Genomic DNA, 144179 nt, shown 5'->3' on the forward strand with positions numbered 1-144179 from the left:
GTTGGCATAAAGACAAATACTAGTGTTATATGTTAAAATATTTTATTTGATCTAAAAGAATTAACCTTCATTTTCTTCTTCTGATTTTAAAGGAAATTAAAACATTTTCACGGGCCCATAAAGTCAAGTGGGCCTCAGCACTATTCCTGATGGAGAGGTCGGGGCTGGCTGACAGACAAACTATGCTTGTTCAGACTTGGGTGTGTGCAGAGCTGAATTTTCCATAAGGCACAGTTTTAATATACTGTGTTAATATATTTGTCTTTATACCAATGTAGTGTTTTTTGGTTTTTGGTTTTTTGTTTTTTATGGAGGAAGAGGGCCACGAAGGCAGAAACGTGTAAGGTCCAGGAAAGTCATGAGGCAGCCCTGTGTATACGGTAGATATTTTATTGAAAATGAATGAAATGAACCTGTCACTTCAAGGAAAATAACTGTGACATTATGTCGCCAATGATAAATATGACCTTGAGAGCAAAAATTACAATATTGGGAAACTTGTATCTGCCATCATGAGCTTGACAATTCCCCAATACTTAAAAATCTTCTGATGCTATCGGTAGTGATATTAAGGAATGTGATTTTCTGATATCGTGCAATGAAAGGTGTTCACCTTTGGAAGATTGGAAGATCTATATAACTCAGTGAACCACTATTTTCCAAATAACCAATGTATGATTTTACCAAATCATGCATGGTTGAAAAATCCATTCAAGATATAAGACAGATTAATGGATTTTTATATTACCAAGTTCAAAAGTGTATTGATTGGTCTCAGATTCTACAGTGTAGTTAAGATGTGAGAAACTACTACTTTTTGAATTTTGATGTAGTGTCAAAGACGAACACCCAAAATTATCTGAAAAGGCTATTAAAATCATCTATTTTTCCCAAATACATATCTGTATAAGGCTGGATTTTTTTTCACATACTTCAAACAAAACAACACATAGCAACTGATTGAATACAGGAGACATGAGAATTTAGCTAGCTTCTATGAAACCAGACATTAAAGAAATGTGCAAAATTGCAAAACAATGCCACTCTTTTCACTAAATTTTTTTGTTGTTTGGAGAATATAATTATTTTTTAAACAAATATGTTATTTATGTTAACATGTAACTTTCCATTTTTAAAATGTATCTTATTGGGGGCCGGCCCAGTGGCACAAGCAGTTAAGTGCGTGTGCTCCGCTGCGGCGGCCCGGGGTTCACCGGTTTGGATCCCGGGCGCGCACCGACGCACTGCTTGGCAAGCCATGCTGTGGCGGCGTCCCATATAAAATGGAGTAAGACGGGCACAGATGTTAGCCCCGGGCCAGTCTTCCTCAGCAAAAAAAAGAGGAGGATTGGCAGATGTTAGCACAGGGCTCATCTCCTCACACACACACACACACACAAAGTATCTTATTTATGAATAAAAATGAATAAATTAATAAATATTTAAAATTTATGTTTTAATTTCAATAGAGCAATTGTTGATAGCTGTAACTCACACAAACAAAAGCTCTTTGCAGTCCTCAATAATTTAAGAGGATAAAGGGGGTCTGAACCCAAATAGTTTGAGAACTGCTGTTGTAGAATAACTACCTGGTTAAATGTTCATAAAGGACCATTAAGTTTAAAAAGCACGTGATAAGCACTAAACGCAGTAGGAACCTGAATATGTTCAATATTAAGTAGATATGGTTGCAAAGGCTGGAAGGCGAACAGTAGTTCTCTTCTAGTGGTGTACTTAGGGTGATTTTTATTTTTGGCACATTTTTATTTTCCAAGTTTTACGTGGTGAACATGCATTTATTTTGCAATTGGAAAAAAAACCTGAGGGCTAGCCTGGCGGCATAGTGCTTAAGTTTGCGCACTCTGCTTTGGTGGCCCGGGATTTGCAGGTTCGGATCCTGGATGCGGACCTACACACCACTCACCAAGCCATGCTATAGTGACGTCCCACATACAAAATAGAGGAAGACTGGCACAGATGTTAGCTCAGGGCCAATCTTCCTCACCAAAAAAAAAAAAAAAAGCTGAGGAAGCCCCCTGAGCCAGATTGGGGAAGGGGACAGGTCACGCAGATGGAAGAACAGGGCATGCAAATTGCTGGAGAGAAAGAGGGTGGAGCCTTCTGGAGAGAGGTGGAGACAGGGCCTCTGCCTTGAACAACGCCAGGGGACAATATTTCTAGTGAGTTCTATGAGAATGGCACGCTGTGGAGGGGTGTGGGGGGTGGAGTTGGCACCAAGATCAGCTTTTGGAGGAGTGCAGACTCTAACCCAAGGACAGTGGTGCATGACCGAGTGGGGACAAAAAGATCCACTCTGAATTGGGAGGTGTGGGGAGGACGGATGCTGGGTGGAGAGGAAATGAAGCCCCCAGAGGGGCTCTTTTCAGGCCTGAACATGAAAGCTCTGGTCCCAGATGAACGTGGGTTTGAACCCCAGTGCCAGCCTACTTTCTCTGAGATCTCAGGCATTTTTCCTGGCTTCTTGAATCTACAGTGTCCTCATCTGTACAAAGGGGATAGAAACGTCCCAGAAATAGCCTGTCTGCAGGGCTGTTGTGAGGAGGAAATGATGGGATATACGTGATCTGGCAGATGGTGAGAGTGCAATAAGATGGAGAGCAAAAAACGGCCTTTTACCCGCTTCCCAGTCACCAGGCAAATCAACTGAGTCAGAAACCAATGCTGGGCTGGAGGTGAGGGAGTTACTTCTTGGCTTCCTAGAGTTGCAGATTGGGATCTATTGGACAATCATCCTCTGCATCTGGCCTTGGTCATCACTCAGGACCTGGGGAAGAAGCAGCCTCAGGTCTGTCCACTACCAGGGCATCAGCAGGCTGCAAGCATCTCCCCCTCTCCACACAGCCTGGCCTTCCCCGCAGCCCAGCAGTTCTCTCTTGTTCAAGTTTCCAGGAGTACTGCTTATGTTTTGGACCAGGGCCTGGACAGTGTGGTAACACACCTAGAAAGTTTTTCTCTCTGGGAAGGAGCCTGGCACGACCCTGGCACACAGCAGGTGCACAGCAAGTGTTTGTTGAGTGAATAAATGAAGTCTGGCATCCTCCAGACCTGCTATGGCCCACAGAAACCTTGCGTGGTGGCTGGCCCCTGCAGAACTGAGAGACTTGCCCAAGGACCCAGGGAGGGGCAGAGCAATGACATGAGGTAGTCTCTGCACCTTCCCTGACACCCCTCTGCAGCTTCCCTGGGGGATCCTTATACAACCAAAATACTTTGTTTTGGGACTCAAAGAATCATCATTTCTCCAGTTTCACCTCCTGTAACTCTCTCCCCTTTGCTCATTCCACTCCAACCTCACACTCACTATTCCTTTTTTTTAATTGAGATATTAGACATGTAACATTGTGTAAGTTTAAGGTGTACAACGTGTTGATTTGATACATTTATATATTGCAATATGATTACCACCTTACTGTTAGTTAACACTTACATCACATAATTTTCTTTTTTTAAATTTAATTTTCTTTCTTATTGGGGAAACATTGGTTTATAACATTGTAAAAATTTCAGGTGTACATCATTATATTTTGCTTTCTGTATAGACTACATTGTGCTCCCCACTAAAAGTCTAGTTATCATCTGTCACTGTACAAATGTGCCCCTTTACCCCTTTAGTACTCATCAGCAGATGAATGGATACAGAAGATGTGGTGTACATATATACACACACACACACACACACACACACAAAGGAATACTACTCAGCCCTAAAGAAAGATGAAAGACAAATATCATTTCTTTTTTGTGGTAAGAGCACACTCATTATTCCTTGACAATTTTGGAATGTCCAATTCCTGCCTCAGGGCCTTTGCACTTGCTGTTCCTCATGCTTAGAACACTCTCCCCCAGATATCCACGTGGTTTGCTCCCTCAATTCCTTCATGTCTTTGCTTAAATGTCACCTTCTCAGGGAGGCCTCTAAAATTTGAAACCCCAACCCATCTCACCCTCCCTATCCTCCTTCTCTGCCTTATTATTTTTCACAGCGTTTACACCATCTGACACATCATCTCTTTTGCCTATTGTCTTTCTTTCCCTACTCGACTGCAAACCCCAGGCGGGCGGGCATTTTTACCTGTTCGGTTCACTGCTTCATCTTTATCACCCAAATTGATGCATGGCACAAAGTAAGACCTCAGTACTTAATTGAAATGAATGCATGAATGGCATGCATTGGACACTGCTTTGCAAACTGTTACAGTTTGGTGGGTGTAAATCATCATCTGGAGGAGAAGAGGTTACCACCGCTGCTGTAGGGGGCAGCCTGAGGGCTGGGAGGAGTCTTTGAGGACTTCCATAATCGTCCCCCCAACACCTCCAGCACTGGTACACTAAGCCTCACATCCACTCTGCTGGGCGTGTATTGTTATCTAAATCTGGTCACAGCTGGGTGCTGAGGCGGCTTCCCCTTCCACGCTTCTGGCAGATGGAGAGGAGGAGAGTAGAGGGAAGGCTCCTATTTAAGTGCTCCGAAGGGTCCGCTAACGCCTTCGGGAGAGAAAACAATTTAGCAATACAAAGACGGGCTTTGAGGTGGCCCTTCCTCTTTCTGCTTGTCCGCAGTTTCAAAAAAAGTGTGTAATGATAAAGAATCACTGTTTATATTAATAAATCCCCACTTGGGTCCAATAGAGAACGTTTGCTGAATCGAAGTAGCTAACGGCTTCCATGCGCAAAGCAGGTGCAGCCTTCTGAGGGTCACTATGAAGAGCCCGAGGGGAGCCGGATGTGCAGCAGCTGGCCGTGGGGTCAAGAGTGATGGGGTTAGTATTTAGAGACCGCGGGAGGCTCTGAGGAGCGTGGGAGGTTTGCGTTGGCTGGGGAGGGAAAAGTGCTTGCTGGTAACAGCAACTGTGCCTCCCTCCCTGGATCAATGGGAAGACTTCTAGGGATAAGGCAGCGAAAGGCCCGTGCTGAGGGCCAGGCACACGTAGGCGCTTAATCAGTGTCACTCGAGACACAGAGGCTGGGACGCGTGCTGGAGGAGCGCCTCTGCCTGGGGCCCGACCCTTTCCAAGGACTTAGTTCAGGACGCGCCCCAGGCTCGGGGCCGGACCCTGCGTCCGGCATCCACGTCCAGGCGGCGTGCCTGAGGGCGGAGGGCCAGACGCCAGGGCCTCAGGGCAGCCAGGGGACAGACCGACCGACGTCCAGGCGGCGGAGCGCCGAGGGCCGCCGCGCGCGCAACCGCGGGCTGGGGTCAAGGCCGGGGCGCCCGGGTGGCGCGGGAGGGGTGGCCGGACGCGCGGGGACGGGATGGGATGTGACGAGCGGCGCGCTGTGCATTGTGGGAATCCCGGGGCCGCGGCGACTGGTTCCAGTTCACTCAGCAGCGGAGCCGGGCGGAGGGGGCGAGCGCGCGGCGCGGGCGGGAAGCGAGGAGGCGGGGGGGCGGGAGCGCGGGCGGGCCAGCGAGGAGCGCGGAGAGAAAAGGCGCGAGCGGTCGAGAGGGCACGGGCCGGACACCTTGCTGCTGCCGCCGCCGCTGCCGAGCCGCCCCGTAAGTGCCGCGCGGGCCCCTCGCCGCGCGCCCCGTCCCCGCCGCCCGGGTCCGGCCGCCGCGTTCTTCCGGCCGCGGGTGCCTGGGAGCGGCCGGGCCTGGCGCGCACCGGGCGGCGCTCGGCCGGGCTCGGGCTGCAGCGCTCGGTGCGGCCCACGCCGGGGCCTCGCGCGCGCACGGCGCCCTCCCAAGGCCCTGCCCGGGCCGCGCGGGATTCCCTTTGGTTTTGTTCAAAAAGCAAACCCGGAAGCCAACTTCTCCTGGAACCGCGTCCCCCTGCCCCCGCCTGGGCGCTTTTGTGGGAAGGAGACAGTTCTGGCCCCTCCCCCGGCGTCCCTTCCCGGTCCGTGCGGGCCGGGCCGGAGGCCGGAGGAGGCCCCGCGGCGCTGGCTGGCCAGCCTGGGCCTGGGCGTCCAGGAGCTGCTGTGCCCAGAGTTGTACTTAGTGAGGCGGCCGCCGGCCCGCGAGTTGCCGGCCCCGGCACAATAAGTCGGGCCCGAGCCCCAGGTGGCCGTGGTGTAGAAGTCTGGTTCGGCATCTGCCGGGAGCGTAGGGTGGGGGGCTGGGGGATACTCGCCGGACTGAAGCCAGGCAGGGGCGGGCAGGGGGCTATCCAGGGACTGGCTGGAGAGGGACCACGGGAACCCCCGCTGCTCTCGCTCCTCTCCTGATCGGCCTTTTGTTTGCTTTGTGGTTGGGAGTTTTTTTTCAAGGTAACTCCGGAAGGCTGTAGGCTCCTGGGTGGAGGAGGCCAGGAGGGAAGAGACTCGCTGGGGGTGGGGAGGTGAGTGTGCAGGATGCTGCTGGCCGTGTCACCTGACAACAGGTGTGCAGGGTGGCGCGCCCCACCTCCACTCCTGCAGAGACCACAAATCACTCAAGGGTCTTGTCAATAGATTGCTTGGAAAGTCCTTTTAGACGAGATGTTAGGGAAAATATTCTTGAGTTTGAAAGTGAGAGATTTCTGTGCAAATAGCTGAGACAAACCTTGAATTCAACAGTTACAGTTACCAGGAAGTCCTGGTAAGGTTTTAATGATCCAATAAACAGCGTATAAGAATAGACAATTAGAGGGGCACTCCTGCTGGCTTTTCTTTTTCTTCCACCTTTGTGGTTTGAGGTTTTACCGTTGAAGAGGAGGGAAGGTGCTTTGTTCCAAGGCTCCCTGCTCCAGGAACTCGGAGATTTTTGAACAGCTGTAGGTTTGAGTGGGAGACTGTAGTTGTAAATTAGGTGGAGTCCACCTACTGCAGGCCGCCTTTAGGGTACTTGTCTGCTATTAGGAGTTGTTAGCTCTGAAATGGACACCTCATGCCTGCACTGAAATTAATACCCCTTGTACACAACTAACCAGGGTTGGGCTGCGACATCTCAGTCTTGCACGAGAGGCTCTCCAATAAGGATAGATGTGTTTTAAAATCTTTTTTGTTTAAGCCCTCAAGACTTTAAAAGTTTCCCCCCTCTAGTTTTAAGAGGAAAGTAGGAAATTTCTCCAGTCTGTTATTTTGTTTTAATGTTACCACTGTTAATGCTAATCCTTAGATAAAGGCATTAATGAGGAGGGAAGGGGTTAAAGTAAGTGAAAATTGTTTAGAATGAGCAAGGGATGGCTCGCATTTGGATAAATTTGAAGAGTTGTCGGGGACATCACACATGAGACTCTAATACACAACCGTAAGTCACTGGCTTGGTCTACACCAAATGTGCCAGGGTCAGGGAGTGGTGCACCTCAGTCTGCCATTTCTTCCGGCCCTGGAGACGGCAGAACTCCGGGAGAGCCCTCATCCCTTCCGCATGCAGAGGCTTGGAGTACGTGTATTCTGGGACTGCCTCTAATACCTTCAGAGCTAATGCTGCCCCAAGTCATTTAAAGGAGACTCAAATAAACAAAAAACACAAACTGAAAACCCCAAGCTGACAAAACCCAACAAGAATCTGTATGTGGTGTTCATCAGAATTGCAGCAGCCTCTTGGTCTCATTTGAGTGTGTCTTGGATTTGTGTTGGGTTTTTGACAGCCCCGTTCTTGGTACATAGGCTGGGAAGGAGCAGGGGTGAGTGGGGCCCGTCCTTGTCCTGGGTCCTCCCTGGGTTCTGTAGGTTTAGGAGTACATTGGGCCCCACCTCAGCTCTCAAGAGTGAGCTCACATGGGTCAACTCTTCATTCCAAAGAGTCGTATAGCTTGTTTGCTTGGATCAAGCCTGCCAGATCGGTGTCTTGCAGTCTTTTGATAAATATTTCCTGAGAATCAACTCTGGGTCAGGCACTGGGGACAGGACCATGATCAAGAAATGCCCAGTCCTTGTCCTTGGGAAGCTGACGTGAGAAGGAGAAATAGGCAAGCATCCGTTGCAAGGTCAGTGCAGGAGGTCAGAGTAGCTCCCATAGTAGCCCCTGGGACAGTAACCTGGCCAGGAGCAAGCCTTTACCAGGCACTGAAAGGCCACGTAGGAGTCAGCTGGGCAAAGGAGGGCAGGTGGGGACAAGTATTTGAGGCCTGGGGAACCACATGTGCAGAGTCTTAGAAAATGAGGATAGAGGTGAGAACTGCCAAAGGCTCAGGATGGCTGGATCCTAGAGGGGGGTCAAGTGAAGCTAGAGGGTCAAACAGGCCGAATCTCAGAGGATGCTGATCAGCAACACTGAGGAATTTAGACTTCATCCTGAGAGCAGTCAGAAGCCGTTGAAGGCTCTGAGCCGGGGAGACACATGGTCAGATGTTCTTTATTCTTATTGGGAAGTCTTCACCTATTCAACGAATATTGAATGGCTTCTAGATACCAAGCCCTACCAGGGTCCTGCCCTTCTGAAGCTCGCATTTTATCTTTTCCTTTGATGGTCTTCCGTTGGAGTGGTTATCTCAGAGTTTGGCACAGCCTTTAATAGAGGAGGTGTGAAGGAAAGTTTTCTTGTGAAGCAGACAGACAATGCCTTACTATTGAGATATAGTGCTGGTTCCTTTAGTGCAGTTCAGGAAGCACACCACGGAGTGGGTTTGCAGAGGTGAAATTTTAATCCTAGACCAGCTTCCTGCAAACTGTTTCCTCTTGTGGTGAATAACACTGGTGTTTGGGTGTTGTTTTTTCCCGCCACTGAAAACCTAACACATGATATGTCTGCTGGAACAAAATGTGCAGTTTAGGATTTATTTGCTACCTCAATTTATCCTTCTCTCCCTGTTTGCAATTCCTTGGTTCACTGAGGGTGGACTGTAAGTTCCTTAATCATCTGGCTCTCTTTGTGGTACAGTGTTTTATGAATGGAGAGAGATGTTTTTCCTGATTGGCTAGAGTACCAGAGCCGGCTTCTGTTCTGAGCCAATCAGAGTACAGCTTGTGAACCCCAGCTCTGTGAGTGATAGTTTGTAGTATATCCACATGCTTCTGGGACATGACAGCAGTGACACCATTAATCATTTGGTATGGTCGGAGTAAACGGAAGAGAATGCCGTAAACAGGATTAGTGTCCTACGCTTCAGAATTAAGTGTCTCAGGTTGGCCTTCATGATTGGAGTTGATGGGAAGGTGACAAATGCATGTGGACACATGGACATTTATCCAGCTGCGGGGAGGGGATGGGGCAGCCCTCCCTCAGCAATGGTGACTTGAGCACTGATAGCTCAGATTCCTCCACCCTGGAGTGCTGGAGACAGGGCTGTCTGACCAGCACTTCCCTGGCAGCTGTGATCAATATTTCATTTAGGATAGATATGCACACATTCATTGCTTAGATAATAAAAAACTTCACAATTGATCATTCCAGTGGTTTTGTGAGTGCCCTGCAGTCTCTTACAGATGTGAGGAAGGTAAGTATTTTCCTCTGGTGTGAGTTACTGAGCCGGTCTTGTGGCAAGCAGAGAAGTTGCTGGAGCCATAGAATTATCAGCGAGTCAGAGGCCTCTGCATGGCTGCTGCCACCTCAGCTATCAGGGCAATTGCATTGTTCCCTTCGTGGGAATCCCCAAGGCAGCTCCACAAGCTTCCTGAATTTTTAGGGTCTGGGCTCCCACAGGGATTGGCCAGGTGTATGTCCATGTATGGTGCCAGAGAAGGTTCCTGACTGGTGTCCCACTTGCCACATCTCTGAGTCCTGTGGCCTTTGGAAATGCTGCCCTTATCTTTGTCAAGAGAACCCCATCCACTGTAAATGCCAACAAATCAGTCACCAGCCAGCCAGCATCTGAGAGCCCGCCAGTCACCAGGCAGGTGATGGGTTCTTGGAGATACAGTGGTGAGCAGAGCCAGCTGGTCCATCCCATCAGGACAGACAAGGAAATAGGCAGTGATGATGGGTGCCAAGGATGGGGAAGTTGGCTTTAGAACGTTTACATAAATTGGATCTAGAGAGGCAATGAGGTTGGAATTAAGAGCTAGAGCACTTTACATAAGATTGAGAAAAGCAACTGAACATATTAAAGAATGGTGGCAGGCTAGGCTACGTTATAACAGATTTTTAGCTGGGCTCGGGCCACAGCAGGAATGTCCACTGAGGAAACTGGGAGCAGTTCAGCCTGGTGGAGCCTTGGTTGCAGGAAACAGGGAGAGATGGGCTGGAGGTCAGCGGGGCCTTGTGTGCAAGGTTGGAGTCTAGGCATGGGGCTGCCCCAAACTGGACTGTGACTGGGCACCACAAGGCACAGCTACAGCAGGAATGCAGAGGAGGGAGCTCCTTGATAGATCTGCATCACCAGAGAAGGCATTGGGACTACTAGGTAGGATTGTCCCAGAGAAAGGGCTGGAGAGAGTGTTCCAGACTGAGAGAGTGGCATGTGCCAAAGGGTGGAGGTGGGAATGAAGGCAGTTTGCAATGCAGTGAGGAGCCTGTTAGGGTGCCCTGTTGGGGAGAAGTAGAATAGTGTGATAGGTAAGTAGGATGGCCCTTTGCCCTCTTCACCTCTTGCCCCTCCTAGTAGTAGAGGGCTTGTCCTTTTCATGTCCATTTTTATTCACAGGATCCTCACAGCCAGGCTTCTACTTAGTCCCGTGGTATGAGGGCAGATCCCATTGTCCCAGTCACATCTCGGTTGTTGAGGGGCCTGTGGTCAGAGACATGCTTCTTACTCAAGCCTGGCTCATCTCTCTGTACAGCCTCTCTCCAACAGCGTGTCTCTGGGTAAGCTTTGGGTTTCTGCAAAGAAGGTTCATGTCTGCTGTGACTGATTTATAGTTGGAGGAGTTGCAGAGATAAAGACCACCGAGATCCCATCTGGATCAACCACAGAATCTTCATTTCCTGGCCTGATAACAGTCAAAAAGGCAGCCAAGCTAGTGTACAGTGATGAACGGATGCCAGGGTTGCCTGAAGATCTATCACTGTCTTCAAAGCATGTGGGGCCCTCTACAGGGGTGAGAGCTTCTGGGTTTACTGAATGGGGTGCCCTTCTGGGCAATGAGTCCAGGAAGGAAGGACACGACTTTGTCGGTTTAACAAGATAGTACGGTAGTCCCCCCATAGTGGACCCCCAGTGGATGCCTGAAACTGTGGATAGTACCAAGCCCTATATATGCTATGTTTTTTCCTATACATACATACCTATGATAAAGTTTAATTATAAATTAGGCACAGTTAAGAGATTAACAACAGTAACTTCTCTTTGGCATATCCAAGTTGCCAGTAGCGCTACTCTTATGCTTTGGGGCCATTATTAAGTAAAATAAGGGTTATTTGAACACAAGCACTGAGATACTGCAACAGTCAATCTGATAACCCAGATGGCTACTAAGTAACTTAACAGGCGGGTAGCATGTACAGCGTGAATACACTGGACAAAGGGACGATTCACATTCTGGGCGAGATGGCGCAAGATTTCGTCACTCTGCTCAGAACGGCGCACAATTTAAAACTTATGAATTGTTTATTTCTGGAATTTTCCACTTAATATTTTTGGACTGCGGTTGACCACGGGTAACTGAAACCACAGAAAGCAAAACCACGGATAAGGGGGAACTACTGTATAGCTGTTTCTCCTGTGAGCACTGTCAGTGTCCTGAAGAGGGCCTGATTGTGTAAGAAGCCAGTTTTTCCAAGCTATAGGACTGTCCATCTCTCCTAAGAGGCCTGATGCAGGACATGGGTCAAATAGGGCCCAGCAAGTTTTGGCTGGTCACTCAGACCCTGGCTTCACGGTCAGCTTTCAAGTTGGTTTGTCATGTGGCAGAGACTGACTGTTTCTCTTTTCTTCTGAGCAAATAGAGGACATTTCTCAACCTGTCTTGCAATTAGGTGTGGCCGTGTGACCGAGTTCTAGTCGATGGATCATGGTGAGAAATAGTGTGCCCTGCTTCCAGGCTCCTGAAAACCTCCACGTCATATCCTCCATGGCCTTTTCCCCTCCATGGTAACCCTGGGAACTATGCATTGAAGGATGGGAGGAGTCTGGATCCATGAATCATCCTGCAGAGAAGCACCAGCCAATTATGGAAACCCTCTTTGGACTTTTTGCGAGTGAGAAATAAGCTGTAGGGACTTATTTGTTACAGCAGCAAGTGCTACTCTCACCAATACAAATATCCCATATCAGTTCTTCAAGAAGGTGGCCTTTTTTCATCTTATACCCATTGTTGTCATTTTTATTGACATTACTGAGTGCTCACTCAGTGAGTGAGTGTCAGGGCCCTTATATTCATGCTTTTATTCACTTCCACCTACTCTTTGAGGTCCATTCTGTCATCTTCGCCACTTGACAGAGGAGAAAATAGGCTCAGGGGGATTAGATCACGTGCCCAAGGACACATAGACAATAAGTGGCAGAGTCGTGACTTGAATCAGGTCAGTCTGACTTTGAAATTTGAGTTATTAACCACAATGCTCCATAGCCACTTCCATCACAGCCACTCTTTCTCCCCATTGGTGGCTGCCTATAGCGGCCCACATCCCTGCAGACCTCTGAAGAGCTGGAGGGGTCTGGCGCATTCATGGGTTTATCTGGAGACTGCACAGCTACAAGATTATTTTCCAAATGATGTTTTTAAAATCACCACCTGTTACTGGACGTCATGGGGCTGCATGGCTTAGTCAGAATTCTTTCGTAGCTGTGGCTGCAGCATAGAGATCTATAGTTAGAAGTGCAGAAAGAACATGGGAAGGACAAGGAACAGAATCTCTGCAGGACAACCCCCTTGGGGAGGGGATAAAGACTTGGTGCTGCTTTATCAGAGAGGAGCCTGACTCAAAATGAGATGTGAGGATGTTCTTCTATCAGTAGAGTGGCACTTGAGGATCCATGATGTTTAAGATCTTCTGTGGGACCTGGGGACCTAGGGAGGAGTTGACTGCAGTGCCTGGCATCAAGTAGCTTGCAGTCTATTCAAGTTGGGGAGGCAGGCACACAGATATGTGCTTGGATGTATGCTATGGGAACATGGAACATGAGCAATTCCAGTCTGTGATCAAATCTGAGAAGAGGGGTTGTGTGAGCATCAGTAAAGCAGGTTGGCAAGAGGACAGGCAGGATAAACAGCATGTATAACAATCTTCTGGACACAGCATTACAGGTCAGAAAGTCAGGGGCGGCCTGGGACATCTGAGCTTGGACAGGGGTGGCAGGAAGCAGTGCTGCGGAGGTAGTTGAAGGATCCTGTTTGTGGCTGGCTCAGGGTCCTGGGGAACCAGCAAAGGGGGCAAAGATCCTGTGGTGTCCATGGAGAGAGACTGATGCTGGAGAGAACAGGTGGGAAGTAGAGAGAGCTGAACCAAGGTGGGGGTGCGGTGAAGAGAAAGGAAGAGGCTTGAGAAGTTACGGAGGTGAGTTCAACAGAGCTTGGCTAATGATTGAGGGCTGTGGAGGTGGGCAGAGAAGTAGAGGCCGAGTTGACTCCTGCTTGGTAGCTTGATGCATGGTGTTGTCACTGATGGAGCTGAGAAACCCAGAGGAGTTCATGGTGCCCATGGGACTTACAAGTGGGCCCTTGCCGCTGGCAGTTTAACAGAGCTCTGGGGCTCAGCAGCTGAGTGTGCACTGGGTTAGAGACGTGGGAGTCACCAGCATGTTGATGTCAAGACTTTTGGCTAGAGTCAGAGGGAAGCACCAGGAGCATCTTAAGCATTTGAAGAGAGCAATTTAAGAAATAAGTGTGTCTAGGGGCCGGCCCGGTGGTGCAGCAGTTAAGTGCACGCGCTCAGCTTCAGTGTCCCGGGGTTTGCAGCTTCGGATCCCAGGTGCGCACTGATGCACCGCTTGTCAGGCCATGCCATGGCGGGGTCCCACATAAAGTGGAGGAAGATGGGCACAGATGTTAGCTCAGGGCCAGTCTTCCTCAGCAAAAAGAGGAGGATTGGCAGATGTTAGCTCAGGGCTAATCTTCCTCACCAAAAAAAAAAAGAAATAAGTGTGTCTAGGACCCATCAGGTCCCTGCATCCTAATGGCTCATCTCTGGGGCAGAATGTTGACCGATTCCCACAGAGGCAGCCCCAAACATACATACCCAGACAGGTCCACCTGGAGACAGAGCTGAAGTCTGTGCTCCAATAAGAATGGGGCTGAGCTGCATTAATCATCACTGACCACAGGCCTCTCCTGCTGGAAGAAGGGAAGCATTCAGATCTAAAAGCTCTTAGTCCAAAGGCATTGGGTTGGTCTGTGAAACATATTTGTTGTGAAGCAAAAGATGGCTTGGAAGCCCACTGACAGCTTTCCCTGCAAACATACTTGCACACACATGTAGACATACCACTTCCTGCTCAGAGTGAGCATAGGCACCTGTTTGCAGGGAATGTTTTAAAATGGAGCTCATCACAGCAAGAAATGGAGCCAACTAATTGTTTCAGAAAAACTCAGACCCTTCTGGGACTCTCTTTAGCACTCAGTGATCAGTTAAGACTTGGTGCCCCTTTGATAGGGTGGAATATAGGGTTCTTGTCTCAGAGGCCTTTGGCTTCCTCTAACATCTATCGAGAACCAGGGCTTGAGCCACTGCCTGTCAGCACGGCTGCCCCAAGGTGTCCAGATATTCTGCTCTCTGCTGTTTTGTCAGGCAGACGATTTGAGATGATCTTGGGGGTCACATTGATGTTAGGCGTGGACCATGGCATGTCCTCAATATAGGATTGGGCGTCAGAGTAACAAGGACTCCTAAGTCTGTAGCCTCTGCAGTCATAGAGGCATGGACTGTTGGAGTGGGAGGGACCCACACACCATGGAGCCTGACCTCAGTTTACCAGTTAATGGGAGATCTGCCCATTTGGTTCAATGGTCTGAGCATAAATGTCCTCTAGGGAAGACTTGCCTGGTGCCCGGAGCAGGCTGAGACCTCTTCACAGCCCCTTTCCCGGCACCCTGCACTGGCCTTTCGTGTTTGTCATTTAAGTGTCTATAAGGTTATTCATTGTCTCTCTTTCCCACCAGTTCCAGGAGAACAGGGACCATATCTCTCTGTGCACTGCTGTCTCCATTCCCCACCCTAGTTTTGAAGTGAATGCATGAATGCCTTGAATGCTGCTAGCAAGCATTTGAGACCTCACTATGTGGTGCTACACTAAGGATGCAGTCAGAGGGAGCCCTCCGAGAGCTTGCAGCATGATGTGAGAGACAGGGGTATGTGCACATCACTGCTGTGGTGTGAAGCACATGGGAGCCCAGAGGGTGGAGCAGCCAGATCTGAGCACTCGGGGAAGAGTTGGCAGAGGGCAGAAAGCAAGTGTGAGGGATAAAGGGGGCCCTGCCAAAGGGGTATAGCCACCGCAGAGGAGGGCATTTGGGGGGAACTGCCTGTGACTCCCTGTGTCTGAGTTTAGCCCACAAGAGGCACAAGGATGGGTGTGCCAGGCCTAGATTTCTAGGACATTACATGACAGGCCAAGGTCCTGATTTTATCTGGGAGTTGTGGCAGCCAGCGAAACCTTTAAGACCAGGACTATGGCGTATTCAGATTCACGTGTACTAAGATAGCCCTGCCTGTGGAGGGCAGGTGGATTAGAGGAGAGTGGGGCCCGCGGTGAGGAGATGTTTCTGATCCTTTGGTTAAGATAGTGATGACCTGGATCCAGTCACAGTCGGGGTTGAGAGGAGAGGACCCCACAAGAGGTGTTTAAGAGGGGGGCATCCTCTGGACTGAGTGGCATTTTGGATGGGGATTGGGAGGAGGAGCAGGGAAGGAGAAACACTTCTCCCTCTTGTCTAAAGACAGGCCCACCTAGCAGACTGGAAGTGTTCAGAGGGCCTCCTATTCCAACCTCGCTATCCACTGACCTCCTGTGAGCTGTTGTCGCCTCTCACAGATAAAGGATCATACAGTAGAGATGCTCCTTTCATCAAAGAACCTAGTTATCTGGCTTTACAGCTTCATTCTAGGGGCAGGTGACATCGTTTTCTTTTCTTTTATGAAGGCTTCAGCAGGTTTATCAGCGTGGTCTCAAGTGTATGAAAATGCAATTATTAAACAAGTATATAGAATATAGCCAAGAAATCCCATTATCTTTTACATCATGTGGCATAAAGGCAAGGCACTTAACAGCAGTCATTGTCAGAGTAACACTTAAATGGAAGTGGCTGATAAAATTGATGTCATGGTATAAAATGTGAAAAGCTAGGCCATTCTTTTTTCTAGGGCCAGAGCGCTCCAGTGGAGTGCATAAATGGGCTTGAAGGGCTCAGCGGCTACAGGCAGTGGCATCTGCTGGCAGGACCTGTTTCTGCCAGGGGCCAGAGTGTATGGAGAAAGTGAGGATGCGCTGTCCCCAGTGATCCTGACAGGTGTGCCTCTTGCCTCCACAGTGTGCTTACTGAACCACCTCCAGGGCCACCGCCATGTCGAGCCGGGGTGGGAAGAAGAAGTCCACAAAAACCTCCCGGTCCGCCAAGGCAGGAGTCATTTTCCCTGTGGGGCGGATGCTGCGGTACATCAAGAAAGGCCACCCCAAGTACAGGATTGGAGTGGGGGCACCCGTGTACATGGCTGCCGTCCTGGAGTACCTGACAGGTGAGTCTGCCCCCATCAACCGTGGACACCACCGGCTCAGACTGTGGCTGTTCTGACAGCTTTCCAAGGACTGATGTGACCATTTTGGTTTCTTTTATTTTGGAAACTTTTCAAACCTACAGAAAAGTTACAAGCATAGTACAATGAACATTTTCACCTAGATTCACCAGTTGTTAACATTTTGCCCCATTTGCTGAATCTCCCCCCACCTCGTGTGTGTGTGTCTGTGTGCACACGCGTGTGTATGTTTATTTTCGTCTATTATATATTATACAGTCCATTTTGAAATTTCCTCAATTGTCCCAATAACGTTTGTTTGGTTTTCTTCTCTGATCCAGGATCCATTTCAGGATCATACATTGCATTTGGCTGTTAGGTTTCTTTAGTATTATTTACTCTAAAACAATTCCCCAGCTTTTTTTTTGCAGGATGCATCCCCAGTTGTTTTGCAAGATGTCTTTCAGTCTGGTTTGCTATCCTGCTTGGATTCAGGTTACACATCTTTGTAGGAGAATTGCATAAGTGATGTATCATGTCACAAGGCACCTGGTGTGGGTTTGTCCTGTCATTGGTGATGTTCAGTTTGGCCATTCGATTAAAGTGGTGTCTGTGGATTTCTGCACATCCTGAGTCACAGTCTTTCACCTAGTGGCTTTAGCATTCCTCGATGATCTTACTCGACTCTGTTATTACTGTGGTGGTTATAAAATAGTGATTTTTCTATTTCTGTCATTTCTTCTACATCTGTTAGTTGGCATTCTTCTGTCAAGAAGAGCTTTCCTTCTGCCCTTCCCTTCTTTTTGCTTTTTGTACTATCAATGTTGGTTTATGGATTTTTTAAATTTAGTGGATTATACATTATCATGTCATTACTCATTATGATGCTCAAATTGTCTCAAGTTTGACCTTTAAGCTGGTTCTTATGACCTTTTGCCATGTCACCATCGGTTTCTGTACACATCCTTGCTTTCTGACATAGTGAGATATTCTAGTCTCACCCTGCACTTCCCTGCCCCAGGCTTGGAATCATCCCTCTCTCCAGGGGGTCCTTGGTCCTTTTCACAGATATAATTTGATTGGTCTTATTGGTGGCTCCCCAGCAATTATGGGAGGACAGCTGGGCAGGGATACCACCCCCATTTTTAGTGATGAGAAAACCAGCCTCAAAACATAAAAGGATTTGCCTGGAATTACATAAAACCAATAGGGACTTGAGAAGGGACCCACATCCTGCTGTCCTATTGTAATGCTTTTACCACTTATTGCTCTGTACACGATCAGGGCAGGTGACAGGAGGGGCACCCTTGATTCTTGTAGCCGCCTCTCCTAGAGCCAGAAAGGGGAGACTCAGCAAGACAGGGTGCCTCTTCAAAGTGATAGAGTCAGGCAGCAGAAGAGCTGGTCTCTCCCAGGTCTTCTTGCTCTCTCAGGTCTCTCAGTAAGGCAAGACCAAGGGTTCTCCACAAAGAGCACAGTCACGAGGGGTATAAAGTTTGTGTGTTCTGTTGAAAGCATCTAGGCACGAAAAGTAACTGGTGTGTTAAAGTTGCAAGGCGTTTGCACATATTCTGGGACTTTTGACCCTCTGCTTGTCAGAGACTCTTATAGGTGGCATGCGTGGTAGCATGAGCTAGGCATGATTCTTCTCACTATATAGATGAGGAAACTGAGGCTCAGAATTTGTGACACACCCAGAAAAGCCATGTGTAACATTGGCAGTCAGCCAGGGAGAGTAGGGAAGAAGTCACTAGGTAGGAATCAGAGGACATTTTCTAGTTCTGGCCTTGCAGTTTACATGCTGTGTGACCTAGAGTGAGTCACTTAACCTCCCTGGACCCTAATTTCCTTACAACTAAGATGGAGACAACAGTTCCTGCTCCACCAACTCGAGGCTGCTGTGAGAGCCAAAGGGGCTTTGTTTGAGAAAAATGGGAAAGCTGACGTGATGTGTAAACCCATGCGGCCTGTGTTTCCTGGTTCCCGAACACCATGATGCCCCTGTCACTGGGGTGTTCACAGACACTGTCATTAGGTCAGGTACAACATCAGTTTCATTTCTTGCATCAGGCTTCCTCTTTTCAGTTTGCAGGGCATGGGGAGGGGGATGCCATTGCTCTATCACATCTGAGTCAACTATTGTCTTTGCCACACAGCAAATGTGTACGTTTTCCTTGTCTGTGCCTGGCTGGCCCTAAAACTGAGCACAGTGCTCATGACATCGAGGTCAGCGGCTCTGTTCTCATGGGGGCCAGGGGCCTTGACTCTCTTGGCACCCACACCCATCGTGACTGTCCTCAGCTGTCATGGATGTGTGGTAATGTCACAAAGGGAGTGGGAATGGTCAGGGCAGCCCATCACTAGAGCTGGAAAAGTAGCTCAAGGAAAATCCTTATTCTGGCATTAGCCACATTGACCCCCTATATATTAAAGAAGAATATATATTTTTAAATGTTACCAAGTCCTTCCAGCAGAGCTATAATTAGCTGAATCTGAGCCATTTCCTCTGCCTACACACAGCGCTGAGTCATTGGCATGACCATTGCCCAAAGCCTGCCCCCATCATGGCACCTGACCTGCGTGATGGGCAACTCGGGGGACGTCCTGAGCCGTTAGTGCTGTGCTCAGTCACTGCTGTGGTCACTTGTGTCCTGCTGCCTGATGGGATAGGAGCTGAGCTCTGGGCTGTGTCCAGTGAAAACACTGCTCCATTCTGCCCCTCAGAACAGTGCCATGCACCCACACTGACTGCTCTTAGAGGGTGACCTGCCCTGAGCCCCTTGGGCTGGGATGTGGGAGCAGGTGGATGTTTGGAAGTCCTGGGCATCTGCTCACTCAGAACGTTGGTTTTGGCCTCTGAGTGAGAAGGAAAGGTGGACACACTCGCTTTCTGCTCTGCCCTTTGCTTTTGTTTCACTGAAGATCCTTTCCCATTCATTCCGCAAACTTATTGAGCACCTGCTGTGTGCCAGGCACCATGCTAGGCTCTGTCTGAGAGCACAGGAGTGATTAGGTCAGAAATGGTCTCTGCTCTGTGGAGCTCACGGTCTAGTCTGGGAGAAGGAACCAGCCAATCCAGATGGTTACTGACGGTGATAAGTGCTGTGGAGGAGGATGTAAACAGGCCAAAGGGGGCCTTGGCCACTGGGTCCCTGGAGATGAACTGGCTCGGGAAGACTTCTTTGAGGAGGAGACATCAGCTGAGACCTGGAGAAGCAGAGGGTGCCAATCCGCCCTGCGAGAACTGCCATCCACTCACCTGTGCTCAATGCACCACTGGGTGCCAGCCTCTTCCCGGAGCTTGGGGAAGATGTGGAAAGAGCGAGAAGCCAGGGTATCAGCCCTCAAGCAGCTTAGGGCCTAGTCAAGGATCTGGCCCAGACATCATGCTCTAACTCAAGGCATCTGAGGCAAGTACCACCCAGTCAGCGGGTCCTCACTGAGAGCTCCAGTGTCTCTGGCACTGGGATACAAGCCAGAACAAGACCTAGCCCCACCCCAAAGAGCTTTCTGTCCAAAGTCGGATACAGGCAAGAAAAAGGCAGTGATGATGCAGGACCACATGTACTGCGAGGAGGTGTCAGAAAATGTTTTCTGGAGGATGCTTGTTAACCAGTTAACCAGAGCTGCCCTGCTCGTCTACTTATCACTTGAAGGGCTCTATGGAGGGATTGTTTTCCTCTCTGTGAGGCCCAGCCTCTTACAGGTGGCATACAAAATTTCAGGCGTGGTGATGGGGGTGTGCCACACGATGTCCTTTTCAAATGGCTGGGTCAGGCCTCCGCCTGCAGAAGGCCCCAGTGGAGAGATGAGAAGGGGTCTGGATGCTCAAGGGTTGCTAATAGGACTGCTGAGCTGTGGGGCCCACCTAGGACTAGGTGACTCTGGAGCAGGGAGCTGATATCTCCTTGGCAGCCAGCCCTGGGGACCACTTGGGGTGCCATTTTCAGTGGAAATCAGGTAGAGGCAGTAGAGCTGGGTGGTTAAGAGTGTGGACCTTGGTGTCACAGCTGCCATTTCTTAATTGTGGCCTTAGGCAAGTCACTTACACCTCCAAGCTGTGGTTTCATTATCTATAAAATGGGGATAATAGTAACTGTCTCATAGGGTTGTTACGAGGCTGAAATGAGAGGATGCATGTGAAGTGCTTTCCCGTGCCTGCACAGTGTAAGTGCCCAATGCTAACTGTTAATGTTAGGGTTAAGGCAAAGAGAGGAAGGAGTCCCCAGTCATCCTGCTCTGGCTGCTGAGCTGACGGGGTATTGCCCACTTCCCTTAGGGATGGTGATAGGAGCTGTCACTGCCCACTCATGCGTGTTATCCTTCCAACTGGTCAAAATGCACTGGGCCTCACCAGGCACCCGCAGAATGTCTTGGCAGCTTCAGGCCTACTCCCCCTGGTTTGTTTCAAGATGCTACTTGACTCTTCCTCCTAAAGCCTGTATCACCCTCAATACCAAGATGCCTTGTTACCAAACTCTTCTGTGTGGTGTTGAAGGCCACTTCTGTCCTGAGCTCCTGGCACACTCTTCGAAACCTTGAAGGATTTCCCAGTTAGCCAGGAGCTGAGCATGCCCAGCCCTGGGTCTGCGTTAGGCCAGAGCTGAGGCCAGACGAGCACAAGAGTGTTTGAACAGGCAGCAGCCCTGCAGGCCAGGGGCTACCAGAGCCCAGTGACATGCTGCTCTTTGAAGAGCCTGTTTTCAGGAGTGAAGCACCACGCAAGTACTCCTCCTTAGGGTCTGCTCAAGGTTGGGTGGATGTGGGGAGGAGGTAGTGACCTTGCATCTTGCTCTGAAACTTGAAGCTGGCATCTGTTTCTCCTCTTGGGTGCAGAGCCTAATCATCTGCTGAACTTAAAAGGAAAAGGCACATCTGGAATAAGCTTGAGTCTGGCGACCAGATAGCTCCTTCCCCAAATCTCTGTGCGCCTGGCTCTGCAGCTCTGCTGGACCTCTTCCTGAGGAATGTGACACTGTCTGCGTGTCTTCTCAGTGCCACAGGACTGTCTGCCCTTCTCTATTCTCTACTTGGCCCTTGACCTTCCAGCCTATGGGATTATAGTAGCCCTGCCTCTTGGGGGGCTGTGAGGATTGATACTGCATCTCATGAATGTAGCCAGCATTCATCGTAAACACTCAATAAGTGATAGATAAAGATAGGTATTGTCATGGGAAACTGAGGCAGTTTCTTTGTGGCATCATCTTTGCCCCTGTAGTACTGTGGTACTTTTCTCTTAAGTGATATTGAAAGGGAACTTGCCTTTAGTTCAGCTCAGAAGGCCACTGTGGAGTCTCTCCCCTGTGCCTACATAGCACTGCACAGTGCTGGAAGGTGTAGGAGGTGTGAGATAAGAAACACGTGACATGGCTTTTGCCCCAGTGGAATTTCCATTGGTGTTGGGGACACACAAGCCCACAGACCAGTAACGGAATAGGGCAGAGCTAAGGGATAGGTTAAAAGTACCTGAGTCCCACGGTAAGGGGGTAGTGAGAAGTGTGTGGAAGGGCAAAGAGCAAGCATACTTGTGATCTGATGGCTGCAGGTCACAGATCCAGGGCACTCTGGGTCAGCATCACTCAAACTGTGTTCAGCAGAACAGAGTTGTTTGGCGAAATTTAAGAGGTAATCCACCAAAAAAGTAGGGCTCTGTGGCTCACATTAGGGGATGGCTAGATTCACATTCCCTCTTTTGAGATGGATATATGAATAACTCTGATGAGTTCCTCAGTAAAGGAACTTGTTTTAGTTTGGGAACCACCAAGAAACAGATTTCTTTACTGCAGGACTTTTCAGAGCCTTTAACATACTGGTGTCACTGTGACTCCCTGTAGTATGTAGTGGTTCTCAAACTTTTATCACAAAAGCCTTTCAACGAACACCTATAAACACCTTGCACAACACAGTGTAGACGGCACTGTTGTGGGTTGAACCCATGAAAAATGGCACTATGAGGAGTGGTAAGTGAAGATACAAAATCAAAAGTTCACTATAAAGAATAAACTTTGGGGGGCCGGCCTGGCTGGCGTAGTGGTTAAGTTCGCACACTCTGCTTCAGCAGCCCAGGGTTCGCAGGTTCGGGTCCTGGGTGTGGACCTATGCACTGCTTATCAAGCCATGCTGTGGCAGGCATCCCGCATATAAAGTAGAGGAAGACGGACACGGGTGTTAGCCCAGGACCAATCTTCCTCAGCAAAAAGAGGAGGATTGGCAACGGATGTTAGCTCAGGGCTAGTCTTCCTCACAACAACAACAACAACAAAAGAATGAACTTTAGTTGGCTTGTGGTGGCATTGAGGCACAAAGCTTGACTAATAGATAAGGGCCTAGGTCTTCCTCCTCCATACAGGGCCCAACACTTAGTAGGTGCTTCAACATTTGCTAAGTGAGGGGGTGACTCTGGGAAACCGTGCATTTCCTCTGCTAAGCTGAGTTGCTCAGGCGCTGGCTTGGGGAAGGCCCACCACTCTCCAGGCCTGTGCTACACACTGAGATATAAGACAGAAGTCCCCACCCGAAGGAACTTAGCCTGGAAGGAAGTCCTTTGGAGCCATTTTACCTAACCCCTGAGAGAACAGGCCTGGTTTCTGTTCATCAAATCCAAAAAGATGTGTGACGACATCTTTTTCTGGTCCAGAAACCCTGTTACATAGCCTGATCACACACTTCATTCTACCTCCTTACCTCCTAGGACTTAAACCTGTTTGCAAAAATCACATCCACTCTCAGAGGATTTCTGGACATTAAGGGGGCTGGAAAGCCCTGGCTACCAGCTCTCAAGACTGATTGTTGACACCCTGTAATAAGTATAGACCCTCCCAAGGTGCCCACTGTGAGATCTGGATAGCTAAGCTCGAGTCTGTTTAAAAACCTGGTGTCATAATATTGCATTTCCACCTCTCACAGGATAAGGCTGTGGTTAGAATTTTTTTTTCTGTCTTCTTTAGATCTAATCTACAAAATGACGGAGACGTCTGCACTTGCATATTTTTAATCCCCACTCCTCCGTTTTCCTAAGCCCTGCCCCTCCCCGTCCCCCATGTTTTGGACCTTGGTCTTCCCTCTCCTGTCTCTTGTCAGTGACAGACTGCCACACTCTGCTAATAGACCTAGTGTCTTCTCCCAGTAGGCGCTACAGTCTGAAGCTGCCTGCGATACTTTGCTAACTGTGGTGAAGTTACAGGGCCAGCAACTGACCGAGGAACAAGCAGGGTCCCCTGGGTGACCTTATGGCCACTTTACAGCCTTGATGAGGCCCAGGCCTGGTGCCTGACTGCATCCTGCAATAAAACCCCAAGGAAAAGGGATGGTTGTTAAAAATACACCTTGCTGCCTGGTTTTGGCTAATAAAATGATCATCCTCATCCCAAGTTTCAGCTTGTTTGATTTCTGATCTGTAACTCGCGTCAGATGTTGTGTATCCCTTTGGTGTTAGACGTTGGGCCACACTCCATCCCCGCCCCCATCTCCTGTGAGTGCAGTAGGGAGAGCCCTCTCCTGTCAGCAGCATGTACTGTTACACAGATACTCATTTCAGCAAACATCCATCACACTTGGCATTTCTGGCCTGAGAGAGAAAGGATCCGACAAGCTTGGAAGATTGGGATGGGCAGAGCCTGCAGTTGGCTCTGTCACTTACCTGGCCTCTTTATCATTTTCCTATCCGGGACACCCAAGTGTGTCCTGAACTCAGCTAAAAATAGGGCAGAAAGAAGAGGACAGTCAGGCTGGCTCCTTGATGCTCTAAGGCCCTCTGAATTCGTACGTCTCTTGCTTGTTTACATGACCACCCCTACCTTAGACTAACACTTCAGTCCAGGACCCAGTTAACTCTTGCTAGCACCTTCTTGGGCATTCATGCTGCCGTGGGGCTCTCAGCACCCCACAGTGCTCACTGTTCTGCAAAGCCCTTCACCAGCTTTATTTTCCTTTAAAAAAAAACCACACACACAGAGGAAAGGAAGGACTAAGGATTTTAATGACCCAGAGGGTTGCAACTAGAAACAAGTTGGAAATACTGAAGTTGAAACTCTAGTGTGCTGGGAATCCAGTGCGTGCAGACTATATAAATGCATCTTCCATTTTCTGGTTATGTGAGTAATTTGTGTTTGAAAATTTAAGAAGCTAAAACTCACTCGTAATTCCACTGCCCAGAGATAGCAGCTGACATGGAATGCCTTCTGTGTGTATGTGTACATGCATGAAAGAGAGTTAGATTTTAGTCTAATTATTTGTTTTGATTAATATCTGCTATTGGTGATCTTCAGTGATAGCCAATCACAGAAAATCATCACTATACATAATCTTACAAAGCAAATAACGGAGTAATTAAGGAAGTGCATATGCTGCATTGTCAACTCTCCTTTGTTCTCACGGGGGAGAGAGATGATTCCATGGTGGACGAGCATTCAGGGAGTGCTTGGAAAAGCAGCAATTTAGCACTGTGGGCCTTTGACATTTCCCTGGTGATGTGGCAACAGATGGCCAGCCAGTTAGCAGACCCAGGTGAGTCAGACCTCACGGCTTGAGGCTAGAGCATGTAAACCACCAAGTGGGGGACTTCCCCAGTACTTCGCTAGCCCACCCAAGATGTGGAAGTAGCAGCACTGCTTGAGGACACACCTCTCCCAGGGTCACGTGAATCCCCTGTGGAGCTCAAACCCTGAGTTTTTATCAAGTCCTTCATCTGATCCTTCTAGAGAGTCCAGGAGAGTGTAAATGTGACCTGATGCCCAAACTATGGCCTCATATCCTCCTGTCTCCCAGGGCCAGGGGTTGGACTACCTCACTTAGATCAGAGAAAAGAAAGGCCTCATTGCTTTCTTTTGCAAGTATTTTCTACCAGTCTGTGACTTGTCTTCTTATTCTCTTAGCAGTGTCTTTCACAGAGCAGAAGGTTTTAATTTTAACGAAGTCCAACTTATCAATTCTTTCTTTCATGTTTTGTGCCTTTGGTGCTATATCTAAAAAGTCATCACCAAACCCAAGGTCATCTAGATTTTCTCCTCTGTTATCTTCTAGGAATTTTATAGTTTTGCATTTTACATTTAGGTCTAGGATCCATTTTGAGTTAATTTTTGTGAAAGGTGTCAAGTCTGTGTCTAGATTCACTTTTCTGCATGCGGATGTCCAGTTGTTCCAGTACCATTTGTTGAAAATCTCTCTGCTTTCTGGAAGATAAGCCACGTTGCCTAGGAATCCTCAGTGGTCAAGGAGTCACACTGTTGCTTGATGAGTTCCCTTTGAAGGGTAACATGCGACATTCATTTCTGCCATTGGGGTCTGCAGATGCATAGATGAGTTCCGTATCAAGCGTTCTGTTTTTGCTTGGGCCAATGGAAAAGCACACAGCACTACAAAACCTGTTTCTGGATTCAGGCAAGGAAAAAGGTGTGACCAAAACTAAGTGTGGCTCTTTCGTCTCAGACCTTCCATCTGGGATCATTTTACTTCTGACTGAAGTATATCCTTTAGAATTTCATTTACTGAGGTCTTTTGGTGATAAACGTTCTCAGGCTCTGTTTTTGAACGTGTCTTTATCTCATCCATAAAGTTTTAGCCGTTATTTCTTCAGTGTCTCTATTCTAGTCCCTTTCTCCTTATGGAACACAAATTAAACATATGTCACTGTTTCACTCTTTCTTTCATATCTGTTCATCTAATTCATATTTTTCATTTCTGTCTCTCTGTACTACTTTCTGGATAATTGTTTCTGATCCATCTTCTAGAACTATCTCCCAGTTGACTAATTCTCTCTTCACCTGTATCTCATCTGCTATTTAATTCCATCACTGAATTTTTAATTTCAGTTTTGATACTTTTTATTTCTAGAAGTTCTGTTTGGTTCATTTTTGAATCTGCCTGATCATTCTTTATCATCTCTTGTTTTCTCTTCATTTTCAAAGTTTTCTTTAAATATATTACTGATAGTTATATATTTATCTGAATAATTCTTTTTTCCCTTTATTAAAGAATAATTGACAAATATAATTTAAAGTATATATTTAAAGTGTACAGTGTGATGATTTGGTATACCTATAGGTTGTGAAATGATTACCAAGTTTATCTGAAAAATCCTAGTATCCGAAGTCTTTATGAGCCTATTTCTGCTGGATTTTGAGTGATTGTTCAGAAAGCCTCCCTCTCTCTAAGGTTACAAAGGAATTCCCTCATGATTTTGCTTAGTATTTTTATGGTTTAATTTTTTACATTTTTACTTGGATCCATTTGGAATTTATCCTAATGTACATGTGTGAGATAGGGATCAAGTTAATTTTGTTCCAGATAGTTACCCAGTTATCTCAACATAATTAATTGAATATTCCCTCTTTTCCATGGTGATTGGAGATGCTACCTTTACCATACATGAAATTTCTAGATATAATTAGGGCTATTTCTGGACTTGCTTTTCTGTTTCATTGGTCTGTCTGTCTAGTTATATACTTCATAACATGTTTCTCATATCTGGTAGGTCTTTGTCTTTTTACTTTTGTGGAAAGTAATTATTTTCTTTTCTTTTTTTTTTTTTTTTTTTTGTGAGGAAGATCAGCCCTGAGCTAACATCCATGCCAATCCTCCTCTTTTTGCTGAGGAAGACTGGCCCTGGGCTAACATCTGTGCCCATTGTCCTCCACTTTATATGGGACGCCGCCACAGCATGGCCTGACAAGCCGTGCCTCGGTGCACGCCTGGGATCCAAACCCGGGCTGCCAGCAGCAGAGCGCGCGCACTTACCCGCTATGCCACGGGTCCGGCCCCAAGTAATTATTTTCTTTAATAAATAATACGTACTGATGGTAAAATTCACATGTTCCCGAAGAACATATAGTGAGATATGCATTTCCTTCCCTGCTCTTTTGCACACCCAGTTCTCCTCCTAGGAGACAATCAATGTTATTAGTTTCGTATATTTGTTACATATCTTTTTAAAGATATTCTTCTCCCTTTTTATTTCAAAATAAATCTAGAAAATGAAATGCCAAAAAGTAGTGAATCAGGGTAATGGGTACATGTGATACGCAGAAACTGACATTTATATTTGAGCCAAAATCTGGGTTGGGAGAATCGTTGATCTGCCCCTAACCTCCCCCAACACCCCCGGTCCCCTCAGCCAACCTTGAGTCCTGACTTGAGACTGTGAAGTGAGACCTTCCCGGATCCTGGGGCTGCTTCCCCCTGGGATGACAGCTTTGTAGTTCACATTGCGTGCCATGGATCCTGAGTGTTTGTTCTAATATGTGAAACCAGGCCAGTGCCTTGGAGAATGTCCCTGCACTTCCATCCTTCATCACTGCCTGAATGCTGCAATGCTTGCTTCACCTATTTAGTAATTCATCTGTAATGACCTATTTGTGAAAGAGTTACCAAGCTCTGACCAGGCGCAAGGTGCTGAGCTGGGTGCTGGGAATTGAAAGAATCATTGCTGATTTCAACAGATTTGTGTTGAGTGTCTCTGATGGGCCAGGCATATCAGAGGCCATATTACTGACCCCAGGGCCGGGACTGTGCCTTCACCACCCCTCCCTCATCATTGCGCACTCAGCTCCTAGCATGAGGACTGGAGCTGCTCAATAAATAGTTTTCTACTGAAGGATGAGAAGACCAGTTGGAGGAATGATGAGTTTCAGGAGGAGGGAATGTTGGTAATGTCTGTAGCTGCTCAATAAATAGTTTTCTACTGAAGGATGAGAAGACCAGTTGGAGGAATGATGAGTTTCAGGAGGAGGGAATGTTGGTAATGTCTGTAGCTGCTCAATAAATAGTTTTCTACTGAAGGATGAGAAGACCAGTTGGAGGAATGATGAGTTTCAGGAGGAGGGAATGTTGGTAATGTCTGTAGCTGCTCAATAAATAGTTTTCTACTGAAGGATGAGAAGACCAGTTGGAGGAATGATGAGTTTCAGGAGGAGGGAATGTTGGTAATGTCAGATGCTACCAGGAAATTGATGAGGATGAGAGCTGAACTAGAGCCCTGGATTTTTAATGAAGCATAATTAGGATTAACACCAGGGCATAGTGGGCCAGACCTGCCTGAGGAGAGGCAAGTGGCAGGGCAGCTGTTGGTGGCAAACAGGAGGCATAGGAAGTGTTTCAGGGGCTGATCTCTCACTTCTGCCACAAAAACCACTGAGGATGTCTCAGCTATGCCTTGAAAAGCAGAGGAAGCCAGGAGCTGGCCATTGATTAAGATAACGGCATCCCAGGAGGGGTGCTAGAGGTACCCCATGGTCCCTCTGTGGATGACCATCAAGAATGGCTTAAAAGAACTGCTTACTTACTGTGAGGAGAAGGAAGTGGGTAAGAATTCTACAGATATCTTCTCTCTCAATATCTTCCTGTTAAAATATCAGCAACTAATAAAACATATTTATAGTCCTTTTGCTTTCTTTCCCTGCCTGAGGGCTTCTATGTCTAGTCAACCCAGAATAAAATATCATGAAAGCAAAAAGCCGCTCCTCAGAGCTATAAATAAGGTCTAGCAAGAAGACAAACCCAAAGGGTATTAACCACAGTCAGCCTCTCTCCATCTCCCTGTCTGCCTCTTCCCACCGCCCCCTGCAGTTCTGGTTGCCAAGAAGATAACACCAACTCTCCTGGATGTGCCAGGCTGCTCAGCCAGCCTGCAGCTCTGACCCCGGCTCCCACCTTCCCACCTTCCCTCTCTCTCTTTCTTCCTTCATTTTCCACCCTGCCTTCTTCATTTTTATGCAAGCACCTTCCATCTAACTGCCAGAAAGCGTGTGTTCCCTGGTACTTCAGAGACCTCAATGGCACCTGATGCTGAGGTGTCCTCTCGTGGGATTGATATCACCCCCATATGGCTACAGGAGACATTTGTAAAATGGCCTTTCGAGGAGACATTTATAAATGTCCTCCTTATGGAAGGAGACTCATTCCTGCCAGAGCTCACATGTCTTGCCTGCAGAACTTTGGGAACCACTTGGAAATCCAGGGCCTGTGGAAAAAGCTAATCTTTTGGCTTCCCTTACTATCGATACCCTGATTGATGCTCCTTGTGGTCACTGGTAACTGAGGTTGTCTTTGGCTAACATTTATCTGTTGCCTCACAATCTGGATATTGACTGCTGATAGTCAATATCAGCTGTTCATTCAGAAAATGAGGGTACTTAACTTGAGCAGCATTGTTTTTTTTGCCCTCCCACCTCCACCCCAGGCCCTGGCAGTCTCTGTTCCAGACCCAGACTGTGGTTTGTTGTAATGTTAGTTAGAGCTGTGAGAGCTGGGCAGAGGCAGGGCAGTTTCAATAATGAAATATCAGCCATAGGTTGAGCTCTTACTGTGGGCCAGTCACTGGCTAAGTGCTTTACATTTGGTAACTCATTGAATCCTCAAACTACCTCTTTTGCTTAGGAGGAAATTGACCTCTCCGAGGTCACTCAGCACAGTAACGCATCTCTAGCAGAGCGTTTCCTGCAGACTCTCCACTGGAGCTGAAACCTTAGCGATTAAGAGAGAATTGGGACTCAGGATTATTCACTCCACTTGGCGTCTCCTTTGTCCTCAGTGGAAGACATCTCAGGAGGATGGTATATGCCCGGTCCTCCAAGGCTGGCTCCTGTCCTGGCTGAGAAGGCAGACGTGAACTCCTGAGAGGGCCGGGCCCTGAGCAGTCACAGGTGATTGCCAAAGGGCGTGTGGTATGGGTCTGCAAAGGCTGGAGACAGTCCTGTCCTGGCTTGGCCAAAGAGGACAGGGGTCCTGCAGGGTTGGGCCTGGAAGGACAAGGAGTCATTGACAGGAAGGAGGAAAGTCAAAGGCTTGCAGGAAGGAGATGGGTGTGAGCACAAGAGGGGTCATGGCCGTTGGAGTGATGTGTGCTGGACCGTAGGAAAGGGGCAGTCTGGTCAGTGTCAGAGGTGCTGGCTGTAGCAGCAGCAGGGCAAGCGAGGTCCTGGGGAAAAGCACTCAGATGGCCAGAGGTGGCCTGAGGGCTGCCGTGAGGAGCCCAAGTCCTCAGAGAGGGACGGCAGTGCCCAATCGGGTATGGGGAGGTTGTAGCTCAGCGGCACTGAGGGTGGACTGGGGGGCCTGAAGGTTTTTGCCTGATGTTCCTTCATTGTCCCCTTAGTGAAGGGGAGTTAGAACCCTAGGTGACAGAGCTTAGGCAACTCCTTAGACAGGTGGCTCTCAGCATCAGGAATCCACTTGGGCAGACAGGGCCAGGCTGTGAAAGATGACCTCAGGAGTGGCAGTCCCTCTTGGGGGCCTCCCCTACTATGACACACTCACATTGCCCTAAAAACAATTGTGAAAAGAACCTGAGATGTCTTCGTATGCTCAGAACCTTTTTGCGAGAAGCAGGATCAGCAGGCTGGGGCAGATGTCAGGGCAGGAGGGTGCTTGTGACACGGGCTTGCGTTGGCCAGTGGGGTGGCGTAGAGCATAGTTGCCTCTTCTCGCTTGTGCTGCATTTTCACTTGTTACATTTTGAAAAGATCAATTGTGCACAAGATAAACTCAAACAGCACAAAAGAGGGTGGAGCACAATGTCTCCCTCTGATCTAGTCCCTGATTCCACTCCCAGGAGGCAGAGCCGCACCACGTCTCCATGAATGCGTGTGTCAGCGCAGGCGACAGGCATTGCCTTCGCTCCCCGCATGATGGCAGCCCACCACGCGCACTCGTCTGCTCCTTGTTCTCCCCTTGAAAAGTCCGTCTGGGAAATGGCACCAGTCAGGATCGTTAAATGAGTTTCCTTTTACTCTCTTCAAATCCTTTCATTTCAGCTGACGTCTCTATTGCTCACCCCTTCCTGAGATGAATTAAGAACAAATGGCTGTGATTTTCCATATCAAAACAAACATACATATTAACCATTTCCTAGTAAGTTAATTTAGAGTCCTTGGAAGCAAGTGACTATGGGGGCAGAGGGCTCTGCTCAGTTGTCGGCCGGCCCTGGGTTAGAGCAGGTTTCTCTGGGCCTTCCCCAGGCACCTTGTGCCTCCGCCCTCCTTCCTGGCGCCTTGACTTGTGCTGCCTCAGCAGATGGCTTTGGTCCTGCCCCGCCCTGGCAAACCCTGCTGAGGTCAGCCAAAAGCCCCAGACCCTGTCCCAAGGCAGAGACTGCCTGTGGGGCCGCCCTGGGTGCTGCGTTCTCTCAAGGCAAGTCTGGCAGCCCCAAGGTTAATCGGGTTCAAGTGCATTTTTCAAACATATGTAAACTGTTAAGTGTAACAGCAAAGAGTAAACTAGCCGGGGGGAGGAAACACCAGATTTTCTGTATTGCTTTTCTCCTCCTCCTCTTGGCTGTCACGCACATCCATCTATCCCCCCTATCCAGCCAGCCACTTATTTTGATAGAGAAAACTGAGGAAAAGAAAGTATAGTTTTCTTCCCCTAGAAATCAAACCTGTTATACTTTTTGAAAGATAAAGTGTGTGGTTGTAGCCTCGATAATAGTAGCTTACATTTACTAAGTGTTCTAAACATGTAACTTGGTAACTCATTAATACTCACAAGCCTCGAGGTGACCTCAGGTATCATCCCCCTTTTATAGAATGGGAAACCGAGGCTCAGGTGTCTTGACAAGTCTCCCAGCTAAATGCAGGAGCTGAGATTCACATCCAGGCTGTCTGACAGCAGACCCCCAGCTCTGCCCACGGTGCCTTTCGTGGCTGCTGCCCTCCGCTGAAGACAGACCAAGGAGGTGAGCTTACACAGAAGCGCTGGAGATACTGGGAAGGCAGAGGAAGGCTTTCCTGAAAGGAAAGGTGTTCACACACTGGGCAGGGTTGGCAGATTAGATGAAGATGATGTTAGCCAAGAATCATAATATCTCCTTTTTGCTGATGTGTATAATGCAAAATTACTTATTTTTTACTTTGAAATATGAAAAACAATTAACTTTAGAAACTTCTAAATTAAGCTGCGTTTCTATCTTATTGGGAGATTTTGTGGGGAAGGTGGGAGACTGAACCAGATGCTGCCTCCTGGACCCCTGGCTCATGGGCCCTTAGGAGGGGTCTGTAATGTGGGCTTAGCAGCAATGGACGAATTTGTGTCTGACTTGGAAAATCTGCAGCAAAGCAACAGAATGGCTCATTCTTACAAAATACCTTGTATTCTGCACAGAAAATACCTTTCAATTACTGGTGTAGGTTTATTTCTCTGTGGAGTCCCAGCTCCTTTGAGGCCCTTGGACAGGCAGACTGGAGAGCTCTGCGTGAGTGAGGCCCGGAGCTCTGGGACAATGGCTCGGCAGGCTTCAGACCCTGCCACTCATCTCCTGAAAAGGTGGGATGTGGGCTGGTGGATTCTGGGCCGCTGAGGGAATTGGAGGAAACTGTGGTGCAGTCAGGATGCAGGAAACTCTTAGCAATCACTCTCCGATTGGGGTCGATTGGGTTAAGGCCTTCCGGAATGGTGTACAACAGTTCTGAACTCAATGAACTGCTGTTGGAAGCCTGATGAATTGAAAGAACTACAATAAACAGATTGCTTGTCATGTTTTTGGCGTTGTAGCAAATATCTGTTTTCTCCTTGGGATTACGTGAACATTTGCTTTTCTTTGATTTCTGGTTGTTATTTTCAATATTTCTTTTTTTTGAGGAGACGCTTCAAACAGCTCTATAGAGGCCCCGGACGTTTTCCTTTGCAAGGTTTGTGTTTCGAGTTTGGCGCAGCCTCCACATGGTCACCTGTTAGCTGTTAGGAGGCTAATTCTGCAAACCATGACTTCATCTCCCTGAAGGAAGATAGACAGAATGCTTCAATACAACAGATATGGTTCAGTTCAAGACGTTTGGGGCGGGGGGGAAAGACTCTAAGCCTTTGGTCTCTGGGTGAACTTGGAAAGTAGACCTGTCAAAGGTATTCACGTTCAGACAGCTGGTCTGTAGCTGAAAAGGCTGCCAAATAATGCCGTTATTCAAGGCTGTGGGAATTTTGTCAAGTGGCCTTAAAATGATCACGTTCAATGAGGCTGGAAAACGTTGGGCCCAGGGGTGCCTCTGCAGCTCTTGCTGCTCTGAGGAGAGAATAAGGGCGCATGGCTGGTCCAGGCCACTATAGATGATGGAGCCAGCGGCTCACTACTTGCCAGAAACTGGCAGTGGTCAGGAGTGGGAGCCAGAGATGCTTGACTGTTTTGCAAATTAGAACTCAAACAAAAAGGTCTTAAAAAAAAAAGACAAACTCATGAGCTGCCCAATGTTGCTTGTCATTCAACTTGTTCCCTTTGCTGTGTTTATAGTTGGGGATCCTCCTCTCTAGAGATGACCCCAAGTGTTTTGGGCCCCAAACCAGTTCAGTGCTGGTCATTGGTAACAGAACTAGCCTGTGATGGTCAGGAATACTTGGCTTGAGGGGGTGGAGAACCCGGGAAGAGGTCTGTTTCTTCTCCTCCTAACTGCTCTTCCCCAGTTTCCTCCGTGGTTTCTTATGGATTCTATTTGTTTTGGTTACAGCCCCCAGGCTGTGGCTCCTGAAAACTCCCTCCAAGGGAAGATCTAAGCACTGAGCTCTGGAAACCGTGGAGAAAAGGATTTGTGTCTGTAGATCTGGTGCTTTCCTGGTTCTCTTTCTCAGAGTCCCTTTTCTCTTAAACCAGCCAGAGGCAAAAAAATTTGGAGATGCACAAAACCTTCCAAAATACAAGATGAATCAAACGCAGGAAACCCTCCCTTGTAGGAAGGCATGGGTTCCATTCAAGTTGAGGCAGAGCTGAGGCTGGCTCTGGCCTAACCCAGGAGGCGGTCCCAGTTGCTGGTGGAGGTGTGGGGTCCATCCCGGTGGGCATGGGGTGCAGTGGCAGGAACCGATGCACAGCCCTGAGCCTGGGGCTTCCATGACTTTGCCCTTGCTATCATTTGCAAAGCCGAGGATCACTTACTAGGAAGGAAACTTAATCAGGAAATCTCCTTTGGCGGCGTGTGCTCTGCCCCAATTCCACAGCAGTCAGCTCCCTCTAGCCCTCTCTCAAACATGCCCTGGAGAGCAGATGGGAACTGTTCCATCCTGTTGAGTTGCTGGCATTTTGCACTTCTCCTCTCCCTGTGCGGCAGGCAGCCCTCTCTTAGCCAGGAAAGACTTTTACGATTGCCGTCTCTAAAGCTGGACTGAGGATGAAAGGGTGGGTATTACTGAATTCTTGGCAAGGGGTGGGTTTGTGCTCTGGGTTCCTGCTTTTGTTAGCAGTCAGAGTGCATCCTCCATCTTTCTTGGCTGTTGTAAACTGCCCCAGCCCTCTGTCTGCTGCAGTGCAGGGGAGGGGCGGGGCGTGGAACACACTTCTTATAAAAGGTGTCTCTGAGGTGCTCCGTCTTGTGTGTCCCTTGACGGAGGAGTTGCTATGGTAACTATCCTTCTGGAAAACATGCAGGAGTAAACAGAAGGTAAAGCTCTTGCTCAACTCGCTGGAGTGTGAATCTATGCCCCTCTTTGTTATCCCCACTTGACACAGCTCCCCTCCCTCTCCACAGGGCTGAGGGTCCCCTCTTTGGGTGGAGGCGGGAGGGCTAGTTACCTTAGCCTGCGCAGATCAAAGGTGAGCTGAGGTTTTGCAAAAAGGAAGGAGTCCTGGATTTTCCGGCTCCTTGGTGAAGAAGGCAGAGGAATGACACTCCTGCCCAGCTCTTTCCGAAGAGCTGAAACACCTCATCCCACTCCACACACCTCCCCCAGCCCCTCCCTCCATCCATCTCTGTCGCTCCTAGGTGGATCCATCTGGCATTCCTGAATCCAGGCTGAATTAGCAGTAAGTGAGCACAGTCCTTGAAATTTCCCAAGTGGAGAGACTCAGGCTGTTGCAAGTTTCAGCCACAAAGTAAGAGAGCAGGGGAAAAAAAAACAAGCTGTGGAAGTTGGGAATTCCTGGAAAATTGGTCTTCAGATTTCTCAGCTATGGGTGCTATTTACAGGTCACTCCATTGCTTTATTTCCTTGGCTTACATACTGCCTGTCCCCCACCCAAATCAGGGGCCCAAACACAGAGTTCTGGTGACCCCCTCCCCACCCTCCAGGTCTTTGCATCCCTCATCACCGTCTTCACTGCACGAAAAAAGTTAAAGCAGCACTGCCAAAAATAGAAAGACCACATCCCTCCTCTCCTGCCCTCCTCCCCCCACCAACGGCCACTGTGCCTTCTCTTGGGGAGAGCCTTCCACCAACACTCCAGCAGGAAGAGGAAACAGGCCACCTCTTCTTTCCTGAGAAACTGTAATTGCAAACGATCTTCTTGCCAAAGGGATGGGCTTAGGGCACCACTGTGGATCTCTCTCTCTCTCTCTTTCTACTGAGGGCCAGGTAAAGCATCTTAGCACATTATGGGAAAAAGGTTGTAATCCACCGGCCTCCTTCTGTATATTCTGGCTCTGCAGATACTGATGGCCCCATGTTTCCCTGTGGCCTCAGAAAGTCAGGGAAGGCTGGGGAGGTAAGGGGATGGTGGAGGCCAGGAAGCCAGCCAAGTGGGTTACAGCTCTGTGGTGCCAGCTGCCCCCTCTGGCCTTCCTGCCGTGTAGGCTGCAGCCCAGCGAAGCTGTGGCTGGCTTTCCTTCCTGTGCCCTTATTCCCAGGGTCTGTGCTCATGTCGGGTCAGACTCCTGCTTTGGCTTCCTCACAGGCCTTGTGCAGGACAGTAGCATTGCATATGTGCTGCCTCCTCCACGAAGGTAGAATGAAAGCCAAGCTGGGCTGGCCAGGCAGACCTTTCTGCATTCATGGCACCAGGGGCCTATGGTCACTTGGGATCCCAAGCACCGTTTTCTATTTGGCCAAGATAGGTCCATCTCCACTGGGCATTGGGATACAGTGCCACGATCACTTATGGGGAAACTTCAGTGAAGGTGCTAGGTGGGCCATCTCCTCCACCCTTGCTCGGCTGTATGGCAAACAGTCCTGTTGAGACTAATGGGTGAGGGTGGGAAATGTTCTGATCGTCTCCCCTTCCTCCCTAGGCCTCAGACTAGTGACTCTCCGTGTGAAATTCAAGGCGAGGAACTCTGTGGCCTGGAAGCATCAAGCAGGCAGGGCCCTGATGGTGCCTCTGCTCCCTGTGTATCATAGTGCTGTGATTATTGAGTAAATGAATTCCTGCCTTGGACTTAGAGGGGAGGCTGCTGTTCCAGGTGTGACTGATCTTTGACCCCTGCCAATATGAGGGTTGACGTGAGTTGCTAATCACCTTTCCAGCTTCGCACCCACAGCACTTTTTGCATTGGGTTCAGCTGTTAGTACCTCTTAACAATGTATACCATGTAATATTGTAAATTTTAAATATGTGATTTTCATGTACTAGAGTTTATTCCCTAGTTATTTTATAATTGTTTGGTGATGTCCAGCATTGACAACATAACCTACAATATTAGAAATCCTTTAGTCCCAGGAAGAGGTCAGATTTGAGTTTGGCCCAGAAGGGTGGGCTAGAAGGACATCACAGGCAGGGCCATGGCATGTGCAGGATTGCACAAGTAGGGGTGAAAGACACATTTTGGGACAGTCTCGTTTCTCATTAAGAAAATGAGGCAATGGTGATGAGGTTGACAGTTATGAAGAGAACTGTGCCACCAAGGAGAAAAAAGTCTCTTGCCCAATGGCACTTTCTCATTTCCCCCATCTTCAGTGCTATGGAAGATCTTGTCTTCCCAAAGGAAGGTAAATTAACTCTAACTCAGCACCAACTGTGGATGAGGCTCATATCTGTCTAGTTTTTTTTATTTTGAAACATGTCAAACATACAGAATGCTGAAAGAGGAACACTCTTACATTGTACACCTAGATTAACAACTGTTGACAGTTCACCATATTTGCTTTGCTCTGTAGACTGTCTCAGAATTATTTGAAAGTAAAGTGCAGACATCAGGACACTTCGCCACTGAATACTTCAGCATGTATCTCCTAAAATCAAGATGTTACCTACAGAGTGTAATACCTTTACCACACTCAAGACAGTTAATAACTCCCTGGTATCTGATACCCAGTCTACATTCAAATCTCCTCAGTTGTTTCCAGTCTGACTTTTATAGCTTTTTTAATGTAATCAGGATTTCATTGAGGATTGACACATTGTATTTGGCTGTTATGTCTCTTTTTTTTTTAATTGATGTTTTAATAGTTTATAACATTGTGAAATTTTGGGTTGTACATTTTTGTTTGTCTATCACCATATATATGTCTCCCTTCACCCCTTGTGCCCACCCCCTACCCCCATTGCCCCTGGTAACCACAGTACAGTTTTCTCTGTCCATGTGTTGGTTTATATTCCACATATGAGTGAGATCATACAGTGTTTGTCTGTCTCTTTCTGGCTTATTTCACTTAACATAATACCCTCCAGGCCCATCCATGTTGTTGCAAATGGGACAATTTTGTCTTTTTTTATGGCTGAGTCGTATTCCATTGTGTATATATATATACACACCACATCTTCTTGATCCAATCATCAGTCGAGGGACACTTAGGTTGCTTCCACTTCTTGGCTATAGTGAATAATGCTGCAATGAACATAGGGGTGCATAAGCCTCTTTGGATTGTTGATTTCAGGTTTGTTGGATAGATTCCCAGTAGTGGGATAGCTGGATCATAGGGTATTTCTATTTTTAATTCTTTGAGGAATCTCCATACCATTTTCCATAGAGGCTGCACCAGTTTGCATTCCCACCAGCTGTGTATGGGTGTTCCAGTTTCTCCACATCCTCTCCAACATTTCTTGTTTTTTGTCTTGGTGATTACAGCCATTCTAACGGGCGTGAGGTGATATCTTAGTGTTGTTTTGATTTGCATTTCCCTGATGATTAGTGGTGTTGAACATCTTTTCATGTGCCTATTGGCCATCCGTATATCTTCTTTGGAGAAGTGTCTGTTCATTTCCTCTGCCCATTTTTTGATCCGCTTGTTTGTTTTGTTGTTGTTCAGTTGTGTGAGTTCTTTATATATTATGGAGATTAACCCCTTGTCAGATATATGTTTTGCAAATATTTTCTCCCAGCTGGTGGGTTGTGTGTTCATCTTGATTCTGGTTTCATTTGTCTCTTTGACCTCTTTTAATCTACTGCACCCCACCTCTTTTTTTGTTTTATTTTTATGACATTGACTTTGTGAAGAGTCTAGTCATATCCTTCTAGTTTTGAATCTGAATGTGCAAGCGTTCAGCATTGATTCCATCAACAGAGATTTATGAAGCACCTGTCATATGCCACCTCCTCTGAAGTCCTGTAAACCCGTGCTTGACCTGTTGTTCAAGATGCACAGTTCACTGTCACAGGCCACACTGCTGGCTCCACAGAGTTGGTCCTGACGATGTGTGAAGTGCCAAATGCAGGCAGCCCTGTTCTGGGAAACAGGACAAATCTCAGCTCTGCCACATCTTACCGAGGGACCTTCAGCTGGTCCCATCTCCTCTCTAAGCTTCAGTGTCTTCATCTCCAAGACAAAGCACTGGACCAGGCGGCCTCCTGGTCCCACTCAGCTTTGCCCCTCAACATCTCTGTGACTCGGCTCAAAGTGTTGCCAGGCAGACCACCTGCATCTTCGTACCTGAGGGTAGCTGCTTCATGAAGCCACTGTCTGCACCATTCCTGGCACTGTGAACAGGGGGACCAGGGGGACTGGGAGGACACACGATCTTCTGATGCCCTAGCATGACCATATGCTCTTCCCCTCTGCTCCCCACAGCGGAGATTCTGGAGCTGGCTGGCAACGCGGCGAGAGACAACAAGAAGGGACGGGTTACGCCCCGGCACATCCTGCTGGCCGTGGCCAATGACGAAGAGCTAAATCAGGTATGGGGCTCTCCTCTGCCTCCCCACCCCAGACACTTGAGCAGGTGGTCGTGCTGCCCGAGAGAGAGAGCTGTCTGTCCAGAGGGAGGTTGGTGATGGCTGGCTAGCAAAGGTGTGGACTACGTTTTGGACTATTAGCAGCATCCCTGCCCCTGGCAGTTTTTCCTCAAGGCTTTTGAGGGGGAGGTGGTGAATGAAACGAGGTATTTATCTCTCCCTGGAGGAAAGATATTATCAAAATTCCAACCGAGTGAGGGACTCTGAGGACTTGCTCCCTGTGTGGTGAGACTGGGTCCCTTCAGCATCCTTGTAGATGCCATGCAGGAAGGAGCCAGACCAACTGAAAGCAGGAGTGTGGCTTGGCAGGGCTGACTTGCTGAAGGTGAGGGACAGGTGGTTTGGCTCACCATCTGCTGCTTTGGTTTTCCTGCAAGCTGCTAAAAGGAGTCACCATAGCCAGTGGGGGTGTGTTACCAAACATCCACCCCGAGTTGCTAGCGAAGAAACGAGGATCCAAAGGGAAGTTGGAAGCCATCATCACGCCACCCCCAGCCAAAAAGGCCAAGTCTCCATCTCAGAAGAAGCCCGTGTCTAAGAAAGCAGGAGGCAAGAAAGGGGCCCGGAAATCCAAGGTATGTGATTTGGCAGGGTGTGTGGCGTGGGGCAGGGTGGGTACAGGTAGGTGGGGTCATGAGGGATCCCCTTCCTGCTGAGGGCTCATGCCACTGATGGGACAGGAACTACGGGAGGAGCATATGGGAGTTGGTTACAGAGGGGCTAGTCTAGCTCAATTGGCCAGAGTCTAGACACGATTGGGGGACTGGATTCCTGCACGCAAGAGGGATGTGGGGAGGGGCCCCCCATGCCTGGCCTTCCAGGGAGTTGCCCACGCCTGTGGGAGGGGACCTGTGTGCGTAGGAGTTTCCCTGTGCTAGGGACAGCTACCATTGAGTCCTGCCTGGAGGTACCGGCTGACCGCTTGCCCCTGACGCTCAGAACTGTCCTTGGGTTGCCAGGGCTGCATATCCTCCTCTGAGCATGTTCCAGCAGGGACGGTTCAGATGGTTTGCTCTTGAGAATGATTGTCTTGCTAAGGAGGAAAACAGATGCATTATTCAGGTGCTTCCTGCCAGACCCGACTTGGACTGAGACGAAGTCCTAGGTGCTGCTCTTTTTGTGGTGAGCCAAACCATCTCATTAGTGTGACCTAATGTCTTCTCAGGTGGGGCAACCCAACCAATCCCAAGCCGTGATCCTCATAGTGCAGGGGAGCGGCAGCCCACCCCCGGGAGCTCCGGGCCTGTGGGTGGTTACACTCGCCTGTCTGAGCATTGACAGAGACTCCAAGGCATCTGGAACACGTCTGTGTTCCTTCCTCGCTGGGCCCTGCATCTCAGCTGTTGTCACAGCCTCCAGGGCCAGCAAACTAAGGACAGTGCAGTTAAAGCTCTGTCTTTAATAAAATGGAAGCTTAAGGCTGCCCTGCCCTGCCCTGCTCTGAGGCGCCCCCTCCGGAGTTGTCCTTCTGGCCTCCAGCCAGACTAGAGGAAATTACCTCTGGCAGAAGGTGACCTCCCTATTTTGTGTAAGACCCTCAATAATAACTCCTTGGAAACACCTTGTGGGGTTTAATGATGCAGTTTCAGGATGTTCTTCCTACCAGAGCCCAAACCCTCTCACTGGGGTGAGCTGGTAAGGACACCTTCCCAGGATGGAGTCCAGGAGCACTGACTATACGCTCCTGCCCGCCCTCCCAGTGGGTTCCCTCCTCTGAGCCAGTCCACAGATGAGGCCCCCTGCCTGTTTGTGCCTCAGACAGACGAGTCTTCACCACATAGATGACCTCTAACCTCCCATCCACACTCTTTGTAGACCTTCTTTAGTTGAGCTAGAAGAGGCTGTATTTTTTGTATACCTTCTGGGTGCAGACACCTTGAAACAACAAAATCTAAATTCCTCTTGCCGACGGGCCACTGCCCCACCCCACCGGGCTCAGAATCACCTCCAGCTCTTTTAGAGAGAAACCCGATATTGAAGAGTGTCCCGTAAGTTATTTCCAGACACTTGCGCTGCACCTAGCTCACAAGTGCTGGAGGAGGCTTGGGGCCAGGCAGGAATTTCACGGAATGCTCCATTACTCACTCCTGCTAACTATAAAATTAGCAGATTGAACTGTTTCTTTTTCCCCTTTCAACATTGACAGTCAAGGGGAGGAGCAGGACGGGGAAGACAGGGGGAAAGTGCCTGTGCAACCCTTTTTAAATGTTAAAAAAGAACATGAAGATGCCAAATCCATCCTCATCTGGTAGCGGGCCCCAGGGAGCTGGCTACCCACCTAGCAGGGCCCTTGGTGCTCGGCGTTGGGGGCCAGTGGGGGTGGAACCGTGTCCCTCGGCTGAGCCTCCCTCGCCGTGGCCAGAGCCATGGCCCTTGCTCATGCCGGCCCGCTGCCAGCTGGTGTTTGAGCAGCTCCTCCAGCAACCCTGGGCTGAACCTTGCTCCCTGTCACCCTGTTCTTCTCCTTGTGGCTTTTGCCCCATGACTTTCTGAACTTCCCAATTTACCAAACACTAGGAACGCTTTCTCTTTATTTTTGGACTTGAAATATAGAGGGGTGTGTGTGTGTCTTTAGCTCCTAGTAGCTATATTTGGAACTCAGTGTTTCTAATAACCATATGCCAATAATCACTCGAACACTCAACTTTTCCCTTGATTACAAAAGCAGGAAGTCTGTTATGGTGGTCTGTTTTTCTTCCACACAATAAAACATATTGTCTGCTTACTGTACCAGTATTTGGCTAACATTAAACCCTGGGGGAAGCTGTAATTGGAACCGTGAACAGCTAATTTTCAAAACATTTGTTTAATGTAAATTGTGGTGTCAGCTCCCAGAAACAGTGGAGAACCCTGCATCTCCAGGTTTAAGTGGAATGTTCTGAAAATAACCTTTCCAGAGACATGCAGAGAAACATGCTAAAGCACTTGTAGTGAAAGGGAGTTGGTATTTTTCAAGTGTCAACACTTGAATTCCAAATCATAATTTTTCCCCCAATTCTATGTAATTGGAAGGTTTTGAAAGTCTCCAGTTGTGACAGCTGAGTCAGCTATAGTGGAGACGGTTAGAGAAGGCAACAAAACCCACGGGGAGCTGGAGTCTGGGCCCCTGGCAATGCCTTAGGGCGGGCTCCTCCTTCCTCCCTGGGTGGCCTCAGACAATCTGTGCCTCAGTTTACCCCCCTCAGAAAATGATCGGAGTCCACTCCAGCCTTTCAGTTCAATGACTCTATGAATATTTGCATAATGTGTTTTTGACTAGGTGATACATGGGAGAGTTTGGACGGTACAAAAGAGTATGTGGTGAAAAAACCTCACTCCCGCCACAGTTCCCCCACTTTTCCCCAGAGTAGTGTCTCTAATGAGTTTTTATATATCCTTTCAGAAAGTCTGTGCATGTAAAAGCAGACAGACACACAAAACCTCCCCCATCCTACCTGCCTTTGTGTGTAATATATGTAAATGCATACATGTAAATCGGGTTACCCACTGTTTTGGCGATGTGGTATGGTGGTTAAGGGTGCCAGCTCACCTGGCTTTGTGTTCCAGTTCTGCCGTTTCCTGGCTGTGTGACCTTGGAAAGTTACTTAACTTCTCTGGTGTCTCAGTTTCCTCATCTGTAAAATAGAGCTATAACACAGAGTGGTTGGGAGGTTTAAAAGAGAATTCATGTAAAGTGCTTATCACAGTGGCTCAAGTGTTAGCTGCTGCTGTTACTACCTTGGCAGTTCTCCCGTATCTCTGCGTGCAGAGCTGCTTTGGTATTTCATGGTGTGACTTTGGTTACTTACGTATGCAAAACCAACATAACCAGTTCTCCCCGAGTGGACTTCCAATTGCTTCTAGCATTCCCTCTGACAGACAGTGCCACAGTGACCATCGTTGTGTGTGGGTCTCTGTGCTCAGGTGCGAGTGTCTCTATAGGATAAAGTCCTCAAGGTGCACTTGCTGTGGTAGACGGTGTATTTCCAGGTTTGGTGGCTGTTGCTCACATATAGAGCATTTCATCTCATTAAGAAATTTCAAAAATTGCCTCATTCCTTTAACATTTAACACCAAGTTGTTTAAAGAAGATGCATTCATTCCATTAATATTTACCGAGTGTACATGTGCTCGTTACTGTTCTTGGTAGTTTGGGTACAGCAGTGACCCAAGGGCGCCTGCCCTCCCTCCATGCTCCATGAGCTTTGGTCTAGTGAGGGGAGGAGAGTCATTAACAGAAGATGGGGGACTAGGTGCTGTGACAAAGTAAAGTGGAGTGATGGTGTGGGCAGTGTTATTTTATGTGAGTGGTTGGGTGAGGCTTCTCTGGTAAGGTGACACTTGAATAGAGACCTGAGGAGTAAGGTATCTGGGCATTCAAGTGACTAGGAGAAGAGAGCGCTTGGCAGAGGAACAGCAGGTGGGGACCCTGAGGTGGGAGCATGCCTGGCTCCTCCCAGAAAGAACTTGATAGGACTTGCATGTGGGGTCCCTAACATGTCCATAACATGGACGCCTCTGGCAGTCGAAGAAGCCTGGGGACCCTTCTCAAGATGAGGTTTTCAAATGCATAAAATACCGAAGATTCAAAGGAAACCATTTATGCCTAAATCCCCCAGGTTAAGACCCCTTGTCAGAATGTTTATTAAGAGCCATAGGATAATCTTTAGGGGATCTCCAAGAAGATAGTTTTTGCCAAAAATTTGGATAAAAAATTATCTCACCTAGGATTTTTCAAATATAAACCCCCACTACCACCCCAACTGAACTCCACCCCCATATGAAAACCACCATCCTACATTATGAAGATACGCCTGTTCCTCACTGCCTGGCAGAAAGCCAAAGATGATTTTGGTAGCGTGCCTTGTTCTTTTTTGAGAAATAAATATTTAAACTGCAAATTGAGTGATTAATGTTCTGGTAAGGGATGCCAAAGAAAGGGATTGGTTCTTTTGAGAAGCTGCCATCCTTGCAAAATTTTGCTGGTTTTTTAATGAAATTTGCAGCAGTTCAAACATCAGAGTGAAAGAGACTAGGTGTAGATAATCTTGGGTTGATGATTTTACATAAGTCTTATTGGACACTTAGTTCTACAGATGTGTCTCCTATTGACTCTGACCTTACAGGTTTTCTGCTGCTCAAAACAAAGCTGGGTGTGCGTACAATACATGGGAGCTTTTGGATTTATAGAATATAAAATTCTATAAAGTCAATTATGTTGGAGACTGACAAAGACTATTGCTTGCTGGCTTCTTTTTTTCCCCCCAAGCCAGGAGATGAAAAGAATCTACCACCTACTATCACCATTTCATGAAAGAAAGGGCATTTTAATACCAAAACGTTAGGAAGGGACATAATCCCAGACTGCAGGCTTTATGAAAAATTTAGGGCACAGCTATTTTGACTTGAATGTAGTGACATCTCACAAGACAACTGTGCAGACCTAAAGCTCCCCCGTCATGGGCTGGGAATCTTGTAGGGAACAGGCAGGCATTATCTGCGAGTAGAGGGACTGGAGAGAATGAAGTAGGAATGGCTTGTCTTGCACAGGATTGGAGCGCTTTCTCTCTTGGCCACTCGTTTAATCAGGAGTCTCCCACCTTAGTCTCCTTTTTCCGACGAGGTATCTAAGGCTTAGGGAAGGTGAGCAATTTGCCCAAGGTTATGCAGCTGGTAGAACCAGGGATCAAATACAGAACTTCAGAGTTCAAACATAGTGTCACTTGTATGTCCTGTGGCCATGGACCACTTCATGTGGCAGAAGCTCCTCTGTCCTGATGGTGGAGGGCTGCAATGCCGCCCACTGCAGGGTGAGTGGGGCAACAGCTTAAGAAAATTTTTTTAATATCACATTCTGGCATCTCATTAAATTTATTTGTGTGTTCATAATATATGTTTTGCTTACAATTTCCACCTCACCCTCTACAGCATTCTCTTTTTTCAGTTTTATTGATATAATTGACATACAGCACTGTATACATTTAAGTTGTACAGCATAATGATTTGGCATACATACACTGTGAAATGATTATCACAATAAGTTTAGTTAACATCCATCATCTCATATACATACAAAGAAAAAGAAAAGGAAAAAAATCTTTTTTCCTTGTGATAAGAACTCTTAGGATCTTCCCTCTTAACAACTTTCCTATATACCATACAGTAGTGTTAACTGTAGTCATCATGTTGTACATTACATCCCTAGAACTTATTTATCTTATAACTGGAAGTGTGTACCTTTTGACTGCCTTCATCCAGTTCCCCCTTCCCCAATGCCCCAGCCTCTGGTAACCACAAGTCTGATTTCTTTTTAATATGAGTTTTGTTTTTTGTTATTCTTTTTTTAAGATTCTACATACAAGTGAGATCATACAGTGTTTGTCTTTCTCTGTCTGACTTATTTCACTTAGCATAATGCCCTCAAGGTCCATCCATGTTGTTGCAAATGGCAAGATGTCCTTTTTTTTATGGCTGAATAATATTCCATTATATATATTATGTATATATTACGTTTTCTTTATGCATTCATCCATCGATGGACACTTAGTTGGTTTCCATGTCTTGGCTATTGTAAATAATCCTGCTGTGAACATGGGGGTACATATATCTTTTTGAGTTAATGTTTTCATTTTCTTCAGATAAATATACAGAAGTGGAATTGCTGGATCATATGGTAGTTCTATTTTTAATTTTTTGAGGAACCTCCATACTGTTTTCCATAGTGGCTACACCAATTTACGTTCCCACCAACAGTGTACCAGGGTTCCCTTTTCTCCACATCCTCACCAACACTTGTTATTTGTTGTCTTTTTGATAATAGCCATTCTAACAGATGTGAGGTGATATCTTATTGTGGTTTTGATTTGCATTTCCCTGATGATTAATGATGTTGAACACATTTTCATGTACCTGTTGGCCATGTGTATGTCTTCTTTGGAAAAATGCCTATTTAGATCCTCTGCCATTTTTCAATCAGATTGTCTTTTTGCTATTAGGTTGTATGAGTTCTTTATATATTTTGGATATTAACCCCTTATCAGATATATTATTTGCAAATGTTTTCTCCCATTCTGTAGGTTGCCTTTTCATTTTGTTGATGGTTTCCTTTTCTGTGCAGAAGCTTTTTAGTTTGATGTAGTCCCACTTGTTTATTTTTGCTTTTGTTGCCTTTGCTTTGGTGTCAAATCCAAAAAATCATCACCAAGACCAATATCAAGGAACTTACCGTCTGTTTTCTTCTAGGTGTTTTATGGTTTCAGATCTTACATTCATGTCTTCAGTCCATTTTGAGCTAAGTTTTGTGTATGGTATAAAATAGTAGTCCAGTTTCATTCTTTTGCATGTGACTGTCCAGTTTTCCCAACACCATTTGTTGAAGCGACTGTCCTTTCCCATTGTATATTCTTGGCTCCTTTGTGGTAAATTAATTGATCATATATGTGTGGGCTTATTTCTGGGTTCTCTATTCTGTTCCATTGGTCTATATGTCTGTTTTATGCCAATACCATACTGTTTTAATTACTATAGCTTTGTAATATAGTTTGAAATCAGGGAGCATGATGCCTCCAGCTTTGTTCTTCTTTCTCAAGATTGGTTTGGCTGTTTGGAGTCTTTTGTTGTTCCATAGAAATTTTAGGATTGTTTGTTCTATTTCTGTGAAAAATGCCATTGGAATTTTGATAGGGATTGCATTGAACGTGTAAATTGCTTTTGGTATTATGGACATTTTAATGATATTGATCCTTCTAATCCATGAGAATGGAGTATCTTTCCATTTATTTCTCTCTTCTTCTTCTTCTTATAGGTCTTTTACCTCCTTGGGTAAATCTATTTCTAGGTAGTTTATTCTTTTTGATGCAGTTGTAAATGGGATTGTTTTCCTGATTTCTCTTTCTGATGGTTTGTTGTTAGCGTATAGAAATTCAACAGATTTTTGTATATTGATTTTGTATCCTACAGCTTTACTGAATTTGTTTATTAGTTCTAACAGTTTTTTGGTGAACTCTTTAGGGTTTTCTATATGTAATAACATGTCATCTGCAAATAGTGACAGTTTTGCTTCCTCCTTATTTGGATGCCTTTTATTTCTTTTTCTTGCCTAATTACTCTGGCTAGGACTGCCAATAATATGTTGAATAAAAGTGGCAAGAGTGGGCATCCTGTCTCATTCCTGATCTTAGAGGAAAAGCTTTCAGCTTTTCACTGTTGAGTATGATGTTAGCTGTGGACTTGGCATACATGACCTTTATTATGTTGAGGTATGTTCCCCCTGTACCCATTTTGTGGAGAGTTTTTATCATAAATGGATGTTGAATTTTGTCAAATGCCTTTTTGGCATCTATTGAGATGATCATATGATTTTTATCCTTCATTCTGTTAATGTGGTGTATCACATTGATTGATTTGTGGATTTTGAACCATCCTTGCATCCCTGGAATAAATTCCACTTGATTGTGGTATATGATCCTTTCAAAGTATTGTTGAATTTGATTTGCTGATATATTATTGAGGATTTTGAATCTATGTTCATCAGAGATGTTGCCTATAATTTCCTTTTCTTGTGGTGTCTTTGGTTTTGGTATTAGGGTAATGCTGGCCTCATAAAATGAGTTTAGAAGCATTCTCATCTCTTCTATATTTTGGAAGAGTTTGAGAAGGATTGGTATTAATTCTTCTTTAAATGTTTGGTAGAGTCCATCAGTGAGGCCATGTGGTCCTGGACTTTTGTTCGTTGGAAGGTTTTTGATTACTGATTCAATCTCTTTACTAGTAATCAGTCTGTTCAGATTTTCTGTTTCTTCATGATTCAGTCTTGTTAGGTTTGTTTCTATAAATTTATCCATTTCTTCTAGGTGTTCCAATTTTTTGGCATATAATGGTTCATAGTAGTCTCTTATGATCCTTTGTTTCTGTGGTATCCATTGTAATGTCTCCTGTTTCGTTTCTGCTTTTATTTATTTGAGTCTTCTCTTTTTTTCTTGGTGAATCTAGCTAAAGATTTGTCAATTTTGTTTATCTTTTCAAAGAACCAGCTCTTAGTTTCATTTATCTTTTCTATTGCCTTTTTAGTCTTTATTTCATTTATTTCTGCTCTGATCTTTATTTCCTTCCTTCTACTAATTTGGGCTTCGTTCTTATTTTTCTAGTTCCCTGGGTTGTGAAGTTAGGTTGTTTATTTGGGATAGTTCTTGTTTCTTGATGTAGGCATTTATCACTATAAACTTTCCTCATAGAGTTGCTTTTGACAAGTCTCATAAGTTTTGTTGTATTTATAATTTATTATAAATAATGTTATATTTCCATTTGTCTCAAGGTATTTTTTGATTTCTTCTTTGACCCATTGGTTGTTCAGTAGCATATTGTTTAATTTCCACATGCTTGTGAATTTTCCAGTTTTCTTCTTGTAATTGATTTCTAATTTCATACCATCGTGGTTGGAAAAGATGCTTGATATGATTTCATTTTTCTTAAATTTATTAAGACTTGTTTTGTGGCCTAACATATGATCTATCTTGGAGAATGTTCCATGTGTACCTGAGAGGAATGTGTATTCTGCTGCTTTTGGATGTAATGTTCTGTATATATCTGTTAAATCTATCTGATGTGTCATTTAAGGCCAATGTTTTTTTATTGATTTTCTGTCTGGATGACTTATCCATTGATGTAAGTGGTGTATTAAAGTTCCCTACTATTATTATATTGTTGTCTATTTCTCCCTTTAGGTTTGTTAATATTTGCTTTATATATTTATGTGCTCCTATGTTGGGTGCATAAATATTTACAAATGTTATATCCTCTTGTTGGATTGACCACTTTATCATTATGTAATGCCCTTCATTGTCTGTTATTGCAGTTTTTGTTTTAAAATCTATTTTCTTATATAAGTATAGCTATGCCAGCTTTCTTTTGGTTTCCATTTCATGGAAAATCTTTTTCCATCCCTTCACTTTCAGTCTGTATGTGTTCTTAGATCTGAAATGTCTCTCTTGTAGGCAGCATATAGATGGGTCTTGTGTTTTTATCTGTTCAGCCACTTTATTTCTTTTGATTGGAGAATTTAGTCCATTTACATTTAATGTACTTTTTGATAGGTATGTACTTTTTGCCATTTTTCAATTATTTTCTGTTTTGTAGTTCCTTTGTTCCATTCTTCTCTTGCTCTCTTCCTTCATGATTTGATGATTTTCTTTAGTGGTATGCTTGGATTTCTTTCTCTTTGTCTTTTGTTTATCTACTATAGGCTTTTGCTTTGTGGTTACCATGAGGCTTACATATAACAACTTATATTTCTAACAGTGTGTTTTAAGTTTGAACACATTCTAAAGAGCTACATTTTACTCTCCCCGCCCCCGCTGCAGTTTTATGTTTTTGATGTCACATTTTACGTCTTTTTATCTTGTGTATTCCTTAACTAATTCTTGTAGTTATAGTTATTTTTACTGTTTATGTCTTTTACCCTTCATACTAGCTTTATAAGTGATTAATCCACCACCTTTACTACATATTTACCTTTACCAGTGAGATTTATACTTTCATATGTTTTCCTATTACTAATTAGCACCTTTTCTTTTCAGCTTAAAGTCCCTTTAACATTTCTTGTAAGGCTGGTTTAGTGGTGATGAACTCCTTTAGCTTTTGCTTGTCTGGAAAACTCTATTTCTCCTTCAATTCTGAAGGGCAACTTTGCCAGGTAGAATATTTTTGGTTGGAAGTTTTTGACATCCAGCACTTTGACTATGTTGTGTTAGTCCTTTCTGGCCTGCAGAGTTTCTGCTGATAGTCTTATGGGGGTTCCTTTGCATGTAACAAGTTGTTTTTCTCCTGTTGCTTTTAAGATTCTCTCCTTGTCTTTAACTTCTGACTTTTTAATTATAACGTGTCTTGGTGTGGATCTCTTTAGGTTCATCTTATTTGGAACTCTCTGGGCTTCCTGGCAGGATTTCTTTCCTTTTTATGGCTGAATATATTCCATTGCATATATATATACCGCAAGTTCTTTATCCATTCATCTGTCAATGGACACTTAGGTTGTTTCCATGTCTTGGCTATTGTAAATAATGCTGCTATGAGCATGGGAGTGCAGATATTTCTTCAACATAGTATTTTCATTTCCTTTGGATATATTCCGAGAAATGGAATTTCTGGATTATATGGTAGTTCTATTTTTAATTTTTCAAGGAACCTCCATGCTGTTTTCCGTAGTGGCTGTGCCAATTTATGATGTGGGGCAATAGCTTTAATGGAGGAGGACACAAGCAAATGAATCATGGCTGAATATTATGAGAATAATATGAGAATGGGGCAAGTGAAAGAGATAAGGGCTCAAGGAGAAAAATATTCGTTATCACAGTATTCATTAATCACAGGTTAATCCTTATAACCTGGCTGCATAGGTGGCTGCTGACTTGTTGTATCAGGGGCATAGGGAAGCTCTCACGACGACTCTTCCAATAAAACCAGCTCCTACTCCCAGATGCCTGAAATTTTATTAGTTAGGGCTTTCTTGCCTCTTAAAATCCAAGCATCCTTGGGCAGAAGCACTAAATCCTTGTCTACTTATCAACTGCATCCCATTCCCAAGCATTTACCAAGCATGTCCTGTATGTGTGGTGTTCAGTGGGTAGAGCAGTGGTGTTCAAAGTTGTTTGCTTGCGTACCTCCTAAACAATTTTGAAAATCTTTGTATCTCACACATTTAAAATTTGACAGCTAAACTTTTCATAATAAATTTAAATATCTGCAAAGGATATAATTTTTGGTATCTAATAAATATTGACATTTAAGAAGAAAACTGTTTCGTTGCTCATTTAAACATATCCAAAGAAATCTAAATACTGTGATGATTTGATCTACCATCATCATTTAAAAAATACACAAACAGGCTCTTTTTTAAGTTGGAACATTTACATTATTTTTCTCCTTGAGCCCTTATTTCTCTTTCACTTGCCCCACAAAATTTTATCCAAATGTAACACATTTTTATGCTTGTAGTATTTTATTGATCTCCACAACAAAAATAATGTATATAAATTTAAATTTATTTTGAAAAAATTTCTTGTGATCATAAAAGCACTAAATGTTATGGATTCTACAGAATTGGATAGTTATCACATTTATTAATAGTACACAATTCATCAAACTGATGAATACGTTACAAATTTTAATAACTATTAAGGAAAATGTAAAATTTTTTGGAACTGTGTCTGGTAATGAGATGGATGAAGATAGGGTTTTTCCAATTAACTCAAGTCTCCTAAGATGAATGTTACTTATCGATAAAATGAGACCAAGTTCAGCATCCTATATTTTTATATTTATAGGTATAAGTGCCTGGAAAATCTTGTTCACAAAAATAATTAAATGGGAATGGAAAGGATTTGGTTACAGCAACATCGCTCAATCCTCTGAACTCTTTCTGAGTTATGTGCCAACAATCACGTAGTAATCTGTCATCAATTTTTTGAAATAAATGTTTTATTTTAGAATCTTTTTAGGTTTACAGAAAAGTTACAAAGACAGTACAGCAAGTTCCTAACTATCCCTCACCCAGTTTCCCCGTTGTTAATATCTTCCATAACCCTGGTATATTGTCGCAACTAAGAAACCAGCGTTGGTACGTTACTATTAACTGAACTCCATCAGTCTGTTCTTTAATGATCTATCAGCTGTTAACTCAGTTCAGTATTTCTACAGTTCTGTTGAAAGCACAGAATTAGAAACATCTGACTTTCAAAAGGATTTGTCATGCAGCCCTTCTTTCCTTCTTTTGTTTCCTGGAAAGTATATCAAAAGAGGCTTTACTAAGACTTACCATGTAATTGTTGATTATACCTGTTGCTCTTTCACTTGTCAAATCTGATATGAAGTATTAGGAAAACCAAAATAGTTATAATTTTATTATATCTTTGCTAATACCATATTTCTTGATAAAATGCTTTTTGTCTTATCATTTTATCAACACTTTGGAGCTTCAGATTTAGCTCACTTAATTTATGGAAAATGTTCCAGGTTAGCCATATAACCTAAATGCCAAAGCGGTCCTTATTTTTAAAGTACTCAGCAAAATTAGACCTTATTTTTCATTGTAAGTAAAAATATTACTGTGTTAATGAATTTGAATCCTAAATGGGCATATGGATAGGGCATGGGCCCTGCCCCGAGTTTATTGTCCAGATTCGTCCTGCAGGAAGACATGGCATCTGTAATATTTCTCACCCCCTACTTTCTTGATTTGCTCCCACTGAACCGTCCCTCAAGAGTGACGTAATTTTTGATAATAATTGGGGGAAGGGAAAAGGTGAAGTGTCTAAACAAAAATTGCCATTGGTCCCACTATTCACTCTACAGTATATCTGAATGCAGAAAATCCCCAAATGAGGCAAAATATCCATTTCTAATACAAGCCTTGTCCTTAACAGAATTATATAAAAGACTAGGAAAGACGTGCATCCATGCTTCCGGGGTGGTGCACCACACTAATATTCACTCTGGCAGGTGGGAGAAGGGTGGTTGTGCAAGAAGACCCAGCATGAAACCGTGACCACAGGTGTAGGTCACTCTTAGGACAGATGAGTTTTAGGAAAAAGTACATGAGGAAGTGGGGGATCTGGAAATTAATTAAACCTCTCTACACAACATACTCCTTGGAACGCTCTTGGGAACCCCAGGGTATGCACACTTCAGTCTGAGTGATGCTGGCTAGAGGCTCAAGAGCATGTCCAGATCCCTGCCCCTACAGGCCGTGAGAGACCCCAAGGGGACAAATGGGCTCACCAGCTGCCACCGTGTGGGTCCTTCTCCAAGGCTGGTTTTAATGAAGGAGAGTAGGGGGTCTTACTTCCTGGGCGGGGGAGGGATGGAGGGTATGGTCTTTGGTCTACGTTTTGGCTCTTTGAGAGCTAATGACCTAGAACAGTTTATTTTTTCCCTCAAATCTGAGTAGAGGGAGTAGCGTACAGACATCTAGGAAGTAGAGACCCTTAATTAGGAGACATGTACTTGGTCTAAATTTATGAAAATGGTTCTGTTCTAAATTATCACTATAAGGTTTGCCTTTAAGTAGCTATTTTTTGAGATAAAAAGTGATGAAAATACAATTTAACACTTTTCATAGAACTGTTGGACTTCAAAATAAGCCTTCAGCCCCCACTTTGAGAAATGCTGAGAACTGGTTGCGGTTTAGTTTTCGGTTTCTCTTGAGTATTATGGGCAAGGCCTGTGAGTCGCCTTCCTGTTAGAAAGCCCCGATTCCTGTGGTCTGCCTGCGCGGGCTTTGCACTGACTCTTCCACTTGTGCAAGAAGAAGCAGGGGGAAGTCAGCAAGGCAGCCAGCGCCGACAGCACGACCGAGGGCACGCCCGCCGACGGCTTCACGGTCCTCTCCACCAAGAGCCTCTTCCTCGGCCAGAAGGTAGGCAGATGCGCAGACTTGGTCTGCTCGCGGGCCCCGGGACAGATGGGGGGCAGAACCTGTCCTGCTAGCAGGAAGGCCTCATGGGTGTGAGTGGAGAAAGTGGGCAGCCAGGGCTTTAGGAGTGGCCTTAGGGAGGGCCATGGAGGGAGAAGCTCTGGGGAGACTGGCAGGCGGGAAGACGAGATGATGATAAAGAAGAGGGAAAGTGGCTCCCTTGGGCGGTTGGGACACCCCGGGGCTTGGTCTGAGGCAGGAGCTGCCTATGTGGGATAACTTGATCATCATATAGCACTGGCCAGAAAAACAGCCAGAAGTCCAAACTGGGTTCTGGAAAAGGAAGGGTCAAGCAGGCAGCCCACTTCTTCTGGTGGGCACTGAAGGTAGAGCCCCTGATCAGGGGGCGGGATTGTTTCTAGATTTCCACAACGGGTGCAGAGCCGCCTGAGGACTCCTCAAGCCAGTCGTTGGTTTGTTTTAACCGTGGGCAATACATTTTCAGCTGCCCCAGTGATGCAGCTTTGCCAGGATGCCATGGTTTTGTAAAAGATGATTCACTTTTGTTGAAAATAAAAATGATGCAAAGGCCTTTCAGAGCTGAGTATGAGAATTGATTAATATTTCTCTATTAATGCCAAAACAAAAGGGTGGAGAGAGAGGGAATTAACCTTTTCTTAACATTTTTATCCTACATTAAAAAAAAAATGAAAGGCATGAATTTGACCTTCCATGTCAATTATGTCTGGTTTGAATGTGGTTAACAACTTGGTTCTGAAGCTGCATCATTTTTAAAACCTCACTGTCAATTTTTCTTTGCATCTCAGTGACACCGTCCTGCTCACATCACTGCAAGCACTCCTTCCCCCCCCACCCTCCTGTCACTCATTGCACTCAGGCTCTCATGATGCAATTCCTGTGGTGGACTCTGTGTTCCAGCAAATAACCATTACAGTTTACGTTTTATAACCATTATCTGTATTCTGTATTCTGTATGCATTTTTCAAAGGAAAAAATAAGCAGCACTAGTTGTCATCTTAAGGTCTGGGGCGTTTAAAAGTTTTTGTTTAAAATATTTTTTATTTATTTAAAAAATTTGAACTCAACAGTGAAGGCAACCACCTGGGTCTACTTTCACACCCTTTAACGTGTCCTTTGGGTAATATATTGAAAGTTAATGTGACCTGTCATCCACATTGCTTTGGTTTGAACTAAAGTGTGAAAACCCACTGCTGTTGAGGACTAGCTCCAGTGTGCTATAGATCCCTAACGCAGATGATTAGTCAGGACTTGGCAGCCTATTCAACAGGTAGAATAGTTCAGCCCCTGGGGCCATCCTCTCCCTCCCTCCTTCCTCCTCCCAGCCCTTGGGTGCCCTGACCCTGGCCTCTCCCTTCCCTCTGTTCTTGCTACTTCCTGCCGGCTACCCCAAAGCCAACCTCACATCAGAACTCCTCACAGCCACTTCCTAGATGAACTGAGATATTTCTGAAATAGCGGTGCTCAGCCATGCAAATGTCCATGTGCAAGTGGAGACGCTCTTCTTGCACTTCTTGGTCTTTGATGGGGGCTTCGTCTGGGTTCTCCTGCACGTGAGCCCTGGAAGGGAGGCGGCAAAGGCTGCAGGTGCCTTGCTAGCTCCTCTGCAACCAAGCAGGGCCATCTTCTCCATTTTGGGTACACTGGTCCCAGGCCTCAGGACCAGGTGCCACAGGCATAAAAGTACCAGAAAGTACAAATTCTGCTAATACTGACTGTACCCCACCCAGAGTTGGGGAGGAGGAGTCCAAAAAGCTATAGGGAAGTATTGATGCTCTGTGAGAATTTACAGACATGTCATCTAATGTTAAATAGAAATAGAGGAAGCTGGAAGAAGTGGACTTGACAATGAAACTAATGTAATCTGTTTGGTGTCTGGACTTTTGGAGGGAGAATCTGAAAGGATTGGTTGAGTTGGAACCCAGTGTAAAATGGTCAACTTTAAGAGAAAGGGCTGGGTGCAGAACCAGACAGACCACTCGCCCTCTTTGCCATGTCACACAGTTAAGTTTTAGTGGTGAGAACAAACACCAAGCTCCCATGAGACTGCCCTTCTAGTTAAATGTGCTTCCAGCTTAATGACCCAAGACTCACACATCCAGGATGAGGGACCCCCAAATCCAACACTGCAGACACTCCTTAGCAGAGTAAACTGCGTCTCCCCAAATGTGGTGTCACAGAATAAAGCGGCATCTCAAGTCAGCCTGGGCACGAGAATAGAAACTAGGTGCTGGCACCCCTTTGTGGAACCTTGCGCCCCTGCAGTGTAAGATGGGATGAGTGCTATAGTTTGGAGCATTATTTTGAAGCAGTACTTTCTGGCCCTTTATTGGCCGTTACTGTCAGGTGAAAGTCATGGCATAGAGAGCAAAAGGGGCAAGAGTCATAAAACCGACACATACGAATGTTGACACAAAGCACGTGTTAAAATGTTGTGATTAGAGACATTAATTTTCACTGGGATTTTAGGAAATATTTCAAAAAGGGTACTTTAGAACGATGACTATATGGTACCCTGTGTTCTACGAATCTTATTTTTCCATCTGTGACAGTGACACCAATGCTTGTATATTGCAAGCAAGCTGAGGTGGAGAAAGGTGATACTGTGCTCGCTCCAGTCTGGGAAGGCACAGTTGCTAGGCTGCTCACAGGAGAAGCTGGCCTCTGGTTCAGGAGCCCGGGATCTAATTGTTGTTGATGATGTATTTCACATGCTGAAGTCTCAGGAGTCATTGCCCTCATTACAAAAAAAATGTTTTCTTTCGTTTTTCAAAAGAAAACAGTGCTGTGAGTCTGAATCGACTAAATGTTTTTGCTTTGTGGTTCGCAAGCCTTTTTTCAGAGATTTAAAAACCTGATGGTTTTATTTCCCAAAAAATACTTCCAGTGTGTATTTCTCTAAATCTGTGTCAGTGGTAGTAAATGGTTTAGGCTTCCTCGGTAGGGTCAGTATTATTTGAAACAGTTGGAAAGGCAGTGTAAGGAGGGTATGAGTGGGTCTACACCTTCCCAAACTATTTAGATCACAGCCGCAGCCCTGTGGGCCACTAAAGGCAGGGGTGGAGTACTGTGGGTTTTCTCCCTCAGATCCAAACACCCTACTCCCTTCCCGGAGGCTGGAAAACTGTAAGGAGAGAGGGAGCTCTTGAAGCAGCAATGAGGAGGAAGGGGCCGTTACCTCCTCAGTTTGGCTTCTGAGACAGTTTAGGAAACTGGCAAAGCCGTGAAGAGTGGTGACCTGACTCCTGGGCCTCCAGTAGTGCACACGTGTCCTTATCTTTGTGTGACACATTCTAGCCTGAAACCCACCAGATGCCACCACCAGGCTTGAGGCAGGGGATGCACGCAGGGTGGGCAGCATAGCACAGGTGGAGTCCTTTCATCCCAGAGGCAAGGGCAGGAGTGGGCCCTAGACTGGGCCACAGAGAAAACGTGGTTCTCCATGAGGAATTTAGAAACTATTCTGTGGAAGACATCGCCCTTTCCATACTTCTTAGTTGAAATGCACTTTGGGGACAGGAAAAGAGTTGCATTTTATGTGGCTAACACAGGGAAATAAGACGGGCCAGTCTTCTTCCTTCCTTGTCAATTATGAGGGAATGAGAGACACCAAAATTTGACAATTAGAGGCTAGACTTGACATGTCACTCAGATAATCCTTTAACAAGCACTTTCATTCCCTAAAATTGAATTTCTGATCATATTATGTAAAAAAATAGGATTGTACTATTTCCTGTCACCAAGTAGGTCATGTCAAGGTAGCCAGATGTCCATCCAGTAGCTCCAAGCCACCGGCTCCTTCCCTATCATTGGCAGGCCACCTCCTGACCTAAATGGTGGGTGCCACCTCCCTTCCAGGATGGCCAGGTTGGCTCTGAGCCACCTTGGGTCCAACTCAGGCCAAGGGCTCTGTTCCTGAGCTCTCATGTTTCCATCAGCCCTGCTTTAAGGGAAGGGGGATGTTCATTTCATCTCTGAGATGTGTCAGAATGTTTGACCTTCAGTTCCTACTCTGTGTGGCAGCAGAAATCCGAGCACTATTGTAGGCATTGTGTGGCACTCGGGGCTAGGAGGCAACCTACTCTCTGCCTTCGAGGAGCTTCTCCTCTAAGGAGTTCCATCATGAGTAGAGAACAAGGGTTAGAACTACTAGAGGGAGGACTGTGGACATCAGAGCTACAGAAGAGCCAGCTGGGATTAGGGTAATCAGGTCCCGGTTGGAAAAGGGATCTTGAAGGACACTTGGCGAAGTCCCCTTCTCCCAGCTCCGTGGCCCAGCGGGACCCCCTTCTGCTCTATCACTGGCAGTACCCGTTGGTCACTCTCCAGTGGCCAGCAGTCTTCACAGATATTTTAAATTCCCTATGCTGTGGTTCAAAACTTAGTTTTCCATCTTTCTCAATGATGAGACAAAGAAGTAGTCACCTTATTCAAATTCTGAAATCATTAATGACCCCCCTCCCTCCCAGAAAATCAGACTAAACTTGGGAATTTTCACAGTTCCCCAAAAATCTGATTTCCCCACCCACAAGTATCCCTGCTCTGCCATGTGCTTCAGACAACCACTGCCCTTCGGCTGAGAGGCCCAGTTGGATTTGACCCTGGGTGGTGGTGGGGGGACCCTGGGACCTCCTAGAATTAGGCATCATCCTGGCCCTACCAGGCCTATTCGTGTGTCCACTGGACAGCAGGATCCTTTTCAGACATGAGCATACATGGCCCATTTGCACCCTATGCTCGTGGGTTTTCTTCTCCTGTCCAGGGGAGCTACCATCTTTGTTCATGACCCTCTCTCTGTTAGCTTCTGCCCACTGGTTCAGCCTGCCGAAGCCAAGGTGATTACCCATTTGTCTTTCCAAAGTGCCTGAAGCAATTTGTCCTCCGTGCCACACACCCCCACCGCCCCACCCCGGTCTCCCAGACAAACATGCACACGCTTTATAGTCCAGAGGATTTTTTTAAACATACATTTGTACATTTTTAGTAGCAGCAAAACTGTTTTGTGGCTTAGCCCCTCATGCTGAGGACTTGTGCTGAGCCTGGTGCACAGCAGAGCATAGTTGGAAAATCAAGACTCAGCTGTGGGTGAGAGGGAACCAGCCCTTGGTTAGCTGGGAATTCTCAGTGCTGGTGGTGGTGGCTCCCTGAGGTGCAGACTTATGTGCTTTCAAGAGCAGGGCTGCCTCTGCTCAGAGGGAAGGTGACGAGTCCAGAGTGACTGGGAATTCTCCGAGGAACTTGAGTTCTGTTTGCACCCACTCCCTCGCTTCAGCAAAGCCATGAAGCCCCACGGTTTCCCCAGAGAGCCCGTTCTAGACAGAGGGGTGGTTCTCACCAGGCAGAGGCAGAGACAGGCTACTGGGGTTTCCCCTGCTAGTTGAATCGAAGCCCATGGAAATAGCTGATTTTCCAATGAGGCATTTCTGAGTACAAATCCAGAAGCATCTATACAATTGGAAAAAAATGGCGTGAGTTGTAAGGATTTGAACATGTATGGTTTTTAAACAAACAAAAAAGGAATCTCAGATGTCTTAAAAGTATATTCATCCATACCATACCAAGCATTTCCCTTTTTTCTCCTTTTCCTTCCTCCCCCAACAACCTCCTGCCTCTTCCCACAGTATGGGTTGTTGTGGGTTTTTTTGGTGGGAGCAGGGAGTACTGGCTTAACCTGAGTTTTTATGAATAGCATTTTCTTGAAGTAAAATGCAGTACTTATATGATGTCATAATCAAACCCTTTACCTTGTCTTGAATCCTGAACATTCACTTGCTTTACCCTGAGGCCCCCTATCTGTGCCCACTGACACTGCTTCTCCCCCAGCACAGCAGTGAGCACCCTGGCCCTGATGCTTGTCTCTTTTCTGTGCGTCTGTCCTGGCACTAGGGCCCTGTGCTTCTGAGAGCTTCGCTGTGAGATCACCCCAATGGGCTTCCTTCAGATTCAGGGATGTGGGTGGCCCCTAAATCACCCTGCAGTGCTGGGAACCATACTCTGGAAAGTCCAAGTGAGGAAAGCTTGTTCCTCCTCTCTGAGTCCTAACCAAAAAGGAGGCTTACTACCCTCTGGCAGGGCCTAGCCAGAGCCCTTCCCTGGCCATCTGACCAAATTTATTTCCACAACTGTTTTCTCGCAAAGGATGACTTTTAGTCTAAGCAGGGCCCTCTTTTGAGAATCTACTGACTGCTTCTGGGAATCAGAAATGCGGGTTTATATTTCTGATGCTTATGGAGTGTCAGGTTTTTTGTTTGGTTTTGTTTTCAACAAAATGTTTGGCCCCAGAAATCCAGTGACTTGGAGCTCAGTTGCCAAGAGCCTCCCCGCCAGGTGTCTGCATGCGGCCCTCTCCTTGGAGTGAGCGCCTGGACAAAGGCTCCTGCCCTGCTGGGCCTAGAGGCTGCAGTCAACTCTTCCAGCCTGGATCGCAGTTGGTCTTGGGCACCAGCTCCTCTCGGGGCTCCTTAGGCATTGCTCTTTGCTGCAGCTATTAGGAATTTATGTCACTGAAGCAGGAGCATCTTCATTGAGAGAGTGTGTGTGAGTGCTTTGCTGCAGGCACTTGTACATAAGAACAGGATGGACCCAGGACAGTAGTCCTGGGCCAGCTAATTCCCCCTGACCCTCTGACTGCTGAATCTAGAATTTAGGATTCATCTCATACTGAGGGTTGCTATGGCAACAGAATAACAGTGGGGAGGGAGGACATTCAGTGTCTCTTCAGAAAGAGCCAGTTGGTTGGTACTCATCAGACTCACTCAGGGAAAATGCTTGACCCATTGGGCCCCAAGAAGGGGAAAACAGTTTAAAAGACACATTGTCTTGCTAGAGAACTGCTATTTCTGTTCCTGGGTTTCACCAGAACTTCAGCATTACATGACCAATAGGCATGTAAAATTAGATGTTACTAAGCAACAGACCATTCTTGCTCCTTGCCATCCCTGAGCAGGGCAGGGGAGCCAGCTAGCCAGTGGTCCCGGTGATGGGGACAGCCTTAAAGACCCATGGCCACTTGGAGGAGAATGGCAGAACTACTAAGGGTTTGCCCAAAACCCAGCTAGGGCTTCTGCACCATTCCAGGGCTCAAAGAAGAGGACAGTCACATAGACCACCACCACCCACCCAGCAATGAGTACACTGAATCTGGGTCCTGACGGCTGCTTTATTTTGGCCCCCAGATCACAAGTTCCTTTAAAGGGAAGTGGATCCACTAGTCCAGTCTGGTGTATGCCTTCCTGTTGCCCCAAGCATCACTCAACAGGTTCTGGACCCTCAGCCCGGCTTGCTTCCTTTCAGCATCCCGCAGCATTTGAGTCTTTTGTTTGAAATGGATTCATTTTAGCCAGCAACTCCCTATTCCCTTTTGTGCCCAGTGCACTTGGAGTGTCCACTGCCCTTCATCTGTATCCCAAGGCTCCCTTCTCTGTGACTCCCGGCTGTCCTGTTATTTCCCACCTCATGCTTTTCTTTTCAGCTGAACCTTATTCACAGTGAAATCAGTAATTTAGCCGGCTTTGAGGTGGAGGCCATAATCAATCCTACCAATGCTGACATTGACCTTAAAGATGACCTAGGTAATTGGGAATGGGGTTTGGCACCGCCAGCTGTCAGGTGAAAAGTTGTGGAACCCAGAATTTAGGGTCTTCATCTTCTCAAACTTCAGATGGTCAAGCCAAATTCCCAAATCCGAGATTAATGTTTGAGTGTAGACATTGAATGTCTACTTACTCCAAGCCATTCCAAGTGGAAACGATCTGATAATGTTTCATTAAGTGCAATTGGCTACTTTCCCCTTGATTGTAAATATATTGCCATCTAAATTCTCTTCCATAATGATCACACTGACTGCTGGTTACTTGGGGGGGATTTTTAAAAAATGTGTTTGTATTTTTTTTTTAGAACTGAAAAATCTCAGGTAACTACAAAATGCTGGTTTCTCCATTTAAGCCTTAATTAGAACTGACACTCAAATGAAGCTTGAAAGCATTTAAAACGGGAGAGAATTAAGCTGTGTCAGTATACCATTAAGCTGTCTTTAATCCACCAGCAAATTGGTTTCCCCCAAATTTACCACACACTGTCACTTCTTTAACTTTTTCTACAACTGAAAACAGTATATGACTGAGTGTCACCTTCATAAATTATTTGGATAGAGGATCATATTAAGAAGGGCAGTATCTCTTTCTGAGTGAGTTCTTACGGAGGAAAACTCTGCCCCAGAGCCATGGTGTCTCCCAGCTCAGGAGGGTGGACGGTTTGGGGTGAGCTGAGAGGTACCCCTCAGGTGTCCCACTGTGTGGCTTCATCTTTGCATAGAGGACCTGTCAGCTCAGGAGTACAGTAAAAGCTCCTGTTCCTCTTAGCTCTGAGCCTTGCCAGGGGCAGTAGGCTAGCAGATGCCCTCCAAGGCAGCCTCATGCCTGGTGCTGATGTAGGTATGTTTTGTGTGCCTTTAGCTCCCACTTTCAGCTCCCTTTGTAAGGGGGCAGATTTCCTGGGAGACATGCTCATTCCGGAGCCCAGGCCCGACCCACACAAACTGGGTCCGAGGGTGGGCTGAAGACATGGGAACTGGGACTCAAGAATGCCCCGCTTACAATTGTTTTCCAACTGCCTTCTACCCTAAAAAAAAATCACAAGCTAGAAAAAGCAAGGATCCTATCCAAAGTACACTTTATATGTAAAATACATAAAAATAAGATTGACTAGAATAAGAGGAAAGCCTGGGAAAATATATTTATACCTTGAGGGGGAAAAATAAAGGCAATCCTCTACACATACCTCTACTGTTTTCTCGGTTTTCAAGAGCTGTCCCTTAGACAAAATGATCAGTGTTACAAGAATAAAAATCAAACCCCAAAAGTTGACTGCTGCCAACAAAATGGAGAAACTTGTTGTTTTGGGTGGCCTGGTAGTCTACATTTTCTTTTAAACAGATGCCATGTTTTAGTAGCCTTCTCAGTGGGTGCCAGTTTTATAGGCTTTGCCAAGTGAAATGGGGCATTTGTTGTTTTATTTCTTTTAACCTTTGGAAATGATCTCATGTGTGTGTTTCTCTTTTTTTGGACTTGTCGTTCAAATGTTTAATTTAAACATGTCACATTTGATGTTCCTCCTCCTCCTCTCCTCACCCCCGTCCACGTGTGCGCACACTTGGTGGACTGATTGCCCCTTTGGCTCGTGGGTTGGAATCGACCAGGTAGGCGGCCCTGCCCTCGGGGCGTTAGTGAATGTGCCTGTGCGTGGTCCCGGTCCAGCACAGTTGATGTCCATCTGTTTACCTGTTATAGTTGCAAGTTGTACAGGCTGACATTGCCTCCATCGACAGTGACGCTGTCGTTCACCCGACAAACACTGACTTCTACACCGGTGGTGAAGTAGGTAATGCCTAGCGGGTGCTGCCGAGTGTGTGTGTGCATGGTCAGTCGGCCGCCGCAGACAGCTTGATCCTTTGACAGCTACGCAGGGCTGCATTCATTTCACACTTCCAGCTGTCCTGACCTTCCCAAGGTCTTCCGTCCCTGGGTTGTGAACTCGAGAAATACAGCTAGCTGTCAGCCAGGGTACATCATGCAGCTCACAAATGGGCACACTTCTGGTTTGGAAACTGGTTCAGCAACGTCGTTTCTTCATGGGCTTCACGAGGCACAGCTTTGTTGGAGACTGGGTTCACACATGATCTCAGCTGCAAGGGGGATGCAGCCAGATCGGCCGAGTGGCATCCAAGACCACTTCTGTGCCCCAGACACACAGGAATGCCTGTGCACGGGTCTCTGCCCCACACACGTCTCTCTCTGTGTCAGAAGCACGCTCACTCCAGAAAATGGCCTTAAAGCCTTAGGTGCACATGGGGGTACTTTCAGAACGCTCTCCCACACTCAAGGGCTCTCAGACCTTACGTGCATGAAAGTCACCTCATTCTGATGTGGTGTCCCTAGACCACGCTTCAGAAACACTCTCCTAGACCTAGAAAGCTCCTTCTTCCCCCGGGCAGCTGACATGCATGATCGTCAGTTTGCTTCTGGCGCTAAATGCTGAGGGTGGGGTGAGGCAGAGAGAGCACTGGGGGTGCCTGGTGCCGAGCGCTGCGGCTGCAGACTTGCTGCACTAGCATCATCAGATGGTGCCCTGCTTTAAAAATACGCTGAGGCGCTAATAGGATGAGGAGGCATCCAGGTGTGCTGGCAAAAAAGTCCACCTGGAGCTAGGTAGAAGGAGCTCGAATCCTGACCTTACCATTTACTGATAATGGGGCCTGGGCAAGTCACTTAACTTCTCGATGCCTTGGTTTCCCTATCTGTAAAATAGTGGTAATAATGAGAATTACATTAAAAGATGTAAGCAAAGCACCTTGTTTTGTGCTTGGCTCATGATTGGTGCTTACTGTATGGTCTCACTCTCATGTGTATATGATTTTACAGTTGTGCTGGTCCCGAGGGCAGCATTCTGAGTGTAGATTCCAACACCAGCTTCCAAAGAGAATGGGTACATTTCCAATAAGGGCAAAAGTGAAGTCTTGAAGGATGAGGCCCTCAGGATTTTCATGAGTGTCCCAGACACTGAAGGGCAACAGCTTGGCAATCTGTGGCTGTCCAGCTCTGTTTAGTGTCACTAGCAAAGCCTGCTGTTCACAGTCAGCTCTGGCCACTGTGATTTGGGCTAATTGCTCTCTGGAGTATTTTGGATTTCGGACATGGATGGAAAGACAAACTGCATGGAAAGTCGGGATTTGCCAAATCTGCCAGGCCAAAATCAAGTGAAATCAGGCTGTAGGCAATTAAAATAAACTCCCCTTTCACAAGATTTTGGAGGAGTTTACGAGCTCCTGAGTCAGGCAGCTTAAGAGAAAGATACTTCCTTTCTTAACCAAATGAAAACTTGATGGGAGGGAAGTACCTATTTGGAGGAAAATAAATAAACGAACAGCTAAGGGCTTATCTTTCAGCCAGGAGTGACTAAGGCCTGGGTTCATCCTGCCATCCAGGACTTTTGGTGAAATGGAAATGATGAAACTTCCTGGGCAAAAGTATCTCGCCCAGGCCCAGGGAGAGGAGAAAGTTGGCTGACCTGCCGCAGATTCAGTGGGATTAGCCACACCAGGAGGTAGAGTTGGAGAGACCAGTCAGGAGCCAATTGGGGGGTAATAGGCAGAGCCAACTATGCCCCCTCAGAAGTCCTTCCTGAGCTGTGAACAGAACTGGTCTTCTTGGAATAATGGCAGTGCTAATGATTTTCCCTCTGATGTGCTTGCCCTCAACCCGCTGATACGCACAGGTTAGGCACAGTTAGCCTCCGTGACATGTAAGTAACCTGGGTCCAAGAGCTTGCCCAAGGTTGCATCGTACCTCACTCCTTGTCATAGCTGGGAAAAACCTCAGCAAGTCTAGACAGCCTGACTGGCCAAGGAGGAAAGACTGCCAGGACCAGAACCCAGGTCTTCAAAGCCCACACCTCAGTGCTTTTTCTCAGTGAACCAGTCCAAACCAGTACTGAACCCAGATATCTTTTACAATACCAAAACAATGATCAACCCGATTCATACACGATCTCAATTGGTTCCAGCTCCCACTTTGATGTGCGAGAGGGGAAAAGAGGAAGCTAGGAGGTAATGACCCTGTTTCTCACATTTGGTGTGAATTCCCGAGTCCCGAGACTGCTGGAAGAAGGAATGCGAGTGCAGGAATGCCTAGCCCCAGTGATTAACTTTACCCATCAAAGTTCTTTCTAACAGTGAAATAGACCACAGGCTTAGCCTGACATTTGTCCAAGCCTAAATTTTCGCTTAGGCCGTTTTGAACACTGAATACTTATGCCTGCTTTCTAAGCATGAAATAATGTTCTTGTTCTCCTGGGAGTAACACATGTTTATGCTTGGGGGCAAATAAGCCAATTGCTTTTATGATTAACCCTGAAGTTAAGCCTAAAAAGCAAGAGTCTTACATTCAGAGTGTTGACAATACAGTTGAAATGGGCCTGTTTCTTGTTAAAAAGTACATGTGTGTCTACATGAACATGTGCATACATATGTGTGTGTAGGAGTCAAGTCCTGACTGGGTTGATTGCCTGCAATCTAGGGTTCAATTTTTAAGTTTGGGAAATGTATTGAGTGTATTGTAACTTGCAAATTTCACTTCTAATTAAAGCAAGATTTAATTATAAGTAAAAATTTTAAACACTCATCCTAAGATAAAACACCTTTAATTATAAATCAGCCCGTTTTCTTAATATTTTATATTTTAGAAAGGAGTTGGTAGTATCAATTAATACAGTGCTGATTTTATTGTACCTTCCAAATTTCCCAGTTCTCCCCAAAAAAGAAGATATGATAGAGAAGGCAGGAATATTTTGGGTCCACAAAGAACATATGTTTCCCTCCCTCCAGCTTGAGAATGGCTTAGGAGGGAAGGCTAGACCAGGCACAGCTGGGCAGCAGCATCTGGGATCCCACGGATTCAACTTCAGATTTATTGTTCTCAGTTGCATGGATATTTGGGTGAACCTGTAATCGGGCCTCACTCACCTGGGTTACATCCTCAAAGTCCCCACTGTCTGGTGGGTGGAGTTGAGCCAGGAGGCCCGGACCTGCTCCCTCAAGCCGATTCAGCTGCTGTCTCTGATGCTGAACTTTGTCAGAAACACGCAGCAGCCGCCACTGGTGCCGCAGCAGATAAAGGTCTCTGGAGAGGATGTGTTTTGCCTCCTGACACCTCTGCCACTTATAGCCTACTTCACTGCTTTCCAAGACGGGTGAAGGCATGAGGGCAGTCTGGGTTAATGAGGGACACTGGGTCCCACTTCAAGGATCCCAAGTTAATCTCTCTCTGAAAGCCAGGCCTTCTCTTAGGTGGCTGAGACCTCCTTGTGGGTGATAGCCTGCTGGTCATGTTCATTTGTACACCCTAGACTTCCTACAGTGGGGCAGCTTACTGGTCAGTGCCTGCCATTAGCCCTGGCGCTCTTATTTGTGACAGTGCCCAGGCTGTCTGCTTTTCCTTGCAGACACTTCCTGGAGTTAGTACACCCCTCCAGAACAAGCATGCAAATGAGGCAGGTTTCTCTAAGATAATCAGACCTAGTCATTACAGGGTGAATCCCAAGAGAATTTGGACTGGTGCATTCCAGTGCACCCTGACTGACCCATACCAGAATGTGCCAGGTGCACCTTGAATTTTCCAAGACAAATGGTGAATCTTAAGGGGAGTATTTTATCCTCTTGTGAGGAAAAGTACTTTAAAATATGCAAAACTGAGGAATCAGGGCTTAAGGAAGACTGAGACCCCATTCTGGCTATTGTCCCTCATTGATTTCTGCTCACTGTCCCACAGGAGACACTTAACCCACAGACCTTATATAGGTATGGGTAATCTTGTTTGGGGACTTGGCTTTCGTAGCAGGAATTAATTACTTAGGAAGTTCCCTAATTCAAGAAAACGTGCTCCCTACCTCCATTGGATTTTCTTTTTTTTTAAAATCTGTTCCCAGTCATCCTTCTCTCCAAGCTTTTATGTAATACAAGTTCATCTTTAAGCTCTGCTTCTGATGTTGCTCCCCTTTACCTAAAATGATTCTGAACCATTAGTGTGATTAAGGAAATACTGTCTGAGGCCATTTTTTTTTTTTTGTATTCACATATGATACCAAAGCTGCAAAATAGGAACTAAGCATGGTCATAATGCTGGTCCAAAGGGGGCCAAATCTGAATGCTTTCTCCTGGGCCTGCTGCCAAGAGGAGAGCTAGCTGCCTGATGGGAGCATGGTATGCTTCTAAAACCTCCTTATTTGGGGGTTCTCCCCAGAGATAGAGAAGAAAATCCAGGGGAGGCATCAGCCTTGGAAGCCAGCACTATCTGGTTTCTCATGCCGATGAAAAGCATGCAGAACAGCCGTCTCCCATCTCCCTCGCATCTCTGGCACGTCCAGGGTCACCCTGTGGCACTCCCAAATAAGGGGCAGCAGAGGCAGCTTGATGAAGCAGCAGTGCTGGAGTGGTAACTGGCCGATGGTGAATCCCTTCTAAATTTCACTTTTCTGACTCCGTCAAGGCTTAGTTCCTGTTTTGCAGCCTTATGGAAATTTAGCTGGTCAGATCATTTAAAGTATGCAATCACCTGACATGCTAAGTGTCTGTGTGTGCCCTGAGACACAAAAATGGCAATCTGACCTCGCCCTGTCCTTGTCTAGGAAACACGCTGGAGAAGAAAGGTGGCAAGGAGTTTGTGGAAGCTGTTCAGGAACTCCGGAAAAAGAACGGGCCCTTGGAAGTAGCTGGAGGTGAGATGCGGAAGCACTGTGCTTATCTGGGCGTGGCACATGCAGTATTAGGGAAACCAGTTTATGAGACAACTTAGAATTCAGAGGTACATGGCACTGCAGACATATGTCTCAGATGGAGGCAAAGGAAAGCCTGTTAGCTTTACAACTAGACTTTTATGACGTGCAGATTGTCAGGGGAGCTTATTGTGAAAATTGCCTTTCCAATTTTTTTTGTTTATTACTTAAAATAGCTTCTGAATGTTTGATGTCTAGACCTCAAATTTTAAGGAATTACAGAAGCCGAGTTTGGCAAATCTAAGAGCTGAGAATTTTAGACAGTGATACTGAGCCATCTGCAAAACTGCTGGTGAAAGATGCAAATTAATCATTTTCATTCAGCCATCTGTTTTCTTAATGGGAAAAATATAAATACATATTTCTCCTTTGCCAATTATACCTTTCCTGAACTAGGAGTAAGAAAATGACTTGGAATCTCATGTGGGGCAAATTATTGCTAAGAACCAGAGGCAAGGTACTTCTTACTGCTGCCACCCTGTATTTTGGCATTTTAGGTGGTCAGGAGGATGTGCAGGAGGGCTACCCGAGGGCCAGGTAGTCCGAGCAGTGGGGTAAGGCCCAGCTCACCCCACCAGCTGTGTGAGGACAGGCCATTCCCGTCCTCTCTTTGGTCTCCAGTTTTCTCTTCTCACTAGATGGTTCCCAATGCCCATTCTGTCTTTCTAAATCTTATTTAATATGGGCATCACCAATTACCCTGTGATATCCACACAAGCCCTCCCTGAGGGTACACCAGTGACCCTCTTTCCCCAGGGACTACACATGACCTCCCAGCCTGGGCTGGTCACAGGGCCTGGTGGGGCTAAGAGGGTGGTATTCTCTTTACTGATCTGTGCCTTTGACCTCTGCTCTGCCAGTTCTGTTTTTCCTGCAGAGGGCATGGCATTGGGGGGTTGGGGGGATACAATTATCAGGCTTTTCCAGGTAGTTCCACCAAAGTCTCCATTGAACAAGGGAGAGCACACGCCACCCAGCTGGGAGCTCCTCGCCTTTCCTCAGCTCCTTCCCAGCACCTCCCTGTGCCAGCCCAGAGATCCTTCCCATCAGTGCTCCAGTTCAAGCCCATTGGTGACCCTGGGTCATGTGGTGTGATGTGTTGCCATGCACCAGACTCAGCTGATGCAAACTCAGCCACAGCTCATGCAAACCCATTAGATTTTGCATGGCTAAAGATATGTTTAGTTGTTTTAATAACAAAGACACATTCTGTTCTTGATTTTAAGATCAATTTTAGACAATGTTTTAAAAAGTATAAAGAAGATAATAAAACATAATGCTGTTCCACTGTCCAAAGATAATCACTGTTAACATATTTCTTTCCAGCCTTTTCCCAGGCATAGTTTAGCAGTGACTTCTCATGCAGACAGACCAGTGAATTAAACCCCTCAGTGTCAGGTTTCTGTAGGTCAATGCTTCACAGAGTTCTTGAAGCAGTCAGTGAGCAGAGACAAGACTCAAACTCAGACCCATGACTCTTGGTTCAAAGCTGTTTCTACCACACCTTGAGACTCTATCCACCAATCACTCTTTTTGTACTAGTGACACGACCTTAACAACTCATACCCCTTGGATAGTGAGGATGGGTGTCCCTCACAAAATGGGTTTAGGAAACACTTGAGCAAACAAACAAGTTTGGGTGTCTTACTGTATTAGTGGAGTGGATGGAGACTTCAGTGTGCTCCTATGTGGAAGTAGACTCACCAAAGCCATTGTACTCAGAACCCCCTTCTTTGCGCTGCCTCTTTGGGGACAGGAATCCTGGAACATGCTCTGGGAGACACCAGGCTGGCCTGTTACATTTCCTGGTGGGTAGCAGACCCAAGGCCAGTGTCTTTAGATCTGACAAGGGGTCAAGATTGAGAGTGACCTTGGGAAGTAGGTCTGCTGTGGAGATGTGTAGCTGGAAAAAGGCTCCTCTTCCAGGAAGAGAAAATAGTTCCATCCTTAAAAGACAGTCTAATTAATTCTGTTAAAATGAAACAAGATCAGTCAGTCAGGGAGAAGAGGAGGGCAACAGAGATGTTAGTCCAGTTTTCCTAATAGGTTTATCGTGACCTGTGTCTGGGAGATTTACAGCTACATTATAATTATCTGCACGTGAATCCACTTGAGGAAAGGGGCTTGACGACCCCAAGAGGCAATTAATTTGAGGCCACAAACATTCTGACGCATTCGATCAAGTTCGATGGTTAAGGCTCTGCTTTCTGGGAGGGTAGAGAGAGGGCTTGCTATAATCAGGGCTAAAATTCCTGGTGCTGATGCATCCTGAGGCCAACTTTCCAGGGGTGTGTCTTGGCTTGGCGTCCCCCAGAGTGAGAAGACTGATGAGCAGTTTCCAGCCTGAGCTTATGTTGGAATCACAACACGGCGGGCAGCTGCGGCCCTCCCTGGACACAGGCCATCGGAGGGCCCAGGAAGACGCGCTGTGGCTGGAGAGTGGGTCTGTGGTTGGCATCTTGTGCCATGTGCTTTGCAGAAGGACAGAACTAACTGTTCCCGTCTCATCCCCTCCAGCCGCTGTCAGTGCAGGCCATGGCCTGCCCGCCAAGTTTGTGATCCACTGTAACAGTCCAGTCTGGGGTGCTGACAAGTGTGAGGAACTTCTGGAAAAAACAGTGAAAAACTGCTTGGCCCTGGCAGATGATAAGAAGCTGAAGTCCATCGCATTTCCATCCATTGGCAGCGGCAGGTAAGGGCTCATGGCTTGTTACCACATCAGCTGGGGATGTATTTCTCCACATATTTGGCCCATGGTTGTGGAGCTCTGCCTGCGCAAGGTCGACTGAGGCTGCTTTCAGGCAAGTGCACTGAAATTTTGCACAAAATAGGGAAGAATGCAAACATTAGCCATGGTGGGGACAGTTGAAGAGATGCAGTGAGACAGGAAGCCCGAGGACAATTTAAAACTTCAGTTATGACAGCAGATGTCATCACAGAAGGAGACTTCAGGTATCCAGGGACCATCAGAGATGGTGGCTCCGAGCGTGAGTCTTGAAGGACACTAAGACTGAGAGGGTGGGGAGGACAGGGAGGTGTGAATGCAGGGGTACTAATGAAGAGGGCGCCCCTCCCAGAACCACCCTGGAGCTGTTACAGTTCTGTCCCCAAACCACAGCGTTCTTGGGGCAAAGCCCTCTGTCTCTTACCTTTGTATTCCCCGAGCATCCTCACCTCTCCAGAACCTGCTTGCTTTCCCTCTGTCTCACTGCCCTCTAATGAGGTGACAGGACCTGGTGGGCTGAATGGGGAATTATGTGTCAGTGACACAGGGCTGGGCCTCCCCCACCAGGCAGCCCTGAAATATCCCCATGTAGACTCGCCGAGGCCCTGAGGAGCTGCACGACCCCCCCTAAGAGGGATGCCACGGGAGAGTGTAGTCCTTGAACAGCTGCTGGGGTAGGCAGGACTCAGCAACAACCCCACCCCACTTCCCTGGCTGTGCACCCCTAGATGCCAGCATGTAGTCCATTGGGTCCTGCCTGTCAGAGCAGCACTGAGCTCTGGCACCGGGTCAGGCCACTACCCAGCTGAGTGATGGCACATAAATTAACCCCACCCTGAGCCTAAACCCCTACTCTGTAAAATGGGCCTAATAATCCCCCCACATGACATCTTGGGTTTTCTCTGAAAATTAAAGGAGCTCTTAGAAGGGAGAGGGCTTTCAGAACTCTATGCCATGATGAAGATGTGAAGGCCTGGTGGATCAGCACTGCCTCCGAGGTCGTGTCCCACTGCCTGTCACATCACTAGGGTCCTCCCTGCCAAGGGTCTGGATTGAGCTCTGAGGCAAAGGAAAATGGCCTTCAGAGGCTGCAGCTGTGGGCATCTTGGGCCCAAGAGGGGCCACACCCCAGGGCTCTGGATTGGCAGGTGGCTGCACCTGGGGCTTCCCATCCAGATTGTGAGCCTCCTTGGGTCTCTGCCTTCGATCCCTCCCAGTACCCAAGGAAGGCAGGGCTCTGCGAGGGCAGCACGGCTTCCCAGGACACCAACTGTGCATGACCACAGGCTGCACCGTCCTCCTGGGCCAGCCTCAGTAACAGTCCTCAGAACCATTCCTTGTATTTATAGAAAGCTACTCTTTTTAAAGCACTTTCCTTCCAAACCCACGAGTGGGAGAGAGAGTAGATTTTCATCCTGGTAGGCTCCATAATTCTGCCTCCCTGAACGCTGCCATTACTGAGGTCCCACGTCTCAAGTGACAGTGGCAGAGCTAGCCCTGGGTGAGCTTCCTGTCACATTGCCCTGGGATGTATCCTCAAGCAGAGCTCAGACGTTGTACCTAGATGGCCTTGCCCACAGCTGGCCACTGCCACCGTGCCCCAGGGCTTTCTCTGCGCCACGGAGGTCACGCACGACTGGCAGGACCCAATATGGGAAAAGGTCTTCCCCTGGAGCCTCTGTCACTGCCTACCTCCGTCAATAGCAGAATGAGCATTCCCCAGCAGTCCCTCAGGGCTGTGGGTGGCCCCCCCTCCCTCCCCGACCCTGCAGGTCTGGGCAGCCATGGCTCCTACACCAGGTGCTCCTTTGAGTGCAAGCCCCTCAGCCCTGTGCTGTTAGAGCAGGCTCGCTCCTCGGGCTTACTAGCAAAAAGAAGCTGGAATACCAAAACGGCCACATCCACATCCACATCCACATCCTGCGGTGTGTGTGGGGAAGCACTCTGAGCAGAAGACAAGTGAGACCTCATTGCTGGTGCCCCACCCTCACGCATGCCCACATGCATGCTGCCCTGTCCTCTGCACCCTCTTCACTGCCCAGTGCAGGGACGTCCAGAGCTGACGCGATCACACACACTGTTCTGGAGTGCCGTCTACACTTCCAATCACTATACTTCATTCTGTTCTCTTTTGCCAAGAGCATATGTTGAACATCATTTTAAAACACTATTTAAATGCATCTTAAAAGAAAAGCTAACAGAGGTAGAGCATCTAAAAGCCCTTTCAGTTGGCTCTCAGAGCACCTGGCAAAGACAAGCATCCTTCATAAGGTGTTCAGTAACCACCCAGTAGATTGAACTTTCCCCAGAACTACAGAGATATGTAACAGGTGCCAGGGCCAGTCCCAGAGTCTATTTAAGACCACTTTTTCCAAAGTGCTTTTGGATCAGAGCCTAAGTAGCCAGCTTCCTGCTTCTCCTACCTTCCCATCCCCCCACCTCCCATAGAAGGTCTGTTCTGTGGCACTGTGCTGCTGTGTGACCTTTGGTAAATGATTCAACCTCTCTGTCCCTGGCCTGCCTTATCAGCTAATGAGGCTGTGGGGACTGCCCTTCCTCAGAGACGGTTCTGAGGCTCAGTTAATTAGTGCTTCGGATGCACTTTGATCTACTCTGATGAAAGGTGCTTCCGAAGAGAGCAGTGATAGGAGCCTTTATTGGAGGTAATAATTTCGCACTCTTTCATATGGCTATTGGGATATTTTTAAATGAAGTATAAAAGTAATTCTCATAAAAGAGCATCTGTTATTACAAACTTATTTACATTTTTCATGGAGTAAAAAGTTTTAAGAAATAATCAATTGAAAGCTTTTAAGAGGGCGGAATGCCAAAGGCAAGCACATGTGCACAGCCGCCCGGCCCACATCTGTCAGGCAGACCTTGCCCCACAGAGCCGTGTAAACAGCTGCCCTCTCTTTCATGACTAAAGAATGGGATTACACCAGAGCCGGCCAGTAAATCACAGTGGGTTTTAGGAAAGGAAATAAAACAGCTTGTTTGCGGCATCCAGTGTCTCCGGCATAAAAGTCATGTTGGAATTAAAACAATATAAATGCAAACATGTTGGTCAAGAGCTGTGGGATCACTTTCTCTCGGCCGAGGCCCAGCATCTCTGGCACGTGGAGGACGACCACAACCCTACACTCCTCCCTCCAGTCCATCGGCCCCCGGGCCAGTCTTAGAGCCCACTGGAGGCAAATGGGACCCCGGGGTGTAACCCCAGCCTCAGGAAACCACCTCTGGCATCTGGTCATCGTGTCCCTGGGCATTCTGGTTGCAGTATTTATGGATACCCCCACTCCCTCAGCTCTGTTTGACATTAGGGAGCGACCCCTCTCTGGAGGGGCAGCACATAGGGAATAGCTAGGTTGGGGCTTTGATTAAACTTCCCTTAGATTTATGAGCTTAAAAGAAAAGCCAGTTTGTTTTTTTCAAGCTACCATTTATGGGTATTTATGAGTCCCAGGCACTATGCTAAACCCTTTATCTGCATCATCTCACAACAACCCCACGAGATGGGCACTGTTGTTAATTCCACTCAAAGGCGAAGAGACAGAAGCTTAGAGGGGTTGAGTCACTCACCTGAGGTCACACAGCTTGTACTTGGCAGAGCCAGAGTTTGATCAGAGGCACTTGGCTTCAGTGCTCGTGGACCTGCTGCCTCCTGACCCTGTGGTCAGCACACCCACCCCCTCATCCTGCTGGAGGGTTGCCCCACTGCCCTCGCACACTCTACGTGGGCAGATTGTAGGGACCCTTGGAAAGACCACCCTGGAATTCCTGACCTGCTCAGCCATCAGCCGCAGGCTTTCTGCCCCCTCGGCATAGGCCTTAGTAGAGGACAATAAAGGACAGAAACAGGGCCGACCCTGTGGCTTAGCTGTTAGGTGGGCGCGCACCAACGCACCGCTTCTCCGGCCATGCTGAGGTGGCGTCCCACATACAGCAACTAGAAGGATGTGCAACTGTGACATACAACTATCTACTGGGGCTTAGGGGGAAAAAAAGGAGGAGGATTGGCAATAGATATTAGCTCAGAGGTGGTCTTCCTCAGCAAAAAGAGGAGGATTAGCATGGATGTTAGCTCAGGGCTGATCTTCCTCACAAAAAAAGAAGAAAAAAGGTGTTCAAGGACAGAAACAAATTGAACTGGGGAGAATTACTTATTAACCAAAACACGTGAGCCCTGGAGGGAGAGAAGGTCCGAGGCCACTTCGGGGTCATGCTGCCTGGCCCCTTTCCAGCTATGGGGGGACACTGGGCCCATCATCACCCCCTTCTGAATTTTAGCTGCCCCCTCTCGTAGCCCACGGCTCTCAGCTCAGGACCCCGAGAGCCTGGTCTTTACCTGTCAATGGAGTGGCCTCTGGTAGGGCAGCTTCAGACTCAAAGCCAAACAGAACACGGAGAAAGGGAGAGCCTCAGGAGCACAGTGTGAGGGAGACCTAATCCTAGCAGAAGGGTGTCCACACGGGCTGATGGACATTCTCCCCACATCACCCAAGCTTCCACGACAACCAGCCCTATCCATCTCCCAAAAAGCCAAGACAGACAGGAGGACTGGCCCAGCAAGAAAACCAGAGTCTATCTAGAATCCACCTTTACTCCTACCCAGCCTTCCAAGGTGAGCTCCTAGTCTGTCTCCTCCAGAAAGTCCCCCTGGACTTTCCCAACCCTCAGGATGCAGCCTCTCCCACAGGAATCTCCACGGTCCCCGATCGGCCTGCTCAACACAGCTCTTGGCCTGGATTTCTGGGTGCCTGCCTTGCCCGGCCCTGGAGGGTGAGCTCAGCAGGGCTGGGAAAACTAAAACCTTTTCTGTGGTGTGGCCCTTGTGGACCCAGAATCCCTGCCATCCAGGTGGGAACCAATGTGTATGGCCCTCAGCCATCACTGAGCAGGCTGACCCAAGAGGGCACCAGATGGAGATAGATAGCCCATAGTGTCCCCTTGTACCAGGTTACAGAAACTGAGGCCAATCCAGACACAACTGGAGTGACTTCAGGGGAAGCTCAGACATCTCTTAGTCTGCTTATGGCAAGGTAAAAAAAAAAAAAGTCAAAGTCAGGGCCGGCCCCGTGGCATAGCAGTTAAGTGCCCACTGCTGGCAGCCCGGGTTCGGATCCCAGGTGTGCACCGCTTGTCAGGCCATGCTGTGGCAGCATCCCACATAAAATTGGAGGAAGATGGGCACGGTTGTTAGCTCAGGGCCAGTCTCCCTCGGCAAAAAGAGGAGGATTGGCATGGATGTTAGCTCAGGGCTGATCTTCCTCACAAAAATGTCAAAGTCTAAGCCACTTGGCTGCAGGGGAACTTAAGGCATATGCTGTAACTATAGCCCACAGCAGACTAGGTCAGGGGCTGAGGGAATATGAGGGACACTCACCTTTTGGGGGCAGCAGCATCCCTGGCATCACCACCATTGTTGTTGTCACCGTGTGTCCTGTCGAGGTACCTATTTTCCAGTCGAGGAAACTAATGTTTAGAGAAGTTGATGGCCCTGCCCAAGGGCAGCTGGGATTCAAACCTGAATTTTGACTCTAGAGCAGAAGCCCTTATCCCTTCTTGGTCTGTTGCATCTTAGCAGAGGTAGGATCTAGTCTTGTCTAGAAGTCAGACACGGTGCAGCTGTAGGACAGAGTTACTGTCACAGAGGCAGTAGGTCTGAGATGGAGGAGGAAGGCACACAGACCTGCCAGAGCAGGGATAGTTGTTCAGAGGGGCTGTGGTTATGCAACCAACAAGGGAACCCAACCACCCAAGAAGCCAAAAGATGAGTGAGACACCGTAGGCAAGTGGCTCTCCGAGCTGGTCAGCGCTGCACCAGGGAACCCCTCCATCGCCCTGCCACACCACGGCATGCCAACACTTCAAGCTGTCAGCCTCCAAGAGGACTGGGCTGCAGACCCAGACACAGCTTTCTGGGGGCCTGATGCTGACTTCCTCAGCGCAGGATAACTGCAGTGACAACAGCAGTCTCCCAGTCCCAGCTGTCACGGGGCCTTGAAGGGGGGCAGGTTTCTACTGTGAACCTTTAGAAAGACCCTTCGAGACCACCCACTTTATAGAGAACACTGTTGATTGAGGACTCTGGGCATTATCTTGTTCAGTACCCACAGCCTCCCCAAGTAATAGGTACTTTGATTACCTACCCCATTTCCCCAGAAGGGGAAGCAAGGCACAGCGACAGGGCCCAGACTCCAGTCCTGTGCAGCTTTAGGGCCTGTGCTCCTCACCCCTCTGCTGCTCTGCCCTGGAGAGGGCAGGGGCTGCCTGGCCACTGCATGCACCACAGCTGCCCCTGTCTTGAGGGTGCAGGGCTCTACATGTAAAGCACTCTTGTGAGAGCATCTCCTTATACATTCTCTTTTATTACATACACTTCCAACTGTGGCTACTAGAAAACGTTTTGGAGCCCCACCTGAAGACATTAGGAAACCTGTTACCTTCGCCAGTCCTTCCTGGCAGCCTGCAGAGCAGCCACAGTCCCATGGCTGGGTTTCTTCTTTGGGTTGTGGCTGCCTAGGACAGAGGGAGGGGTTTGTCCACAAGAGGATTTCCTGGAAACAGTCAGATTCACATTCACCCAACAGCAGCCTCGAAGGACAAGTCCAGACGAGCCCGTGCTCCACTAACAGTAGAGCATGCAGGTGTGGGCCGTGCAGGTCTAAAACCTTTGACCCCACCTTTGTCCCCCACTTGCAGGTTCTTAACCTTTGGGCTCCCCCTGCAAGCTCAGATTATCAAGTCGGTGCTGGCTCCATGTGGAACAGTGATTCTCAAAGGGTGGTCCCCAGACCTGCTGAATCAGACTCCCGGGGTGGAGCCCCGGGAAAAAGCAACCTGCTTTTCCACAAGCCCTCCATGGTCCTGATACAGGTTAAAACTGGGACCTCTTGATGTAGAGGAACAGGAAAGAACATTCCCTCACTGGAAGTCACATACCCCTTTCAAGGGTCTGAGGCAGGGGACTGGAAAGCTGTGGGAGAAGGTCTGTGTCAGAAAGTGCTGGGCTCAGGTAGGAGGGACTGGCATGTTTTGGGGGCTCCAGGGAGGCCCTTGGGTCAGAGGGCCCAGGGTGTTTGCATCGCACCATATCTCACTGGGCTTGGGCAGACCAGCCACAGGGAGGGTGGGGACAGCTAATGAAGCCCTGCCCAGGGCAGCTCAGGCTTCACAAACACAGGAGGAGGTGGGCTGGGACCATCGGGCCACACAGCAGACTTCAGGGAGGTTCCACAGGCCCTCACCTCAGCCCTGCTCCCCTGTGCAGGTACAAGGCAGAGATGGGCAGGCAGGAGGGCACCCTCACTGGGGAGCATGGTCTGGGGCTTCCAGTGCAGAAAGCAGCTCCGCTCAGCTGCCCCCCCAGCCAGGTCCTGTCCACAGACCCAGCTCTACCTGGTCCAGAAGCCCTCAGGGTTCCCTTGGCCCCAGTGCAGGCTGCTTCCAGCCGGCTGAGCTGCCTGTCCTGCTGCAGCTTCTGGAAGGTTCCCACTCCTGCATGTCTGGCTGCTGGGTGCCTCCTCCTCAGGCTTTTGTCACCAGGGATGAAGTTAATGGTTGTAATCTGATGAGTCCGTTGGGCAGCAGCTGTATATACAGCAGGAAAATAAACATTTGCTCTTGGTGAGACACTTAAAATGGGCCGTTATTCTAGTGGCCCTATGACCCTGTGCTTGCACACCCCTCCCCAAAAGCTGGCCCTAGTCCCTCTCTCAGGAGTGGGGCCGGGTGGAGGAAGGACAGCCCCTACACCCTCACACACCCCACAGGGGGTGTGAGTTGGGCTCCCCACCACACTCGCACTCATTCCCCTGAGAACACACTCACCAGGGAGATGCCCCACCCGAAAATGGAAGGTCGAGTTTACTTCCTCAAGCACTTCCCATCATGTGTCTTGTTCTGGACAGCCTATCTTCTGTGCTCCTCGACTCTCGTGACAATGGTCAATGCAGCTGTGTCAGGTGTGGTGAGAACAGCTTCTTCTCATACTGAGCTTGCAGAGCTGAGAGGGCAAGGGTGTGAGGGGAATGACCCCACCTTTCCCCAAAGCCCTTCTTCCTGCTCTGTCCCAACTACCCTCCATGCCAGGCCACCTATTGGTTGCCCTCCCAACTCTGGTGGTAGACAGAGCCCCAGGATCTCCCCAGGAGGAAGCTGTGCCTGTCTGAGCACTGTCCTGGCTGGAACACCTCTGAAGCTCTTCATTCAGCCTCTGAATCGTGTTCCTCATTGGCCTGTGTGTGCTGGTTGCCTGGCAGGGGTGCCATATGGCCAAGGAGGAGCTGCCTGTGTGTGAGGGAGCAGTCACACCCCACTATTGCCCACAGGCTCCTCTGCACAGGCTGGGAACATGTCCTGGGGTGACAACCCTTGTCTGCCAAGAATGCACTTCACTTCTGAAGCATCCAAAAGTTACTAAGGGTCTGTCATTAAGCCAGATGAAACCCTATTTGACCAAAAGCAAGTCACAAGAATGGTTTTCTCCTGTGGCTCTGAAATGCTCCGGGCACTGAAGACACTAGAACAGTGTCTTCCAGGGGAACAGCTTTCCAGGGGAACCAGCCTGGTCATTCAAAACTCATAGGCACTTAGTGAGTGAGACTAGGAGTGTTCTAAGAAATCCCACACCTTACACATTGGAAAACCTCTCACCTGGCGGCAGTACTCCATCTGAAAGAGAGTCCCAGCTGAAACTGGGAGGTTGGCCCAGCACTTTGGATACCAACGGGTCCACAGGCTCAGGGCAGATTGAAGACTGTAGCTCTGCCAATGCACGAGAAATTCCCATGAAAACTGGCCCCAAACGCTCACCCTCAGTTCCTTGACTGTAAACTGGGGTCAGTAGGGGTTTGAATCCAGGGCCACTGGCTCCACAGCCCACATTATCTCCACCCGCCAGACTAGGCAAGTTGCCCCGTTACTGCCACTGTTGTCTTGGGCCACCTGGGTCCTGCACCTGCAGTGTTGCCCAGGAATAGCCTCGGACACACGTGGAGCAAGGCGTGCCAGTCTTTCTAGCCTGATTGCAGATTCTTGCTTACGTTCTGAGCTCCTACCTCCAAAGTTGCCACGTGACATTTACTTTAAATGGAAATGTGTGTGAATTCACACCAGTTTGGCTTGGAGACTTGGATGCCATCCCTTGAGATGAAGGGCCCACTTGTCCTGGAGTTGTTCTGTGCACCCACATCTCCCCAACGTCCTGGCCTTTGGTGTGGTACGCTCTGGTGTGTGCTGGGGGCTGCATTCCTGGCCAGCGGCCCCGCACCCGCAAAATCTAAAGGCCTGTGTGAAGGGCTTAACCCTCTGCTTAGCGGATGGAGGCCACTGCCTTCCTGGAGAAGCTCCAGCCAACGCACGGGGGCCTTTGAGAGCAGGGCTGTGTCCCAAGGCCCGTGCTGGTCACAGTGATGTTGGGAAAAGAAACAGAGGAGGTCACGCTGCCCTTGGGAGACTAACACACACCACTTGCCTCGAAACCCAGATCCTGTCTGCTTGCTGGTTGCCTTTCAGAAACTTCCTGGCCTGCCTCCTTTCTCTGAGAGCACATGGAACATTCTCCTGTGGGTCACAGTTCTCTGCCCATTCACCCTTCCCCTGTCTGGTGGGCACTGGGCTTTCTCACTCTTGTGTACGAGCAGCCACAGGGCCTCACACCGCTAACGTACACTGACCGGACATGCGGCGAGCTGCGGCACAAATGGCCTTGAGGGCCTCCTGGAGGGAGGCGGTGGGTGGGAGGTGCAGGTGCCCTGGCGGCTGTGCCCTCCCTAGTCGCTGAGCCCTGTTCTCCCTCCTGCAGGAACGGTTTTCCGAAGCAGACGGCGGCTCAGCTGATTCTGAAGGCCATCTCCAGTTACTTTGTGTCAACAATGTCCTCTTCCATCAAAACAGTATATTTTGTGCTTTTTGACAGCGAGAGTATAGGCATCTACGTGCAGGAAATGGCCAAGCTGGATGCCAACTAGGCGGAGGAACTACAGAACCAGCCCGCACCGTGTCCCCCGCCTCCAGCTGAAAGAAAGAAAAGAAAAAAAAAAAATCCCCTTCACTCCTGTTGGGAGGCGGGAACCCTTTTATTTTCAATTTTGCTCATCTAGGGAAAATAAGGTTTTGGTTTCCAGTTTAATTGTTTTTGACCTTCTAAAATGTTTTTACGTTAGCACTGATAGTTGGCATTACTGTTGTTAAGCACTGTGTTCCAGACCGTGTCTGACTTTAGTGTAACCTAGGAGATTTTTATAGTTTTATTTTAATGAAATCCCGCTTGACGCAGAGCAGCGGGGAGAGCAGTGTCCTCTACATGTGGCAGAATCCAGGAAGCCCATTTTGTAACCGTGTGTTGTGGTGCTTTATCGTACACTCAGTGGCGTTCTTTTTACTATAATGTTCCTTTTTTTTCTCAAGAAGAAAAATCATGAATTTGCAGCAGACTTAATTTTTGTTTACTTTTTGTCTTAATGATGGATTTGAAAATGAAAGATTTAAAAGGCAGAACAGAATCTGTTGTCCTTAATTATATTTGCAATTTGGAATTTGTGTGAATTGATTTAGTAAAATGTTAAAATGTTGTTGTGACTGGCATGTTTCAAGTTGCCCTGAGCCCTAAATCGGCTGCCCTTGTCACAGGAATGAGGGCCTGGAGTGGAGCAGCCCACTCCCAGGAAGCACCCGGGTGGCCGCTGCAGCCTAGGGGGAGGGGCATCCTCAGGCCCCAGTGGCTGGTAGAGGGAGTTCATGTGATGTCTCTCCTTTCATCCTTGTGACACTTGGGCAAGGGTGTTACCCCATCTCATGGAAGAGGAAGCAGATACACTGAAAGCCATGCGGGTGGCAAGTGGCGGGCTGGTACTCATGCCCAGGTCTTCAGACCCTGAGCCCAGCTCTCTCGCCATCTGCCCCCTCCTGACCTTCTCTCTGGCTCATGGCTGGGCCCAGTGCCTCTGGGCCACTTGCCGCATGGAGCTGCAGAAGCCTCAAGCCTTCTGCCAGGGCTGTGTTGGGCCTGTCATTCCTACAGAATGAGGTCGCTGATGACAGGAGCTTTCCAAGGGCAAGGTGCCACTGCCAAGGTCCCCAAGATGTGCTTCCAACTTGTACATGCCTTCTCGCAGCTGTAGGTGTTTAGGGATGTGGATTATTTAGAAAGATCCCAGCTGGACCAGAGTAGCTAAACTCTTGTTACCTAAACTGAGCAAAACACAGACACTATTTGCTTCAAAATGTACTTTCACCTTAATCTGAATTTCCCTAAAATGCACAGAAGACTGCTCTATCTCTTTAAGAAGACACGTGCCTGCTTCTAAAGCCGACTTTAACCAGGAGGAAATATACAGCACAGTGCACATAATGAATGAATGTACCGGATATTTTTCCTTTCCACACTGTGCCTAATGAAATCAAAATACATGTTCTAAGCCATCACACAACCAATCTTTTCAATGAATGGCCAACTACTTATAAGTCAAACTTGAAAGATGATTTTTCCAAGTTTCTCCTAAAATGTAAGGTGTTAAGACTTTTATATTTTTTCCAAGATCTTTACTGGGTCTGGGTTACACATTCCTACTTTTTGATTAGAGTTTGGCAAAAAAAGAGAAAGTTGATCATTGTCTTTGCAAGGAGATGCATCTTAAAATGATACCACTTTATAAATAATATTTGCACACTATTTGCTGGGACAGACCATACTGTGCAGCCATTCACCCGAGTGTTGTTTCTGCAGGTGGGATCTGCGGTGTGTAGGGTGCAAGAAATAAACAGTGCTCTTGTTAGCTGGTAATACTGATTACTGACTGTGTGCCAGGCCCTGTTGAGTCCCGTATGGGCATCATTTCAGTTCATCCTTGTGATAACCCTAGAGGGCAGGTCCTGTTATTAGAGCCATTTTACAGTTGAGAAGACTGAGGCTGGGAGAAGTTAACTAACTTGCTTGTTATCACACTGCTAACAAGTGACAATCAGATTCAAACGTAGAGGTGCTGACCACTGTGATACAGGGCCCCTGATGGCACACTCCCATCAGCAACAAGGGAGAGTCCATGTGGCCTTGGTGGTATTTCTAACGCGGAGACTGAAACACAGGTGGAAATGAGGTTTAAATGGCTTGTTGGTGAATTGCTTTTCCTTAACTTGGAACACCACAGGACAAATCCTGCATTTAGCAGAGATCCTCCACTAGATGTCGCTAAAAGGATTGGGAAGTCAATAGGAAAGCCAGCTGCTGTCTGCTCTTCCTTGTGCTTGCACAAAAGAATAAATTGCATTTGTCAGGATTTGCGTGAATTATTCACCATAATCACCTAAATGTTCCTAAACTTTCAATAATCCAAAGTGCATCGTGCCCCTGAGATGTGAGCTCACTGAAGAAATTCTTTTCAATGAAACCAAGGGAGAGAGAGCCAACCAGCCGCCTGGGATTCCCATCATCTCTAAACCACCCAGTTAGTTTTTAAAACTGGGATCAGAAATTGGCCTCTGATGTCAGCCTGATGTTTACAGGGGAAAAAGAAAACAGCTCATTACTTTAAAAAAATTGGTGTAACTGCAAGGAACCACTGGAAATGCACACATGCCTGTATTCAAAAGACGTTTGCAGTTAGTAAAATTTACCAAAAATGAAATTATTCTGTGAGGGGAGAGACTCGGTTTATAGAGAGTAACGGTTGTCCCCAGCCCTCCCCTTTGCTGTAAGCTGTGTCAGAGGCAGACTTAGGGTGAATGCTGTGGAGCAGAGCTGTCACATTGTCACTGTGCCTGAGCCCCCTAAACCCGACCTCGGGGCCATGTGACACATCTGACGTGGCACTAGGCAGACAGCGACACCCCTCCCCCCACTTGTTTCTGAGGAGCAATCCTTGCCCCTGACAGTTGGGCTCTGCCCTGAAAAATCCAGATGATTCCTCAGCACTCCTCCATGAGCCCGTGTAAATGACATCTGCGATCTAACACAGCGCCGTGGCTCCAACTGGGACTAAACTGACAATGATAACTACTGTGTGTGTATGCATGCACACACACCGGTCCTCTACATCCGTCACTTCATCTGCTTCTCATGGTAACCCTAGGAGGTCGGTAATACTATCTCTACTTTACAGATGGGAAAACTACAACACAGAGAAGTAAAGCGTATTCCCTAAGATCACACAGCTATCAATGGTGGGGCTGGGATTTGAACCCAGTTGCCACAGCTGTCCCCACTCCCCGACCCTCGGAGCTGGCCTCTCCTTTGGGATGCACCCCCAAAGTCAGCTCCAGTTATAGGCATTCTCGCCTATTCACTGACAGGTCCTGTGTGGCCAGCACTGGTGGTGTAAACAGAACCTGTTGGATGTAGGCGAATAGAAATGTGTTTCTAAAGCAACCCAGTGGCCAAGAAGGATTTACTGGGTACCTACTGTGTATGAGGCCTCAGATGGGTGCCTCTTGCAAAGGGAGGTGAGACATGACCTCTGTCCAGCAGAGTGGAGGACCCGAGAAGGGCCTGCTCAACAGGCAGGGGCTTAGAGGAGAGCGTTGTGCTCACTGGTTCAGGGAGGGTTTCTTGGAGCAGATAACCTAAAGCTGGACTTTGTAGGAAAGGCTGGAATCTTCTAGGCCAAGAGAGCAAGGTGATAGGTGATAAATGGCAAGATGGCACACAGGCCTCTCAGCCCCAGTAGGGGTAGCTACCTGTGTCCCCTCTGCTGAGGGCCCAGGTCCGCAGCCCACTTGTGCACCCCACTCCAGCCCCATCCCCAGCAGGCAGGACCGTCCACCTGTGGATTTGTTTATCTGGCAGAATTCCTCCCTCTCGTTCAGGATCAGGTGGCCGTGTTCGGTCATGTCTACCCTCAGCTCCGACAGAGAAACTGGCTTACACCAAGGCAAAGAAGAAAAACAAAAAAAAACCGAAATGGGCAGTGATTTCCCTCTCTCATCCAGTCACGCCCCTTCCAATCCTGGGGTCCTAGGGCTGTTCTGTTCTTCAGTCAGCCTTTCTTGGGAGGGTGGAAGATCGGACTGGGCCAGTCAGTGGCGGGGGCGGGGGTGGACAGGCTATCCTCTCCTTTCCTTGTTTGTCCCTCAGGCTGCATCGTCAGTCACCCTGAATGGGCCTGCTCTCATCAGAGGCAGCAGTGGCTGGGGGATGGCGTGGCCGATTTATTCATTAGCGACTGCGATGTTTAATTTTCACGGCCAGGCGCCACCAGCCAGCGTTATCTTGGGAGCTGGCCTTGGTGCCGCCTGCCTTCCAGTGATCCCCTGAAGGCACCAGGGGTGGGAGGGGGGTCCTGGCCCACCCCTGGCTGAGAAGAAAGGGAAATGCTCAATGGCAAGGGGCGAGGCCACCTTTTCTTTGGCTTTTCTTCTATTTATAACCTAGACTTGTGTTTGCTTCTGGGGGCCCCCAATATCAAAAGAATATCAAATGACCCTCCTGACAGGCGAGGCAATAAAACTGCTCATTAATCCCGGCCCCATCACCGCCCCTCCATGCGCCTCAGCAAAGGTGTGTAAATAGATTGGCCTTTCCCTGACCCTAAAAACCAACCCAGCTGGGGCTGCTTTGTCAAACTCAGAGGAGAGTGTCTCAGAAACGCTCTCCATAGAAGGCGCTTTCCTCCTCACTCCCCTTCTCCCACCAAAGCGACCTCCATTCCTCCCACACCCTTCACACACCCATGCTCATGCATACACACACCCCCCCTACACCCACGCACATTGATGCTCACATAGACGCCCCTCCTACACCTGTGCACACCCATGCTCATGCATATACACGCACCCCTCCTACACCCACGCACACCCATGCTCATGCATACACACACACACACCCTCCCACACCCATGCATACCCATGCTCATGCACACACACACACCCCTCCCACACCCATGCATACCCATGCTCCTGCACACACACACGCTCCTACACGCATGCACACCCATGCTCATGCATACACACACTCCCTTCCTACACGCATGCACACCCATGCTCATACAGACACCCACTCATGTACACCTAAGGAGACTTCAGAGCCCTCCGTGTCAGCAGAGGGCAGAACTGAGGGACATGCAGAGAAGCATCCTTCCAAATTGAATAGAATCAGCCTGGAACGTCTCCTACAAAACAGCAGAAATTTCTCCTCGGAGAGGCCCTCCTTGGCCTGTTTCACCCTATGAATGTGGATCTTCTGCTAACAGCCCCTGGAGAGTGTCCAGAGGGGGCGCCCTGACTCCCCTCCAGAGTCTGCTGGGGCCTGGCACCCACCAGGGAGGGGGCGCCACTAATGTGCCCTAGAGCACATGCCACAGGCCATGCGCTCACTGGGGAAGAGACCTCAGATTGCCCAGAAATCTGTCCCAGGGTCACAAGTTAAAGGCGACTGCCTTGGCTGTGGGTTTATGACCACACTTTATGGAGGACACAAAGCTCAGAGTCCCAGAATGACACCTCCAAATCTTGTGTCCAAAGCCTGGAAACCAGAGCCACCATCACAGCACAGAAGAACCCAGTCCTAGTACACATGTAAGGAGATCATATGTGCCTTGCTGGCAGGAGTCCCTTCTGGCTCTGAGCCCTTGGGGCAGACGACCTTGATCCCAACAACATGGGATGTCACTCCACCCCCCATTCCAACATACAACCTTCCCATCGATGAGCCCGGCCTCTGGCAAGAAACCAGCTTCCTCCGAGCCGGGCTGATGGCACATCCCCTGCTGTCCACCACCACTTGCCCAGGTTGGGCCCCAGGCTCGACCTTCTCAACGTGTCCGCCTGTGCACTCCATGCCCAGGCCGACTGGGAAACCTGATATTCCTGTACCTTGAAACGACAAGGCTTCCTAAGCTTAGGAGAATAAATTAGAGTTCAAAAAGGCTCAGCTGCAGCGGATGGGCAAATTGATTTGCTTCCCATCTGGGAGATTAAATTCCACTGCCCAAAAATGGCAGTGGGGTAATGAGCTGTCAGTCAAACAGCGCAGAGCTAGGGTCGGGCGCATAATTGAACCCCGGCAGCTCCTCATTAGGTCCCATGTAGGTCCCGGCTATGGATTCCCACCTTGAGGCAGCCTCTGAACCCCAGGAGAGAAATGCATTTGGCCCTGCGGCACACCCTCTGTAGGGAAATGCCACCTTGGGCAAGGGCTAGGCCAACTTGAAGAAACTTTCACTTAGCCAAAGTGGTCATGATATACCTGTCAACAGCCACTGACAGCCCCTCCAGGATTTAAGTATAGGCAAATCCAAACAACAGGGAGGATGTTGATGACTTCCATTGAGATGACACCCCAGGGACCTCGCTCCCCAGGGGGCCCTCACCTGAACCCTCCTGTGCCTCCTCATGTGTCCCCAGTCACCCCAGGGCTTCTCAGAGGGCAGCACCCCAAAACCATATCATCCCCCTCTCAGCCCTCTACAGCATGCAAGACACTTGCATGCACACTGCTGGCTCAATCCTCACAATGCCCTGGGATGATGGTGTGGGTGTCTCCGCTTATAAACTGGATAAGGGAATGGGGCCCACGGAAGTCCAGAAGCTGCCTTCTGACGTCGGCAGCGGGCTGGAAGTCGAGGAAGGCTGGGCATCCTCTCCAGCCTCACCTCCCTCCTCTGCCCTTCTTTCCACCTGTACTGACTCTGCTTTGGGCCACTCTTGTCTCGCTTTCAGGCCTTTGCATATATGCCAGTTCCTCAGCCCGGAACACGCTACTGCTGCTTTTATTTGTAATCCTGCTCAACCCCCAGGTCTCTGCTCTTAGACCTCCCTTCTGCCTCCTCCAGGAAGCCTTCCCTGACCCTCCTGTCTGGGCTAGGTGCCCTCTCTTGGTGCATCCTGCACACCCACCAGTCACAGCACTGTGCCTCCTGGACAGCTGTCATGTGTTGACGTGGCTGCCTCCCCATGAGAAAGTGAGCATCATTCATTCGTATGTACTCCCCGAGCTCTGTGGGCTAGGTCTTGTGCTAGGCTCTAGGCATACAGCAGCGAGCAAGCAAAGGAGACCCTGCCTTCCACAAGGCCAGGGACCATGGCCCTTGCACTCTGCAGCACCCTCAGTGCCTCACCCATAGGGCCCGGGGGCAGGATGGGGCTCTCTCCGTGGTTGTGTGAATCACTAGTCAAGCCGAGCCTGCCAGGACCTCAAGGGCCAATCACTAGGCAGAGTGCCTGACTCCGAGAAGGCAGCGGGAAGACTGGGGAGAACGTGGTCTTCCTGACACTCCAGTCCTGTAGAAGTCAGGCGGGTAACATCCCGCTGGATCTCTCGCTTCATGTGGGCACACGGTGGCTTCAGAGTGACATCTAATGTTGACACTAGGCCCCAGCTCAGCACCCTCTTGTCACACTGCTAACCAGAGCCTGGATTTCATGGCATCTGGTGCTTCTGCTTTCCCTGGCTCTTGATTTGAAACGGGAGTAGACATGGGACCTTTCTGGCTAGACGCTAAATCCGTGGTATCAATAAACAAGGAAAACAGTGGAAAATGTTTGCAAGAGAGCCCTGTAGTTATGGCCGCCGAGAGCCCCTGTCTGCGTGTCGGTGAGCCTGGGTGCACACGTTTTACAGGCAAGGGCACTGGCCACAGGCAGGTGTCCTTGGTGGGCTACAAGCAGCATGTCCTGGTGACCCATCACACAAGCCTGAGCCAGGAAGCTTCTTCTCACAGCTCTAGCCCTGGGACAGGAGGACCAGGTCCTGCTGCCAGCTCAGTCCCAGGCCTGGGTTCTGGTCCCATCGGGCTCCTGCACCAGTGGGAAGAGGCCTGTGATCACGAGCAGAGGCAGAGTGGCCCTTGTGAGTCTCCAACATGCCCCTGATGGGATGTGTGTCCAACCCTCTGCCGCTCAGACCTCCATAGCACAGGGGCAGAATCACAACGCAGGGCCTTCGAGACCCCATCTGCCACCTCCATGCTTGGGTGGAAGAACGACAGTAACGACACAGCCAGAGACGTGACCGTGCACTCAGAGGCGGCAGCGGGGTGAGTACCAGGTACGCTAAGGAGTCGGCATGCATTCTCTCATTGAATCCTCCTAAAGACCCCGCAAAGTGAACGTTATTATCCTTACTTTCTAGGTGAGGGAGCTTGGATCAGAGAGGTGAAGTGACTTGCCCAGGCCACACAGCAGGAACCTGGCAGAGCCAGGATTCAAAGCCAAGAATGGAGAACTGAAGTCAACTCTTATTCATTCAGGTATGCTGCCTCCCAAAAAGTATATTATCCCATTTTACAGATGAGGAAAAGGGAGGAGAGGATCAGCACTTCATGCTATGCCACAGAGCTGGTAAGTGGCAGGCCTTGGGCTTCCTCCTGGGCCTCCCACGTAGAGATCAAGGAATCCAGTGAAGCCTAAACTGACACAGGAACCAACCCCAAGCTCTGCTCCTCTACAGCCTGGGGACCTGGCCGGGGCCTTCCAGTAATTAGTGGGCTCTTGTTAAGACCCAGTCGCGCCGTTCTTGGGCCAGGACTGTTTTTGTTCCCATGCGGAGGCCCTCGCAGGAAGGCCAGGCGCACGTGCACGGCCCCATAAATCCAGCCGGCGTCGCTCATTACAACGTTCCGCTTCACGACTCCGCCAGCCCCAGCCCGCGCGGGCTTCACTGGCCGCCGGGCCTCCCTGCAGCCAGGCCCGGCCGCCCCGCGCGCCCACAGCCTCAGACATGAGCTCATCCAGCGCTCGGCATGTGAGGAAGTGGCCGGGCGGTGCTCTCGGCAGCAAGGGGACAATGTGCCTATTAAGGCGGTCAGCTGTCAGGTCCCCACCAGTACACCCCGCCCCACTGAGGCAGGACCACCCCACTCTGGGGCCTGCCCAGCCTCCAGTTCATGTGGATGTGCCCCACGGGTGTGGCCTGTCCGCTCTGAGAGTGGCCGCAGGGAGTCGAAGCAAGGCAGGGAGGACTTGGGTGCTGGGAGAAGTGGCCTCAGAGACAGACAGGCTCTGAGCACCGTCCTGCCTCCTGGCGGACTGACCAACTCCCCGTGGGATCTGGGGCAGGTCCCTTGCCCCCTCTGAGCCTCCATTCCCACAGCTATAAAATGGGGAGCGACTCCCTGCCCTGCAGGGAAAGCACTGCTCTGCAGCCCATGACCCGAAGCCTCTGTACTCTGGCATTTTGTCAGGAGGAAACCCGGCTGGTCCTTTATTTTTGTAGCCTGAGGAACTGGTAGGGGATGAAGAGTTGGGCAAGTCACCCTGCCTCTTGAGGACATGGTCTCCTCATCTGTAAAACAGAGCCTGGCAGCACAGTGTCAGGGGCAAGTGCTCAATAAACGTGAGCTATTTCTTTCTATTGCTCTGATTCCCATAAAGGTTAGAAGCCATGTACCTGCCACAGCTAACAGCCAAACTGGCTACGGTCAGTGTTTGAGAGTAGCCAGCTCATCTCCATGTGGGCCGAGTTCAAGGGAATCTGGCCAGGTGGTTATCAACACCATGTGCCACTCTGACCCAACCTTTATTGTATGTGGCTGAGGGTGCTGGAGTCATCGACAAGCCCTTCTCCATCTGGTGCTGTCATAGCTCAGAGAGGAGATGGGCAACGTCCAGTTTGAAGGGAACCTTCTAGAACTGTGTTGTCCAATATGATAGCCATTAACCACATGTAGCTATTTAAATTTAAATTAATTAAATAAAATTAAGAATTTAGTTCCTCATTTTCACTAGCCACATTTTAAGTACTCAGTAGCCACATGTGGCTAGTGGCTACAATATTGGGTAACTCTTTTCTAGAACATCAGTCCAGGAGCCCTTCAGAGCAACACCCCAAGCTTTTGATACCATTTAATTTAGTGTACAGAGCAAAAACCATGGCCAGGGCATTTCCACTGGCAAATGGTTCTATGCTACCAATAGTGATAATGATGGTGACTGAGAATCATGATGGTGGAAACAGTATCCACGTAGTGAACATTCCTATGTTCTAGGCATTGTGCTGGGTGCCTCACAGTCATTGTTACATTTAACTCCCCCAAAATACTCTACAGTTAGTGACATATCTCCATTTTATTCATGACAAAAGTGGACTCCAGGAGACTAAGGAACTCAACCAAGGTTGAGTGGCAAAACCAACTCTGACTTCAAAGCCAGCCTGTGGCTCACGTGCAGCACCAGGCCTATCCTTCTCCTTGTTGGAGATAAGGGGAAGCTGGTGCTTTGACTAGATGCACACCTGGAGGGACGAGCATTCTTTCCAAAAGGGATCTGTGCCCTTCCTGCCTTTCACTCAGCTTTGAACACTTCCTCCTCTCAGGAAAGCTCAGACTTACTGGAGTCTGGGCAGAGGGTCACTCAAGTCCCTGGCTGCTATGTGGAATTCCATGCCCTGGATAGGCCTGTGAAGGCCATTCCTGGCCACAGGGGCTGCCGTGGCCCCACCAACCACCCCTAGTTCCCACAGGGACCTGTTCACCGGGCCCACCCAGTGCCAGGCACCATGGAGGGAGACGATGGTTGGAGGCCTCAGCTGTGCTGCCCAGCCCTTTCAGGAAGCACATGGTCCCTTGCAGGGGTCTGGCCAGCAGGGCTAAAAAGGACACCAGGTGTCAGGTGGACCCCCCAGTGTATGTGCCTGCAAGCAGAAGCAGCCCACATGTTTGTGCTCAGAGCCATAGCCTCGGCACACACGAAGGCAGAGAGCAGGACACAGTGACCATGGCCAAGCCCTTGGAGTGAGCCCCACCACCTTCCTTCACTCTTCCATCCATTAGCCATTCATTGAACCAATGAATGCCAGGCACTGGACTCAGTGCCAGGTCACCTTCAACAGATCAGACCCCTCTGGGCCACAAAACACCTCTCCTGCCATCCCCAACCCCTTCTCTTTCACTGTATCCTCATGACAACCCCGAGAGGCTGGCAGGCAGGGCAGGGACAGCCCCCCAACTTGACAGATGGAGAAGCTAAGGCTTGAGAAGCAAATGCAGTTTCCCAAAGCCTCAAACTGCCTCCCAAGGTTTGCCCACAGGGCTCATCACTTGCTGGCCAAGTCACTCTTTAAAAGGAACATTTTACGTGGATAAGGCACGCTATGGGCCCTGGGTCCCAAAAGGCCAAACAAGGACACCAGAGGTACAGCTCCCTCCCGGGAACTCCCATCCTCTCCCTCACCCCCACAGGCCATCCCAGGACCCAGGTCACCAGGGACGATTATTGTGGAGGTCACTTAGCCAGATACTGGGGACTTGGGACATTTCCTGTCCTACAGGTACCTGCTTGTTTAGAGACCCTGGGATCTCAGGCACCTCCATGGGCCCAGGGAAGTATTCCTGGGCCAGGGGAACTCACTCGCTCTCACATCCCAGAGGGCCATGCAGGCCAGCCAGTCTTCACCAGGGACTCACCAGAAACAGCCTGCAGGCCCAGGGCAGCCCCTGCATCCTGTCCCTCTGCGCACTGGCAGGAGTTGGCCGCAGCCGTGCCCGCCAAGCCAGGGCTTCCAGGCTTCAAGGTGAAGCAAACCCTAAATGGGCTCACAGTGCCGTGCTGAAGGCCGAGGGATGGACTACGCCCTCCCCAAGGCCTGATCCTACATTCGTCTCGCTGAAGCCCTAGGACTCCAGTTTAAGAGCCTTTTTATAGACTCCTATAAAGGAGAAAGTGAACTTTTAACGTGTTTGCACTCCACTAAGTCAATACGCATAAAAGGGACAACAGCTGAGCTTCCTCTGCCCAGATGTGGTTCAGCAGGTCTGGAGGGCAGCGTCAGTGTCATCCTGCCTCCGGAGGGCACCTGCGGCCACTTCTCTTCGCCTATGGGCCTGGAGCATGGCCCCAGCTAGCAGGCCGCTGTCCACCAGGACCATGGACAGGCACTATCAAAGCCAGAAAGCCCTCCCTGGCTAGGCTCTTGGGTGGCTCCTGCCCTCACTCAGCCGAGACGGCCCCCCAGACACTCGGTTTTCATGGGAAGATTTAGAAGAGGGGAAACACGGAAGCTGTAAAGTTTTACTAGAAATTCTCAACAATCCTCCTTTGGCCCCGACACTCATGCTGCCCTTCATTTTTAAGAGAGCTTCCTTTCTGCTTTGAACTTACCCCTTAAATCTAAGCAACCCTGTGCCCGCCTCCAGGATCTGGGCTCAAACTCCAGAGATGCCTGCCTGCCCAGGAGAAAGAGGAAGAGACTTCTCGGGCATCCCAGAAGACCTTCTCCTGCCCAGCCTCGCCCTGGAACGATCCCCAAGGACGCCGTCTGCCTGCCTGCCATCAGGCCAAGGTCATGGGAATCAAGGTTTCATGGCTGAGACCCAACACGCTCCTCAGAGCCAGGTTTGCAGCCTTTGCACACAGCTCTGTCACTCATTTTTATTGAGACCATACAGTGTGCAAGGCCTCCTAGGCGCTTGGTGGACCCTATCTCAGTGGTTAAGAAAGTGGACATTTGGGTTAATTTCTGGGTTTGAGTCCCAGCTGTGCCACTTACTAGCTATGATCTTAGGTGAGTCACCTAGCTTCTCTGAGTCTGTAACTTATCTATAAAAGAGGAACACACACACCCCACCATGAGGTTGCTGTGAAGATTAAATGACGTGGTACGCATGCCCGGCATACAGCAAGTACTCAATAAACAGTAGCTTAGAGCCCTAACAACTCTGTGAGGAAGATCCCATTCTCTCCTTCTTAAGAACAAGGGAATTGAGAAGGTTAAATGACTTACCTAAGGTCACACAGGAGAGACAGAAGTGGGTTTAAATCCCAGTTCTTTCAGACTCCGAGGGCCACCACCATAAACGCTATAGTGTAAACACCCCAGGCTGGGGAGCAAAGCTGCCCCCTAAATAAGTGAGGAAAGCTGTCAAGAAACTTACCTAGAATTCTGTAATCAGCAAATCTACAAAGGCATTATTCTAATGTCGGCATCATGGCATAGTGCTGTTTCTTAGTTCGAGTTGGCGATGGCAGAGAGGGGGTGGTATTACAATGTTTTCAGTGCTCAGAGTCCGTCTAGCGCATGGGCCCAGTTTATTATCTGCTGCAGAAGATCAAACCCTTACTCCACAGACAGGTAACTAATCATGGCTCCTGAGAGGCCAGGCCCTGCCACATCCCAGCCCTGGAGGCCAGGCCGACAGAAGTCCCCTGGCTGCACACTTGGGGGTGGGGGAGGGAGTGCACGCAGGAGTCTAGGCTGCTGGCATCCCCCTCAAAGAGCTGGTATCTCTCTGCCACATCCTGGTCTGGAATTATCTGGAAAACTGATATCTCCACAAATTCTGAGGACTGCCTGCCAGCCACCTTTGTGGAATTCTTATTTTCTAGAATTTTTTGGAATGGTTCATGAAATAGTTTCTTCTTTCTGAATAGATCAAGAACTCCTCAGTGTAAAGTCATGTCAAGCATGGGCCTGGGGTGACGTTCAAGCCTGGAATCAACCAATGGGACAAGTCAGAAGTGGATGGACCCGTGGGGCACATCTGAGTAGCAGATGGGGAAACTGAGGCCCAGGTGCAGAAGGCCTGCTCAACAGCCAGTTACCAGTCTTGTGTCAGTGCTGGGAAGGTGAGCATCATTGTCTCAGTCTGTCTGACTTTCTGCCTTTGCCTCACCCTTCTTTGGAACAGCCTTGAAATGCCCAAATCCCGTGGTAATTGCGCTCAATTCCTCTTTGGATGAAGAGCTGATGTGTTTTTCTAAGTTGTTAAAAGGTCTGGGCATGGAAGGATCACTCAGGTTCTCAGAGGAGGCACCCTGAGCAAAGGCTGGCTGTTCATGGAAGATTTCTAAGGCCTTAAAAAAAGCAAAACACCGAAGCTGACTGCCCACGCTCCCTCCCCTTGTCCATCAGCACAGCCCATGGTTCCTCTCCACAAAGCCGGTCGCCCATCGCATGCTCTCTTCTTTAAGCTGCGGTGAGGAGGTTGGTTTAGTGCTTGCTGTCTGACTACATCAAAGCCAAAGGAATTTCTGAAGAAAGCTCACAGACCCCGCCACTCTCTCGACTTTCCACGCAGACCTGAAAGTGAAGTGAATTCTCCTGTGGCTCCCTGACGGCACTCAGAGCCCATCTGCTGGCTGCACTCAGCCTTCTGGGAGCTTCTGCTCTGTGGAGCACAGACAGAGAGCCAGAACTTGCTGAAGAAATGCAGCCGAATGAAGAGAAATTGTTGTCACGAAGCTCCCCACCGTGACTCCACGGGAAAGAATGGGCACCGCTCCACATCAGTGAGTCATGACCGTCCCTCGGCGGCCTGATAACCCTTCTGTTTACTCCTAATCTGCTGTTAGACGGAACTCTGAGGGAAATGAATGCTGAGAGGATGGAGGAGGCTCAGGAAGACGCATCAGCAAAAGTGTCAGCTAGTGGCAAGGGAAGAGACATGCAACCTATACAGAAGAGTGACAGGGGGCCTGCTTCAGGTGCAACAGCAGGGGACAGGCAGGGAGGTAGGGCTCTGGGCTGGCTCTAGGACAGGCCCTGTGCTTATTATCTCATTCAGCCTACCCTCAGGTCTTGGTGTCTGAATTAGTCTCTCATTGCTGCTGTAATGAATTACCACAAACTTAGTGGCTTAAAACAACACAAGTTATCGTACAGTTCTGGAGGTCAGAAGTCCAAAACGGGTCTCACTCTACTAAAAATCAAGATGTCACCAGGTGTTCCTTCTGGAGGCTAGAGGGGAGGATCCGTCTCCTTGCCTTTCCCAGCTTCTATAGGCTGCCTGCTTGTGCTCATGCCCCTTCCTCCATCTGCCAAGCCAGCCGTGGAGCATCTTCTAACTTCTCTCTGCCTCTCTCTGACCTCTGCTCATGTTGTCACATCTCCTTTTCTGACTCTGACACTCCTGCCTCCCTCTGTCACTTGTAAGGTCTCTTGTGATTACATTGGGCCCAACCAGATATCCAGGATAATCTCCCCATCTCAAAATCTTTCACTTCATCATACTGCAAAGTCCCTTGTGCTGTATAAGGGAACATATTCATAGGTTCTAGGGATTAGGACGTGGACATCTTTGGGGGCAGTATTCTATCTACAACAGTGTCCTCATAGACCCTCGGGGCATAAGTGCTCCTAACACCATGAGAAACAGAGAAAGATGAACTGTCACCATTGGGAAAGTGTTAGCGGGATCTGTGTGTCACCAAGGGAAGGAAACTAGATAGACGAGGCACTGCTCTCCCTGCAAAGTGCTCCTTCTCCCAGCGTCACCCGTGAACGTGACCGGGAGGGCATCTGCTGGCCCAGGGGGGGCAAGGCCCCTCTCCTGTGGCTGGGTGGGCCCCAGGGTCAGGCATGCTCTTCACCCTCATGGTGATCAGGACCTGGACCCTCCATGACTTAACCCAAATCTTCTCACACTAGGCTGTGTGCCCCACTCGGACCTTTCATAACACCACTCAATAAAGCTCCAGATGTAGGCTCAGGCCACTTGGTTTTTGAGTCAGTTCTCGATCCTGCAATTCATGGTGGGGCATGAAATATGGGCAATGCAGAGCCACAGAGGGCCCAGGGAGCAGGCCCTGGGCAGGCCCCTGTATCAGCTGTACATGGCAGCTCCCATGGGGCGTACACAGTGTGCTGGCTGAGAGCAGGGCTCTGGAACCCATGTACCCGGCTTTGATGCAACTTCTGCAGCTGGCTGAGCCCACAGGACCCAGCACCGCCACAGCCACAGGCACAGTGCAGCCGAGAGAATGAATATCTATCTTTTTCCAAACATTGGGCTTGGTGGCTTTCTCCTAGTTCTCTCTGGGGTCCTAGAGTTCCTGCTTTCTCTCCAGATTCCCATTTCCAGCAACCCAATCTCCTCCACAGCCCTCCTTTAGGAAAGGCCCTTGGAAACCCAAGTCATGTTTAGGCATGGATGCATAACCATAGCCTCCCCGGCCTCCCAGGAGGATGCAGCGGAGCGAGGCAGGGCAGACTAGCCCAGCTGAGTTGGGAGCAGGGGCCTCACTTGCCAGGCTCCTCGAGGAAGCTGTGGGGAGGGGCCCTCTCCCTCTCCCTCCCCCTCCCCGTCCCCCTTCAACCACCTGCTCACCCCACTTGGCGTTTCAGACTCCCTCCTCCCAGAGCTGGAGGGCCATCACCTTGCCAACACTGGCAACTCAGTTTCTACACTGACACTTGGAATTATTGGGCTCTTTTGTCTGGGCTTTGCTCTCATCACTCAGACCAGAGCCAACAGAATGCAGCTCCACGGACTCCAGGGTCCCTTCAACATCAACAACGATGACAACAACAACAGGTAGCAGTTACTGATTGTTTACCATGTGTCAGGCACTGTGCAAAAGGCCCTTCAGCAACAACATAGAGGTAGGTACTATTATTACTCTTGTTCTCACAGCTGGGGAAACTGAGGCATTGAGAAGTTAAGGAACTTGCCCAAGGTCGCAAAGTCTTGAATCAAGTCTGTCTGACTCCAGGCTCTGCTTTCTCAATCACTCTGCTCCCCATCCTGCCCTGGTGTTTCCCCTCCCATCACAGAACTCCACCCAGAGGCCCCAGCTTCCAGGCTGCTGTGCCCAGGACGCCTCTGTGAACCTAAAGCCAGCTCAAGGCACTGCGTACAGCTGCTGAGCCCTCTCAGACCACTCCCCTGCCTGAGCAGAGCATCCTGCCCCTGCAGAGCATCCTGCCCCTGCCAGCCTGGGAGAGCGGAGGTGAACCCAGAGCAGGGCCCTGTCTTCCCTGAGGAGCAGCTTCCTTCCACTCTGCCACTAACATCTGCTAGAGCCCTACCTCTGAGACAGGGACATCCTGATGCAGAGGAACAGACGGCATGGGGGCTGGGGCAGTGCCAGGGAGAAGAGAGGAAATGTGACTTTCTCAATGGAAAAGGTGTAAACAAACACTACCGGGTTTGGGGAGAAGATTTAAGTCCAAACTTGTGTGACAAAATTGTTGTGATCCTTGGGAATGAATCTTGATTTAAAAAAAAAAAAACACACCCGAGGATCCTGGGCCTGGTAAGTCCTGGCTGGTGAGCATTTTGGGAGCAACTCAACAACACAGCAACTAGTACCTCTGTAGAGGTCTGCAGCACAGCCTCATAGCCAAGCCCCCGGCCACACACACACCTCTCTCTCAACCTGAAGCAGCCGTGCTCGAGTCCCCAGTGGCTCCAGATGCTGACTTTAAAGAAGACAATGCCTGGCGTTCCCACCAGCCCCGCCAACCGCACCGCAGCCCTCTGTCCTCACATACAGGGCAGCATCCCCACGCCCTATTTAAAAAGTTTACTTGCCTGGTCCTTTTGAATTTTTACGACCATCTTGAAAAGGGAAGAGAGGGAAAGCCGCCACTCGTTGATGCCCACCATCAGCTTGCACATACATGCTCAGAGACACAGCTGTGCAGAGTGCTACATGAAGGGTCATGCTGCTTCCCACACAGCCTGACCCAGCCAGTCAGGCCCACCCATGCCTTGTTTTCTGAAGAAACACAAGACAGCGAAAAGGGGGTGGACCTGGCTTCTCAACGCAGCCACCTACTAGATGTGTGACCTTGGGTACCTCACTTCCCATTTCTGAGCCTTTCAGAAGGTTCCTGTGAGGATCAAATAAGACAATATGAACACGGAATATCTTTCCACTTCTTTACTTAAGATGTCCATACTTCCCAGTGCAATCTATAGATTCAGTGCAATCCCTATCAAAGTTCCAACAACATTTTTCACAGAAATAGAACAAAGAACCCTAAAATTTATATAGAACAACAAAAGACCTCGAATAGCCAAAGGAATCCTGAGACAAAAGAACGGAGCTGGAGGTATCACATTCTCTGATTTCAAAATATACTACAAAGCTATAGTAACCAAAACAGCATGGTACTGGCACAAAAACAGACACACAGATCAATGGCATAGAATCAAGAGCCCAGAAATGAACCCACATATCTATGGACAGCTAATTTTTGAGAAAAGAGTCAAGGACATACAGGCAATGGAGAAAGGAAAGTCCCTTCAACAAATGGTGTTGGGAAAACTGGACAGCCACATGCAAAAGAATGAAAGTAGACCATTATCTTACACCATACACAAAAATTAACTCAAAATAGATTAAAGACTTGAATGTAACACCTGAAACCATGAAACTTCTAGAAGAAAACATAGGCAGTATGCTGTTTGACATCGGTCTTAGCAACATATTTTCAAGTACCATGTCTGACTGGGCAAGAGAAACAATAGAAAAAATAAACAAATGGGACTACATCAAACTAAAAAGCTTCTGCACAGCAAAGGAAACCATCAACAAAACGAAAAGACAACCTAGCAATTGGGAAAAGATATTTGCAAACCATATATCTGATAAGGGGTTAATCTCCAAAATATATAAAGAACTCATGCATCTCAACAACAAAAAAACTAACAACCCAAGTGAAAAATGGGCAAAAGACCTGAACAGACATTTCTCCAAAGAAGATATACAGATGGCCAATAGGCACGTGAAAAGATGTTCAACATCATTAACTATCAGGGAAATGAAAATCAAAACTACAATGAGATATCACCTAACGCCCATCAGAATGGCTATAGTTAACAACACAGGAAACAAGTGTTGGAGAGGATGTGGAGCGAAGGGAACTCCCATACACTGCTGGTGGGAGTGCAAACTGAGGCAGTGACTATGGAAAACAGTATGAAGATTCCTCAAAAAATTAAGGATAGAACTAGCAAACGATCCAGCTATTCCACTGCTGGATATTTATCCAAAGAACATGAAAACACCAATGCACAAAGATACATGCACCCCTGTGTTCGTTGCAGCGTTATTCACAATAGCCAAGACTTGGAAGGAACCTAAGTGCCCATCAAGGGACGAATGGATAAAGAAGATGTGGTATATATACACAATGGAATACTACTCAGCCGTAAGAAATGATGAAATCCAGCCATTTGTGACAACATGGATGGACACTGAGGGTATTATGCAAAGTGAAATAAGTCAGAGGGAGAAGGTCAAATACCGTATGATCTCACTCATTAAGTAGTAGATAATAACAACAACAAACAAACACATAGAGACAGAGATTGGATTGGTGGTTACCAGAGGGGAAGAGGGGAGGGAGGAGGGTGAAAGGGCTGATTAGGCACATGTGTGTGGTGATGGATTGTAATTAGTATTTGAATGGTGAACATGATGTAATCTATACAGAAATAGAAGTATAATGATGTACACCTGAAATTTATACAATGTTATAAACCAACGTGACCGCAATAAAAAATAATAAAATAAAATTAAAAAAATTTTAAAAGACGATATGAATAGAGAGGCAAAGCACTGACACAGGACCTTGCACACAGTAGGTGCTCAATAAATGCATGGTCATGACTTCTTCTTCCACCTCCCTGTGTCTGTATGCCCTGTCCTGTCTCTGACAAGAACCTCATAAAGAGAAGTGGGGTCTTTTCCTTCCTCTAGATGGCCCCTGGGCTGAGTCCAGGGCTGTGCCTCTGAGGCCTCTTGAGAAACAGGGCTGGCTGGTGCCCAGGGAGGAATGAGATGAGTGTACTGTGGAGGGAGACCTCCTGCTCCTGGCAATGCGCCCTCCCACCTCCCACCATAAATACCCAGAAATGCTGGAGAGACACAATAAACATAAATTTAAATGCAAAGGCTAAGCAAAGGAAGGAAGGGAGCGAGGGAACAGGTGTGAGAAATCCACAGTGCCAGAAGCTCTAGCTGAGGAGGCCACAGCCATGTGAGCACTGAAGCCATGGGCTGCCCCGGGGGCACCTGCCAATCCCAGACACGGGCCAAGTCTTTGGCCCACAAAAGGGAGGAGGTCTTAACCGAGACCAGGACTCTGGAAGAGATACATCTCCTCCAATCCAGTCACTGGAAAAGGAGATCACCAGGAAACTTTGTTGTCTCCAGCCTTGGCTCTGAAAGCGAAATACCCAGGAGGTGTCCCATGGGAGTTCACAGCCCCAGCCTGCCTTCACTTGGGTTTGGGTGTGAATTCACAAGAACTTCTCAGACTGGGAAACTCCAAGCAGATAAGTTGATTTAAAGTAATTTCAGGTAGGTGGCATCTCTGGGCACCCGGAAGAAGCATTCACAAAATCTCTCTGGAGGCGTGCATGCTCAACCCAGGTGCCTCAGGAATTTTGCAGATTACAATTAGCTAGATATGAACTCACCATGAAAAATTACCAAGTACCCGAGGAAAGTAGCCACCATGAGTTAGAGTCAGGAGAAACAATGGTATTAAATTTGCAGATATGAAATATAAAATAAGACCTGCAAACTTAAGCATAATGGAAAAAGAAAATTTCACAACTGACCAGGCATACTTGAAAAAGAATCAACTAGAATTTCTAGAAATGAAAAATGAAATTAGAAGGCCAATGAACAGTTAAATACAGGTGACAGGAGAATTAATTAACTGGAAAAAATCTAGAGAAACAATTCAGAAACTGGCACAGAGATAGAATGGGATGGGGGCAAAAATGAAAGGAATGTTTTTTAAAATAAGCTAGTGCCCACCCTCTGTGCTGTGCCACGAGAAGGGCAGGCCCAGGATAGCGGTTGCCCTTCAGCCTGGAGCCCAGAATGGACAATGAGTTGAATAGACTTGAACCTGACCCACAGCCTGGAGCAGAACAGAAGACATGCAGACCCTGGAGTAAAACGTATTTTTGTTGTAAGCGACTGGAGTTTATTAGGAAGTATTATTGATGTAAGAACTAACTAATACAGAAATTGGCACCTAGAAGCAGAGTGCTATCACAAATAAAATATGTGGCATTGGCTTTGGGACTGGGCAGCAGGTGGTCAGGAAACCTAAACGGGGCTGGAAAATGGCACCCAGGTCATGTAGTGGTAAAACTGTTGCCCATGAGACTTGGAGAGCTGAAAGTGTACCTGATGTATTTATGGCTTCCAGTGAACAAGCAGCAGAAAAGATGACTCTTTGTGGGAGTTGGTGTTACTAACTGCATTTCAGAGGGTGCTACAAGAAAGAAATAAGCTCAGGGAGGAACTGGCCAGTTTGCAAGCAGAATTGAGGGGGTCCTGAAGTCCCTGGACTTACAGAGCTGCAAAATGGAACTGTTTTCTCACCAAATTGAGGGTGTGGCCATTAACACGCAGTCTTAGGTCAAAGACCAAACCAAGGGCACAGGCTTTAAGACACTGTCTCAGAATAGAGGTCAAATCACAGATGAGGCTATCACACAGCATGTATTGAAACCTGACTGGATTAAGGTCATAACTGGTAGATTAAGGACAAAATCCAGCTTTCCTCCCATGGAAGCCTGATTAACTCAAAATACCTATAATTAAGGGAAGAGAGAGAGAGAAGAGGCAGAGATGGAGGGAGAGAGGGAGAGTAGAGGGAGGGAGGGTCAGGCCTCAAAAGAATTGTGGCTCTGGCTTTTAGTATATGGAATGAGGACTCAAAAACATTTTTAAAGGTATTTAATAAAATATTAAATATAAATAAATATAATAAGGTCAAATACATTTTTAAACATGATTTTGAGAGCACTATATTGCCCAAGGCATTGCTATAAAAAAGCCCTTGGCCCCCCCAACTTTCTACAGGCAGGGAGCAGGCTGAGAAAGTGACTCAGCCACTTGAAGGAGGGCATATTTTCTAGCACTTTCTGTGGAGGTAGGCAAGGAAGATAATGTAAAAGATAGGAACTCTCAGAGGATGAAACCAGGAGCCACGGAGAACAATGGATCTGGATGCTGCTCCAAGAGAGCAGAACAGTGACCTAATCCAGGAATACCGCCTAACTCCATGATAAGAGGATCTCGCAATATTTTCTCAGAAGGAAGAATCTACTATGCCACTGCTTTGTGCCTCCCATTCTTCCCCTTTTCAAATGGGAATGATATATGTGGTTACTTTGTCCCCCCCTTCAACTGCATATAGTGTAAAGGTTTTTTGTGGGGTGGGGACACAAGTACTTGTGTCTTTAGTTCACAGGCCTCTGAGTCAAGAGAACAGATGTAGATTACAAGATTCTGAGCCTGATGCTATGATTGGGTAAAATTTTTGGACTGTCTTGGGAAGGGAGGGAGTGCATTTTGCTAGAAGCTTAAAATGAATATTTGTGACTAAGAGGACAGACTGCAGTAGAGTGAATTATTGTTCAGCAAATAATCATCTTTCCTCAACCCCCTGTGTGAGTGAAGTCGACTTCCCACCCACTATTTGGGGCTTAGCCACGTGACTTCCTTTGGTCAACAGAATGTGAGTGGACCTGATATATGACGAGGTTAAATGTGCTCCTGTGGTTTGTTTTGGCCTCTCACATGCCCAAGAATTCACCCAGGTAATTGCTGCCCCTTCTTCCTGGGTCCTGGGATCAGAGCCATATGGATCAGACCTGATCCAACCCTCAGCATGGAGTGGAGCCACCAGAGCCAACCCACAAATCTGTGAGCAAAAAGTAAATGTTTCTGTTATAAGTACTTCTCTGCAAAATTTAACGGAAGATACACTGAGAACATTTATTTATTATATATCTCATTAGATTTCCTGATGATAATAGAATGGGAGAGAGAAAATAAAGAGATAATGGCAGATGCTTTTCCAGAATTGGTAAAAAGTGTTAACCCTCAGATTTAGGAAACCCAATGAATCCCAAGTAGGATAGATAAAAAGAAATTCACACTTAGACACACTGCAGTGAAACTATACAACCCCAAAGACAAAGAAAAGATCTTAAAAGTTGCCTGCCCTGCATGAGCTCCACGCCTAGGGTCTAAATATGGGGACAGATACTTACACTCTTTATTGAGGAGAGTTGCACAGGCAGGTGGCTTTGCAGGTATTATGTTATCCGGCAGGAACCTTACAGGGCCTCTAATCTGGCCCCCTCAATAACAGATGAGAACACTGGGCTGCAAAGTGAGAGGGGAAATATCTGCATATGTTGTCTCCTTCTCTTGGCAGACTCGAGACTTGAGGCCAGAGCACCAGCTCCCAGCCTGTGTTTCCTATCACAGAGGGCTGAATGTGCCTGGGCCTTGTAAACAGGGATACACAGAGAGCAGGTGCTTCTCAAATCCGTGTGACAGGGCCTAGAAGAATCGAGGAGAGCTCCTGAAGGCTCTGATGCATGAGCCACATAAGCAGACCCTCCTTGGCTCACGAGGGCTGTACCGTGGAAGAAACTGCCTTCTACATGGTGCAGGCTGGCTTCTGGGGCCTCTCCTGGCATGGCAAACCCCTACTACCATTCCCAAGAGAGCACTCAGCCCAAATCAAAACCAAGCCCTGCCAAGCATGGCATGCCGGACCCTATCAGAAAAGTCCCTGGCCAGCCAACTCATACCTTTTGGAATGACCCTCTCCAAGTGGACACGGCATGATTTCTCTCAGTCCTCGGCTGGCCAAGGTTGTTCTGGGGAGAGTGGCCAACATAAACAGCACATAAAAATGAGTTCAGAAACCTAATTTTCAGCTCCAAGATGATGAACGTCTATTTGTGGGTGGTAAACCAAACTTCCTGGGACAGCTTCCCAGAGCTCAGGGCCATCTGTCCTGCCCATGCCTCCAAGCCCGGAGGTGTCACTGGCAATGCGGTCTCCATAGACGACAGTTGTCTTGAGGATCTGCCCTTACAAATACCTCCCTCCCAGGCCCTGAGAGGGAAGGACAGACACAGCTGCACAGTTCACAATGGCCCAGCCAACATGCAAATGAAGAGGCTTCTGGAATGTGTGGACTGGCAAGTGAAGAAACAGCATTTGTCTCTGAGAAGATGGATCTGGGCCTAGAGGGGTGACTGAGGCAATTACTTGGCTCCTTAACAACCAAAGGTTTGATGATTTCATTAAAAGAATCATCTGGCTGGTGTTTCCCTGGATGGCACCCCTGGAGTCACCTCACAAATGGCTGCGAATGGACAATTCACTGTGCAGATGGCCTTGGCCAATCTATTAACATTTGGCAACCTCTGGGCTCCAGTGGTGACCAGAGGGTGCTCATTCTCACACTGGCCTGTCAAGAACTGCTTTAAGAAAAGAAACTGTACATAAACCCAAACCAAAGGTGGCCACGACTTATACCCAACCTCAGGCAATCTTACTTCAGAATGTTTTAGGAGCCAGGAGATAGACCATAAGGTCTTTGAACAGCCAAAAGAGTTGCCACAACTTCCACGCACGAAAGCCCCTACCCTTTCCTCACATAGCGAGTCCCTCAGAGCCAGTGATGCTGCCCCTAACAAGCTTGTTCCTATGGCAGCCTAGCCACATCAGACTGGAAATTACTGGCAGGAGCCACCAATGAGAAGATCAGGCAGGACCACCTGCAGGTGGAACACTAGTGACAACAAAAAGTGATAGCTGCTAACCAACAGCAAAGACACACTGAGAGAAAGAATGCAGAACCATAAAAACAGATGAAAATAAACTTTCAAAAAAGTAGCATGTGACTATTCAGGACAAGGACGAACAGTGTCATGTATCTAAGTAGGTTCCTAATTATAGCACAGAAAAGGCCTGGCACACTATCGCATGCAAATATATCTTTTTAACTTTTTAATTTGAAACAATTTTAATTAGTTAGTTTTGCTTGAATTAATTATTATTATAATGACTGCAGAATGGAGATTTTTCTAACTCCACGACTCCTTCCACACTGATCAGTTGGCATTCTACTGTGAAGAGGAGTTCTCTCTTCTTCCACGGTTATCCATTTATAGCAGTGTGGACTCATGGATTGCTGTTTAATGGGTTTTAACCCATTACTATCATTATATATTTTGATGCTCAAATGTCCCAGATTGTGCCAGTGGGAGAAGCTGGCTTCCATGTTCTTTTGCCATGTCTGCATCATTCTTTGATCACCTCCTTACTCTCTGGCAGAAGATGTTTCCAGCTCATCGTGTACTTTTCTGCGCCAGCCCTGGAATCAGCGTTTTTCCAAGGAGTCCTGGTCCCCATTAGTGGAAAATAATACTAGAAACCACTGCCTGAGCAACTAGGTGTGCTACTTGCTACATAGGTGTCATTGCTTCTAGGCGCTCCTAGTGGAAAGAACTCAGCAATTTTTGTATATGCAGATATACACATATGCATATATATATCATATTTACATATATGCTAATTTCTATATTTATCTATACTGATCCAGCGCCTTAGACCTCTCGGCCACACTACCTAGCTATATTTATATATATGGAAAACCACAAGTTTACACCGATACCTCCAATTCCAATCCAAAAACATTGGGTTCATTCTCACTTTCCCCTTGCCTTATCTGTAACTCCTTCCTCTAATAGTGGGAAAACCAGCCTCCATTATCCTCAGTCTATTTACTTATCTGCTGAATTCCCCTGCATATAACAAAATTCTTGAATCCACTAGGCTGCCACCGCACTCAGCCACCTTCCTCACACAACCTTCAATCTCTGCCGGGCCATACTCCCCGCTGGTCCTGCATAAATGCTTTTCTTTTTTTTTTTCCCAAGTAGTTTTAGTGAATTATAAATTACTTACCATAAAATTAATCCACCTAAAGTATACAATTCAATGATTTTTTAGCAAATTCATAGAATTATGTAGCCATCACCACAATTCAGTTTTGGAACACTTACGTCACTCCAACAAACTTCCCAGTGTCCTTTTGCAGCCAGTCCCCATTCCCCATCCCCAGGCAACCACTGATCTGCTTTCTGTCTCTGTAAATTTGCCTCTTCTGAAAATTTCAGATAAAGGGAATTCTATATCTTTTACATCTGACTTATTTCACTTAGCATAATGTTTTTGAAGTTCATTCATGATGTAACATTTATCAGTAGTCCCTTTTTATTGCTGCATCATATTCCATTTTATAGATAGGTCATACTTTATCCATTAGCCAGTCGATGGACATTTGGATTGTTACCAGTTTGGGGCTATTCTGTATAATGGTGCCATGAACATTCATGTACAAGTCTTTGTGTGGACACATATTTTCATTTATCTTGGGTAGTGTGATAGGCAGAATAATGGCTCCCAAAGATGTCCAACTTACTAATCAGCTGACTTTAAGAAAGTAAGATTATCCTGGATTATTTTAGATTATGTCCATGTCCTAATCCCCAGAACCTGTGAATATGTTATGTTACATGGCAAAGGGGAATTAAGATTCCAGACAGAATTAAGGTTGCCAATCAACTGGCATTAAGAAAGCAAGATTATCCTGGATTATCTGGGTAGGCCCAGGGTACTCACAGGATCCTTAAAAGTGGAAAAGGAAGTCAGAGTGATGTGACACGAGAAGGACCCAACCCACTGTTGCTGGCTGTGCAGATGGGGGAAGGAGGCCATGAGCCGAGGAGAGAAGCTGGACGGCTTCTCCTCCAGAGAGGAACGCAGCCCTGCTGACACCTTGATTTTAGCCCAGTGAGACCTTGTCGGACCTCTAACCTCCCAAACTGTAAGATAATACATTTGTGTTATTTCCAGCCCCTAAGTCTGTGGTAATTTGTTACAGCAATGATAGAAAACCAATACAGGCAGATACTTAAAAGTGGATATTAGGTTGAATAGAAAGTTTCTATTTAACATTTTTAAGAAACTGCCAAACTGTTTTTAAAGTGGCTGTACCATTTTACATTCTTACCAGAAATGTATGATTTTGGTCAGTTTCTAGAGCCCTGAAATGGTTGTTTTCAACAATTTTGTCCAGTTTTATTTGGGGAGATGATTTGCCAAGCTTCTCACTCCACCATACGAATACCCAATGGCTTCGTGACTGAGTTATTGAAGAAGGAAGGAGGGAAAGAGGGAGGAAGGGAGGAAAGGTCAAGTATTTTTAATTGACTTATTGGCAATACTAGAGGACAATAGATTTCAGGGGCTCCCACCCCTACCCCACTTCTTATTGGCTGTATGATTTGGGGCACAATATCTCACTCCTCTGAGCTTCAGTTTCCTCACTAAAACAGAATAAATAATAAGATCTGCCACCTAGGTTTGTGATGAGGATTAAATAAAATAATGGAGGTAAAGTGTGTATTCAGTGCTTGGCCTCTAATAGCTATCATTGTTCATAATGTTTATAATGGTCGGGTCAACAAGAAAAGGTTAAATTTTGTCTGCTCTGCTCTATTTAAGAAGATAGAAGGATGTGTGATTAACTGTAAAATACACAAAGTGTGGGTTCTTAGAAATGTAAACACTCGTCTTGGTTGGCATGTTTTCCAAGTCACTCAGATTTCAGAAACCTAAAATTTAACTATAAAATTTTACAAACCATCTGTTTCCAGTGATTATCCATACACCACCATGTTCTCCCATCAATAACAACTCTACACATTTGTACAAGATTCTATACTGTTTAACTTCTTTGCAGGACAGATTTTCACATGGTCTTTAAAACAGCCCAGTGGGTAGACATTTGACAGATTAAGGAAACTGAGGCCCAGATCTGTCAAGTGATTCCCTCCAGTCTCCCCACGGAGGAGGCGGCCAAGCTGCTGCCATTGCCTTTTCTGCAGTGTATGTCGCTGGTTTCCCGCCATGGGCATGGTTCCCACCTCTCTTTCACTGACATCGTTCGCTCATGGACCGTGGAAAAGATTAGGGTTCATGAAATCCAGAGATGCTAATAACACAGTCAACGTCCATGAACGCATGCTGATTTCATTATAATTCTGCTCATCTTGCTGGGAGCAGCCATGCATCGCTTGGTGGAGATTCAAGACTCCATTACAGAGTTAAATTGGCGTTTGTTGTGAGCCCAGTGGCATTTTTAATGCATTTGTGAAAATGGAAATGAGTCGAGGCACCCAAGGCCGATTACACAGGGCAAGTCAAACTCCCCCAAAGCCCACAGCAAAGATCTTGCCAGTGGATTCACAGCCCTGCCAATGGCTTCCCACACTCATCCTCCCAAGGCAAACCCTTCTGAAGGTCTTTCTCCTCACACAGCCCTTTCATGCTCGCCATCTCAGACAAATCCTCCAGTAGACCACAACCTAAGACCTATCATTTCCCCGTCTCACAGAAGAGAAAACAGAGGCTCAGAGAGGTTAACTGACTTGCCTAAGTCAAACAGCTAGCAGATGGTGGATCCAGGGCTCAAACTCAGGTCACTGAGACTCAAAACTCTCTGAGCTCCTCATGGCTCTCCTCAGTGTCTTTCGTCATAGAGACCTCCTCTTCCCACCTCACCATGCTCCCTTGATCATACAGACTTGAATCCAAGAACACAGTGTGCAGGCTGGAAATTGTACAATACCGAGGAATGGGTGTGCATGGCAGCCCTGCCGAGGCCATCTCTGGGCAGCCTCTGCCCTCCAAGTTTCATGGACAAGGTCAATTTCTGATGTGAGGCCCTAAATACAAAGAACACTTGGAGGTAGAAGCCATTGGTACAGAAGAACAATGCCTGAGGGTGTCACTGAACTTGTGTTTTCCTGTTATTGTTGTTATTCTTTATTCTGTTTCGATATTTGGTTTTGCTGCTCTAGGAAAAGCTAATCCATTAAATGAGCGACGCTTGTCCTCTTGACCCAAGTCTTTAACTTTGTTGGAGGGCATGGGAGAAAGATGTAGAGAGCCAGAAAGTCATGTAGAGCCTGTTTCAAACCCAAGGTAGAGCAGTTAGAAAATGAAGAGCCATGTATACCTGCTTGCCTGTCTATCTATCTGTCTCATCTCTCTCTCTCTCTCTCTCTCTCACACACACACACACACACACACACACATACACACATAAAGTTTATCTCAAGGCTCCTCTCCAGGCTTTGTTACAAAAGCCCAAGAAGGGCAGGCACACCCCACCTAGACATAGTAATATCTGAGTGGGAGGGGTCACACCTGCATGTTCCCAGGATGCCAGTGAGGGCAGGACATATATCCCACTCATCTTCCAGGAAAACTGGAGAGAGGGGCCGTACCTGCAGATCCCTGCCCCTTGTGGCCCTGGGCTGCTCCCCACATTTCCCAGGGTTGGGGGGAGTTAGGGAGGTGGAGAAGAGGAACAAGTGAGACTCACCCATTCTATCTTAGAAGGAGAGTTATTCAGATTCATTCATTCATTCATCCATTTATTCACGGCCAACTCTGTGGCAGACAGCATGCTAGGAATCAGTGACTAGCATTGGCATGCACTTTACAACTTCCAAAACCATTTCCCACACATTCTCTGGTGACTCACACAATGCCCCTATGGCCAAGTAGATATCATGCCCATTTTACAGATGAGCAAACTCATGTCCAAAAGGGACTTGCCCAGGTCCTAGAGCAAGGAAATAGCAAAACCAGGCTGGACACCCAGAGTGAGCCATGTAGATAGACTTCCTTGCCTGTCTGTCTCCTCAGCCCTGGGACAGCCCTTCTCTCACCAACCTATCCCTGCCCCAAGTTCCCAGGGTAACCCCAACGACAGGCCTCGATTCATGTTCCAGCTCCACTGCTTTCTAGCTGTTGGGCTTCCTTTGCCTAACTGTCCTCATCTTTAAAATGGGCACAACGAGAGAGGCGCCTCACGAGACGCTGCAGAAACTGAACGAGATAAAGCATGAGCCATGCTCTTCACAGTACCTGGCACAGAGAGACTGCTCCACACACATTGGCCACTCCTATTATGATGGTGCCTTGGTGCCCCTCCTGGGCACATGACAGGGGCTCAAGACCCTTGCTTGGATTGACCATGCCCCCCCGTCAGTGAGCTGACTTCTTCCCTGCCCTGGTCCCCCAGGAAGAGAGCCGGGCCTAGAGGGAGGGTGAGGCCGTCCCGTCCGGCAGGGCTCTGGGCCCGCCTCGTGGCCGGGCACTCCCAGTCCTCGCCTTTGTCTGCGCCCCTGTAACTGAGAGGCCTGTCTAGACTGAGCGGCTACTAGAAGTAATCCCGGGAAAATCTCCCCGAAACTTGATCCCTGCCCTTATCGAGGGGCAGGCAGATTAGCCTGATTGATTGAACAATGGACGGCCGCCGGGGGCCTTAACACGATCTCCATGCGTCTCCCATGCAGAAGGGGCTCTGGGCAGGCACAGGGCCTGCCTTGTGGAGGAACCTGTCCTGCGGGGTCAGCAGGCCAGTTGGCCTCCTCCCAGCCTGATGGAGGAGGGGGCTGGGAGGACCAACTTCCACCAGGGCCATAATAGTAACCCACAACCACCTCCAGCACTTAGGGGCTGCTGTCCAAGACCCAAGGTCCCCGCTGGGGCTCACGTGCCCCCCCATTGTGAGTGTCTATTAGCATCATCATCATCATCATCATCATCATCATCATCATCATCATCATCATCATCCCAATTTCACAGGTAGGGGCACTGAGCCTCAGCAACTGGCTCAGGCTCACACAGGAGGAGGTAGCAGAGTCAGAAGCCAGCTCCGGGCTGTTTGACAGTGAGGCCCGAGCTCTTACCCACTCTCCAGTCCTGCCCCTTGGCACTCACACAGCTGTGGTCAGCAAGCCACAGGCCCCAGTCATTGTTCCAGATGACTTTCCAATGTCCTTCAGTGAAGAAGTCAGGTCTGTGGGCCTCTCCAATGTAACCACGGGTATGGAAGTGCTCTGTGAACAGCAACATACATCTGCCAGTGTCATCACCAAAGGTGTCATTGTTTTTGTTTTTATCTGAAGCATCAAGCTTGGGAACTAACTATAAACAAAGCAATGCTGCCCCGAGCTGCCTTCACCAAGAGCCTTCCAGAGTGAGTGCGACGTGCAGAGGGCAGGGCCGGCAGTCACACACAGGGCCCTCAGGTCGAGAACAGAAGAGCCATCCCAGCCACAGTCTGCCGGTCCTCACCAGTAGGTGGGTGCAGAGAAACATGGTTGGTACATTCTGCCCTCTGTGTGCTTGGGGAGGGCTGGGATGGACGAGCCACAGCCCGATGTCTCATGCCGCACACATGTGAAGTCTATTCTGTTGCTGCAGAAGGCCAGCCAGCAGAGCACTCCGGGGCACAAGCACTCAAGTGAGCCAAGTCTGACTTCCACCCTACCTCTGCCACTCACCTGTGTGACCTTGGGATAGTCACCTACCCTGAGCCGCATCAGCTCCATTTTACAAATAACAATATCAACACCCACCCCTGCCCTGCTCCGTGGTTGTTAGGGATGAAATGAACCAATCCATGTCCTACACGTACATTAAGCATGGCAAGAGACTTGCCCCCACCCAGAAACTCTCATTAATACTCAGAACCGATGTAACGTATAATGAAATGTTACTGTCTCACAGCAACGAGGCAGGGTAGCCATGTTCTATCCTGTCTTGCGGAGTGACTGCTGATGCTAAGGATTCAAGAATGATGCATTTCAGGCAGCCCCTTCATCACTGCCCACAGCCCAGGGGTGGGAGAGTCTCTCTCCCCTGGACACTTCCACCTGCGTGGCAGGAGGGCTGCTGTGCTGGGGCCTCATGCCCCAGATGAGGAAACTGAGGCCCAGGGGTATTTCCCCTTTGGAGTCAGTGGAAAGGTTCTGTGGAAGCATCATCAGCTCATTAACTAGAGTGGGTAACACTGATCCCCCAGTAATACCTCTTTGAGGGTTTTTTTGCAACTTGAATACCCAGCTGGAGTCCTAATTCATTTCAGCAAATGGCATCCAATGCACTTCTGTCTCTTGATCTCAAATTGGATAATCCCTTCCCCTCTGGCTTCTTGTCGTCCAGGTAACACCTGTGCTCCCAGCAGCCCCCTCACCTGCCCTCCCACTGCACCCCTGTCTGGGTCTGATGTCCATCCCTGGCCATCCCCATATCACAGCATCTCCTGTGTCTGTCCAGAGCCAGCCAGACACTCAGCCCAGAACCAGGCCTCATTCTACCTTCTGGATGGTGGCCCCTCTGGTCATCTTTTTCTGCCACCTGCCTCAGCCCACCCATCCAGAGGGCAGTGCCTTCATCTCAAATCACTGGCCGATTTCTTCCTGTGACTTTATTACCAGGCAGAGAATGGCCACTTAGCCCAGCCCTCCCTTAGGGATGAGGCCCATGCCATTTGGGGGAGCAGTCTGGGAGAGTCCTGAGCCTGTGAATCACCTTGGGCACTAAGGACAAAGGTAGGTTTTCCCATGTGAGTCAGGGTAACAAGCATTAGCAGAACACCCACCATGTGCCAGTTCCCATGCAGGCAGTGGGGTGGAAAGACAAACAACGTACACCCCCTATTCCTGTAGCCCCATCTGACCAAGGCCAGCATGCCAGGGGCCGGAAGGAGCTGGCAGATAAGCTGTGATTAGGAGGGAAGGGGGGACTCCCTACAGGAGGGGCCTCTGAGAGCTGCTTTGAGAGATGGCCAGGAGGCCTGGGCTCAGGTCTTCTGGGGGATGGCAAGGTGTGAAGGAGGGGAGCCAAGGGTGGAAAGGGCCCAGCTCAGTGGGACTCCTGGGGGAAGGATAAGTAGAGCTCGGATCACAGTGTGACCTATGCACCTTGGGAAAAGGGAAGCCACTGACGACTGCAGAGCAGGCTTGAGTTCTAGAAAGACCCCTCTGGTGGCTAAGTAGCAGGTGGTTGGGGGGGGATGGGCAGAAAGAGGAGAGCAGTGAGGGGACTATTGCAATAGTCCAGGTGAGAGAGGGCTCCAGGGCCCACACTCTTCACCATTTATAAGCTGTGTGACCTTGGGCAGATTACTTAACCTTTCTGAGTTTAGTCTCTTCCTTGGTCAATGAAGACTATAACAGCAGGGCTGTCACGTGGATTCAACCTGATAATGCATGAAAAGAATTTAGCAAGATGCCTGGCACACAGTAAATGCTCAATAAATGTTTGCTTAGAAAAACAAAAAGGCAAAGGCTGACTTCTAGAGCCCCTCCCTGCCCCAATCTCCCCAATCAATAAAAGCAGCCCTTTTATCTAAATCCCTGGGACCAAAGAGAAACCAAACACAGCAGCTGCAGCTCTGCCTCCCAAGACCCGAGCCCCGCCCGCCGGGGCTTCTCCCGGTGGGGCCCACCGCTGCCTGCCGCTGTGGCCGAGGAAAGAATGCTGGCGATGACCTGGCCATGAACCTTCCCCCAGCCTCCAAAGAGGCACAAAAGCATTTCTTCTGCCTCAGCAATGCAAGCACCACCCAGCCCAGCGCACCCTACCCACAGGAGCCCACGGAACCAAGGTGACCCGTGCAGAATTACACACCTGCCTGGTTCTGCTGCCTGTTACCACCGCAGGGACAGCAGAAGAAAAATGAAAGAAAAATTTGTTCTTATTATTCATGACTCTTGTGGTATTACTGTACACAGGGCTGGGTTCCTGCATAAAGAGGAGAAATTCAATCCAGTGTAAAATGTGCTTGGTAGAGCAGAGGGTAACACAAGCTCTCGAAACCCTGAGAACTCTTGGTTGGTCTTTTCACGAGAAAATTGCAGGATCTTCCAAGTGGGCAGAGATGCTGGGAAGCACACCTTCTGCAAAACTAGGGGGGAACCAGATCAGCCCAGACTCTCAAGGACTTCAGAGACAAGTCCTGCTGGCTGCTGTTGGATGGGGATGTGGTGGTGGCCTGCCCGTGGAGTGGTCCTCAGCCGCCCACGTGCCGTGGGAACATGCAGGCAACTACTGCGGGCAAATGCAGGCAAGACGGCATTTTAGATCTAATAAAAGCGAGACTGTTTCCTTGGCTATCTTTGGATCATAATTTATTTTCTGTAGTGAGAAGTAGCAGAAAGATCATGGGTTTGGGGGTGAGTAAGATCCCAGGTTTGAATTCTATTTCACAACTTAAAAGCCGCATTGCTTACCTGAGCTGACCCTCAGCCACAGGTGAAAGATGGAGATGATGGGAGCTGCCTGAAACGCCTGTTGTGAGGGTAAAGCAAATAAGAGGATGCTCATTAAGTACTGAGCCCTGTGCCTGGAGCATCACTGGCATTCCATAAATATTTGTCCCCTTCCCTCAACAACAGTGTCCACTTCCGCAGATAGCACGTCTACACCACCACCCCCAAAGTGGGCCAGTGGGTCAATTATCTAGATAAAGCAAAATAATTTTTTAAATGACTGTTCACTAGATAATTGAAACAACAAGGTTTTTTTCGCATGGAAATTATCTAAATGGTCTTGAGTTGCTTGTGTGTGCAATAGACATGGACTGATAAACGAGGGACTTAGTGGCTCCTCATGAAAAGCCAGGCCCTGGTCACATTTCCAGAAGTCAGAAGGACAACGTTGCCTCTGCAGAAAGCAAGATGAGTACTTAGAACTAAAAATGCAATTCTCTGACCCACAATAATTGCTCGGTACAGGGAACCACATTAAAGGGAACCCCTGGGAAGGTACAAAATTCATGTTAAAATGGTAGTAATGAAAGGCCTAATGAGTATAACTTTACCTTCCAACTACACTTTTAAAAAAAAGGAAGGGTTTTTAATTTTTTTTCTCCTGTTTTTAACCTAGAATGCCTAAAATCAGGCTGGGGGATCTTAATCAGAAGATCTAAATTAGGCACTGATTTTAGGAACCTGGGTAAAACTTCCTTTCAGCCAAAGGTCTTGGTTGGCACCTTTTTATCAACTTTATTGAAGTACAATGTACATAAAGTAAAATGCACCCATTCTGAGTGTACATGTTGCTGAATTTTGACAAATACATATATACATATATATATGTCTATACACATACATATACACGTAACCACCACCACAGTCGAGATCTAGAATATTTCCGTCTCCCCCAAAACTTACCTCATACCCCTTTGCTGTCAATTCTCCTCACCTCCAGCCAACAATGACTGTGATTTCAATCACATAGTCTTGTTTTAAAACTTCATGTAAATGGAATCAGGCAAGATGTGCTCTTCTTTCCCTCAGCATAATGTTTCTGAGATTCATCCACGGCATTGTGTATGTCAGAGACTTGTTTTTTATGCTGAGTAGTATTTCATTGTGTGAATGTACCACAATTTGCTTATCTATTCACTTACTGGTAAGCATTTAGGCTGTTTCTAGTTTGGGGCTCTTATGAATGCAACTGCTACTAATATTTATATAAAAGTCTTTTGATGGACATATGTTTCCATTTCTCTTGAATAAATACCTAGGAATGGAATATAGTAAAGTGTGTATTTAACTTGAAAAGAAACTGCCAACCCGTTTCCCAGAGAGGCTGTACAATTTTACACTTCAACCAATAATATATGAGAGTTACAGTTACTCCACATCCTCACCAGCACTTGGAAATGTCAGCCTTGTTTTTTTATGTATTTGAAACGTTTTCTTATTCACAGATTTATTGAGGTATAAATTAGTCAATAACACTCACCTATGTTAAGGATACAGTTTGATTAACTCTGGTAATTGTATATAGTCATGTAACCACAACCATAATCAAGATATAGAACATTTCTGTCACCCAAAGGTTCCCTTGAGCCCCTGTGCAGTCCATCCCTATGCCCTGAACCCTGACCCTCAGCCACCACTGATCTGCTTTCTGTAACTATAGTTTTCTCTTTCCCAGAACTGCTTGCTAATGGAATCATACAGTGCGAAGTCTATTCACTTAGCTTCATGTTTTCTGAGATTCATCCATTTTGATGGTGTATAAATATTTTGTTCCTTTTTATTACCGAGTAGTAGTCTGTAGTATGGATATATTACGGTTTGTTTACCCATTCACCAGTAGATGGTCATTAGATTGTTTCCCATTTTTGGCCATTATGAATAATGCTTCTAACAATGTTCATGGACAAGTCTTTTTTTGGCCACATGTTTTCATTATTCTTGGGTAAATAACAAGGCGTTTAATTGCTGGGCTACATGGCAAGCATATGTTTAACTTGGAAAAACACAGCCCAACTCTTTTCCAAAGTAGCTGTATCCTTCTGCATCCCCATACAGAGCAATATGTGAGCATCCTAGTCGGTCCACATCTTTGCCTATACTCGGCATTGTCAATCATTAAAATGTAGCCATTCTAGTGGATGAGTTATCTCATTGAATTTCCCTGCTAAATAAATATGTTGAACGTATAGTCATGTGCTTATCATCCATTCATATAGAACCTAAGAACTATATGTTCTTGTGTAAAGTGTCTATTCAAAATCTCTGTCCAACACTAGATTTTTTTGTCTTATTGAGTTGTAAAGTTCTTCACATATTTTGGCTAAAAGTCCTTCATCAGATATATGGATTGTGAATATTTTCTCCCAGTCTGTTATTTGCCTTTCCATTTTATTAACTGTGTCTTTTGATGAGTAAGAGGTTTTAATTTTTATTGAACCCAACTGATAAATTTTTATGATTAGTGATTTTTTGTATCCAAAGAAATCTTAGCCTATCCCAATGTGGGGGAGATTTTCTCCTATCCTTCTAGAAGGTTTTAATTTTAGCCTTTACATTTAAGTCCATGATCCGTTCTGAGTTAATTTTTGTGTATGGTATAAGATAGTGGGTTAAGGTGCCTTCTCTTTTCCATATAGCTATCCAGTTGTTCCAACACCAATTGTTGAAGAGAATATCCATTCTCCACTGAATTACCTTGGAAATTGGTTGAAAATTAATCAACCATATATGTAGGTCCGTTTCTGGACTCCCTGCTCTGGTCTTTTGATTTGTACGTCTGTCCTTACATCAAGACCACACTAGAGATTGCTGTACTTTATAGTAAGTTTTGAAATCAGGTAGTTTAAATTCCCCAACTTTTTCTTCTTCAAGATTGCTTTGCATATTCTAGGACCTTTGTGTTTCCATATAAATTTTAGAATCAACTTGTCAATTTCTACAAAAAAGATGTGCTGCGACAGATTTGGATTGCATCGCTTGGGGAGAATTGACATCTTCACTATATGGAGTGTCCCAATTCATGAACATGACATATCTCTCAATTTATTTAAGCCTCTTTAAATTTTCTCAGAAATGTTTTGTGGTTTTCAGTGTAGAGGTCTTATATATATTCTGTTAAATTTTCCCTTAATGTATTTTATGGTTTTTATGCTATTATGAATGAAAATGTCTCTTGAATTTTATTTTCTAATTATTTGCTGCTATAGAAAAAATTGATTTTTGTAAAATGACATTGTATCCTCTGAATTTGCTAAATTCATTTATTAGTTCTAGTTGCTTTTTCATAGATTTCTTAGGATTTTCAACATACATGAATTATTATTACATTATTCATTCATTATTACTATATTATTCACAAATAAAGATAATTTTAATTTCTCCATCCCCATTTGTATGCCTCACTTCTTTTACTTCACTTTGGCACTGGCTAGGATTTCCAGTTCAATGCTGAATAGAAGTGATGAGAGTGGAAAACATTATCTTGTTTCTAACCTTAGGAGGAAAGTGCTTGATTTTTCACCATTAGGTGTGAGGTAAGCTGTAGGTTTTTGGTAGATGTCCTCTATCAGGTTGAGGAAGTCCCTTCTCTAATTTGCTGAGAGTTTTCACTATGATGATGAGTGTTGAATTTTGGCAAATGCTTTCTCTATGTCTTTGAGATAATCATATAGTTTTCCTCCTTCATTCTGTTAACGTGACTTACGTTAATTGATTTTCAAATATTAACTTGGCATTCCTAAACTAAATACTACTTGGTCATGATGTGTTATCCTTTTTTACATAGCTGGATTTTATTTGATAAAGTTATATTAAGGATTTTTGTATCCTTAATGTGCCTCATTACTCTCGTGTTCATGAGAGATATTGATCCACAGTTTTCTTACGTCTTTGTCAGGTTTTGTTATTAGGGTAACGCTGTCCTCATAAACGAACTGAGAAGTATTTCTTTTTCCTCTATTTTCTGAATGAGTTAGTATAATATTCTTATTATTTATACTTTAAACGTTTGAGAGAATTCATCAATGAAACCATCTAGCCTGGGGTTTTCTTTACGTGGAGATTTTTGAAAATAAATTCAGTTACTTTGACACATATGGGGCCATTCACGTTTGACAAGTTTTTAGATGCATCACCAGAAGCACAATTCATGAAAGGAAAATTTGATAAGTTGAACTTGATTAAAATTTAAAACTTCTGCTCTGCAAAAGACACTGTTAAGAGAATAAAAAGACAAGCCACAGGGGCCAGCCCGGTGGCGTGGCGGTTACGTTTGCAGGCTCTGCTTTGGCAGCCCGGGGTTCACAGGTTCAGATCTTGGGCATGGACCTACGCACTGCTTATCAAGCCATGCTGTGGCAGGCATCTCACATATAAATTAGAGGAAGATGGGTATGGATGTTAGCCCAAGGCCAATCTTCCTCAGCAAAAAGAGGAGGATTGGCAACAGATGTTAGCTCAGGGCTAATCTTCCTCACCGAAAAACAAGACATGCCACAGACTGGGAGACAATATTTGCTAAATACATATCTGATTAAGGATTTGTATCCAAAATATACAAACAACTTAAAACTCAACAATAAGAAAACAATGGGTAAAAGATCTGCATCAACAAAGTGAAAAGATAACCTACAGAATGGGAAATAATATTTGCAAACCATCTATCTGATATGGAGTTAATATCAAAGATATATAAAGAACTCACACAACTCAATAGCAAAAAAATAAATAATCCAATTAAAAAATGGGCAGAAGATCTGAATAGACATTTTTCCAAAGAAGATATACGAATGGCCAAGAGGTATATGAAAAGATGCTCAACATCACTAGTCATTAGGGAAACGCAAATTAAAACCACGAGATATCACCTCCCACCTGTTAGAATGGCTATCATCAAAAAGACAAGAGATAACAAATCCTGGTGATGATGCAGAGAAAAGGGAACCCCTGTGCAGTGCTGGTGGGATTGTAAATTGGTACAGCCACTATGGAAAATAGTATGGAGGTTCCTCAAAAAATTAAAAATAGAACTACCATATGATCCAGCAATTCCACTTCTGGGAATATATCTGAAGGAAATGAAAACACTAACTTGAAAAGATACGTGCACCCCGTGTTCACAGCAGCATTATTTGCAGTAGCCAAAACACGGCAACAACCTAAGTGTCCATTGATGGATGAATGGATAAAGAAGTTGTGGTATATATACACAATGGAATACTACTCAGCCATAAAAAAGTGAGGAAATCCTACCATTTGCAACAACATGGATGGACTTTGAGGGCATTATGCTAAGTGAAATAAGTCCGACAGAGAAGGACAAATACTGTATGATCTCATTTATATGTGGAATGTAAAACACAAACAAACAAAAAACCCCAACCAAACTCATAGAAAAAGAGATCAGATTTGTGGTTACCAGATGCAGGGGTAGGGGAAGGTGGAATTGGATGAAGACGGTCAAATGGTACAAACTTCCTGTTATAAGACAAATAAGTACTAGGGATGTAATGTACAGCATGATAACTACAGCTAACACTGCCGTATGATATATAGGAAAGTTGTTAAGAGAATAGATTCTAAGAGTTCTCATCACAAGGAGAAATTTTTCTTTTTTTGTTGTTGAGGAAGATTTGCCCTGAGCTAACATCTGTGCCAATCTTCCTCTATTTTATATGTGGGTTGCCGCCACAGCATGGCTGCTGATGAGTGGTGTAGATCTGCGCCCGGGCCACCGAAGCAGAGCACGCTGAACTTAACCATTAGGCCCCAGGGCCAGCCCCTCTTTTCTATTTATTGTATCTATTTGAGATGATGGATGTTAACTAAACCTAGTGTGGCAATCATTTCACAATATATGTAAATCAAACCATCATGCTGTACACCTTAAACTCATACAGTGATGTATGTCAATTATTTCTCAATAAAACTGGCAAAAAAAAAGAATATTTTCTGCTCCCCAAAATTAATTAAAGAAGAATTATTTAGAGGAGGATTGGCATGGATGTTAGCTCAGGGCTGATCTTCCTCACAAAAAAAAAAATAAAAATAAAGAGGAACAGTTTGAAAAAAGAAAATCGATAAAAGATCTGAACAGACACCACCCCAAAGAAAATATACAGATGGCAAGATGAAAAGACGCTCAACATCCTATATCATTAGAAATACACTTTACCACACATTTCAGTACTCACATTCCAGTACGCTCCTATGTTTCATGTATAAATACACAAAACAAAACTTTGATAAAGCCATACTCTTACTAATGTTATGCACCATGAAGTATTCATGATACTTTTTGTGTGTGTGTGTGAGGGAGACTAGCCCTGAGCTAATATCTGATGCCAATCCTCCTCTTTTTTGCTGAGGAAGATTGGCGCTGGGCTAACATCTGTGCCCATCTTCCTCTACTTTATATGGGACACCGCCACAGCATGGCTTGACTAGCGGTGTGGGGGTGTGCGTCCGGGATCCAAACCAGCAAACCCGGGCTGCCAAAGTGGAGCGTGTGCGCTTAATTGCTGTGCCACCGGGGCGACCCGCATGATACTTTTTAAGGAGGCAGAAAAGATGTGATATAGATGACTTGGTCTAGAAATGTGTTTTGTTTTAGAGTTTGTTTCCTAAGAAAATAAACTCGCATTATCTCGATATTCACTTCAGTGGAACATCTCTTTCCCTAAAATTGTTGTTGTTTATAATTATCATGATGACAATCGTGATGATCTTAATGAAAAGAAATGCCTAGTATATGCAAGCTACTAGTCACATATACAATTAGTTCAAATTCTTTAAAGTCTACAAAGTAGATATTCTAACCTCTGTTTTACGGATGAGGAAACCAAGTGTCTTAGTCTGCTCAGGCTGCCATAACAAAATACCATAGACTGGGGTGCTTAAACAACAGAAATTTATTTTCTCACAGTTCTAGAGGCTGAAAAGTCCAAGATCAGGGTGCCGACATAATTCGGTTCTGGTGAGAGCTTTCTTCTTGGCTTGCAGCCAGCCACCTTATCACTGTGTCCTCACATGGGAGGTTAGCGGAAGAGGGAGAGGGAGGGGAGGAGAGAGAGAGGGAAAGGAGGAGAGGGAGAGGGAGGGGGAGAGGGAGAGGGGAGGGGAGAGGGAGGAGGGGGAGGGGAGGAGGGGGAGGGGGAGGGGGAGAAGGATAGAGAGAGAAGCTCTCTGGTGTCTCTTCTTATAAGGCACTATCATGAGGGCCCCACGATGACCTCATCTAAACCTAATTGTCTCCCAAAGGCCTCATCTCCAAATTCCATCAGATTGGAGGTTAGGGCATCAGCATTTGGGGGGGAGGGGGCACAATTCAATCCATAGCACCAGGGTTCAGAGAAGTTAACTTGATCAGTTAAGTGGTAGAGGCCAGGCTAAACCCTTCACACCTGCCTTGAAATTGCACGTTCTCAGTAGACAACATCTCCCACTAATAAAGCTGGGACTTGAGACAGCCTCCCAGTTTGAGCTCCTGCTTTGACTAATGCAGCGCATGCACTGAGGAAAGCAAAGATGAGCAATCAAAACCTTGAAACACCAAAGAAGCAGTTTTAAAAAAGAGCCATGTCTGTGTCCACACATCGCATCCCAGTGCTCTCATGGGAAAGCCCACGGGGGAGAGGTGGCAGAGATCTGGGACGGGAATAAGGACGGATTGGGGCAAGAGGGATAAAGCAAGTGTCCAGATGGTCTGCAGCCCTCCTTTCTGGTGGGTCAGGGGCCAGCCTGGCCTTGGCTCCCACCGGTGCCTGGACGCCCAGGCCTTCCTTTCGGATGCTCAGTGAGGAGTGGCCTCTCATAAGGATGTGGGGCTTTTTGATATGGCATCCAAAAAGAAATCAGCCAAGTCCTAACGTCTGCCCATCACCAAGCAAAAAAGGTTTTAAAAATTTAATCACATCCTCCTCACTCCCACCCCAGAGCCTCCCCCATTCTAGAACCTCATATACAGGAGACAGACGTAGAGTCAAGGACATCTTTATTCACAACATTAGGAAATAAAACAAACATTTAAGCTGAATCAGCCATGATTGAATCAGCCATGTCAAATTGCCCAGCGTAACACTTCCCTGGGTGTTAACACTAATCCACAGCCCATGCTCCTGGACTGGGGGCAAGCTCGCCACCCAGGAAACAAGTGCATCAGAGGGGTCATGCTGTGAACCTGCCTGTGCCCAAGACAGTGGGAGGTGAGGTGGGAAGGAGGGAGGAGGGCTTGGCGGGTCCCCGGAGGGGGTGCTCTGGGAGGTGGCTAGAGTCAAAAGACTAATAGGACTGCCCTCAGGGCAGACTCAGGGAACGGTGGAGAGAGTGCTGGGCTGGACCTGGGATCTAAACCTACCCCAGCCACTGATTGCCCAGGCCTCAGTCTTCTCTGCAGTAAAATTAAGATAGTAATCTCGATCCTGCTCATCTATTAAATGAGACAATGTGTGCAAAGTGCTTAGGACATAGTATGTGCTCCATGAATGACAGCTGTTAGGATCATCACCACCACCATCAGCATCTCCATCTTTCCCCTCCTCCTGCTCCTTCTCCCTCTCCATCTTCTCTCTCTTCTTCTTCTCCTTCCAGGGATATTGTGAGCATTAAAGGAGACTATGGATAGGAAAGTGCTTTAAAAACTGCTGTATACACAGCAACAACTTATTTTAACTTACTGTAATTTTGCCATTACCTAGAAATCAATGAACGCAGGTAATCTATTCTTCACTACAGTAGCCACAAGCGTGAACAAAGGATGACCTTTCAGTCTTGAGATAAAAAAAGCTCATTGTCCCCAATGATCTCTGATTTTATTCCAGGCCTATCTTTCTAAGTAAAACCTCATCTCTTACATATAACTGATCTGCCTGGAATAGTTACAACCGGCAATGCTGCCAATGGGTGTCTGTCCAGTATTGGTGCTCTCCCATTTCTGGACATAAACAGGAGGTAAGTGCATAACTGGGATGGTCAGAGAAGTTTTGTTTTAAGTCAAGCCTATTTGGGGCTCATTTTAATTCTCATCACCAATGCTGGGGAAAGTTGACTGGCACCTACACAATGAGGAATGTGCCATTTAATGCTCCACATCTAGGTGGAGAGCATATACTGAGCACTTACTATGATTGTCTTGCTTTTAATAAATGATATCTAATTCCCACACTCATATTTTTTATTGTCCACCACCCACCATTGGAATATAAGGTGCATGAAGACAGGAATTTTTGCCTGCTCTCTTCATTACTATACGCCCAGTGCCTAGAATAATGCCTGGCACATGGCAGATACTAAACAAATAATTGTTAAATGAATTAACAGACTTCACGTCAGGCATTTTCATTTAACACTTTATAGATGTGGAAATTCTGGCTCAGAGAAGTAAAGCAGCCCTTCCACTGCCAAACAGCTAGTTGGTGGCAGAGACTAGACTTGTACTTGGTCTTTCTGGCTCTATCTGCCCCAGAAAACAATGAGACCTATGCCAATTAATTTCTAAGGCTCTGACACAAACAGATCAAAGCAACAGGCTGCTTATGAGATAGAGAGCCAACCTTGTATGAATCTAGGTGGCAAGAATGTACTTGTCTATTGTACAGAAATGGAATCTTCCTATCTGTCTGCCTGAGTTTTCCGAGTCTGTGTGAACCACACAGGAGTAAGGGCCCAAATGTGAGCTATGAAATGCAGAAACTACAGGCTAAGACCCCAAAGTAAAAACTAGTTTAATTCCAGCTCCAACCAAGATGGAGTAAGCCTACTGCAGCCTATCCCACTGACCACAACTAAAAATGCTATACTGGGGGGCCGGCCCAGTGGTACAAGCAGTTAAGTGCGTGTGCTCTGCTGCGGAGGCTCAGGGTTTACAGGTTCAGATCCCGGGCGCGTACTGACGTACTGCTTGTCAAGCCATGCTGTGGCAGCATCCCATATAAAGTAGAGGAAGATGGGCATGGATGTTAGCCCAGGGCCAATCTTCCTCAGCAAAAAAGAGGAGGATTGGCATCGGATGTTAGCTCAGGGCTTATCTTCCTCCCACACACACACACAGTTAATAAAAAAATAAAAATGCTATACAGAATTCAGACAGCAGCTACCTGAGGATCCTGAGAAGTAAATGACAGCAGCTGGATTGGTGAGGCAAGTCAGAACTTGAAGTACAGTCAGTATGGGGGTAATGAGTTTTATGTTTTTGTTTTTCCTCCCTTTATCTCTCAGCTTTAACCCAAGGGTGAGTCAAATTGGGAAATACAGAGTGGCTTCAGGAAGCAGAAACTCCAAGCAATGCCCTCTTTTGGGCCAATGTGGACCCTACAAGCTGGTGAGTGTGGAGGAGTCCCCATTGTTTTTCACCTCCTTTTTCTCTTCTGGCCCTGCCCCAGGGCCAGCTTCAGTGTGAGAAGTGCACTACCATAGCGATGGTGGCATTGGGGACACCTACAACCCCTGAAAGAAACCTGTCCCTTTGGGAAACGGGGATCCTATTGTGCAAGGAGTACTATTTTTTTCCTCTCATTTCTATGGCCATTTTACTCTTTTCTATGGGCCCAGTCATGCACAACTGTGCAACAGTGTCAGCAGCTAAAACACTGAGAGAACCCCAACTTTCTAGCCAGAGGACCAGGAAAGGGAGCCCCTGGGCTCTGGAGAGTGTGGGGGAAATCCTACAGAGGAGACATCAGAAAAAGGTGATCCCTAATAGCACGTATAAACCAACAAAACCCCAGCTCACTCCCCCAGGCTGCACATGTGCAGAACATACTCAAATGGCACAGAAAAGGCTGCCCACAGGAGGTGAGACAGAACTTGTCATTTGTACCTAGTCAGGCTGATGGCCTGCTAAAACAAAACGATCAACATTCTCCAGAATATGCTAACATGACACACAGTCTCACAACTTAATATACAGAATGCCATGGGTACAATACAAAATTGCTCAACATCCCAGGAACTAGGAAAATCTAACCAATTCCCAAGGAAAAAGACAATCAACAGATGCTGACTCCAAGATGAATCAGATGTTTGAATTATCAAAGTCTTTAAAGCAGCCAGATACTCATCCTCTGTGAGGTAAAGATAAATATTCCTGAAATGAATGGAAAACCAGACATGCTCAGCAAAGAAATAGAAATTATGAAAGAGGATCAAATGGAAATTTTAGAACTGATAAATTCAACATCTGAAAATTTAAAAACCACTGGACATGTTCAATAATTAGATGGAGATGACAGAAAAAAGGATCGGTGAACTTAAATACCGATCAGTAAAAATTATCCAAACTAAAAAACAGAGGAAAAATTATTGAGGAAAAAAATGAAAGAGCTTTAGGAACTTGTATACCAATTTAAAAGGTCTAACATTCAGGTCTAACATTAAAAGGACCCCCAGGTCCTGGGGTCCCTGAGAAAGAAAGAAAGATTAGCATAGAAAAAAATATTTGAAGAAATAATATCAAACTTGGCAAATTTGGTAAAACAAAACAAAACCATACATTTTTAGAAAAAAGAACTCAAAAAGACCTAAAACAGAATAAATGCAAAGAACAGCAAACCAAGACATGTCAAAATCAAGCTGCCAAAGATAAAGAAAAGTAAATCTTTGAAGCAGCTAGAGAAAACAACACATTATGTGTAGGAGAACAACTACTTGGAACACGGCTGATTTTATATCAGAAACCATGGAGGTTGGAGACAGGGAAACAACATCATTAAAATGCTGAAAGAAAAGAAATGCCAACCCAGAATTCTTTTTCTAGTGAATATATCCTTCAGAAATGAAAGAAAAATAATGACATTCTCAAGTGAAGGAATCTAAGAGAATTTGTCACTAGCAGAACTGCTCTAAAATAAAAGTTAAAGGAAGTTTTCCAGGCTAAAGGAAAATGATCCCAGAGGGAAACTTGGACCTTCAGGAATGAAGGAAGAGAAAGGGGAAGAGTAAATAGACTATTTTTTTCCTAAAAATACCCATGACTGTTGAAAGAAAAAATGATAATATACAGAACCCTGGGAGAAGGACTAGTGTATGTATATATAACACCTATGACAACTATAACATAAAGAGGGGAGACTAATGATATCCTTATGGTTGTAAGGCCTCTATATTTTACTTGAAATAGTAAAATATTAACTCTAAATAGACTGAAAAGTTAGGTATGTATATTTTAACCTATAGAGCAACCACTAAAAAAATACCCAAAGATATAATCAAAAAAACAACACTTAAATGAAAATGGAATACTAAAAAATCTTCAGTTAATCCAAAAGAAGGTGTGAAATGAGGTGCAAAAGAACCAAAAAGAGAGGAGACAAGCAGAAAAATAATAAAATGGTCAACCTAAATGTAAATATTAATAATGACAGTAAAAGTAATGGTCTAAATACATCAATTAAAAGACAGAGATTGTCAGACTGGATTTTAAAAAACAGTCCCAACTATATGTTGCATTCAAGAAACCTACTTTAAATATAAAGACATGCATAGGTTAAAAGTAATAGAAAGAGAAAACATATATTCAACAAACGCTAATCAAAAGAAAGCTGCAGTGGCTATGTTAATATCAGACAGTGGACTCAATACGAAGGAAAATGACTGGAGATAAAGAGGGAGATTACATAACGATTAAAGAGTCAATTCATCAGAAAAACAGTAATCCTCACTGTGTGTGTACCTAACAACAGAGCTCCAAAATGTATGAAGGAAATCTAACAGGAGCAAAAAATTGAAAGGAACAAAAGATAAATACAGGATTATAATTAGAGACCTTATAATTGGAGAGTTTAACACTCTTCTCTCAGTACTTGATCAAACAAATAGACAGAAAATCAGCAGGGCTATAGAGGACTGGATCAACACCATAAAAAAACTTGACCTAAGTGGCATTTATAGCACATGCCACTCAAAAACAGTAGAATAAAAATTATTTTCAAGAGATCTGGAAAATCCCCAAATATGTGGAAATGAAGCAATGCACTTGTAAATAACCCATAAGGTACAGAGGATGTCTCAGGGAAAGTTAGAAAATATTCTGAACTGAATGAACATGAAAGTAAAATATAACAAAATTTGTAGATGCAGCTAAAACAAAAATGCTTAGAGGAAAATGTACAGCATTAGGTTCTATATTAGAAAAGAAGGAAGTTCTCAAATCAATCACCTTTGCTTCTATTTTAAGAAACCAGAAAAAAAGAAAAATTAAATGCAAAGCAAACAGAAAGAAGGAAAAAGTAAAGATCAAAAATCAGTGATATTGAAAACAAGAAAATTAGAGAAAAGTCAGTGGATCCAAAAGCCAGTTCCTTGAAATACAAGTAAATTTTATTTAACCACTTGACCAAGAAAGAAAGAGAAGATGCAAAATACCATTATCAAGAAGGAAAGAGGGAATATCACTATAGAGACTTTAGACGTTAATGGATAATAAATAAATACTACAAACAACTCTGTTTCTATAACTTAAACAACCTAGATAAAATGAACCAGTTCCTTGTAAGATACTCAAGAAAAAGTAAATAACCTGAATGGTCCTTTGTCTATTACAGAAATTGAATTCATGGTTAAAAACTTTCAACTAAATAAAACTCCAGGCCCATTTTCACTTCCTTAAATGTTCACCAAACATTTAAGGAAAAAAATAATACCAATTCCCCATAATCTCATCCAAGAAATAAAAAAGATAGACTACTTCTCAATTTATTTTATGAGGCTAGCATGGCCCTAACATTTAAATCAAAGAAACACATTACAAGAAAAGAAGCTACAGAACAATATCCCTGATGAACACAGATGCAAAAATCCTTGACAAAATACTAGAAGTCAAATCCAGCAATGCATAAAAAGAATAAGACATCACAACCAAGTGGTGTTATCCTAGGAACGCAAGGCTGAATCAACATTTGAAAGTCAACCAATGTAATTCACTGCATTCGCAGACTAAAGAAGTAAAACCATACAATCATCTCAATACAAGCAGAAAAAGCATTTGACAAAACTCAAAATCCATTCACGATAAAAACTCTCATCAAACTGTTATAATAGTAACAAATTTCCTTCACTTAATAAAGGCATCTACAAAAACATACCACTAATAACGTACTTAATAGTGAAAGACTAAGTGCATTCCTCTTAAGATTAGGGACAAGGCAAGGATGTTCTCTCTTACTACTTCTATTCAATATCATACTGAAAGTCCTATCCAGTGCAGTAAGTCAAGAAAAAGAGATAAAAGTCATGCAGATTGGAAAGTAAGACAGAAAACTCTCTATTAGCAGATGGTATGATTGTCTACACAGCAAATTCTAAAAAAATCTACAAAAAAGGCTCATACAACTAAATAACTGTAACAGAGTTGTAAGATACAAGATCAACATTAAAAAATCAACTGCATTGCTTGATATTAGCAATGAACAATTGGAATTCAACATTAATAAAGCAGTACCATTTACAATAGCACCAAAAAATGAAATACTTAGGTGTAAATCTAACAAAACATGTGCAGGATCTGTGGATGGAAACTACAAATCATCATAGAAATGATGAAAGAAAAGAAAGACCTAAATAAATGGAGAAATATACCATGTTTATGGGTTGGAAGACTCAATATTATTCAAATGTTAATTCTCTCCAAAATGTTCTAGCTACACCAAAAGCATGGTCCGTTAAAACAAAAATCGATGAATTCGACTTTTTCAAAGGTAAAAAGTTTTGCTCTATGAAATACTTCTAAGAGAATGAAAAGACAAGCCATGGACTTGGAGAGAATATTTGCAAATCACATTTCTAGTAAAGGACTTGTTTCCAGAATATATAAAGTACCCTCAAAACTCGACAATAAGAAAACAAACAACCCAATTGAAAATGGGCAAAAAATCTAAACACACACTTCATTAAAGATATACAGATGGCAAATAAGCATACGAAAAGATGCTCCACATCATTCATCATTAGATAAATACAAATGAAAACCACAATAAGATCACTACACACTCATTAGAATGCCTGAAAATTTTTTTAAATGACAATATCAACTGCTGACAAGAGTGCAAAACAACAGGAACTCGCATACATTGCTGGCGGAAATACACGAAACAGCCAGTGCGGAAACAGTTTGTCAGCTTTTGATAAAGTTAAACACAGAGTTACCATAAGACCAAATAATCCTAGTCCTAGGTATTTTACCCACGAGAAATAAAAACTTATGTTCACATGAAAACCTGTACTTGGATGTTTATATAACATCTTTACTCATCATCACCAAAAGCTGAGAACGACCCAGATGCTTTTTAAGCAGTGAATGGATAAACACCATCCCAATGGTACAACTAGAACATGGAATACTGCTCAGCAATAAAAAGGAACTAACTATTGATTCATACAACATGGATGAATCTTAAATGCATTTGGTAAATGAAAGAAGCCAGATCCAAAAAAGCTACATAGTGTATGGTTCCATTTTTACGACATTTTGAAAAAGGTAAATAAATAAAAAATCAGTGGTTGTCAGGGACAGACGGTGGGGAAGCACTCCCCCTCAGCACAAGAGAATTTGGGGGGTGATAGAACCACCTGTCTCATGACTGTGGTGGTGAAGACATGACTCTATGCATTTGTCAAAATTCTTAGAACGGTACACTACAAAGAGCAAATTTTACAAAGAGCATGTAAATTTATATAAAATAAACCAGGATGTGGTGAGAGAGAACCCAAGATGGAATACAAACTGTAACAAATGAACCTAAGTGTAATACCAAAAATAGCACATGCACACTGAAGGGGATGAGGAAGAAAAGGGCTAGACTAAGTAACTTTCAAAAGTTATATTTTGACCAGATGCTGTAAAGCTAAAAAGAACTCTACTCAAATCCTATATTGTAGTTAGTAAATTTGTTTCTCACAGAGGTATGGGTTAGCAATTTTGAAGCAACTCTGTATATACACTAGAGTTGAACAAATAAATAGATATATTGTAAATAATGAAAATTAGGTTTCTAACAATCTGAAAAAGCAGTTACAAATAAGCAAATTGGGAAGGTCAGAATGAACACTGTGGCACTGGCTTGGAATTAGAGGTATCAATATGAACTAATAGTTTTTAAAACATATTAACATAGATACAAAAATAAATATAAGTGAGTGTATGCATGGGTTAGTATACATAAATACATTTCTAAGTTCTGTGCACTGATAGAGCCTAGAAACAGTGACATCCCAGTAGCAATGAGGCCATTTACTGTCCAGATCTTATCTTCTAAATATTATTCTTCAATTAAAAACAAAAACAACCACCACCACAATCAGGGATCCTTGGACAACGGGTGAATTCCAACACTGGGGCAGAGAAAATACCAGAGAAGCCTGGAGCATCTTCAGTGCCAAAAAGTAAAGAAGCACTCAAAAAAGGATGAGGACATATGAAAGGGGCACAGGAACCAACTTCAAAGAGCTCCGAAAGGCGGGAGCTGGAACAACTTGAGCAACAAAATGCATAACACCATATTAACCTACAGCATAAAATAAATATACATGAGTCAATACTGATTAGATAGATAGGTAGATAGATAAATAACTGGGGGGAAAGGGACAGCTCTTCCTTACAGAAGAATTCCATTTAATACAAGCAGAAGGAAGAGGGAAATAGAAAATCACCATTAGAACACCACAGTAAGTGTTGCAGACGAGGTCCATCGATGGATGCTAAATTTAGCAAAAGAAAGTTTGAGGAGAAATGGGATATTTGCACAGTCTCAAAGTATTTCTTCCAAGATATTTATTAGAGAAAATAATAACTTTCAGTGGAGAATCTTGGCAGACACTGCCTCGAGTAGGTGATCATTGTTAACTCCACCAGTAATAAGAATCATGTGCCCCCTGATGGGATCACTGAGAAGGGCACATCACTTCTGAGGCATCTTTGTCAAAAACACACAACCTCAATGTGATTGTGAGAAAACATTAGGTCCAGATTGAGGGAAAGTCTGCAAAATAACTCTTCAAAAGTGTCATGACCATGAAAGACAAGTAAAGATGAGGAACTGTTACAGATTGGTGGAGACTGAGACACGACAATTAAGTGCAATGTGGGAATTTGGATTGGCTCCTGGAACAGAAAAAGGATGCTAGTAGAAATACTAGTGGAATTTGAATATATTGTAGTTTAGTTAACAGTACTGTATCAATGTTAATTTCTTAGTTTTAATAATTGTACTATGGTTATGCGAGATGTTTGTTAACATTAAGGGAAGCTGGGTGAAGATATATAGGAACTCGCCGTACTAATTTGACAATTCTTCTGTAAGTCTCAAGTTTATTATAAAATTAAAAGTTTAAAAAATTTCTTTAAGAGATATTTGACTGTTTAAGGCAAAAAAAGATATTTGGGGAGGTATGACATATGTCGAAGTAAAATGTAATTTAAAAATAGCACAAGGGATAGGAAGGAGTAAATGGAACTATACTGCTGGAAAGTTCTTACGTTGTAAATGAAGTGCATATAGTTATTTAAAGATAGACTGCGACAAGTTTAAGATGCATATTTTAAAACCTAAAGCAACCACTAAAAATGAAAACCACAGTAAAATGAAGGTGTACCTACCAAGCCGTGAGTGGAGATAAAATAAAATCATGAAAAATATTCAATTGCCCCAGAAAGGCAGGAAAAAATGCTTTTAAAAAGGTATAAAGCCATCAAAATAAACAGAAAGAGACATAGCTAGATGGTACATTTAAACCCAATCAACCATATGTTTAATTACATTAAATCTAATTCTAAACAGTCCAATTAAGAGGAGACCCTCAATCTAGATAAAATAACAAAACATAACTATATATTCTCCACAAGAAACCCACTTTAAAATAAGACACAGATATATTAAAAATAAAAATATATTCAGACAAACTCTAATCATGAGAAAGTTGAAGTAGCTTTATTAACAACAAAGTAGACTTTAGGATAAGGAATAATGCCTAATAAAGAGGGACAATTTCATAATGATAAAGGCATCAATTAATTTAAAAACATAATCCTAAATAAGGATGCACCAAATAACAGAACCTCAAAATACATGACACTAGAAAATATTTTTAACTTAATGAAAATAAAAACACATCATATCTAAATTTGTGTAATGGTGCTAAAGTCATGCTTAAAGGAAAATTTATAGCTTCAAATGTTTATATTAGAAAAGAAGAATGGTCTAAAATAAAGATTGAAGCTTCTACCTTTGGAAGCTAAAAAAATAAGAGTAAAGTTAACTCAAAATAATTAAAAGGAAGAAGATAAATACAGTCATGTGCCACATAACAATGTTTCTGTCAACAATGGATTGCGTATACAATGGTGGTCCCATAAGATTAGTACCATATATCCTAGGTGTGTAGTAGGCTATACCACCCAGGTTTGTGTAAGTACACTCTATGATGTTCATACAATGAAATCACCTAATGATGCACTTCTCAGAACTTATCCCCATCATTAAGTGACACATGACTGTATAAGAGCAAAGATCAATGAAATAGAAAATGAACAAACAATAAAGGAAAATCAATGAAATCCAAAGTGGATAATCTGAAAAAATCAAAGTTAGACTTGTTAGATTTTTAGGGGAAAAGAGGAAAGGGACAAATTACCAATACCAGGAGTAACAGAGAAGTCATCACTACAGGTCCTACAGTTATTAAAATGAGACTAAAGGAATATTATAAAGAACTATGGGCCAATAAATGTGGCAGTTACAAAGAAATGGAGAAGTTCCTTCAAAGATACTGATTACCAGAACTGACTAAGAAAAATAAAAAATCTGAATAGCCCTATATTTTTAAAATTAACACACAATAAAATAGACTTTTTTGATGTATAGTACCGTATATCCTGTAAGAACACTGAATTCATAATTTAAAATATTCCCAACATTTCAGGCCCAGAGGGCTTTACTGGTGAATCTAACAAATACTTATGGAAAAAAATAATGCCAATCCTACATTAGTCTTTCAGAAAATAGAAAATAAGGGAACAATTTCCAACTAATTTTTTGAAGCCAGCATTATTACCCTGATACAAAAAAACAAAGTCAATATAAGAAAACTACAAACTACAAAACATCATTGAAAGAAATTAAAGAAGAGCTAAATAAATGCAAAGATATCCCCCATTCATGAATTGAAAGACTTAATATTGTTAAGATGGCAAGATTCCCTAAGTTAATCTACAGATTCAACACAGTCCCCATCAAAATTCCAGCTGCCTTTTTGCAGAAATTGACAAGCAAGTTCTAAAATTCACATGGAAATGCAAGGTACTAAGAATAGACAAAACAATCTTGAAAAAGAATATCAAAGTTGGAAGATTCACACTTCCCAATTTCAAAACTTACTACAAAGCTACTGTAATCAAGAAAGTGTAATACTGACATAATAATAGACATATAAACCAATGGACTAGAACTGACAGTCCACAAAAAACCCATATATCTATGGCAAATTGATTTTCGACAAGGAATGTCAAGACAATTCAATGGGAGAAAGAGTAGTTTTTCAACAAATGATGCTGAGACAACAGGATATCAACAGGCAAAAGAATGAATTTGGATCCCTACTTCATATTCTATATAAAAAGTAACTTGAAATGGATAAAAACCTAAATGTAAGAGCAAAAACTGTAAAGGCCTTAGAAGAAAGCTTAGGCATAAATCTTCATGACCTTGGATTAGGCAATGGTTTCTTAGATATGACTCCAACAGAAACAAAAGAAAAAAATAGATAAACTAGACATCATGAATATTAAAAACTTTTATGCTTCAAAGGGTACCATCCAGAAAGTGAAAAGACAACCCACGGAAAGGGAGGAAATTTTTGCAAATTATATATAGATAAGGGATTTTTATCTAGAATATATTGAAAAACTATTATGACTCAATAATAAAAAGACAACCCATTTTTTTTAAAACATGGGCAAAGGAGCTAAGGAGACAGTTCTACAGAGAAGATATGTATTCAAATGGCAATAAGCACAGGAAAAAATGCTCAACATCATCATCCATCAGAGAAATGCAAATCAAAACCACAATGAGATGTCATACCCACTAGTATGGCAATAACAAAAAAGACATAATAGCAAGTGTTGGTGAAGATATGGAGAAATTAGAACCCTCATACATTTCTGGTGGGAATGTAAAATGGTACAGCCACTGTGGGAAATAGTTTGGCAGTTCCCCAAAAAGTTAAATATAGACTTTACCATGTGACCCAGAAATTCCACTCCTAGGTATACCCCTAGAAGAACTGAAAATATATGTCCACATCAAAACTTGTACACAAATGTTCACAGCAGCATTATCCATAATAACCAAAAAGTGACAACAATCCAAATGTCCATAACTGATGAACCAATAAAGTAAATGTGGCATATCTATACCATGGAATATTATTCAGCCATAAAAAGGAATGAAGTACTGTTACACGCTACAACATGGATGAATCTTAAAAATAGTATGCTAAATAAAAGAAGCCAGACACAAAAGGCCACATATTATATAACTCCACTTATATGAAATGTCCAGAATAGGCAAATTCATAGAGACAGAAAGTAGCTTAGTAGTTGCCAGGGGCTTGGAGAAGGGAAGAATGAGAAGTGACTGCTAATGGGTACGGTGTTTCTTTTTGGGGTGATGAAAATGTTCTGGAATTAGATAGTAGTGATGGTTGCACATCTTGTGAATATACTAAAAACCACTGAATTGTAAATTAATTTTAAAGTGGTAGACTTTATGATATATGAATTATATCTCAATAATAACAAGAAAACCATAGACCAATATCCCTCATAAACACAGATGCAAAAATCCTTAATATTAGCGAATTGAATCCAACAATATATGAAAAGGATAATACATTATGACTAGGTGGGGCTTATTTGAAAATCAAACTCACGATACTAACATAATAAAGGATAAAAACTACATAATCATCTCAATTGGTACAAAAAAGCATTTGACGAAAGTCAGTGCCAATTCATGAGGAAAATTCTTAGTAAACCAGGAATGAAAGGGGAAAACCAGCATTTATTCTCTCACAGCTGCTTTGGTCAGGAATCTGGGTGTGGCTTAATTGGGTGTGGCTTAATTGAGTGCCTATAGCTCGAGGTCTCTCAAGAGGTCATAGTCAGGCTGTCAGCTGGGGCTTCAGTCTCCTCCGAAGATGCAACTGGCAGAGGACACACTTCCAAGTTCACTCACGTGGCTATTGACAGGATTCAGTTCCTCATGGGCTGTTAACTGAGGACCTCAGTTCTTCACTAACTGTTGGCTGGAGGCCTCCCTCAGTGCTTTTCCATATTGGCCTTTCCATCGGGCAGCTCACAGCATGGCATCTGGCTTCCCTCAGGGCAAACTAGCAAGCGAGAATGAACTCCAAGATGGAAGCCACAGTCTTTTTATGACCTAGACTTGAAAATAACACCCCATCACTTCTGCTGTGTTCTATTCATTAGAAGCATGTCAATAAGCCCAGCCCACACTCAAGGAAAGGAGATTACACAAGGGTGTGAATAAAAGGAGGTGGGGATCTTTGGGGGCCATCTTAGGGATGGCCTACTACAAAGAGCACCTACAAAAAAACGAGAGCTAACAGTACTAATATTATGTTTAATGGTGAAATATCGAAAGCTTTCATCCCTAAGATAGAGAACAAGGAAAGGATATGCACTCTCACTAATTCCATTCAACACTGTACTGGAGATCTATTCAGTGCAATAAAGCTAAGTCAATAAACAAACAAATAAATAGGGTATAAAGATGGTAAGAAAGAAATAAAACTGCCTCTCTCCTGATGATATGATTGTTTGTATGGTAAATTGAAAGGAATATACCCCCTAAAAACCACACACTCCTAGAACTAATAGAGGAATTTGCAAGGTCACAGAATAAAAGTCAAAATGCAAAAATCAATTGCATTGCTATAACCTGGTACCAAGCAATTAAAAATGATGTTTAAAACACAATACCACTTACAATAGCTTCATAAAACACAAAATATTTAGGAATAAATTAATAAAAGATTATGTAATAAAAGTTACACTCCACACTGAAAACTACAATATAGGAGAGAAATTAAAGAAGCATTAAATAAATGGAGAGCTATACCATATTAATGGATTGGAAGACTCAATATAGTTAAGGTGTCGATTCTCCTTGAATTGTTCTATAAATTCAACACCGCCCTAATCCCAGCAAGCTCTTTTATAGATATTGGCAAGTTTATTCTAAAAGTTATTTGGAAACTCAAAGGACCTAGAATAGCCAAAACAATCTTGACAAAGAACAAATTTGGAGGACTCACACTACCTGATTTTTAAGACTTATTATAAAGCTACAATAATTAAGACAGTGTAGTGTTACCACAAAAATCATTAGATATATCAATGGAATATAATTGATAACCTAGAAATAGACTCTCACACATATGATTTTTTGACAGAAGAGTCAAGGAAGTACAATTGAAAAAGAAAGTCTTTTTTAAAAATAGTGCTAGGTAGGGCCGGCCCCATGGCGTAAGGGTTAAGTGCACACGCTCTGCTGCTGGCGGACCAGGTTGGGATTCCAGGTGCAGGGTGTCAGGCCGTGCTAGGGCGGTGTCCCATATAAAAAAACGTGGAGGAAGATAGGCACAGATGTTAGCCCAGGACCAGTCTTCCTCAGCAAAAAGAGGAGGATTGGCATGGATGTTAGCTCAGGGTTGATCTTCCTCACAAAAAAAAAAATAGTGCTAGATAACAAAAAATAACAACAACACTAGAACAACTGGATATTGATATGGTGAAAAATGAACCTTGACTCCTACCTCACACCATATGCAAATATTAATTTGAAATAGATAATAGGGTCAAGCTTTATTTTTCCCATATCAATATCCAATTATTCTAGCTCTTCTGCCTCTCTATCATTGGGTGTTATCAGTCTTTTTCATTTTTACCCATTCTAGTATCTAGTGGAAGAGGATCAAAAAGAACCTCCATACACTGCTGGTGGAAACATAAAATGGTGAAACAACTTGGGAAAAATTTTGACGTTTTCTTAAAATATTAAACATATATCTATTTATGACCAGCAACTCCACTCTTAGTTACTTACCCAAAAGAATAAAAATATATGTCCACAAAATCTCTTGTACAAGAATTGTTTGTATCAGCTTCATTCATAATAGCCCAAAACTGTAACAACTCAATCTCCTTCAACAAGAAAACCAATAAACTGTGGAATTTTTAAACAATGGAAACACTATTCAACAATTTCAAAAGTGAACTACTAATGCTCAGAACAGCATGGATGAATCTTAAAACATTATGCTGAGTGAAAGAAACCAGACCCAAATGAGTATGCACCGTGTGATTTCGTTTATATGAAACTCAAGAACATACAAAACTAATCTATGGTTATAGTAATGAGAATAGTTGCCTACCAGAGGTGGTCATTGATGGCAAGGGGACATAAGGGAACTTTCTGGGGTGATGAACATGTTCTATGTTTTGATTTTGGTGTTGGTTACACAGGTGTATACATTTGTCAAAACTCATCAGATTACACACTTAAGCTGTGTGCATTTTACTGTAGGTAAATTTTACCTTGAGTTAAACAACAACAACAAAAAATCATGCTGGCTGCTATATGGAGAATGGAGAGTAATAGGGTGAGAAGGAAAGTTAGGAGAGCAGCTGGCAGGCTTTACCATGTATCTGGTAAGAGATAACAGTGACTTGGGCTGACATGACAGCAGTACAGATTGAGACAGATTTGGGGTGACAGTCTCCTCTAGGACATCTTCCCTAATGGTGGCAGCCCTCATAAATCTCTCAGTCTCACAGTATATACCGTTGGCCCCATTACATTAATTTCACAATCACTACTGAATACTCACTCCATGTCAGGTACCTCATCATTTTCCTGCTTTTCACATGTTGGAATCCTGCCTGCGTTCTAAATCAGCCTCTCTACTACTCATTAGTTGTGCAACCTTGGACACGTTAAGTAACCTTTTGAGTCTCAGTATCCTTATTCTGTAAATGGGGATAATAATTATATTTATCCTGAAGGCTTATTATGAAGATTAAATTTAGATAAAATACATGTTTATCCTTAGTTTAAATATGACAATAATGGCAAAGTGACTGGTCCATTACCTGGCACATAGTGGAAAGTGAAGAAATGATAGACGCTTTCCTTCTTTCCTAGTCTCCCTAATGCTATTGTGAACCCCCCAAGCCAGGGGCATATCATCCTTCTACTCTTGTCTCCTCGATGGCATAGTAGACCTCAACCAGAAGTATGCTGCAGGTATGTGCTTTCTTTCTGGCCCAAAGTACCACGGAATAAGATGCTTTATGGAGTGGGTTCTGGGTGCAGATTTGCTCAGCTGGGAAACGGAGCCCACAAGATTTTAGAAAACATGGGTCTGTCCTAATTAGATCCCACCAAAAGTCAAAATTTCAAACGAAACTCAGATCTTTGGAGTTAAATTCAACTTTGTGGTTGGGAAGTTTTGAAAAAAATATGGTTCTAAATAAAAGCTAAGGAAAAAGGCTTACTTAAGAAAAAAGTTAATAAAGAATGTTGACTTAAATAGTGCTTTATGAAGCAATATTATGATGTATTAAAAGCAAAAAAAAAATATAAGAAACATATGGATTAGATTCCCCTGGAAATATATCAAATTTTAAAATATAGGGAAATGGTGCTCAGGAAAATGGAGAGGCTTTGTTCAACTCAAAGCACAAATCATTTTCTGAGTTTATTAAAGAGGTTTGCATATTTGTGATTAGCCCAGAGTGTGCTCCCTATCTTTGATCAAGTGATGTCAGATTATTAGACCTCAAAAGTCAAGCAATGTGTCAAAGTGAAACACATTTGGATGTGATAGAGACATTTTGTGGAAACACCAGATTTGGGGGAGAAATGGACTGGGAATTAAATCTAACTCATCAGATGGGCTTCCATTGGCTTTCAAGAGAAGGAGACATACGGCATCCAGTTAAAGATGGGCAACTAAACAAACATACATTTACCTCTACTCACTCCAGAAACCCTGCTAATTGACAACAAAAAAATGTTTTTAAGGTATAATCCCCATGGACAAAATGAACAAGAGAGATTATAATAGCAAGAACATTTCAGAAGCTGGATAAATGGTAACTAATTTAGCAGACCTGAAAAACTTAGTCCTAAATCAACAGTAACAAAAGCCAAAAATCAACTGGTCAGGAATTGGCAGCAACATTACCTCTGGAAGTGGGGGTGAATGTGCATTTTTAAAAAGGAGGATTTGTTTATAATCTGTTTAAGAAACATCCAAGCCTTCAGATACTCATCCTCATTCTATATAGTCAGGTGACAGCCTTGTCACCACTTCAACAGAAGACTCAAAGATTATTTTCTGGAGAGGATGAACAGTCTTGAGATTACCAAGCACATTTGAAAGTGAGAGTATCAGAATGAAAACAGAAAAATTAAATGAAATTTTACATACTGTTATGAACTGAATTGTGTCCCCCCCAAATTCACATGTTGAAGGTCTAACTCCTGATGTGACTATATTTGGAGATAGGGCCTTTAAGGAGGTAATTAAGGTTAAATAAGGTCATAAGTTTGGGACCCTAATCCAATAGGACCATTGTCCTTACACGGAGAAGAAGAGAGGACACCAGAGCATTCCCTTTCTCCATGCACACAGAAGAGAGACCATGTGAAGATGTAGGAAGAAGGTGGCCTTCTGAAAGCCCAGGAAGAGAGGCCTCACCAGAAACCAACCCTGCTGACACCTTGATCTCAGACTTTCAGCCTCTACAACTGTGAGAAAATAAATTTCTGTTGCTTAAGCCACCCAGTCTGTGGTATTTTGTTACGATAGTCTGAGAAGACTAGCAACATACACACTGAATAAGGATGGCTAGCCTTCTTCCCCTCCTAAACTCCCAGAATGCTGGGAGCCAGACATATATCCTCCAGGCAGAGGACTGGAGATGATTTCTCTGAGCAATCTGATTAGTCCAAGAGAAAAGTCCACAAGACACCAACATTGACGGTTTCCTAAGAAAACATCCCAGCTAGATTATGCTACATGAAATTCATAGTTTAAACAGCCCCACCCAAGTAAATAGAGATTTCAAGTCAGCTTTTTAGTTACCTCTACTCTTAAATGGAAGCAATCAAGAATCACCAGGCATTTGTAGAAATTACCTAATACGAAATATAGAGACCAAAACAAATAGGGAAGAAGGAGGAAACTTTAGTGAAACTATAATATTCTCAGAGAAGATATTACATCTATGAAACAAGAACAAGATGCTATTTTAAAAAGAAACATTTAGAAAACAAGAGCTCTTGGAACTTAAAAAAAATGATGGCAGAAACAAAATGCATAAAAACTTCAGAATTCAAGTTAAAGAAATGTCTTAGAAAATAGAGGACAAAAAGATGGAAAAGAGGAGAAAGAATAAGAATATGGGGTAACAGTTCAGTAGATCCAACATCTGAATAATAGGAGTTCCAGGGGGGTGGGGAGGTAGAACATTCAAAGGGGAAAAATGAGAGAGGAGACAATCAAGGAAACAATTTTCACAAGTAACAACCAGAATCGACAGACATGAGATTCAAGATGGAAAAGACTCACTAAGTGCTCTGTACAATAAGGGAAAATATATCCACACCAAGGAATTGCATCATGAAATTTCAAAACAACAGGGACAAAGAAAAGGTCCTATAGTAGAGAAAGAGATAGAAACAGATTCCATATAATGGCCTTCTTAGCAACACTAAAAGTTTGAAGATGTGGCACAAGGCTATCAAAGTTCTGAGAGAAAATTATTTCCAACCTAGAATTCTATACCCAGCCAAATCATCAATTAAGCATGAGGATAAAATTAATACATTTTCACACATTCAAGGTCACAAAAAAATTGCTTGCTTCTTTGTAAGTTAATGGAAAAAAATATGCTCCACCAAAATGAGGAAGTAATCCAAGAAAAGAGGAGGATATGGGATCCAGGAAACAGGAGATCCAGCAGAAAAGAAAATGAAAGGAATCGCCAAGATGTTAGTGAAGAAACCCAAACAATAGCTACACAGCAGATCTAGAAGCACCCAACCCAGTTCAGAAGGTTCCAGGAGAGATTTCTTCAAGAAAGTGAAATTGATAGAGTAAGGATTGTGAAAATAACTCTGAAATGAATTTTATTATTTTATTCAACTGTGGGAGATTTTGGTGCTGAATTAGTGATGTATATGTTAAAAATTGGGCAGAGGAGGGGAAAAAGATAATGAACTCCAGAAAGGAAATGTTGGTCAGGAAAGTACAAGTCATTACAGCTCAGCTGTGAATAGTGTTTTCAGGGTCAAAATAATTTATCTAATAAAATTATGCTATAAGTATTTTGGAAAGATGAGAGACGGGAAGTGTGGGTAGTGATGAAAAAGAGATAAATCTTCATCCTTCATAGTGAGAAGTCAATAGACAATGCCAAAAATGAAAAATTCAAGTAGCATAAATATAAGCACGTTAGCGATACAGAAGTAAATATCAAAAGAATCAGCTAAGTTAATAATTAGAATTAAATTAGAATGACTCTAATCAGCTAAATTACTACTCTGGGAAGCAGAAAACATGGGGCAGGAGAAATCCAGGACCGTGTGTGTGTGCACGCGCGCGAGCGTGCACATGTATGTTTGCGACAAGCCTTCTAGAACTATTTGACTCTCTAAACTATGTGCAAGTAGAACTTTTATTTTAAAACAAAATTTAAAACAAAAACGAATAAAAACTCTAAACAGAAAAAAAAGGAGGAAGAGAAGGAAAAGGAATGGAAGGGGTGAGAGGGAATGAGGGAGAAAAAAATACAGCCGTTTTGAATTCTGATGTCCAATTATTAGAAACCATAGGTCAGCTGTGCATGCTGCTTGTTCCATAGGCTCCCACCTCTTTGACTCCTTCCTCGGAGCCCTCTTGAGCTACCAAGGATTCAGAGACAGACAGGATAGATTGTGCCCCAAATTCCATACACATGAAAGCTGTCCTGACGGCCCCCACAGGAAACATGCAGATTTACTCACTCATTTGGAGGGCTTATTTTAGTCATGCTTCCCCCAGGACCACCTGACTGTGTGGTCTCTCTCCTGGAGAACACCTGCTAAGCAGTGGGGGGCGGGGAAAGGGGAGGTGGGTTCTAAGAGTGCATCGAGAACCCAGGCCTCACTCTGTGGGCTTTTGTATTCTGATGCTACAGGGGAGAGAAGAACACAGAACCAGACCACCAGTTCTTCAAGCACTAGGGAAGGACAGGGCTCCCTGGTCCACCAGCTAGCTCAGACCGAACCTCAATCAAAGCACGGCAGGACCCCGGTTTATGCTTGAACCATCTAAATGGGTGACCAAGCCTGAAAGCCATTTCTTGGATAGTTAATAGGATTTCCATATCAGTAGAATACATATCAGTAAAACACTATATCAGTCCAAACACATGCACACACAAAACTTAGAACAGAATTTCATCTTTTAACTACAAATGAGTAGCTTCAATTGGTTTGGTTATTTTTTCTTGACAATTATAAAAGTAACTCATGGGTATCATAAAACATTCTGACAATACACAAAGGTAGGATAAACAGTAAGTCTCCCTTCCTGTTCAGGCTCCCAGGACTTCTGTCTAAAGGAAATCACTGGAGTAGTTTCTTATGCATTCCTTTACATATATTCTATACATATAAACATATGTATCGGCATATACCTTTTATTTATTTTAATCCAAATGAGAGTACTCTGTATATATTGCTCTGCACTTCCCTTTTTCTGTTCTGACCTAACATATCTTGGTGATATAAGATCTCCAAAATATGTTGTAGGCCCACCATGTTCTCTCTAACAGCTGAAGGGTATTCCATTGTGCAGAGGTACCTTAGTTTAATCCTCTATCAGTGGATGTTTATAGTTTTTTCCATTTTTTCTCTATAATAAACAGGAATGTAATAAATGTCCTTAAGAGCATATCACTGCAATCATTTATGAATATACCCGTAAGATAAAGTCCTATATGTGGAATTGCTAAGTCGAAAGAAGGGTGCATTTTTAACAGAAACTGTCAAACTTTCCCCCAAGGGTCTTGCACCAGTTTGCACTTGCCGCCCACTATGTGAATTGTGCCTGTTCCCTCACACACTTTCCAACAAAAGGTATTACCAAATTTTTAAATCTTCACCAGCCGGAAAAGTGAAAATTGTATTTTGCTGTATTAATAAACATTTTTAAAAATATAAGTAAGGTTAAGCTTCTTTTCATTTGCTTATAAGCCATCTGCATTTCTTTTTTCTATGAACTGCTTGCTCAATTCTTTACCCATCTTTTCATTGAGTTGTCTCCCTTTTTCTTTTTCTTTTTCTTTTTTTTTTTTGCTGAGGAAGATTCACCCTGAGCCATCGTCTGTTGCCAATCTTCCCCTTTTTGTATGTGAGCCACTGCCACAGCATGGCCAGTGACAGACAAGTGGTGTAGGTCCACCTGGGAACCAAACCCAGGCCACCAAAGCCGAGTGTGCCAAACTTACCCACTAGGCCACCGGGGCTGGCCCTCCATTTTTCTAATTGGTTTTTAAAGGTTATCTATAAAGGAAGGAAATTAGTTAACTTTGAGCCAGAATTATGCACCTGATTTTTTTCTAATTGTACTTGGATGTTAAATCCTGTAATCGACTAGAAGGAGAGGCGAGTTCTCTCAGGGTCTTGTGTGAGCACCTAAAAGCAGGGAGAGAGCACTCAGGACAGTAGTCCTAACAGGTGGACATTTGTGAGTTATTGCCAGTGTGCTGAGCTCCGAGTGCTTT

At 45.8% G+C, this 144179-nt stretch overlaps 1 protein-coding gene across 5 annotated transcripts; it reads left to right on the forward strand.

The window, feature by feature from the left end:
• The first annotated feature begins 5402 nt into the window (after positions 1 to 5402).
• On the forward strand, positions 5403 to 81280 carry MACROH2A1 (macroH2A.1 histone). Of its 5 annotated transcripts, XM_087429771.1 has the most exons (10): positions 5415 to 5518; positions 14863 to 15051; positions 16231 to 16435; positions 39065 to 39171; positions 39606 to 39803; positions 53507 to 53617; positions 61125 to 61224; positions 67832 to 67921; positions 70496 to 70670; positions 80512 to 81280. In XM_087429771.1, exons 3-10 carry the CDS (start codon positions 16264 to 16266, stop codon positions 80675 to 80677), a joined length of 1119 nt encoding a protein of 372 aa, XP_087285897.1. In that variant the 5' UTR covers positions 5415 to 5518; positions 14863 to 15051; positions 16231 to 16263; the 3' UTR covers positions 80678 to 81280. The 5 variants fall into 5 exon arrangements, with proteins under 5 accessions (XP_087285896.1, XP_087285899.1, XP_087285898.1 ...); XM_087429770.1 differs by lacking the exon at positions 14863 to 15051 and having other exon boundaries at positions 5403 to 5518; XM_087429773.1 differs by lacking the exons at positions 14863 to 15051; positions 61125 to 61224 and adding an exon at positions 62941 to 63031 and having other exon boundaries at positions 5403 to 5518.
• The last annotated feature ends 62899 nt before the right edge of the window (positions 81281 to 144179 follow it).

The sequence above is a fragment of the Ceratotherium simum genome, chromosome 4, assembly GCF_057802395.1.
Source record: "Ceratotherium simum simum isolate JZ-2026a chromosome 4, ASM5780239v1, whole genome shotgun sequence".
In the NCBI taxonomy this organism is placed as follows: Eukaryota; Metazoa; Chordata; class Mammalia; order Perissodactyla; family Rhinocerotidae; genus Ceratotherium; species Ceratotherium simum.

Bases quoted from the DNA above. Each gene is read 5' to 3' on its own strand.
- MACROH2A1 (XM_087429770.1), top strand. From the start codon at position 16,264: ATGTCGAGCCGGGGTGGGAAGAAGAAGTCCACAAAAACCTCCCGGTCC. The intron at 39,172-39,605 runs GTATGGGGCTCT...TTTTCCTGCAAG, and splicing joins ATGACGAAGAGCTAAATCAG to CTGCTAAAAGGAGTCACCAT. The intron at 53,618-61,124 runs GTAGGCAGATGC...TTTTCTTTTCAG, and splicing joins GCCTCTTCCTCGGCCAGAAG to CTGAACCTTATTCACAGTGA.